The sequence below is a fragment of the Lepisma saccharinum genome, chromosome 29 (assembly GCF_977018435.1).
Source record: "Lepisma saccharinum chromosome 29, izLepSacc3.1, whole genome shotgun sequence".
Classification (NCBI taxonomy): Eukaryota; Metazoa; Arthropoda; class Insecta; order Zygentoma; family Lepismatidae; genus Lepisma; species Lepisma saccharinum.
The window spans coordinates 9,290,572-9,434,750 of NC_139257.1; the positions used below are offsets into that span (position 1 = coordinate 9,290,572).

The 144,179-nt window shown below is 37.4% G+C and overlaps 1 protein-coding gene across 1 annotated transcript; it reads left to right on the forward strand.

Moving 5' to 3' along the window:
* The first annotated feature begins 26,260 nt into the window (after positions 1 to 26,260).
* On the forward strand, positions 26,261 to 107,547 carry LOC145981339 (methyl farnesoate epoxidase-like). The gene is made up of 8 exons (XM_083114555.1): positions 26,261 to 26,368; positions 35,452 to 35,679; positions 60,082 to 60,500; positions 84,717 to 84,825; positions 87,369 to 87,549; positions 88,509 to 88,623; positions 98,032 to 98,173; positions 107,280 to 107,547. Exons 1-8 carry the CDS (start codon positions 26,287 to 26,289, stop codon positions 107,462 to 107,464), a joined length of 1,461 nt encoding a protein of 486 aa, XP_082970681.1. The 5' UTR covers positions 26,261 to 26,286; the 3' UTR covers positions 107,465 to 107,547.
* Positions 107,548 to 144,179: the final 36,632 nt, after the last annotated feature.

Sequence of the window (144,179 nt, forward strand, 5' to 3'; positions counted from 1 at the left end):
AGAATTACGTACTACCAACAGCATTAGAAAGAAAATTGAATGAGCGAACATCTGGAATGAAACAGATGGACAACTATTGTGTCTATTTCCAGCAACGTTCACATAGTTGTATATGTAGCAAGCGATTACATAACAAGGAAGAATACGTAAATTGGTTTTGTAAATAATTATATAATATGGTTTGATGCTTGTCTGTATTTGTGCAACTCTGGCTGAATTGCTTATATTTGTAGGAATACATTTGAATTAAATACCAACCAGGAATGCATTCCGACATTAACTTCTTAATAGTGATGGACTATTTCGAAAATTTGAAATCGTGATATATATATCGTCACAGATACGATATTTTTTCCGTATCGTCAAACGGCGATATATCGTCTCCACGATATATATCGCTAATATATAGTGACAATATATCTCCAAGGTGATATATATCACCAAACATCGTGACGATATATCGCCAACACGATATATATATATATATATATATATATAGTTGATATTGTCTGGACGACGTTTTTTCAATATCGCGATATATCGTCTTGACCATTTGGGGAGGGGCAAAACATTTTCTGTCCCTCCAAAATTCACGTAGAAGGACACATTTTATGTATATTTACATATACAGGATGTCAGAAAAGTCTTCCCCTGACTTCAAACTTTATTCATATTCACTATATGCAGGGGCGGGTCGTGACTTTTCAAAGATGCTTGCTACAGGTAGATGTTGTTTGTTGCATTTATAATTAACCCCCTACACACACACACACACACACACACACACACTTGCAACTGCTAGCGTACGCAGGGTTTCTTCCAGATGAGTCTAGATTGTAAAGGTCTGTATCACATAGCTGCTTGCTACGTACGGCCGGAAAAAAGTATAAAATATTTTGCAATCACCGATTTAAACCTTCATTTTAAAAGCTATTCAAAGACAAAAATGATGATCGGAGATCATTTTAAGGGGTGTTTGCACTTAATACTTTTTTTTCTTTCCGAATTCTTTGCTGCTTTCATCCGAAACTCAAAATTTGAAGATGGGTTGTAACCCAATCAATTTCCTCGTCTCAGCTTCGCGTACGCCACTACTTGGAACAACAGAGCACAACTGATCCTTTACAATGACTGCTCCATTTGCTACACGCATGGTCATGTACCGCGCGAAAACAAATCGTGTCTGATTCTGTAAATCTATCCGCAAACTTTATTTTTATACTGAGATGACAACAATTACAGTGCTGTGGATCTGTATAGCACGCTAGCAAACGGATTTCTCGAGCTGATTGGCTGAGACCCTACCACCCCCGTAGAACCGAGGGGGTATTCGGCGCGCCGCGAGGTGGCGAAAACGTGCTATGAAGCCAATAGCCCGGTATACGTTGTAGCTTCAGCGTGCGGAAAATACATAGTGCGCTGCAAAATTTTGAGCCTCCTAACGTGAGAAGTTTCATTGCACTTCAGTATTTTATTAAACTTCTTAAATCTATGAAATGTGCCCCTTTCTTTCTTTTCATTTTAGTAAATTGAGTAACGTGTTATAGCACGGTAGCACGTATTAAGCAGCCGCCACTGACTATATGTAAGGTAGAGATGTGAAAGTGGTGCCAAAATGTTGGAAAACTGACCAAGTTTTTTCTTGCAGGTTTCAGTAATGTGGCTGTAGTGTATCAGGGTCAGTGCTCAGGAAACGGGAAATTTTCACAAATCATGCAAAAGCGTGCACCAAACATTCACCTTTGGTTGTCTTTGGTATACTCTAGCACCACATGAGGGGGCTCTGAACCTCAGATACGCACAAAAGACTGTCTCACTGCTTCGACCCTTTCACCTGAGGTTAATGGTCAGCAACTTCTCGGTAAGGCAGCAACATATCCTGTGGTCTTGCACTTGTCATAACACAAAAAATGCTCTTGACATCGGTTGCCATCTTTCCATACGTTGTTTGAAAGTTCCACTGCACCAATGGCGGCGGCGATTGGGTTCCAAAACCGGGGGGAGAGGGCAAAGACAATATATTTTCCTTTGCAGATAAGTTTTAGCATAGTGCGGGGGCAAATGTGGCGAAAAGTGAGGGGCCAACTGCCCCCTCGATCCCCCCTAATCGCCGATACTGCGCACTGTTATTGGTGACCGGGTCTCGTGATACCAGAGGACACTGTGAGCTTTTTCCTGATTTGTGAACATTTCCGGTTTCCTTTCACTGACACTGCTACACTACAGCCACGTTACTGAAACTTGCAACCAAAAAAAAACTTGGTTTTTGGCACCACTTTCACATCTCTACCTTACACATAGTGCATATGAATTAACTAACTAACTCTCTAGCCTTCTTAAACCCGAAGGTTCATGGCTGCAGCAATACAGGCCTTCCATCTGTCCCTATCCTGAATAAGATCTATATAATCTTTTCCATCCCTACCGATTTCCCTTAGGTCCATCTCAACGTTGTCCCTCCATCTTCGTCTTGGCCTTCCTACAGGTCGCTTACCATTAGGTTTCCCAACAAGAATCCTGTGAACTCCTCTTTCCTCTCCCATTCGTGCCACATGGCCTGCCCACCTAAGTCTTCTTGATTTAATTATTCTAATAATATCTGGACATGAATACAAATTATGTAGTTCTAAATTATGTAACCTTCTCCACTCACCTGTCTCCTCATCCCTTTTAGGTCCAAAAATTTTCCTAAGGATCTTATTTTCAAATACTCTCAATTTATGTTCCTCTTTCAATGTAAGGGACCAAGTTTCACATCCATATAATACTACAGGCAAAATTACTCTTTTGTATATTTTGACTTTTAGTTTCTTAGATATTAAACAAGAAGACAAGAGTTTATGAAGAGAGAAGTAACATGCATTTCCTGAATTAAGTCTACTTTTTATTTCCTCTTTAATATAATTTTCATTTGTTAATTTTACTCCTAAGTATTTGAATTTGGAAACTGGTTCAAAGGAGTTGTTATCAATAATTAGATTTTGATTATTACCTAACACTTGGTTTCGGCCTGTAAGCATATATTTAGTTTTCTCTTTGTTAACTTTCAATCCTATCTCTTTAGCAGTTTTGAAAAATATTTTAGCATTATTCTTAATTGTATTTATACTATCCCCTAATAAGTCTACATCATCTGCATATGCTAACAACTGAGTTACACCATTTAAGTTTAGTCCTTCTTTAGTTTCTTTTACCTTCCTAACAGCATATTCTAAGGCAAAATTAAAGAGCAATGGAGATAATGCATCTCCTTGTTTTAAACCAACATGAATTGTAAATTTGTCAGACACATTAATACCCACACGAATTTTACTTTCTGTTTCACTGGTGCATATTTTTATCATACTAACAAGCTTCTTAGGTATTCCAAACCTTTACTAATATATTATATAATTTATATCTTTTGACCGAATCATATGCTTTTTTTAAATCAATGAATCCTTGATGGACATTTTGATTATATTCCCACTTTTTTTGTGATGTCTGATGTGAAACATTTGATCTGTAGTTGATCTGTTACGTTTAAATCCTCATTGATAATCACCTATAATTTCATTAGCATATGGGGTTAGTCTTGTTAAAAGAATGTTAGATAATATTTTATATGTTGTTGAGAGTATAGAAATTCCACGGTAATTATTGCAGTTCATTTTATCACCTTTTTTTAACACAGGAACAATTATGGAATACTTTCCACTGTTGAGGGATTTCTTCTTTATTCCATATTAAACAAATTAATTTATGAATTTGACATATTAACGAATTCCCACCATATTTAATTAACTCAGCTGGTATTAAATTAAGTGGATATGAATAAAGTTTGTAATCAGGGAAAGACTTTTCGGACACCCTGTATAAAGCATTGTTTATGCCGATCTTGTTCCTCAAATTTATCATTAGTTGGCTCCTCTGGTCTGAATGATATATTCCCCAACACCACAGCTTAAGCCTCGGCTGGATGTTTCTCTCAACAGCTGAAAACTGCTTCTCCTTCTATTGACAAAATCTCCTAACATATGCTTCCAATTTCGATGATACTCTGCAAGGCTTTTCTAGAAGGATACACGAAGTGATGTAATGATAAGAAAATCAATTTGGGATTCTAGTTTGGCGTACAAAAAATTGGAAATTCAGCATTAATTGGATCTGAAAGCAGCTTTAAATGGGGCGTTTGAAGAGTTTTAAACCATTTTAGCATTTAAGTTCAATATTGTGCATCTTAGTGTCGTGAATTTATATAGATAATTCCAAGCGTTTGCACAATATCTTCAACAGAAATTACATAATTTTATTTAAAAAAAGACAGGTATTTCGTTCCCACGCCTTCTGCAAGTTCGAGGATTTTCCGCTTATGGCGCTGCTGTCGTTTCTGGGCAAGCAACCCTCTGAATGTGTATGCTCCCATCTGCGGCACCGGTCATGTACCGCTCGGAGCGGAGGAGGGGGAGGGGGATGGTTTCACACCGCAATTTGTAAACTTATCTTGCTTTGACATCTGGTTTATGTTTTGTCCGCGCAAAGACCTTGGAAACTCAGGGAAGTGCATTCATTCCTTCAGTGGGTGGCTACTTTAAAAATACAAGACAGACAGTCTTGCAAGTCGAGGAAGTGAATCGCCATCACTTAGTTTACACAAATTACGTCGGTTCGTACAAGTCTGATCCGAAACAAGAAAGCCAGTTACTTCGTTGACTTACTCTGTGATGCTCTCCGATATTTTTTACATATCTAGGTTATATGCATCATAATGGGAATTGAAGAAAATGTAGGATGGAAGAGGGTGGTTCAGAGATTCCCATTTTCGCATTTTGACTTTTGTTTTTACCTAATACAATAATTATACTTATACTAAATCTTTTGCGCCGCGCTGAGACTCAAGAACTGACTTATTTTAATTTATTGAGGCTCAAATTAAATAATAAAATAAACATTTAAATTAACGTTCATCATCATCATATTATTATTATAAAACGTAAAGCTGAAAATTTAATAGGACGAGAATGCTCTGTGTGAGTTTGGTGTGGAGTAACAAAATTTTAATAAATTTATTTCCAAACCATGAATTTCATCTGAAATTAATGATCTCCCCGATCGCATAGTGGTAACGTTATCACCTTGTAATCAAGGGTTCCCAGGTTAGGGTCCCACTTTAAACTGTAGGTCCAATCCCAATTAGCCTATCTGTACATAACATAGGACTTAATACCAAAATTAATGTAAGATTATGTAAAAATTGACAATTTTGACTGACGTGTCGGCGTTAAATAAGCCTAAAAATTAAAAGACAAATTACACAAAAATAACAGAAAATTTACGAAGGGGAAAATTTATGTTACTGGTTGGAAGATGTAGAGGCTGGGGAAAATGAGACAGGAGTCACTTACCTGGAATCCCCTTTAATTTGAACAGTGACTTGACATTGGTAACATTAACTAAGGAAGCATTCATTCATTAACTGACATTCGAGCCTATAGGACTTATGAACTTGCGGTGCACCATAGTCAGAAATCTGGTGAAATCTTAATATTTAGTTACAAGTAGGATCCAAACCACTCCTTCGGGAGAGACGTGCCTTCACCGGCTATTGAACCCGGGACCCTCTGATTACAAGGTGTTACTTTTAAGCCACCTGGGAAGCCCTCCTTAGTAATGCATAATATTTGAATACAATTGAATTGTGTTCCTTTTCCAGCAGTTTAGCGAGTAAAATTTTAAAATTTCGCTTACACTTGAAACTAGGGCGACTTTTTTTTTTCGCCTCATTTGAGCTGGAATGATACCTGGGAGAGTCTAGAACTTGTAATACAGAAAACTAACTTTTATTTATAACTCTTTTATCTCTCTGTGTGTGTAAAACCATAGTATCTTTTTCACGATTAGGTCTTGTTCCATTTTCCCTTCTGCGTTCTTTGCTCTCTCTCCCTGGCTCTTCAGATACAGAGCTTCCTTCATTTCTTGCCCTTCTCTTTCTCTCTCTCCCTCCACTTGCTCGTTCTCTATTTCGCTTTCTACCTTTTGCTTCTGTTTCTCATTCTCTCTTTCTATAGTTTTTTCTGAATGCCTATCTTTTTGTTTCTCTTCCTTCCTTTATCTCTTTATCGTTCTGTGCTGTTTCTTTTCTTTGTTCCTTTTCTCACTCCATCGTGAGAAATGTTTATCTTCATTTCTCTCAATCCACCCCTCACTCTGTTATTATAGTCTGTTTTGGTTGGTTTTCCTCTTCCTTTTCCTCTCTTTCAGTCTGTGTTGCCTCTTTATTTCCACTGGAGGCACATGGCACAGTGGTTCGGATCCCACTTTGAGCTGTAGGTCCACTCCCGATTAGCCTTTCTGTGCATAAAGTGGACTTTAATCCACAAATCAATCAATCTTTATTTTCACTTTCAATCTCTATCCTTTGATTTTTAAGCATCACGCTCAAGCCTCCTTTAGCCTCCTCCGCCCCTTGGGGCGTCGTCCTTCAATGGTACCTGTTTATTTGAGAATGGGTGAACCCCAGAGCCGCTTTATGAAGAGAGAAGGCCGCAAAAATCTGACCTCACAAAACACGCCCAGGAACCTAATCTTAGTTTCCAGCAGGCCAGTGAGACGCCCAGCCGACTTTACAAAGGGAAAACTTCCCTGTTATTGTCCTTCAATACTTCTTCTTCTTCTTCTTTTTTTTTGGAAATCAACTTTAATCTCTATTTTTTCATTCCAAAAAGAATAGTTTCGGAGAATTAGAGATTATAAAAAGGAATTCACCTTGGCTTTTCTGTCACTTTTGAGCCGAGGACTATTTAGGGGAGGGAGATCCAGAGGGCATTGCCATACGCAGAGGGGGTGCTAAAGGAGCTACAGCCCCTCCCCGAAATTTTTAGAAAATAAAAAATTCAAATGAAGGTAGTAATAAAGTAGAAAAAACTCAAAATGACCCCCAATAACCATTTTTGTGTTTGAATTACTTTTAAAACGAAGGATTAAAATGGTAATTTGAGCTCATACCAAATGAAAATAAAACACCAACACTGAAATTGATTTACGGCAATGTATTCTATGATTCCACCAAATATTTAATCTGCCTCTGTTCAGTAAAGGTTAGAGTCATGACACGGAACCCGCATTCACATTCAATTGTAGATATTGGTACAATTTCAATTGAATTCACATAATCCTTGACCTTGAGTGAGGTGAAAATGTGTCTTGGCTGACATGATTCCATAAATAACACGTTCTTAATCGTCTAAATGCCATGTGTGTGTATTTAATAGGACCATATTCATATTCAATAAATATTCGATCCTTGATCTATTTGACATTCATTTCTCATTTCATTTTTTTGCGATATTAACTACACCTAAGCTAGATAAAGAATATGTGTTGTTATATCCCTGTTCTTACCTGTTCTTACACCGTCTTTTTGCCTATTCAAGTAATAATAATAATACATTATTAATTAATTTACATATTTAATTAATGTCATTAATCTAATGTGAATACTTTAATTTCATCATTTATATTATTATTATTTCTGAGACTTGGTTCGGACTCTCCCCCCCCCCCCCCGAAATATATTTCTTGATACGTGCCTGCTTTTGACTAATCTTGATTGATTGATTGATTTGTTGTTTGAAGTCCACTTTATGCACAGGAAGTCTAATCGGGACTGGACCTACAGTTGAAAGTAGGATACGAACCACTGTGCCATTTGCCTCCACCGGGTATCGAACAGACTAATATTGAGTAATAGAGATCCCGAGTTCGGTGGTTATGTACAGAATGGTATTTGAAAGGGAAGGGGAAGTCCTCCATCTGCTTGCTAATATTTGGTTATTGTGGGGAAACTATATATGTACAATTTATAATATATCGATGCTTCAATAGTAGTTGCCGGAAATTTTGCAAATACCTCACTCTTTACGTGCATCTATCCATTTTGGACACTTATCAATATCACCAACTATTAGAGCACAGCCAATTATGATTGTGAACTGATAGCAAAACGTTTGTTTGTTAAACTTGTTTTAAGACCAATTTATGCACAGAAAGGCAAATCGGGACTGGACGTATAGTTTAAAGTGGGATCCGAGCCACTCAGTGGGGTAGCGCAGATCTTTGCCCCCCCCCCCGCAAGTAAAATGTCGAGTGGCAAAAAAATTATGATGCCAGAGTGGGACGGAGGTACAATAGTTAGCTAGTTAGCTGCCCTCCCCCCTTCGTTGTACAAGAAATTAACTTTTCCCTCAAATATTATGCCTTCCCATTTTCTTGTTATCGACTTATATCACTGTAGTACCTTCTTGAAACTAAATCAGGATGGTCTGAATCTCTGAAAAATAACTGGAAGAAGAATCTGGAAATATTTTCTCTACTTCAACGCAGGGACACAGCCAGGAATCACTTTTGGAGGAGGGGGAAGCTTCCCGCTGCCATATATTTTGTTCCTGATGCTTTGTATTTTTGCTTGAAATATTTTTTTTAATGAAGTTAAATATATTACACAGATATTAAAAAATACTGTTTTGGTGGAATTGTAAAAAGATAGTAAACATTCCTCTTTTGGACTTTGAGGTGAATGTGCCTTCAGCCCCTAAGCCATCCCCTGGTTCCTCCAGGCCAAGATTCATTGTAAGAGTCGCTCATATTAGCCTTCTAATACTGAGTGAATATATACTCAAGCAACAAACTTATCCTTCAGTAAAGGGGGTTGAACCGGATATCTAGGTTGTTGGTAGTAACCTATCGCAAGGTAAATTTCAATCTGCTACGAAGAAATAACTGCGGACTCTAGTCTTGAGTGATAGATAATAAAGCTGCAAGGAACTCTATTCACTGAAAATTTGTCCCTCCATGAAATGCAGCTTGGAAGGACTGAATCCTCATCCCCAACAAAATAAAAAAAAAGGTTGCCACAGGTTAGTAGACCTCAACATCATTATTCATAATTTTAATGCTGCCATTCTTTTTTCGATAGACCAGTGATCATACTTTCTTAAATACTTTTTCATGAAACAAGAACCTTTTTATTAATAGACCATCAGTGCTCGAATTTTCCTTTTTTCTATCCCCAACGCGAACAAGGAAATTTGCAGCGAGGAATTTTCCCTTCGAACACTGCAGATCGTAACTCATTGGAAAATAAGAACTAGTTCGACAGAAATGTCCACAAAATGCCAAATTGTAAGAAAAATGAACTTACAAAATTACACAAAATAATGGTCACATTTAACTCATAACGTTGTATCCCCTGCGTGGCAGAGGATGGGATAATGGTCTTTACAGCAAAGGGATAATTTACTATGGGTCCCACCTTTAACTGAGGTTTTCGTCCCCTTTGAAGTAAAACGTAACAAGTGTAGACAATATGGAAAATTCATTTCAGCTCTTATTTCAATATGAAAAGAATTGGGACCCCCTTGAAAATATTAGGTGGGAAGTTACATTTTAAATATCACGTGTAAAACTAAAAAGTTACGAATTAACAATTTTGATGTTTATTGTAAAATAAGGATAGACTGGTTGAGCAACTGAATATTTCTACTGGATTCATAACTGTAGACAATTGACACGCTACACTACGTTTACGACAAACTGCGTAGATACAAAGGTATGAGATGAGGGATATTTTCCTATCGATGGACATCTGCGAGCAAGTAAGTTAATTCTGCATTTCGGAGGAGGGCCCATATGACAAGTTACTGGGGCCCCTCTGGCTGAGATAATACGTCACTGCTTGTTATCGCAGAAGTCGTATATGATGTTACTGGGAACCAGATTTCTGTTTCGTAAATAGATTTTTTATAAGCGACACTATATGTGGAATTTCTGCGATTATATAAAAACTTCAAGAGCTCTTTGTGGGGCTCCTACACCTTTCCCCTTGCGGGGGTGGCTGCTACGCCACTGGAGCCACTACGTCTCCACCGAGTATTGAATCCGGGGTCCCTTGATTACAAGGCGACGACGTCACCACTACGCCATCGGAGAGGCCCTGATAACACAAAGTGTGTAGCTTCTTGTACGAGAACAGTAACAACAGAATCCCGATTCCAAAGCTGAGAATTTACATTTTAGGTATTTTACTACATAATCTATGTTAGTTGGCCATTTTACTGTAACAAAATGAATGTACCGACGGAAACAAGAAGAAACATTGTATTTGTATTTGTATTTATTTACATTTTCCTTGTGCGAGCTGTACGCTGTACGCACTACATTAATTTTACATTACACACACTTTATCTTCCCTCAAAGTCATGTATTAATATTGTACCTTCTTTACGTTAGTATACAAATAACTCTTAGCAGTTGATCAGATACAAAAGAAAAAATTAAACATAATTAGTATCTTTTAACAATCGAAATATTGCACATGTAAATAAAGTTGTGTGTCCGGTTCATTCGGCCTCCTGTCTGGAGACTTACTTGAATTTGAATTTCTTTGTTGAATAATGTGAAAAACAAAACAGAACAAAACAAAACAAAACACGTATACATTGCACACTGCTAGATCCACAGTACACGTATTACACGCTCGGTTCACTTTGTGCGGTTTCTTCGTTCTTATCGCTGTCCGCTAACGCCTTTCCTCGTCGCTCCCTCACTTCCCACAAATATCTCCCCACTCGTTGCACTATCTCACTTATGATTCCTCTTCTGTCTTCTACCACTTCCATTATTTCCCTCTCTGTTACGTTCTCAACCCACTTGTCTCGTAGCAGCTTCACAGTGCATAGGCTGGTAATTTTAAAGGACGATGTGTAAGGTTTTTTTCAACTAAGGAAAGGAAAACAGTTATTCTTCAGGGGTTCGGCACATCTGTCAATGGTCAATGGCCAGTGGGAACGACCATTCATTCTCCCCCTCTCCCTGCCAGATCGTAAAAGCAGCGAGGTCGGGTTGCTGAAACTGGGTAACGATGGTAAGAATATGGGAGGTTTGTGACTGGGAAAAAGGAGAATTTCTTGAAAGCGACGTCAGCGCCTCCCTCGTGTTCCGTTGGTACTGTTGTTAGAACGGAACTAACGACACCCTCGAAATTTGGAATTCTTTCAACATCCAGCCGAGGCTTAACGGAACACTGCCCTTGCTCAACACGTGAGATTCAAGGTCACAGAATACTCCCTGAAGCAAGATGGGAGTGACTGACCAGACATATTGCGTAACTTGAACACGCACGGGATATTTCATTGTTCGAATTCTTACCTATAATGTACACGAACCCTTTAGGGAAGAAATCGAAAATAAATAAATAAATAACATTCATTATAATTGCAACTATATAATAACAAACCTGAACCAAAAGCATTCACACAAAAAACAAGCAGAAGTTGATTGGTAACTAAGTGGTGTAGTTCTTTTTTCTTCCTTTTACCTGTTTAATCTTTAAGTCGTGGTGGCATTCATAATTGCCAAAGGCTGTTCCATATTTTGGAAGCAGTTGGAAGTGATGTCACGTAACGTTTTTCTGTTGCATAATAAAACACGAATCTTTGCTTCCACAATAGCTCAGATCGGAACAGTCTCTTCAGGTGTGGAGTTCAGGTAAGTTGGGGGATATCTCAGCTAGTGGATTGTCAGCATTTGTTAATTGTGCTTCGGACGTTCCCCTTGTACAGTTTTTTAACCGTTTCCTCTTTCTGCCTGCAGTACTAACTCTTTATACTATAGATACTGGAGTTTGGACTTCCATTAAAAATTAACCAGTAAACCTACACAAAAACGAGTTACATCAAAATTTAGCTTATTCAATTATCCGTTAATTTATGCTAACCAAATTATTTTTAGAGTATGCATTCTATTTTTAATCGTTGTGAGAACAGAAAAGTGCCGGTTTTTTCGAGTTCTGCAAACGATCGTTCTCTGAAATTTTATAAATAAAAAACGGGTGATCATATCATGATGAAAGTTTAGTATGGTGCAGGCAGAAGGGTTTTTAACACAATTTTTAAGTTTCCTACTTTTAAAATGTAGCAAAACAATGTTCTTGTTAATTTTGTGAAACACGTTTTTCTTAGTATTGGGTAGTCCTACAAATACAATATTGATCTTGTTTTGAAGCTCTTTGTATCTGTTTTAAAAATCCGTTATCATTGTCTATTCACATTGAGAAACCGATTTTATACAGATTTTCATTCAACGGAGCAAAGATGCAGTTTCCACCGTTCAATGGACATCGCTGTGTGCGGTGTTGCCACGTATCACGTAGAAGACATACTCGAAAAAAATTGGATAGTATAGATTAACGCAGAACTGAATGAACTCGTTAATGTTTAATTGGACTTCAAACTCCAGTATCTATAATTTTTAATTCGACAGTAGGCCTACATTGAAGCCATCTTAGGATCATGGGATCACGACCACTGGAATATCGTTTTAAACAGTTTATTGTAGTAAGAACTGGGCAGTCACTTTGGTGTAAGGATGGAAGTGAAGCTCAAGTAATTTAGGCATCATTTGTCTAAACTGAATGGGAATATTAGTCAATTTCGAGTAAGATTTTTTACACCCTGTTCACTCAGGGAGAGTGATCCTTAGTCCACCCAGAGATAAGGCCTTCCTAGTCCACCAAGGAAGGGTCTTGTCAAAGAAATATATTAAATTTACTATCGACATTTCTAAATATTTGTATCTGAGGTTTCACTCACCAACCCTCTTTGATTACATAATTATAAATTATAATTCTTTATTTATTTTTGGCTAACACTGCGTATTTTTGCGATTTCTGGCGAAAGTTGCTGAGTTCCAAACTGTGGATATATATCCTTCACTTTCTCCGAAACACTATTGACTTATTGTGTGTTGTTGTTCATTCTGTTCATATAATATAACGACTTTGCTAGGTCCTTTAGATTTACATTGTCGCGAGGGTCATGGCTATTTTGATTGCAAACCTATGTTTTCGAGCGAAAGTATAAAGCTTCCAAATAACTGCAGTACAAAGTTCAGATATTAATTTAAATAAGGAAATCGGATATGGAACCTGTGCGTGTTGTAAGTTTTTATATAAAGAGTTTCGGTGTTGTTGCCTTAAGTGGCATTGAAGAAATAAATGATTGAGTGTTTGGATAGCATCTTCTCACTGACAGGAAATTGATGGCACAATCTTTAAACGAGCGAAATGTTAATTTACTAATACATGGCCGGTACGCATTCTTAATATAAAAACAACCACTGCCTGAGTATATATAATTATAAAGTTACATTCGTTGACATTTATTATACATATGTTCATTGAAAGTTACAAATTTTTAAAGTTGAGATTATTATACATTTCTTTCATTTAGCTTGTTTTACAAAAAATATATTTTCATTTATAAATTGCAGCCATAAGTTAATTACATTCAGGTTAGTTACTTCCTTACATTTGAGCGCTGATACGCGGAACACATAGAAATGCCCAAAGAACAATTACATAATATAATAACACTACAAATTTCTCAATGTCATATTTGTTACATAGCCTTAATATACGTAGTATTAATTGTAATTACACATGCACTGGAAGAAATGTTCAAATGATAATGTACTTGCTGTGATTGGAAGTAAACAATTAAAAAACTAATGACTTCCATTGGTTTGTCATAACAGTAAAAAAGTAAAAAAAAAGATAAAGTGCTCCCCTGTGCTTAGCACCACGCCATGAAGGCGTATAGGGGGTGTGGGGATAACGCCCCACACTTTCTTGATCCGGTCGTGAGTGGGGGTGATGTGATCAGCATCACGCCCCTGACCGCCTTTACCCCCCAGGGTTTCCCCCAGGTACCCATGTTATTCGACGCTGGGTGGGCGCCGGGGCCGCTTTCACCGTTAGAAAAGTTCCCGGATTTGAACCGGCCGGGGATCGAACCCGGGACATTGAGCATGGTAGTCAGACGCGTTACCGACTGAGCCACCGCGGCCAGTAAGGATGACTAAATTTAATTAGTAGCATATTGACGGATGATAGAATTTACATAAATGATAGGTTGTGTAAGTTATATAAATACATAATTCATGTTACGATGTTACACACAGAACTCCAAATGTTTCAAACCACTTATAACCAATCAAGTGGCACATTATCTTACCATTTGTTATCTTTGATCTTCCCAATTGATGTATTTTAGTGCATCATATGAAACAGAATCTGATGAAAGTACTATTTTATGAATTTCTGTGTGTATTGTGACACCCCAAAAGGTGCATCATTAGCAGTTTATGGACGTTAGTGTGTCATTGGAGTCAATTGACATGTGTATGAATGAAGGAACATTTGATTCGAAGTATACTGAGGCCGGGCTCTACGTAACTCTCTTCGAAGCAGTGTCGTCCCCATAACTTTTTTCTTGGCATGGGCTCAAGGGTGGATAAAATATCTTTAGGTGGGCTCTAGTTCGGTATCCATCACCAGGGCCGCTGTGAATTTTTCAAGGTGGATAGATGTTTCATGAAAGTTGCGCTGTACAGGAGCATTCATGTTCATGGCTTAAATTCATACTTATAATGCAATTATATTGATGGAATTTTTATTAGTGTTAAGAATTCGGCATAAAAAATAGATTCTCTTTGCTTTTACAAGACAAACGAAGCTTGGAAACGTAATAATTGAAAAATTAGTAAAAATCAACTGATAATTTTTTTAAAAAAAGATTTAATCTACCAAAACTCATTTAGACACAGTTACCAGAATACTAGAAATAATTCTGAAATAACTATTTTCAACAAAGTTATTCAATACATTTTTACTATTTTTAAAGATTTACAATTATCAAATGCCCACCCTAGATGAAAAATAGTAATAGGAAAACGCCCTCATATTTTTGAAATTTAGGGTACATTCGGAACAGTTCTTTAAAATCTCTATCCGTATTTGGTCTGTGTGGGAAACGTGAGGTAACAAAAGTTCAATAGCTGTCCACTTTATGCTCAGATATGGTAATCGAGACTGGACTAACCGTTAACCCATAAGGACGCGCGTATGGGTAAAAAATACCCAGTGGATTTTGTGGATTTTGAAATATATATTTTTGATCACTTCCGATTATTTTCTTAACCACGCTTCTCAGTATCTTTCCAGTGAACCCTTCGAGTGTCGGGACCATGAATCGGCTGTCAGTTAGTTTTTTAGTTTCTCTCGCAGGGCAGTAGAAACACTGCCTGGGAAAATTTCACTTAACGGTTGCTCGTATGATCAGTTTTGTATTTCAATTTTTTTCTCTCGTTTCTATGAATTGTGTGATTCAATGCAAATGTTCAAAATTACTAAAATTACATTAATCAATGAATGCTTTAAAACAATTAAAATTTGAACTTAAAAGTATTTTTTTCATTTTTGTATCATCTACCCAGCGAGCGTCCTTACGTTATGGCACAAAGCAATCTTTTTACCGTATTTTCTTTATCAACTTTATGTTTGCGTAATGAAATAAGAATGTTCAAACTTAATAAAATTAGGTTTATCATGGAATGTATAATTATTTACGTGCTTTAAAACAATTAAAGTTCGGAGTTTAGAAGCAATTTCCCTTCTGGGTATTTTTAAACCAGCGCCCGTCCTTACTTCTTAGCGGAGAGCGCGCGTCCTGCTCGGTTAAAAGTGAAGAATTAAAACCACTGCTGCATATTCCTCAGCCAGAATCAAACCCGGAAACCCTTGATTACAAGGCAATCGTAAGCCATTACGTTTTTTGAGGAAACCACAAGACTAAATGAAAATGCAAAATAAAAGTTTTGAGTTACCCAATTTTCATTTCTTTTTTAAAATTTTAAATAAATTGATTGATTGATTTGTTTAATTTAATTTTTTGTGCCACTCTTGCCTAAGACGAAGATGGGGATGAGTGATGATATGATGAAATTGATGATTGGACACTCACAAACATCCATGACCAGGCCGGGATTCGAATCCGGGACCCCTGGCGTCGTAGCCCGATGTTCTAACCACTCCGCCAAAGGGGCTGGCTCAAATTTTAAATAAAAGTGAATGAGTTGAACACAAAGAAAGAAACGATCATCATAATCGTAAACCTACTTCACGATTTATTCTGTTTTATTCAGTCCAGACATTGGCCTAGAATAAATGTCTGTAACACGCGAGTACTTGCCCCATTAAGAAAACCCAATTAAACATAATTTAACACATTCCATGTTATGACATGCAATTAACATTTACAATTGTTAATGATGCATGATTTACAGCTCTTTAACCTAGTATGTGTGAGTTTTTTCACTACCAGTTAGATAATACGTCAATTACATTTGGATCAAATCTACAAAAGCAGCATATGTGTCAGCTACTAGAAAATTACTTTTTGTTTTTATATAAAAGAGAAGACAAGTTTGAGCTGGGTTTACGATACATAATGTGCTCTATTGGCGTAGCCATGCTTAGGTGTCACATTAAATGAATGAAATGGAATTTGTACAGAAACAAATGTAGGAGATTTTTAAATAGATTCTGACGCACTGATTTGAAAAATGACATTAGCTTAGGTGATTGGTCCTTAATGTCATATAATACCAGGAAATGTGACTCTAAAATCTAGGGTTTTTAAGGTCCAAGAACCACAAGATTATAACGTTTTTTTTTTTTTGGTTCCGCAACAGGACCGGAATCTTTCTCTCTCACAATTTAAATTCGGTGCAAGTTGTGTATTGTTTCATTGCAATAGGGAACTTGTGTCGTATTTCAATACATCCGGAATAAAAGGTTCCTGGGTGTATTTACCATTACCGGTTGAATATCTCATCACCTCTAGGTAGGATTGTGAAAGGGAGACTGGCAGTCGGGAGATTGGCCAATGCCCTAAAGGGCTGTCGAGCAATGGGTTATATAATATTATTATTATTTTTTTGTAATCTATTGTCTGAAAATTCCTTCAGTTCATTATTTTTTAAAAAATATGTACTTGTTTGAAAGAAATAATTCCAATAAGCGGACGATCTCTAGTGAATGTGTCTTATTCTTCCTTGCTCACGAGTAACTTAAATTGGAGTTAAATACCTTTTGGATGAAACAGTTCCGAGAAATCGCCCGCGGTGAATTGGGAATGGCTTTCTCTTTCTTATAAAAAAATACTAATGACTGGTTGTCTGATAATTAATATGAACATAAATCATGCCAACTCCTCTTGGAGGCAATTCTCCTTTCTAAGGCAATTCAAATACTTGATTTTCAGCTGTCGCTGTGGAATTTAGGGAGAAAATGATAATGTGCATTAATTGCATCTAATCAGTACACAATTACAATATCTGTTCAGTTCGTCGATGAAGATACAAGAAAGTAAAATTTGTAGCGCAAAGTTATTTCCCCCCCCCCTAAATCGTCGCCAAGGGCGCACTCAAGGTAAAGGCTAATGGGGCTTCACACCAGTTCAAATCTATACCCGAGAGAAACAAAAAGCAGTAAAAAGAAAAGTGCTCCTCTGTGCTTTGAACCACGCCATGAAGGCGTATGGGGGGGGGGGGTGGAATTAGGGCCCCAGACTTTCTTCATTACGGCAGAAGGTGAGAGTGAAGTGATCAGCACCACACCCCTGGCCGCCTTTGCCCACCAGTTTCCTGCAGGTATCCACTTTATACGACGCTGGGTGGGAGCCGGAGCCGCTTGAATAGGTGGAAAAAATCCCGGTTCTCCCGCTGGGAACGAACCCGTATATCTCGCATGATAGTCAGAACGTATCGCATTCCCTGCACTTTTTGACTCTCTGTACTCCCGCGTGTAGTTGGTTACACGGTGCAACACCGACTCGTCTACTTCGTTGATTTGGTGTCTGCACCGTTTGCACTACGTTCTGGAGCGGTGTGGCGTATGATCACGTGGTGCGTGCTAACTAATCAAATGAACGTTTATAGGAGCATACAGGCATTTGTTGAATCTTGAACACCGCTATTCGTCTACTTGGTTGAATGCCATTTCCTTGCACCAACCTGACACCATGATACACCTGCACTACACCGAGTGTCAAAAAGTTCTGCGAACTAGACGGGGCTAGTAATGTATTAGCCTAAACTAATATTTTGCTCTGAATCTTAAATGTTCTACACTGCTATGCAAGAGCAATGTTTTACTAATTAACATATCATATTTACTCTAATCTCCCACACAGCACACAAATGTCCTAAAAATATCCACTGGATATCTTTTGGATATTTGGGTCGGACGTTCTGGATATCCAGGAATGTCCAATAGACATCCAATGGATATCTGCTGGATATCCATTTGTCCGCATACGTGATATCCAGAAATGGATATATTTTGGACAGTTTAGGATCACTTTTGGACATCAAGTGGGACGTAATGTTGACATTATGCTTTGATTTAGACTTTTTTTGTACGTACTTTGATTATTTTATGGACACGAAAAGTACAATTTTTGGACTAATTTTGGATCTGATCTGGATATTTGTTCGATATGAAAGGATGCATGCAACAGTCAACCACCAATGTTTGTTGTTAATTTTCTTGCTCTCCCTTAAAATAGGCGCTAGTCAAGTTGGATAGTTCAATGAACTGACCGATCTGTAACTACGCTCTGACAATGAGCAGGCTGGAAAGTTCATATGAACTAACCGAACTCTGAGTAAGTGTGTCAGTTTTTCTTCACCACACACAGCTCCTTATTATATAGTTATGAAACAGAAGGTTTGGTCATGGGAGATTCACTTTTATTCACTGCATTTGCCTACATATTCTTTTCATCCTTGTAGCTTAATGTTCACACATCTTTCGAAGGGTGTTAAAACCCAATTTTTCATTATATTTATAATCAAATATACCATTATTTGTGTTATGAAAACTTAAGTTCCTTTTATACATTTTGCGAGTGCCATCTAGCGACTGCAGGTAACAACATCATAATGTACCCACATTTCACTTCATAACACTGTATTTCGGTTTTATTTTATTTTGTCATTATTGTTTATGTCTAATGGGTATCTCTATTGTTATATTAAATGGGCGTATCTATTGTTATATTTTTTAAAAATGTACCCACCCACGCTAAGTACCACATAATTACTTCAAGTTTGCGTCCAGCTTGCCATATCAAGCTTGCTATCGTAAGCTTTCCGCAAGCTTTTGTGCTATCTGCTGTATATTACTTGGAGATTTGTGATGCTATAAGCGACCATTGGCCCGATTCTTGTTTGCAATGTATTGTAGCGTTTCTGATTCTAAGATTTTAAAAAGTTTCAATCGCTGATAGTAGCAAATAACAAGACGCTCACCAACAAGGAAAACAGTCACAAGCTTCTGATTCACTCAGGCCTCAGGCGTAAAATACACGAACTGAAAATGATGTGTATAGCTACTGTCTATTCTAAATATACGTATATAAGGAACGGGTTTTCCCGGTTGAGCTAAGTAGGATTTACTCGATTTTAGTCTCCATTGTATTGTAGCGTTTAGTAAGACTAAATCGAAATTTTCTAATCCTAAGAAGAAAAATATTAAATTACTAAATATAACAAGTAAATAAGTTCAGAAACGCTAATGCTTCAATGCAAATATTGTTCCAATTGCAAGATAAAGTATAAAAAAGTATACACTACGGGAATACCATGTCCATTTTCTAGGGGTGTGCGGGACAGAATTTTTTAAATATCGACATTCGAGACGGGAAAAATTCGCAATTTCCCGACAAAGTCTGGTAAAAAAGTAAAGTGCTCCCCTGTGCTTAGCACCACGCCATGAAGGTGTATAGGGGGTGTGAGGGTAACACAAAAACGAAACATTTACGATAAGTTCCAGCCATTTACAATGCAGAAAACGTCGAGAATTAACGACTTATAAAAATGACCATTCGGTATTTCCCGACTTTTCGGGATTCCGCACACACCTACGATTTTCTAATATTCGAAACATATCCTATTTATGTTCATTGTTGGATAACAACTTCTAGATCAGTTCTAGACATGTATTAGATATCCAGTTTTGGACAAGATGTGGATATGTATTGGATATCCAGAATTAGATGTGTTTTGGATATTCAGTTTTGGAAGAGATCTGGCGACGTATAGGATATTCGGAATCGGACAATGTTTCTTACAACCAGTTCTACACACGTTTAGACTGTGTATTAGATATCAAGCATTTGCCGAGTTTTAGATGTCCAGTTGTGGATATCCTATAGACGTTAAATGGATATCCAGAACTGTATATCCAGAAATGGGTTTCTAATAGATATCCATAATATCCATGGATCTGATCTGGACATTGTGTTTATCCAATGGATATCCCTGGGAGATTTGTGCTGTATGGGCTAGAAATGTACACTCCAATTTTCAAAATCTTGAAAACAAAAAACAAATTGCTGGCGAATGCCATGAGCACATTCTAGAAACAAAAACGTCGCCTTGTAATCAAGGGGTTCCGGGTTCGATATCCGGTGGAGGCACATGGCACAGAAGTTTGGATCACACTTTAAACTATAGGTCCAGTCCCAATTAGCCTAATTGTGCATGAAGTGACTTAAAACAACATCGAATTCTAAAACTCTAAAATAGCTAATTTTATACAACAATGAATTTATACGTATTATGTATTCATTTCATTATAGAGTTACACTTTTTAATCGATACCTTAATATTTGGGGATGATATCTGAATAAATGAAGTGTGCATTGGATTCGAGTAAATACGGTCTATCAATTCAGAGTCTGCGAGCGCTTGTTTATCCACTGCTGTTACATGGAAGTAAACATGAGGTTATCAAGGATTCGGTATCGGCCAATAATAGTGGTATGGATATCGGAAAGTATCGGTTGTAATTCATCTACCGATACCAGTCTATAACGGGGTCCCCAAAAATGTCGGGCGACACTTTCGCGGAGGTTAATTATCCTGGAAATTATGCAGATTTCAAACTTTCTTTTAACTTTGCACCACTTTTGTACGAAAATCTATTTTTTGCGATTACATAATATCTATTTTAATATTCTAATGCAATTCTTGAATATTATAAAGCAAATTTCTTCTCATAAATTGATGCATATAATTCTAGAAGAATATTTACACATCAATATTGATCAGTATTTTGAACAAATCTTATTTATTGCAATTTTCAAGAATCGGTATCGATGGGAATCGACAAGAATATTGATATCATTTCAAAGTGGCATCGGCTCATCTTCCTGTCTTTAATCGAAAATTTGCATAAATATTCTCTGTTTTTAAAGAATTGTATGTTTACTTTGAAGATGCAGTTTTGGTAACAGTTCGTTATATCGAAGACACATTAAAATCGAATATTTTGTGTTTCGCATGGTTTGTACTTACCAATTGTGTATTGTGGAACATAGTTCAAGGTGCCATTATGCTTTTTACACGAAAACAAACACAATTTTTCACATAGAGAGTATGTTATTCCTTTTTTCGCTTCCGTAACACACAATATGGCGGGCACAGGTTGACTACCTTTGTAGGTATGCAGTGTTTCCAACCTTCTTCACCGAAAATTACCTACTATCGTGTTCGTCACGTGTGCAAATTGTACATTATGCACGGGTAGCTGAAGGATAGCCCCACGAACCATTTCCGATAAGGTTAGGTTAGGTTTGGTTAGGTTAGGCAAGCATAGTTAAAAAGGGGGGATGGAAACACTGACAGGGAGTTACGTCATCAAACGTATGTAGCATCCGGTTCATGTAGCGAAAGCAATGGCACTTGTGTGTCGGTGAGATATTTCTCTTGAAAAATACATGATTTCCGGTCAAATAGATTCCACGATGAAAGAAAATGCCTCGACGAACGTTGGAAACCTTAGAGAAACTCATTTCCGTAAGTAGTTTCTTCTGTAAAAATGAAGAAATGTGTCTCCGATATACCGAACTGTTACCGTAGTTTTTAAACAGGTTTTAAAAGCACATACTTTCGGAAGACATAGAGTTCTCAGCTCATTTGAAATTTAAGGGAACGTAATAACTAACTAACTCTCTAGCCTTCTTAAACCCGAAGGTTCATTGCTGCAGCAACACAGGCCTTCCATCTGTCCTTGTCCTGAGAAAGATCTGTATACTCTTTTCCATTCCTACCAATTTCCATTAGGTCCATATGAACGTTATGCCTCCATCTTCGTCTTGAGCCTCCTACAGGTCTCCTACCATCAGGTTTCCAAACAAGAATCCTGTAAACTCTTCTTTCCTCTCCCATTCGTGCCACATGGGAGAGCTTTACCTTTTTCTACCTTTTACCAGTCGATAATTGCTATTGTAAAACACAAGCGAAGGACTCGTGTGTGCATTCAGATAATCTACTTCTTCATGGAAAGGCCGCACATTCCTAACATTCACAGTGACAAAAATGGTGGTATTCTTTTTTCAGATTTTCTCAAAAGAACGCGCGATGACGTAACGAATCCTAAGTCTGTATTTTTTATCTCTAAATATCTAAAATTATATGTAATATCCCCTTCTATTCATGTCCGTGAAACAAAAAGAAATTTCGATGTTCATAGCCTAGATTTTGCATTATATAATCATTTCTTTTGTGCACCGTGGGATTAGTATGATATACGTTACGTAATGCAAGTAAAAATTTCGCTGTTTGTAATAATTGGAAGTTAATAACATAGGAATTCATGACATTGCCCTCCGTTTTGAGGTCAAAACCACCTCATCTCTGCTCGTGGAAAGTCGGTGAAAGTCGGTGAACAAGAAAGCAGCAGACGGTGAACTTGTAATGGGCTGCGCATTTGTTCTGTGCGATGGTATTGAAGAAAAATTATCAAGTTTACAAAGATGTATTCTTGTATTTACAACCTTTATGCAAAACAGTTAGAAGCTCAGTTTATGGCTAATTATCATTAAATTAGCAATCTATCTCAAAAGTCATTCCTGCGAATACTTCGTTTTTTTAATTTTTCTTCCTTCCCACTATCTTTATCACTTTTTCTTTCTCGCATTTTTATTTCATTCAGTTTCTCTTTCTCTTCTGCGTGTCTCTCTCTCTCTCTCTCTCTCTCTCTCTCTCTCTCTGTGTGTGTGTCTTTCATAACTTTTTCCCACACCCCCTTAAACATTTCCTACATTCTGATGACACGTAAATATGACGTCACTCTATTTGTTCATGACAATCCTATATCCAAAGTAGAGAGAAATGACTTAGAAGTTCGTCTGGAAAATCATGAATAGGGTGTTTGGCGTCTTGGTTAAGTGATTAATGATTAAATGATTACAAATGTTGCATTTCAAGGCATAAAAAATAATTTCAGTATTGATTAATAATGTCATTACTTACTTTTTTGTTTTTTATATTTAAAGCAGAAGCGTAATTTTAACAATGTTGTTCTTAAATATTGTTTCATTAACGATTCTTTGCAATGACGTAATACTTTTAGCAATATCCTATATACAGTAAAACCTCGATAATCCGGAATAATGAGGGATAAATTGACCGGTCTAACGAAAGTCCGCATTAACAGAAATAACCTAAAAGAACAGTTGAAAGTGCGTTAAAACTCCGTTTATAGCAACAAAACACGTTTGTTACGGTGTATGTAAAGGGCATAGGCCTAAATACACTATACAGTACAGTAAAATGTAAAGCAGTACTGTACATACAATGCAGTACGTACATACGCGAAACAGAATTTCATCAGTGATTGACTGCCTTTTCTTTGGGAAGTTCGCCCATGGACGTTGGATGTACGTATTCGTAACCGTTACGGAACAATATGACGAATTCGATTATTGACTTCTAGCCACATTTAAAACGTTCATGTCCGGATTAAGCGAAGTCCCACTTATCGGCGCCCGGATTAACGAGGTTTTACTGTATATCATAGAATATACTACATAGATCAACTGCATAAATTGTCTAGTCAGTAGAGTGTCTCACTGCCACACGGGAGATCCAGGTTTGATTTCTGGGGTTGGTAGAATTTTTCCGGCCTTGTTCGCGCATAAATCGGCTCTGGGACTCGCCCAGCCTCAAATAAATGGTACTTGGGGGCAACCCGGGTGAAGTAAAGGCTATTGGAGCGTGGTGTTGATCACATGATTTCAAAAAGAGCCAAGATCCCCCTTTATACGACTGAAGGCGTGATGTCAAATGCACAGGAAACTTTACCTGTGTGTCTGTAGCTGTTTGAGTTCCTGAGATATTCACAAGTCACGTGACTTATATTGTTGATTCAAACGGACAAGTAGACGAAGAAACAGTTTTTGACTCATCACTCTATCTGCCATCTACGTTAGCTGATTTAACTGGAAATGTATCTACGTAAAGCGCTTTGTACACGATCAAATGAATCACGAACAAGTCTTTGAATTGAACGCTTAAAAGGAAATGACGTCAGAGGGAACCAGTGGCGCAACCACAGGGGGGAAGGGCAGAGGAGGCAAACATTAACAACCAACTGTACCTGCAGGGGCCAATTACCGCCCACAACTTCAAAATTTATGCAAATATAAATACTTTTCGTAAATTTGTTTTGCTCGTTTCGCTCGCAATGTAGCATTGTTCTCTGTAGTGCATTGTAAATTACCAGAAACAGAAATTAGACTTGTCTTTATTGATTTTCTTTTAAGTGTATGAACAATTGTTTTGAGGAAAGGAGCGTGCACATTGGAGGGACAATTTATGTAATTTTTGCTGTTGGTTTATTGTGAAATGGATGAATTGGTTGTTTAATGTATTTAAATAATATATATTGAATATAATATGTATTAAAGAAAAAAATTGAATACGTAAACAATTTAGTGTTCAAGTCTCTTCATGTTGCGTATGTGTTCAAACATATATCGTGCATGAAAGTTATACATGTTAATGTAAAAGATAATAATATTTGGAATGTATTTATCATGCATTTTCTGTCATTCAAAAATAGTTTGTGTGCTATTTTTCCATTTTCATGTGAGATTGAACGTGTTGAAAAAATATTTCAAATCGTTAGTTCCAACACAAATGCTTTAGCACAAACTTCTATCTCCTTTTGCATAATTTACAAGGGTAATAACGTCTCTGATACTACTACTGCTACTACTACTACTACTACTACTACTACTACTAATAATAATGATAATAATAATGTTGTCCCGGGTTCAAATCCTGGCTTGAGCATGGATGATTGTGAGTATTCATTCATCAATAGTATCATGTCATCACTCATCCCCATGTTCGCAAGTTAGCCAAAAGTGTCACAAAATCAATAACAATAACAATAATGTTATAATAATAACATTATTATTATTATTATTATTATTATTATTATTATTATTATTATTATTATTATTATTATTATTATTGGTACGTTTATCCTGACACTTGCCCTCCAGACAAAAATTCGTGGTTTCCCCTCTGGAGACAACGGCATTTTTCTCGTTGTATGCAAAGTTAGGTCCAAGAACTTCTATTTAGGAACGATTCTAAATAACGCCATCCAAACCTGACTGTCGACCAATCAGAAAACATGCTATTGAAATCCGCTATCGAAAGAAGCATGAGGCGAAGAATGTTATTTATTTCTATTCTGTGCTGAAGAGAAATCATCAAAGCAACGTGGGAAGTTTAAACATGTTTGTGACTTTCGAGAAAGAAAACGAGCAGCGGTGATAGATTCTGTATTTATATAATCTCAATTATTCCAAACAAGAATAATGAAAATTTCTACAGCAGTGAGTAATATGATAATAAAAATAATAATCGACAAGACGACAACCAACCTTAAAACATAATAGTTTGTACCGGGTTCAATACTCGGTGGAGGCATATAGTGGTTCGGATCCCACTTTAAACTGTAGGTCAAGTCCCGATTAGCCTTACTGTGCATAAAGTGGACTCAAAACACCAAATCAATCAATCAAAAAAATAATATTTTGTGTTGACATTAAATTGAAGCTTATATACAAACTTAAACACAATGAAAAACAGCTTTCTGTATATTCGTGGAAATGAGATTTTTATAAAATTATTTTGTTGTGTTCACATTCTTTTTGTGGTGTCTCAGATTACATTTAGACTATGAACATCGGGAAAATACATGAACATAAACTTCTTTGGAGTTTCTGATATGCTCTACTTCTCTATTTGAAAAGAAAATTATTATTTTTGTTACGACAAATCGCTAGTCTATTTATTTATTTCCATGCCGTACACATTGGTAAAATGTGAACTTGTTCAATTTTTCTTTGAACATGGACATTTGCAATTTTAGACCATTCAATATTTCCTGTTCAACGACTTTCAATTGTCGATTTTAAGCGTTCAATTCAAGGACTTGTTTGCGATTTATTTGATCGTGTACAAACTTGTTAAAGATAGCGAGAAATGTATAATGAAAATGATGTTTCTCTTTCAGGTCAGAATCAGGAAGCTTGGTAACCCATCATGTACGAGGTCCTTCTTCTGTTCTGTGCTTTTGTCCTCTGGGTAGTCTACTCGACTGTCCACCCGAAGGGATTCCCTCCAGGTAAGAGTCCCAATGCTATGCCTTGTTTTATAACTGAGAAACACTTGTGGAACGTTAATGCATGTGATTAGCAGGGCTGGGCTTAATAAGTACTAACAAGTGGCTTTATATGTACGTACAGTCACGGACACTTCTGGGTTGTAACGACCCTATTGAAGAAGCACTGAATCATGCCATCCATGTCTGACCACCAAGCGCCTTGTGACGAGACAACCCAACCAGCATTGCAATTCTGTGGCTTGTATACCAGTCACGGGTATACATCTCTGTAAATTGAAGTGTTACGCCAAAGAGAAATACGAGATGAAGATTGTCGATCTTAATGTCTCGTGTTCTCGACATGGAATAATACTCGGTCCACGTTACGTTCCATTATTTAATGTTGTTTGGGAACGAACCTGACGGACTGGATTTATATTTTCACTTCTTGCATTACAGTAAATTCCATATTTTACAATTATATTAATGTTTTGAACGAAAAAAATACCCAGAAAAACATCGAACACACGTGCACACCACTCTACTCACACACATGCACGTGAAAACAAACACACAAAGCTAAGTTTAAACTTCCAAGTGAATGTCCAAATAACAGTAAATGGAGAAGCACGATGTGCGAAACATGGGATTTTTCACATAAAGAATGCGTCTATTTTTGGCATACGTGGTTTCTATTAATAGGCAATGAAAGAGTTATGATATAAATTAAGATGAATTTTCGTTTTCAGGTGTTGAGGAAGGAAACAGGCTGACTGGTGTTATTGATAGAGTGTTGGTTAGCGTACACAGCTTTCATCAGTGAGGTCCAGGTTCGATCCCACCAAGACAATATTTTTTATTCTTTTCTATTAGCGAAGAAGTATGTAATATTGTTTTCTAGGAATTTTGACGAAAGGATAGTACTACTACATACTACTGTTCGTTTCAACGTATTATTTCAACAATCAAGACGCAAAATAAAGGGCATGCTCAAGAAAAATTATGTTCCTGTGATTATCAAGTGCATTACGTGGTTAACATCAAGTTTGGATTTGTCGGTTATCCAAATATTATTAATTTTGAAAATAGTCTTTCAGTTAGTGTAATGTGCCTGAAATTGAATGCCCTATTTTTAACCGTGAATGTCTTTTGTTTCTTCAATTAAAACTTTTAGTTTACAATTTAGTTCATCATACCAACCTGTGTCCTTCTCCATTGTTTATTTATAGTTAAAGCCTTAATAAAATTCCATTGGAGCATGGAAAAACCTTTCACTGTTCATAAGTCAGTCATTGTTCTCTGCAGTATTCAATGCAACATTCAGGCTCTCTGATCGTGCATCCTACGTTTCACATCAGGTATCCACATAATTTAACATATTTATAAGTTGTTTTAAGCGAAATTCTCCATTTTTATTCTTTCCATATATTATGTCAATATCACATTGCAAACAGTTATTAATGGTTTCAATGTCATTTGCTGGGAAGAAAAAGTTTCGTATTACTTTAGATTCGAACATGCAAACGCAAGTATCAAAGTATTGCTTTAGACAGCACTCATGATTTTCTAACGTGGAAAGGTAATCATTTTACGGGGAACGTGAAAGTTCGTGTGTGTTGACAGACTGTAGTTACTGCCATATTAGCACTGACAACTAGGAAGCATTCTCAATGATCACGTGACTGCGTGTTTTTCGCTAATAAATAACCGCGTTTTTTCAACACATACACAAATACATCGTCGCTTCGGAACAAATTTGATGTGTATCCTTTCGTCAAAATTCCTAGAAAACAATATTACATACTTCTTCACTAATAGAAAAGAATAAAAAATATTGTCTTGGTGCGGATCGAACCTAGACCTCACTGATGAAAGCTGTGTACGTTAACGAACACTCTATCAATAACACCAGTCAGCCTGTTTCCTTCCTCAACACCTGAAAACGAAAATTCATCTTAATTTATATCATAACTCTTTCATTGTCTATTAATAGAAACCACGTATGTCAAAAATAGGCTCATTCTTTCTGTGAAAAATCCCATGTTTCGCACATCGTGCTTCTCCATTTACTGTTATTTGGACATTCACTTGGAAGTTTAAACTTAGCTTTGTATGTTTGTTTTCACGTGCATGTGTGTGAGAAGAGTGGTGTGCACGTGTGTTCGATGTTTTTCTGGGTATTTTTTTCGTTCAAAACATTAATATAATTGTAAATTATGGAATTTACTGTAATGCAAGACGTGAAAATATAAACCCAGTCCGTCAGGTTCGTTCCCAAAAACAACATTAAATAATGGAACGTAACGTGGACCGAGTATTATTCCATGTCGAGAACACGAGACATTAAGATCGACAATCTTCATCTCGTATTTCTCTTTGGCGTAACACTTCAATTTACAGAGATGCATACCCGTGACTGGTATACAAGCCGCAGAATTGCAATGCTGGTTGGGTTGTCTCGTCACAAGGCGCTTGGTGGTCAGACATGGATGGCTTGCTTCAGTGCTTCTTCAATAGGGTCGTTACAACCCAGAAGTGTCCGTGACTGTACATAGGTGAAGATCAGAATTGCATGTGATAAAGAATCATTATGCTTTTTGTAGAGGTAACTTCAATACGATGATCTCGCAAAATATAATAAATTCAAAATTATACTACTATTTTTTTTTAAAAGTGTCTAATTTCTAATGTTACTTTTTTTTGTTTCCAATCTCATTTGTTCCCATTTTTCTTCAGTTATTACCTGTTCTTAGTAAAGCATGTCTTGAAGTAACATACTCTTGTTTTCAACTTACATTCCGCCTATTCATTATCAAATTATTACCAATAAACTTAGGGTGTCCGGTATTGTAAGACTTCCCCCTATAACTTTTCACATACGATCACTTCTGCATTGATGCCCGACTTGTCATAATCCTTTTCTTTATTGTTAAGTTTGTCGTCGACTATGGCGCTCCGGAAATTTCATTGCGTCTTGGGGAGAGGGTCAACCTGGATAGAGACCCCACTTCGCTCCGAACAGCAGAAGTTTAATAAGAAGACAAGAAATTATACGAGGGTTACAGCAAAAGTCATGGCAACCATTTTTCTCCCACAATAATGCGGGCCGGGGAAGAAATTTAAAAATATACAGTGGAGACCCCGTCACGTGCAATGTATTGTGACGCCAATAGATGGCAGTGGCTGCCAAGACATTAACTGAGGGAATTTGGAAGTCAGTGCGTGTGTAACAGTCGTGCAGGATGAATGTGACTCGGCGTGAACAGCGTTCTTATGTGAAAATAGCAGTTCTCTGTGGAAGGAATGCGAGAGAATGTCACACTGAGCTGCTCTACCATACCGAACTGCTGCGAGGTGGGTAGCAGCATTCGGTCGTGGAAGAGAAGCAACCGCCGACATGATCTGTTCAGGACGACCTGTGACTGCACGTATCTTGTCTTTTTCTCTATCCTGATACAGATCTCGATGTTGTTCCAAAATCATACATTAAACGTTAGCATATATCGTGAGCTTCCAATTGTATATTTTACAATTTCTTGCCTGACCCGCATTATCGTGGAAGAAAGTAATTGCCATGAGTTTTGCTGTAACACTCGTACTTGTGGTCAAGAATGTTTGCTATCACAATTACTGATTGGTTGATTTAGTTTATTTTACTTCACTTTTCTGCTCCTTTGGCTTTCGCCAAGATGAGGATGAATGGTGGAAAGATGAATGAGGGGACAATCGCAAACATATAGAGAGGACAAAGCGAGCCCCACATAAGATTATACTGTCTGTGAGTCCAGATGCTAGTCTGCGAAATGCAGCCCAGGGTACATTAATACAAGGTCTGCCCATAAAGAAACCGAACTGTCAAAAAAAGAACCAAACAAAATAACTGGCAACACTGCAAACTTCCCGTCAGTGCATGTTTCAACCTGTTACAGACAGTCGGTATCGAGTCAATCGTGCATCAGAAGCAGGCCGTGTGCAGGCGGCGTACAAAATACGCACACCAAGATGCAAAAAACGTTACAGCATCAAGTTTTGTTACCGAAACATTACAGATGATACGGGCAGTGTATGGTGATGCAGCATTATCAAGAACCCAGGTGCATGACTGGTACTATCGTTTCAAAGGTGGACGTGAAAGTGTCTAGGATGAACCAATGTCGAAATCGAAGACAAAGGTGCTGCTGATCGCATTTCTTTTATTCCCAAGGACTGATCCACCATGAATTTGTCCCTGAAAACAAAACAATCAATCAGTGGTATTACAAGGAAGTGCTTGGTCCACTCAGAAACAGGATGAAGCGGGTTAGGAAGGACCTCTGTGATTCGGGCCAATGGTTTCTGTTACACGATAATGCTCGGCCTCATACTGCATTGTCTGTACAACAATACCTTGCTAAGCATTCAGTGACAGTGATCAATCACCCTTCATATTCTCCGGACTTAGCGCCCACTGATTTTTTTCCTTTTTCCCGTGCTTAAGATGGCTATGAAAGGGCGAAGATTTGACGACGTCGCGGACATTAAATTCAATGTTACGGGTATTTTGCGAACAGTTACTGCCAATCACTGTTAACAGTGTTTCAAAGACATGTACAACGCTAGTCGAAGTGTATTGCCTCCTCTGGTGATTATTTTGAAGGTGATAAAGTCATTTGTTTTCTTTCCTAACAAAGAAATGTTCGGTTTTTTATGGGCGAACCTTGTAGATGAAGCAGTTCTAATTTTCTTGTTCAATGCAGCTTCAGCTTTTATCTTAACTGACCTTTCGGTATGGGTCTTTCATGAAATAAATGTTTATTTTCTAAATTAGTAATTTCCAATTTTACCTAAGTACGGGTCGAATAAATAAGGGTTTGGAAAAAACAGAAAGAAGTTCAAGGAAAAAAGGTAAAGCGCTCCCCTGTGCATAGCACCACGCCATGAAGGTGTATAGGGGTAACGCCCCACGCTTTCTTGATCCGATCGTGAGTGGGGGTGATGTGATCAGCATCACGCCCCTGACATCCTTTACCCTCCAGGGTTTGCCCCAGGTACCCATGTCATTCGACGCTGGGTGGGCGCCGGGGCCGCTTCCATCGTTAGAAAAGTTCCCGGATTTGAACCGGCCGGGGATCGAACCCGGGACCTTTAGCATGGTAGTCAGACGCGTTAGCGACTTATCCAAGTCAAGAATTTTAGATTTGTTATTTTGGTAGACACCCTGATTGGGTGTAGCATTTGCCTTTTGTTTACATCTACAACGAATGCCGAAACTACACGAGCATATTCGGAGGTGTCTGGAATGACAAAGAAAGTTCCCGATAAAGCTTAACGTTCACTGAGACGCGGAGAAACGCGGCAACAGAACGGAACAGACGCGTTTCCGGCGTCTCAGAGGACGTCAAGCTTCTTTAAGATAACCTGAAGACTTCTGGCACGGAAATTCCCGCTTCGTTTCCGCGCGTTTCCCTGTAGTGGGCGTTACACCATTTGATTTCAATAGAAGCAGACAACAGAAGTTATGTTGCCGCGTTTCTCTGCGTCTCAGTGGGCGATATGCTTCTGATAGGAAAATTCCACAAGCCCCTTCCACACGTCTTGAACAGTACACTGTCCTGGACGTTGAACAATTTATTTTCAAAAGAAGTAGATAAAAATAATCTCTTCAGGATAGAAAATTGTGCAGTCTTAATGATGAACTTCAATCATTTCTTATAGAACTTCGGCCAGCAATGTTTTGATGGATTGATTGAATTGGTGTTTTAAGTTCACGTTATGCACAGTAAGGCTAATTGGGACTGGTCCTACAGTTTAAAGTGGGATCCGAACCACTATGTGCCTCCAGCGGGTATCGAACCCTACCAGCAATGTTTGATTGATTGATTTAGTTTATTTTGCTTCGCTTTTGTGCCACTTTTGGCTAATCGCGAAGATGGCTATGAGTGATGAAATGATTAAATTGATGAACGGACAAAAAAGGGGGTCCCCCGAAGTAAGCCAGCCTTATCCCGCATACATTCAAGGGTATGCGCTTACGTCCTGGTGCCTTTAAATAAATTTCCAGGCCAGTCCAAGCACTTTATCGGCTTTTCGTTCATGAATCCCTTGACTTTCTTCGACGTGTTGCAGCTGGCCAGATCTTGCTGAAAAAATGCATCCTCAACATCCACTTCTTCTGCCAGTCTTTGAAGTGAAGTTCGGAATGAGCCGCGCTCCAGTATGGGAATGTATTTGTTACTACTATTCATCATTCCAGATATAGGTTTTAATGATTTTGGACCAAAGTATGAAAATCACCTCCAGACCACAATTTTCAAAGGATGCTTGACCGTTTGCACGATGTGCTTCGGTGACAATTTTTCGTGAGCACTCTTCCGAACATGGGTAACTGTCATGCCCTGCACCTCAAAATGACTTTCATCAGAGAACAGATCCTTCCGCCAATTCTCAGCACTCCACTCTTTGTATTCCTTGGCCCATTTCCGACGCTTCTTCTTCATATCTTCCGTAAGTAACTGTTTCTCTTGAGGCCTTCGAACTCTGCGACCACATTCCAGAATCCTTCTGCGTACAATGGAATCATGAATTTTGACCGCAGCCGCTTCCAAGACCTTATGTAGGTCAAAACCGTTCTTCTGGGGATTAACCTTAATGTTCCTTAGGAAAACTGTATCATCTTTTGGCGTGGTTTTCCTTTTCCGCCCGCAGCAACCCTTTCGTTGCGGTGAAATTGTTCCTGTCTGAATTTTTTGTTTCATTAAGTTGTTGACAACACCAACACTCACTTTGCACTCACTTGCTATTTTCCTTTGTGCCTTACTTGTGTGTTCACGGAGAGTTATTATCTTACTCCTTTTCCTTGGCGTTACATCCACATTGGATCACTCACGACACATAAAACAACACAGCACGCCCCCCTTGCAATGTCTAATGCCTAAAGAACGTAGCCAAGAACACAACATAGCAACAATCACTGAACAATTGGAAGGAGTCAACAATGTGTAGCAATGTGCGTGCTAACATAATGAGTTCGCTGAAGATATGGAAACAGTGTTGCAGTTATAAAATGATCAAAAGTACCTCTTGTTTATCTCACATTAATTTGCACAAGACTGTATCGCTGGGATTTATACTGATGGAACAAAGTGTTTCTCATTCTTATTCAATATTTTTGATTGCAAAGCAGGGGTATAGAGAACAGAGTTATTCAGGGTGTCTACCAGTCAAGAAAGCCATGAAAGTCAAGAAGAAGTAAAGAAATCAACAAGTAAGTCAAGAAGTCAATAAAAATCAGGAAATTATACTTGCAGTCAAGAGATTTTGCTATCACAATCACTGACTGGTTGATTTACGTAGTTTATTTTACTTCACATTTCTGCCCCTTTGGCTAATCGTGAAGATGAGGATGAATGGTGGTGAAGTAAGATGGATGAAGAAACAATCACATACACATAAGGATGACAACACAAGCCCCACATAAGATTATTCTGTCTGTGAATCCAGGTGCCAGAACCTCGCTAGTCTGCCAAATGCAGTCCAGGATACATTAATAGATAAAGCAAGTCTAATTCTTTTGTAAAATACAGCTTCAGTTTTAATCTTAACTGCCCATTTGGTAGGGGTTTTTCATTAAATATCATAGATATGTATTTTCTTATTTGCTAATTTCCTAAGTAGGGATCGAATCAATAAATGTTAACTAAAACAAAGAAAAAAGGTCAAGAAACATCCTGCTAAAAACAAGAATTTTAGATTTGATATTTTGGTAGATATCCTGTAATTAAACTAAAAATACCATTTCAAACTACGGTAATTGCTGAATATTTGTTAGGCAATATAAGTCATAGTGCAAATGTTGAGACTACTTTCACTACCATCAGCACAATGGAATCACGAGAGAATTTCTTTTTCATAAAGTCTGTAAAAAGTTTGGTGCTGGTCCTTATAATATCGAAGATTTACTGTCAAGTCTGTCATCGATATATTTTGACTAAACCTGCAATTTTGGGAAAATTTTCTCTTCTGAGAAGTACCAGTTAAAACATGTAGTAGAAGTGCATTGTTTCGTATATTACAATACATTTAAGAATTCGTTAAGAATTCATTTTTTTAAACTGAAAAAGTGTCGTTTTTAAATTACTTTTTAACGTGTTCTGTAGAAATATGTATTATTTATTGCGAATGTTTTGTGTCATACATTTTGACATAAAGTCCTACATTTTGGGACAACATGTTCTACATATCCCATATAGCGATCTGGTAACCCTATTCATGTTGATACTAACGACCTCCACTCCACTTGCATAGAAATGTTTTTATGGACAACGTTTATGGTGTGAAAAATATTTTGACCCGCTGTATGTTGGGAGTTGCTTTGGATTCTTACCTGTCGCTGGTGAGTGTCTTAATGCTTCAAGAGATGAGTCACAGCAAATATCGATTTCTGGTGCTTATTGACTTTTCCCAACTGCCGATTCAATTTGTCTTTACCTGCTTAAGTCCCGCTTTAGAGGAAAGCATTTCCTTTAACATTTTTGCTAGCATAAATGCTGTGTAAATGCTTCCAAAAATCTTGTACTTTACACGGAAGCATTTCATGTAAAATTTCGGCAAGCTTTTGCGATTACAATGTATAACATATACAGCATGAAAGGCACGTCGAGTTACACCATGTATGCTGAGTTCACGGTGTTTACAATTGAGACAACTAAAATATTCTTCCATACGTGCACAGTGAATGTTGTAAAGTATATATTTATGGAACGCCATTGATTTGTACCTAATACCTTTCAATAGAAAACGTTATTCCTCTCGGATGAATAGTTATCGGATTTTCAAAATGTGAAGTGATACGTTGTTTACATCTCACGCGGCCGCCATTACATATGCACTCGTGACGTAGAGCTCGCTTCTGATTGGTTATGCAATGAAAATACAGCCGATTATATACTTGAAAAAATGCCATAAGATTTTTCACTTTGCACGGTAGCACTTTCTTTGGTCATGGCGTAAATATTAAGAAAAATGCTAAGGAAAATGTTCTCGTCTAAAGCGGGACTTACATATTTTCATTTTTTAAAAAATCCACTATATGATGATATTTTGAGAAAGAAACTTATCCTTTCCAGGAAATGAAGCCCACACGATATCCCTGTGGTTCCAGGAGAGGGTGTGGGCTAAGGTGACCCTCAAGATGATGAAGGACTACGGACCGATAACAGGTCACGTGATGTTGGGGACGAAGATCGTCGTGGCGAGCGGCAAGGAAGCAGTGTGCCAAGTCCTCACTCACAAGCAGCTAGAATACAGACCGGTGGGTCCTATAGCGAAGGCCATGTACAAAAATCTTAAAGGAAGTGAGTATCGTAGTTAGAGTCGTATAATCTGTAATTAAGAATATCACAATGCAGTTACCCACTGTGCAAATTAAGCTTTTTGCTTAGGGTGGTGGGGGGGGGGCACTCGGTGGCGTAATTGTGATATCATTTCGGGAGATGGGTTTTTTTGGGTATGCAAATTTGTATGTGTTAACAGTCAGTAAACAAAACGATTGCCTTGCGGGACTAAGTACCTTAAAACATTGGTTTTAACCTAGGTCATTAAATCTAATGAGAACATTTACAAGTAATTTAGGAACAGTATATTTACATCCTAAGAAAACCAAAACCCATACACAAAAAAAGAGCTATCGAAGTAGTAACGGCTATACTGCACAATCGACGCTCGTAGTACTTAATTCGTGATTCGATTTGGCACTGTGCATTTTTCAATTAGAAGTTCCTGTTCTGTGAATTAATACAAACTATCTTACAATACTTACCATACGTGCTTTCCTTTATTGATATCCATGTTGTAAACACACAGAATTGCCAGGTCGAACTTTGGTTTTTAATGTGGATATGAATTCGAATTTCCTATCTTTATTTCGTGTTTTCATCCGTATTTATGATTTTCCTTTTATATTTTGATATTGAAGTTTCTATTTTATAATAGCTGTAAATTATTTTCTTTAATTTACTTGTAAATTGTTTTTGTAAAGTTTGTTTGGCAAATGTTTTTTGGTTATTTATTGCTCAAGGTTGTCCTAGCGTTGTGCGATAAGGCAGACCCTGACTTCACTTGTCTCCCATTTCGCACAACATGAGGACAACCTGCATTGTAACGATTCTCGAGGAATGCCTACGTTGTTAGGTTAGATCCGTTAGGTTTGTAAATGTACGTATTATTTATGCTAAGATAACTAAACCCAACAAGCCTAACATAACAATTTAGGCATTTAGCCTTTCATCTGCACGTAAATTTGGCTCATTATGTTTAATTTAAAATGGTGGTTTCTGAAACTTAATACTATGTTTCTTCCCACTTCCAATTGTTTCATACCCTTTCCAATGATGTATTACACATATTTCTATTAGGAAGAGTCGATTCGACATCTTTACCCTAGTGACGCCGAAAACTTGTTACGCTCCCGGTTTAAATTCGGTGAATATACTTATAAGTTATTCCATTCCGGTGAACACAAGACGTATCAGCCTACTATGAGGCCTCTCAAGACGTGGACATCACTTACGGGTATGCTCATGTAAAATATATTAAATCTCTCACAATTAAAATACCTTAAAACTTCAGTTGATCTTCATAACGCACACTTGAACTCGAAAATAAACTTCTTTTTAGAATTAAAACTGTATTAAGCTCAAAATTATTACACGAGTACACAAATTACATTCAGTTTTAAAAGACTCTTACTTCAGCCATCAGAATCCATAACATATATATCACATAGCAACCTACGTTCAATTATATCAAGGTTAGTCAATAACCAATGTACATACTACAAAACCGAGTAAAACAAATTACGACGTTATTGAATAACATTAAACACTGAAATTGATAAATTAAGTAGGTGCGTATCAAACTTGACCAAATTTATATTGCAAAGTTCGTACTTATTTCCCTACTACAAGGGCGCCCGCAGGAATTTTTCTCGGAGAAGGGGTGCAAAGTCACAAACTTTTATTATTATTATTACTATTATTATTATTATTATTAATATTGTTTTTACTTTTGTTGCTGTGATTATTATTATTATATTACTTCTACTACTACTACTTATGTTTTTTAAAATTACATACATTTGTAATTTCCATATTCTGTATATCTATATACAATTTGCATAACTATATACTTAATATTATTTCATGAAGGTTAAAAAGCTGTTCTTTATAGTTAGATAATCAGTGTAAAATAGACTGTAAGCTTAAATTTAACCCTACTTCAAATAATAATAATAATAATGATAATAATAATAATAATAGTTGCATGTAAGTCACAGAGAACAACATTTTTGTTACAAAATATCTCTACAATTTCACCATTGGAATTACATCAACTCTTTCTAGAAATCTCAGGGGGGGACTTGTCCCTGCGGGCGTCCATGCCCATCTAACCTACCTACACGTTTATTGTGAACATTTTAATACATAAAAAATACTAGAACTATGCCATGAAAACTTAAGTGGAAAACAGCCTGCTGTTGTCTCGACTCGGTGAGGTTGGTCTGTTGCAGAATGGTGCTTTTCTTTAATCCACAAGGCTGCATACTTTTCGGTAGGGAAATCTTTGATGATTGGACCTTTAATGGACAAGAATGATTTTTCAATTTCTTACATAGTTAAGAAATGGTATACTACTCCTTTATTTATGTTCTTTTGGATATTTGAACGGCCAATTTGTACTGATCCTTGAGTAATAACGTTGTATGATTCATAGTGTTTCATTTTCTTCTTCTGTATACACCAATGTCACAGTTTGCATATCGGACAATTATTAGGGGACAACAAACAAAAATGTACCGGACAATAATTATGGGAGAGAGGGAGTATCTACTCCATTTTGTTTTAGGGGAATTAAAACATCCCTGGCAGGGATACAATTAATTTGCCGGGGATAAATTACTTTTTGGTGGGAAAATTCCCCGCACCCCCGCCCCCCCAATTTGCAGACTGCAGATACCATGAGGAGGTGCCTTTAATACATCAGACCATTGGCAGATGAATAAGCCACCACCTTTTCTGAAAAGAAAAACGATTATCTTCCAGCCGCCCCCCGTGGCAGAGTGGTTAGCACATCGCGCTACGTCGCCAGGGGTCTCGGGTTCGCATCCTGCGCTTGGCATGGATGTTTGAGGACAGTGGCGTAGCAGTATATCGCGAGGCCCTGAGCGAGATTAGAATGCAAGGACCCTGTCCGACCTTGAAATTTGAAATCTTAATTTGATCTATAGAATTCTTTACAAAGTTTAACTACTTTTCCTAACAAATTGCCATATTTAAATAATAATAATCGTTTATTTTAAGTGTTGAGCACAGTATGAAACCTAATACAGCACTAAGTCAAATACAAAAGTACAAAGTTACACGAATAAAATACGTAAGCTGTAGAATAACATAACTTAACAAGTTAGCATATTTACACTTCAAGTTACAGTTTTCAACGAGATCTATTATATCTCTGATACTAATAATTGTTTATTGTTATCTAATATTGTGCAATTAACTGTGTATTGTTCTAATAATAATAATAATCATATTTATTGAAGTGATGATAACTATTAAACAACCACTATGTTATACAAAATTAAAAAATTGAATACATAATTATAAAATAAAACAGTGGATCCTACAATCTTATACATCAACATAAATTCAAATAGTAGATTTCAACAAGATCAGCTACTAAACCTCTTGCCTTGTTTAGGCATGTGAGAATTGAGATATACCTATGGGAATATCTGGGAATTTTATAAGCTATATTATTCAAAAAGTATTCACTGTCAACTTGAAAATTTAATATCTTCTCTACAAAATTTATCCTTTTCATTTTCCTTCTTTCTTCTAAGGAAAACATATTCAACTGTGATAACCATCCAGAGTAATGTTGGTCATAGTAATTTTTTTTAAACTTTGTGCATAATAACCTGATAAAAAGTTTTTGAACTGATTCAACTTTTTGAAGGTGACTGGTTGCAGTCAGAAACCATAATTCATTTTGCATATTCAAGAATAGAACCAACTATCGTTTTATACAGGAATATTAAGGTATCTTCCTTTTTAAAAACTTTCCATGAGAAAAATATATAACCAAGCATTCTCTTTGCTCTTTTGCAAATTTCTGAAATGTGCTCATCAAATATGAGAGAGGAGTCTATTAATATTCCTAAGTCTTTATGACTGTCGCACACTTGGATTTTATTTTCATAAATAAAATAGTTGGAGACTATATAATGAACTTTCTTAGTACATCTTAAAATTTACACTTTTTCAAGTTAATTTCAATTTCATTAATCTTGCACCAATATGTCATTCTATCGAGATCAGCCTGAAGTTGAGCGACATCATTATTTGTTAAAATACTCTTAAATTTTTTAATATCATCTGCATATAGTAAACATGTGCTAGATTTAAAACATAGTGTAACATCATTGATAAAAGCAGCGAACAGAATTGGGCCAAGTGGCGACCCTTGAGGTACTCCACAAAGAATTTCTTTTTTAGAAGAAGTTGTTTCACCAATCTTAACAGAGAAACTTCTATTTACTAAGAAGTTGGAAAACCATTTCAGAAATCGTGGTGATAATCCCATTTGGTCGAGTTTGTAAATTAATAGCTGATGGCTGACACTATCAAAGGCTTTAGCCAAGTCAATAAATAAAATATCGGTCTGGGATTGCTTCCTAATGTTAGATTTAAGAGAGTCTATTAAAACCAATAAATTTGTAATAGTAGACCTTTTTCTAAAAAAATCCATGCTGATTTCCATCAATATATTGTTTAAAAGAAAAAGACAAATAGTTAGCAATTATGTGTTCAAAAACCTTTGCCATGGAATTAAATATAGTGATTGGTCTATAATTATTAAGATCATTGGCTATTCCATCTTTGTTTTTAGTTACAGGTACAATAAACACATTTTTCCAGATATCCGGAAATATTCCAGAAGTAAGTGACATGTTGTAAATTTTAGTTAACAATAGTACAAAAACATCTTTGTTTGCTTTCAAAATAAAATTAGGTATGCCATCAGGACCTATTGAAGACCTGCCTTTTAGTTTGTTAATTGTATCACTTACATCCTTATGAATGAAGATTAATATTTTTAAAATTTACATGACTTCTTTTCGAGAAAGATTTGTGAAAAAGCTCACTAAAAGCATTAGCAATATCATATTCATTGAACAGTACATCATTATCATAAATAATTTCAGTGATAGTATTTTCTCTCTTCTTTCTATTAAAGTGAAACCAAAAAGCATTCTTGTCACCATTAACATTGTTTTCTAAGGAGGAGTAGTAATGCTCCTTTACATTAGAATATTCCTTTTTAACATCTTTCCTTAATTGGGAATAAGTACTGTAATATTCACACTTAATTGTAAGTTTAAATTTATCATGATACCTTCTCTTTTTATTGATCATTCTCTTTAGTTTCCTTGTCATCCAAGGCAGTTGATTGTTTGTTCTTTTAACTTTTGAAGGAATATTGTTTTTTAATATTGCATTCACATTTCTAGTCAGTTCCATAACAGATTGTTGTACATCATTAGATATTTCAACCATATATGGTAAGTGCTACAATTCATTATAAACATTCACATAATCATCTCTGGCGAAATTAAGACATCTATAAATATTATTTTCCCTTGTATCTATATTGTCTTTTTTAGACCTATTCAATTCAAAATAAAATGAAAACGGTGGATGAAACTTATCAATTTTAGATAAAGGATGTTCATTAAAACTAATGTTACAAGTGGAAATGTTAGTGAGTAGAAGATCTAAAACATTAAAAGGCAGTGAAGGGTCATACGATACATTGTGCTGAATTAGATTTGAAAGTGTTGCGACTTCAACAATTTTTTCAGCCTTTATTACTAGTAATAATAAATTACTGACGAAAATTATATTTCATAATATACCACAGAGAAATTTATACTTGGCAGATGTATATTCTTATAAAACATTAATGGAAATTTCTTTAACCAAAGTAGTAATAATAGTACGTTTTTAAATCTGTTCTTCAGGCACTAAGACATAACTGAACTATCCTTTAATATGCTAATAGTTTTTTTGTTTAAAAAATCAGAAATACAAACTAAGAAACTTTAAATATAACCTATATAATTTTCAATGACTTTTCTATTGTTTCCTCATTTCAAAATTTGTAGCATGTAAATATCACAAACCATGGCATAAGAAGAAAATATCGAAGGACACACATCAATTTTTTGCATAAATATTTCACATGGGAAATACCACAATTCTTTTTACTTTTTTCGGGCCCCCTTAGGCTCAGGGGCCCGACCGTCTGTATGTTACGCCTCTGATTTGAAGTATTCATTCAAATCATAACGTTAAACTATAATTTAAAGCCAGATAAAAACAGAATGTTTCAATTTTATTGCCCGTACTTCTATTTATTAAATTTTTCGTATTAACCCCATGGGAGGCAAGGCCCATTCATGCGCGAGGCCCCGGCCGGTCCCCAACTTCAACCACCCATTGCTACGCCTCTGTTTGTGAGTGTCCATTCATCAATATCATCAACAATCCTCAACTTCGCAAATTAGCCAAAAGTGGCACAAAAATCAAGGTAAAATAAAGCAAATCAAATGTAACATCTAAAAAAAAATGCTTGGCGAAATACACTAGGAATTCTTCCAAGACCGAGACGGTTTTGTAAAAATCGAGACGAGAACGAGACCGGGTACTTCGAGGATTGTCGAGATGAAACCGAGAACGAGACAGACCTTTGTAAAATCTAGACGAGACCTATACACAGCTTCCGAGATTCTCGTTTTGGTTCTAGACGTTGGCATGATATTGAAAGATTTACATAAACCAAATTTACTTAACAATTCGGCTTTTGCAGACATAAGGTAGGTGAGCCTAAGGTGACCATAGTTAAGCTTCTAGGGCAATTTACATATCTCCAATGAGCGATAAATTGATGAAATTTTAAGAAATAATTCTTATAACGATTTAACGACATGTACCATATAAATATTTTGTAAATGTGCTTATATCTTTTTTTTTTTAAAAAAAAGAATTACAAAACCGTTACTTCTGTTCCATGGTACCACTGCTTATAGTTTCGTAGAAATTGTGATTGCTTGTGCTCAAGAAAACATATATATTCATGTTTATTCATTTTTTATAATTTACTAGAGAAATTGTTAGTCTCAAACTTTTGATTGGTGATATGCATTATGTACAGTAACGACGGATAATTCTGTAGAGGAGTGGTTACTTATTGATCAACTCTCGTATGTTAAAAGATCTCCCCAAGCTTCCATCTCTTGGCATTTTGTATTTGAGTTGTCCTAACATGGGGGACCATTCCTGAAAAAAAAATCTTTAGTATTTAATTCCGGGTTGGAGCAAAATTTTAGCTAAATAAATAAACAAACACTTCTGCAAAAATATTTATCACTGAAGTATTTAACACAAAAGTTTGTGCAAATTTAACATTATTAGGTACTCTATAACACTAAGATGTATTTTAATGTGAAAAAGTGTATTTTCCAGAGGGCCACGTTAGGAACTCGACTCTGGACTACGTTTTTCAACAAAAATAGGTATCGTTCCTTTGACATAAAAAAAACATTTTTACAAGGCAACTAACACATTTCTCACTGCTCGATCCCTGACACAGTAATTTACATAAAATGGCTGCTGGCAATCCGAGATAGTTCGTATTCTGCATAGTACACAAGAGGGGGGAATGGTTACATTGATGCAGTGCCATTTGATAACTTTGTTAAATACTAATATGATTTTCGTGAAGTGGACCACCTTGGGAACTATGGCCACCTTTGGCTCACCTACCTTACCCAGTGCATGTGTACCTCATTATTTACAGATGTATACAGAGTGTCATTCTAATGGCGCCCACTCACCACAGAAACGTATAGGACACATCAAAACAAACAATTTTTCTCAGTAACATTTAATCGTTGGTGAGTAGTTTCGCCACTACAAACGTTCCAAAAGGTCCGTTTGCCGCCTCTATGTTGGCAACCCAACACAACATTTGACATCCGTGACGTAACTTCCTGCATTGAAACAGGGCACGGCAGTGTTGCAAAGAACACACACATTTTGTGAAAAATGACAAACTACGAATAATCACATTCTGTTATGAAACGAAGCGAGGAACGCGTCCAGTCAGGGACGTCGTTGTGGGGGGGGGGGGAGCTCGCAGGGGCACTGGCTCCGGCAAACGTCCACGTGGCCCCGGGAAACTGTTCTCTATTTGCTGAAAATTTTACTTTGATGACAAATATTGAAAAATAATTCTTCAGTAAATTTTGCATGCAGTTTGAAACACTTCTTCAATTTTCATTAGCACGAACCCAAGCAAGGCATGTCTTTCTTATTTCCCTGTTTCTTGCTTGTTGAACACAAACAGGTGTATTGGGAGGGGATGCAGTTAATGGTTTTGTGGTCCGCCCCTGTCAGGGAAGTCTGAGACCTATTGAAAATACACTTTTCCTCCCTTCTGCACACCAGATCCAGGATCCCCCCAAAACCCACACTTTCTCTTCATCTGGCCCTGGACTGGCTTCACGGGCGCCGAAAGGACGACACAAACAGGAAGATTTAGCTGCGGGTGGCTAGAAGTTTCTGTGTTTATTATTTTATGGTTCAGAAAAGATATCCCAATGCGTTTCAAATTCCAAGAACAGAATTCTATTGCGTGTCCCTTTTTCGGCGCGGGAATGAATGACATAGCGGTTCTTCTCACATGCACTCAACCCTCCTGCTAATGACCTGCCCTGCAAAGGAGGAAAAGGCCACTTTCTGAAAATTCGGAGAAACATCGAAGCGGTAGGTTCATCTGTTGATTTGGTGAACAATTGATATCTGTCAGATAGTTTGAAGTATGGGTTTGTGTTCTGATCGGTGGTTAACTTCTGTAAACGCGAGAAGATAGCATCACGAAGTGTTTGTGATCTCGTTTTCCTACATCGCGAGTGAAATGTTGAATGATAAGCTGCCAGATTGTCTTCCTCTGGAAACAATGAATCAGGATCGACTGATCGACCAAATATCCAACATATTGACGTTCTAAAAGAGTCTGACTACTACACAAGATCCTGGGTTCGACTTCCAGGATGGTTGATCTCATGTATAATGAAGAATAAACCACGTTTCAATTAAGGAAGAAAACTAGGTATGTAGCTAGACATACAAATATAATTAATCATACAGCGAATAATGGTTATATAATATAATCATGAGTTATGGAGAAGAAAATTACTTATCAAGCATTTTCTGTTTCTATTTGTTGTGCAGTGGTTAACAAGGTGCACTACGATACAAGGGGTCCTTCGAATCCCGGACTGGGCGTGTGTTCTTTACGATGGTGCTCTCATCAATTTCACATCACTCATCTTCAACTTCACGATTAGCCAAAAAGTGTCAAAAAACCGAAGTAAAATAAACCAAATCAATCATTTATATATTTCTATATTACGTCGCTTTTCTACCTCTTGGGTTAAATGCAACGATGACGATGAATGATGAGCCGAAGATATGGCGATGGGACAGACATGATACAACCATACTTGTCCAAGGTCCGAACCTTGGACCTCTGGTTTCGTAGCGTGTTACACTCAGTGGAATTCTTAGGAAGAAAAACTGTAAAAATAGAGTGAAAAGAAGCAAAATTGTACGATGCATAAAAAAAATGTTTAGTTCTTCCAAAATCTTCCAATTATCGAATTCGTGTTTTAAGTGCACTTTAAGCACAGTAAGGCTAATCGGGGATCCGAACCACTATGTGCCTTCACCGGGTATCGAACCCGGGACCCCTTGATTACAAGGCGGCGACGCTACCACTGCGTCATCGAGGAGCCCAGAAAAACTTACAATTAGTCAGTAAAATTAATATTGAGGGACAAGGCCTGCGAAGAGTTCTTTCATTCGGTTCCGCGTGGTCATCACATCGACTCCCATAGTATCGAGAGCAGAATTTGCTTCCATATCGCTTTCAAGTACTTCCCAAATTGTCCTCATGATGTTGGAACAGGACAGAAATTTTGGAACTAATACAAGCAGGCACATACACAGGGAAGGGGCTCAGGGGCTGCAGTCCATTCCCGAAATCCTACAAATAACGTATGTGCCAAAATATACAGTACTGAAATGAAAAGATGAACAAAAGTACATCTCAAAGCTGCTTATTATGAATTATACGTTACTGAGGATAACATTTGCGTGATTTTTTTTACAACGGTATTCATAATGTGCACCGCCTCGCTGTAGAGTGTTCATATCGTTCACGCAGATTCTCAAACATATCCTGAAACAAAGGTTCCTGCAGGCTCCTGCAAAAGGAGATGATTTGCTCACGTAATGAAGGCACAGTTTTTGGTGGATCTTCACAGTTGAACACACTCTCCTTTAACATTTCCCAGAAGTAGGCATCAGAATAACTGTGTTACTTGGTGCCGTCTTATTAAACTCCTCTCGGAATTGTTCTGCCATCTTTTTCAAACTCGGTCCACCTTCACGACCGCTTCCGTATGAGCGGAAATAATGCTCAACAATGAATACTTTTTCCTCCGTCGAGAGACCCATTTCCAACAACAACTGCACAACACAACTTCCTTTTCACTACTGCGAACACGTGAAGCTGGAGCTATGCCCCGTCGACAAACGCAACCACATGTTCGAGATGCACGAGTTTCAGTAGTGTATATTTTGGCGCAAATCGCATTTTGGCGATTTTAATTATGTGTAGTAGTAATTAAATTTACTTCATTAACAGGATTAAACATCTTGTATATGGTTAGTTGCAATATACCAAGAAATTCATCTTCAGCGCATTTACCCCTCCCCCCAACATTTTCGCCTCTAGATAGCGGCTGCCGATAATGGATAAGCCCATTCCGAAATCAAATTCTGGCTACCGGCCTGACCACCAGGGATCGAACCTTGAACCTTTCGATTGATTGATTAATTGAACTGGTGTTTTAAGTCCACTTTATGCACAGTAAGGCTAATCGGGACTGGACGTACAGTTTAAAGTGAGATCCGAACAACTATGTGCCTCCATCGGGAATCGAACCCGGGCAGGTTGTTGAACCTGCCAAACCAAAGACGAGAGCGTAATCATTTGAGCGTGTGGGAACTTTTTTTTATCCAGTGCCATCATATATTCAGTTTTCCACACACAAATAAGATTAATATTAAGAAATTAGACGTGTGCATAAAATTTCTTATCGTCATCATTTCCCAAGTGAACTATCAGATGCCACAGAAGACTCGGACCCGCCCTTGAACTAAGAGATACCGGATTCGATTCCGGTATGGACTGTATACATGAGATGCCTAGCTTGAACTCATTACGCACACATTTCATATTTGCACTGTTTGCAATACTTGTAAACCTGGTTCCAGCACTTTATATCTAAAACCACGAAAAAGGGTTTAACTACTTCTCAATTTTCTTCCAGCAAATTTACAAATCTAAAGACTAATAACATTGTTCTTGGTGTATAAGTCATTAAACTAATGAGTTCATTCTGCATTTAGTTTTCCGAATAATGGCTGTGTATTTCGCGAGAGTATATCCGTAGACTGTTTGGGGCTACAGAAGAAAATGATGTTCCTTTCCAATTTATTGATTGATTGAGTTGGTGTTTCAGGTCCACCTTATACACAGTAAGGCTAATCGGGACTGGTTCTACAGTGTAAAGTGGGATCCGAACCACTATGAGCATCCACCGGGTATCGAACCCGGAACCCCTTGATTACCAGGTAACGATGCTACCATGCGCCACCGAGGAGGTCCTTGCTCCTTTCCTTTCCAAGACTATATACAGGGTGACTGGTAATTAGATGTATTCCCTGAAGGGGGTTAAAGTAGAGACAATTTGCAATAAATTTGACCATATGATACTCCGTCCGAAAATTAGTAGTTTTCGAGATAATCGAATTTCTTTTGTTTCTTTAAAAAATGACAATTTTCCACATAAAAAGATGAATGGAGAATAAACTGCTCATGGTATGGAACTTATTTCAGCATTTTCTGATAGCTAACAAATAAAAGGTTCGTTGAAAAAAAGGTTTTTCCCAAATAACAATCACATGTAAGTACCGGGTGAGTCTAAACTTACAAGTGATGATAAAAACATGCACTCTTAGTTTACTTGGCAACGTATTAATAACAAAAATGGTATGACACAAAGCGTACAAATTACTGAAATTACTTCCTTGAGTCATCAGCTATCCAACAAGGTACAAATGTTGCTAACATTCACATTTGTGTACAAGAAATAATACTTCATTCATCTTCATGTGAATGGAATCAATGAACAAAACAATTAAAGAACATTACACGTCTTGCTCAAAGTGGGCACCTCCGTTACGAATGCAGACACGCAGGTTTTTTCGGATATTTGGTCTCTTAACTCGTGATCTGATGGTGTCCTTGATGTGTTGACCAGCTGTTAAGATCCTCTCCCTGAGCTCTTCTTACGAGTTTACCTGTGTCTTGTCATGTGGCTCCAAATGTAAAAGTCGCAAGGCTTCAAATCGATCGGGGATCGAGCTGGGCAGTAATCATGTTGATAAATCATGTCACGTCTTATAGCTAGAGGCATATCCTCCAACAACATTGCCATCCCGTTCCTCAAAATATGTTCATAAGTGATGCCATTTAAGATTTGGGGCAGGAAAAATGGCTCAATCAAATAATTGTTGATGACGTCCATCCGTACTTCTGCTTGGGCGTGAAACAGTGGCTGGATGAAAATTACCCAAAGAAATAGACTGGCCGAGGCGGCCCGATTCCATGGCCGGCTCGATCCCCCGATTTGAAGCCTTGCGACTTTTACATTTGGAGCCACATGACAAGACACAGGTAAACTCGCAAAAAAACTCAGGCAGAGGATCTTAACAGCTGGTCAACACATCAAGGACACAATCACATCATCAGTTAAGAGACCAAATATCCGAAAAAACCTGCGTGTCTGCATTCGCAACGGAGGTGCTCACTTTGAGCAAGACGTGTAATGTTCTTTAATTGTTTTGTTCATTGATTCCATTCACATGAAGATGAATGAAGTATTATTTCTTGTACACAAATGTGAATGTTAGCAACATTTGTACCTTGTTGGATAGCAGATGTCACAAGGAAGTAATTTCAGTAATTTGTACGCTTTGTGTCATACCATTTTTGTTATTAATACGTTGCCAAGTAAGCTAAGGGTGCATTTTTTTATCATCACTTGTAAGTTTAGACCCACCCGGTACTTACATGTGATTGTTATTTGGGAAAACCTTTTTTTCAACAAACCACTTATTTGTTAGCTATCAGAAAATGCTGAAATAAGTTCCATATCATGAGCAGTTTATTCTCCATTCATCTTTTTATGTGGAAAATTGTCATTTTTTAAAGAAACAAAAGAAATTCGATTATCTCGAAAACTACTAATTTTCGGACGGAGTATCATATGGTCAAATTTATTGCAAATTGTCTCTACTTTAACCCCTTTCAGGGAATACATCTAATTACCAGTCACCCTGTATATATATAATGTATGTATACAGTATAGGCCTATAAGGTGTATAAATAGTTTGTTAATTCATAAAAGTTTGATAGAAAATATCTTAAGTTTGGCCCCCCCCCCCCTCCAAACTGATCAACCTAGCTACGTCCCTGCGTCCAGTACAACAACGGGAAGTGATCCAACGATACAAAAGATGGTAGATAAACAACGTATTCAAAAGGATGTGCTAACATCATATTTTCTGAGCCATCATCATCAACAAATTTTATTAGACTTACAGCTTTCATCTGGCTGTTCACACCCAGCATACATATTTTGTACATAAAGATACATTTTTAACATATATTTTACACATAAAGATCATATACACTCTCAAATATCTTGCTTTTATGTAACAACATTCACTCCATTCTTATTACAAGAAAAAATACAATTTCATATCAGCTTGTCTCAAAAATTCAAGTATAATATAGACGTGTTAAAAACATTGGTTCTCCCGGAACTTCCGGTTTAAGTTAGTCCCTGTTGTTTGCAGTACAGTTCACAAGTATATGAAGTATGTGATACATGAGCACTTATTTTCATTCGTTGTGCGACGATAGCGCCACAAACTGACGATAGTCAAGAAAAGTATTTGTTGAAGTTTTACCATGAAGGAGTGAACTTGTTGAATCCTTTTGATGAGTGCAGATTATTAAAAAACAACGTTTCTTATTTAAAAATAACAAAAGTGCTGTGATACGCTTAAAGTGTTCAACGATAGTTCGACTTGCATTGTACATTTTCAAACCCGAGGGTAGATGGCAGCACTAATTATCGTCCAATTACGCGTCTATCTTTTCTACCACCTGACATAATCTCATCCCCTTGATCATACGGAAGTAGGATACAAACGAAATATAATAATTCGTTGTTCTGATAGCTTCACAATAAAATGGTGATTTAATTAAGACTAAACCACATACAGTAGAGCGTCGATTATCCGAACGTCGGTCAACCGAACGACCGCTTAACCGAACTGTGTACTCGCTCACTTTCAGATATCTGTAATGAAAAAAGTACGTGACTTAGCTGCTCGTAAGCGTGTAGGCTTGCTTAGACAGACCAAAATAAAGGATTTTTTTAAACGTTAATTTTGTGTACTGTGTGTATTGTTCATGCAAAATGCGTATGTAATATGTACATATTTTTGTTTAATAAACTGTACCACATACTATATATTCCTACTAAAGTTGCCTTTGTACGTTACTTTGTAATACATACTTAAAGAGATGCCTGTTTTTATGAATAAATTTACTGTACAGTACTTCTTTTTGGCAAATAAACATGTACAGTTCGATTATCCGAACAAACCAGTTTTCCGAACACCCATGTCCCCCAATTACTTCGGATAATCGACGCTCTACTGTACATAATTTTTTGTGACGAGAAGGTGTTCATAAATTTCATCAATTAATATTTAAAGGTAGAGTTATTTGTTCAGGTATATTCAGACATACAAGTTCTCATGTATTTATTCTCTCTATGTCCTTCGGAAACCTACAAAGTGATACTTGACTTCATAAATTTGTTCCTTATCGAACTGTGCAACCATATGCTGCACAGCTGGCACCTATTTTCCTTGTAAAAGAATCTCCACTTTGCCGTTTCATATTAACGTCCGTAGAACCGTCAACGTAACCGGATGTTCGAAGGGAACCAGATGAATGCGCATGCTCAGCAGTAGCCCCGCCTTTAACACCGTCTATATCCAATTCGAATATCTGGTGCGTACAACAATGAAGTCAAATTTATGGGAAGAGGTACATTCATTTTTTTTAAATGTTTTGTAAAAAGTCTTCCGCTCTGCGCTGTAATAAATAATGATGAGCACCACTCATACCATAGTCATAATTTGGAGATTTAAAATATGTATTTTAAATAAATGATTATATGTTCTCGCGTGACCGCTTCTAAGTCTATTTATTAAAACAGTCGCAATTGCATTTCTTAGCCTACATGTCAAATATTTGCAAATTCCGTTGCAAGGTTGACATCTACAGGTTAGTCTATCCACTTGTCATTCTGATACTGGTTTTTGTGACACACTAAACAGTTGAAGGGCTCGGTGCAAGAAGGAGCTAACCCTCAAAAAGTTGTTTTCGAGATATTAGCATTTGAAAGTTTGAAAAAATCCATAAATCTGAATTTTGTTTGTATTGTCGTATAGTTGATTTCAAAATCATGTCTGAAGTTTCCAGTTTACATGGACACATTCAAATGTGGTACAATTATTGCAAAGATGATTAAATTATTTTTTTTTCAGTTCATTGTTTCCCATTGTTGGTTAGATCCTTATTGCATCACAATCTTTGGTGTCAGTTCTGTGGAATAGCAACAAACAGGAATACATGACCATCATATTGTGAAAAAAAATATACATAAGAATGAAAAATCAAAGTTAAATTTGTAGGGAGAAAAAATGACATACTAGTTTAATTGACATGCAGTGTGAGCCAAAATATTCTCAGCACTGACACCAAATAGTGACATATGAATGCAGGTCGCACAAACTATTCTGAATTCAACTGATCCAGGCCCTCCTAATGTATCAGTCATCAAGCCCGTCCAGAATTTCTGCACTCTCCTCGGCAGCTACTTCCGTCGGAACAAGGCTGAGATAAAAATTATGGTATATTGGAGGGATCCATTCCAACAGGGACATTATGTCTGAATATTTCCGGACATCTATGGGAATCTGCACCTTGTACGTGCATGGCAAATCACTACCTCTAGCAGTGGACAGACTCTTTTCTTTAGGGTGCACCTAGCCTATACTGGCGTTTCTTTCTGGTATGAATAACTCTCATACAGAATATGGCGAGTAGCGGATTCCATCATGAACACCGCAGCCTCTTTAAACTTGAGGGGCTCCATACCATCTGTGGTGGTTTACTTGGTAATTGATGCCACAAGTGGTGTGAGATCCTTGAAGTCGGTTTGCTGCATGCGTGTTACATGAAATTTCTTCTTTCTGTTTGCACTGCTGATCACACCTGCCCATTCATCTGTTGTATATTGTATATTATAGGAAAATGTGAAGGACCTCCTGGAAGATTGTCCCTTTGTGTAGGAACGTTTCGTATTCTGAATTCTAATATTTTGCATGAGGTATGTATTCTATGTTGCATAATCAGCCAAGTCCTAGAATGTGTGAAAAATGAACTCTGCGTCCCCCTTAATTTTGTTCCAGCATTTCTTTGGACAAGTACATGGCTCGCTTATCTTCCTGGTTGGAACAACATCTTTTGTGTTCCCGGATGTGTACTGCTCCCCTTTATTTCTTCTTTTCTTACGTTTCACAATCTCCCAGTTATCTTGGTCGCATCGTCTCTTTCTGGCTGGAGGATGTTTCACAGGAGATCGCTCTGTCGTCCTTGTGATGTGAAGGTCATTCTGAAATGGATCAGAGTAACAAATTTATTTGAAAATGTAAACTAGCACGAAGCAATAACAGTCCAATCCACTCGACAAACAGAAATTAACGAAACACATCATTTTTGCAAATGACAAAACAATTCTGATTATTTATTTTTACATTATTTCTACAATGCCTTTCCTGTTGATTGACTGATTGATTTGTTGTTTTAAGTCTACTTTATGCATAGTAATTCTAATCGGGACTGGACTTACAGTTTAAAGTGGAATTCGAACCACTATGTGCCTCCACCGGAAATTGCACCCTGGACCCCTTGATTACAAGGCGACGACGCTACCACTGCGCCATCCGGGAGGCCACCTTTCCTATTCTATACGATTTATCGCAATGTCCTTGATGGTACGTTGTCAGACTTTGTCATTATTAGGGAACCATGTACGTGTGTCATGTCGATTTCTTCGTGATTAATCATTTCAGCAATATGGTGCTAACCTACATTCATTATGTTAGCAGCAGTTGTCATCAGAATAAGTTCATGATTTTACTGTACCAACTTGCAAGAGGCCTGACGAATGCATAGTGAGCTGATTTGCGCATTAACATGCACATCACGACGCACACTTACCAACCGTTTTCACCGTGCCCAAGTCTGAGACAATAATGTGTTGACCAACATTTTCAAAAAATACCAAAAATAAAAACTTATTTCTTACCTCCGAGTCGGTGCTTTCGCTGCTCGACACTCCACACACATAGTCTGGGTCATCAAAGCTGTTGCCACCCCACAGAGGGCCATTTTCCTCATTAGAATCACAAATATATGAGGAGGTGCTCTGCAGACCTTCCTCGTTATCCGACATTTTCCTGTGGCTTGACACCTTGTTGCACAGAACTTTCCGATCGTACGTTCCTTTCGAAGAAGGGTACCATGTGACTGCGCGCCAATGTGACACAGCACCAGCACCAGCACCACCTCTTGGTGAATGCAGCAGACGTTCATGCCGCACGTACACGTACGGTGTATCTCAATTTTTACAGAAGTGAGGGTTAGCTCCTTATTGCACCGAGCCCTTCAGTTGACAAAATAACAAATGAACAAACTCAAAATTCCAAAGATAGGTAACCTACAACTGTAATGGAACGCTCAAGGCATTACACGTGTGTGATGTTTGTGAAAACTGTATGATTCATTTGCAACTGTAAACATGACAGTATGTTCTTCATACAACCGATACGAGACCGTGACGAGAAACTGGAACGAGAACGAGTCGGGTGCTTAGAAGTAGAGACAAGACCGATAACATAATAGAGATTTTAATAATGAAGCTATATCGATAAATCGAATCTCCATCCATTTTTTAAAATATCCAAAACAACCGATAATATCAATATGCGTCAAACCGGTATTAAGATTTTGATATATTTGTGCATATTGTTTTTATCTTATTATCTTAACCCCCAAGGCCCTGTACCATACTGCTATCAAATAGCATACATGCCTAATACAGCAGTAACATATGATTAGAAAAAATACATACATTCAAAATTACTCATGAACACAAATACATTGAGTACTTGCTAAGAACATAACATACATTCGAGTAATAAAACCAGTTATATTATTCATATTCATTATTAACCATTCAAAGTTGTACATAAAAATGAGACAATAATTAAAGATTATAATGCAATAAAATATACTAACAAGAAAGACACAAGTTAAGTTGGTAAGATAGAACATATTCATTGACAATATAAATTCTTTGCCTTCCATCCAATAGTGGCAGTGTTGAAAGAAATTTATTTATTTATTTGATTGGATTATACTGCTGAAAAGCAGAATGCCTGCCTTATGCTGTAGTTTAATACAATAGAAAAATAACATATAATTTGAAATCACACAATGAAATTATTACATATATAGCAAAAACACAATTAACATTAAATTAATAAAGCCTATTCATTAATTAAATCTATTAAAAATTCATTACAACAGTTATATTAAGAATCAAGTTGTAAAATTCACATGTTACATTACATTACACTTTACTATTAAATAGTTCAAGTTACAAACATTATTCAGACTACCAGTGGCCTTAGAACTGTTATTCTCAAAGTTCGCGAGACAGTAGCCCCGTAAATTCTTTTTCAAAACGTTTATGCCCACGTAAATACGTTTCTAATGTTTTAAATTTTTCATATAAATTGATATGTGCCTTGAAATTAAATATTAATAAATAAAGTATGGTATAATCATGAAGAGTAATAATTAGAATATATTTATGCCTGTTGACAAATTTAAATATTTCTTAATGAAAATTACTGTTCAAACTAAAGAAACACATTTCAGAAAAACATCTCGTAACTCGATTTAGTTGAAACAAGGGTCCCGTATCGGTTTGGTGACCGCAGGTTTAGAAACACTGCTTTAGAGAACAATATTTGTTCGTTAAATTAAAAAGTAGGAATGAATTCTTTCATACAGCATACATGGCGCTTCGGTTGACTCATTTATTTAGTAACGTTAATTCTGCCCCTCGGGGCAAGATAATGGCAAACCACAAAGAAGGTACTTTTGAGAAAAAGGCGATTGAACATTTGGGAAATTCATGAATTCAAGACTATAATTGGTAAACGCTGTAAGTGCCAAAATAATTCAAACATCATTTTCCACGTTAAACTGTGCAATGTGCCATGCTTTATGATGTGGTAAACGTGAAAAGTGGCTGGTAGTCCTCTGTAGTTCAAAGGGCTTGTAAAGAGGTCACTAGTGTGAACGTTCTTACGGGCTGATGTGCGGAACGATGCGATTTCCCAACACTTTCGCTTTTGACACTTACAGCGTTTACCACTTTTAGTCCTCAATTTAACATATATCTTTTAAATGTATTGAAACTATGATTTAGATGTAAAATAGACCTTCAATGATCACACAACACATAATCTGTGTATTGCAGTTACAAAATATTTTCACAATATAATAATTTTGGAGACAAGTTGTGGAAAGAAATTGATCTGGCTTACCATTGCATAGCACCCAACTGTTGTCTGCCATCGTTTCTTGCAACTTTTAATATAATAATTATGCATGATCAGGTGAAATTCAGTACACACAAATTAATAATTTATGTTTTATTTCTAAAAATGCTTAATACAACACAAATGCTTTATCTTGCATTTTAAGGAATTAGGGTAAATAAGTCTCATACAGGCGTTACCGTTTTCTAGGTGATTTCCCTTCAAAAGTAAACGAGATCTGATGTAGAATTAACTTTATCATCCGAGGCCATGGGAGCAGTCTCTAATGGCACCACTGAAACATTTTTCAGAGAATTTAGGAGCAAGATAATAATATTCAACGCAAAACTTTTTTACCGGTGCAACATAATGGTACCCAACACAATGAAGGAAATCTAAAGAAACAAATACTTACGCTTTCATCGCTATCTGAGGAATTTCCACCTCCTCATGATTTTCATAATGAATCACTACTTCAAAATTACTTATATCTCCAATAAGTTCACTTTCCAATTGCTCCCATGGGCGTGTACGCTTCCTCAACATGGCGGCTATCTTGCCTTGAGGGTTACCATTGTATCGCAACGAATATGTGGTGATGGTATAATTTTGCTCACGCCAGAAAACATACATGGCAGTATCACATGTGAACTCTGACAATACAGGAGGGAAGATGCTCGTGAAATAACCGTAACTCAATTTCGGTCAAACTGTGGGCTACCATTATCTTGCACTGAGGGGCAGAATTTTTCTCGGTGTAGAGCGAATGTATCCCGGTGTCAGGCTAGTGCAAGGAAATGAAATGACGTTCAAGCAAGTAGACGAATAGCGATGTTCAAGTTCAGATTCAACAAATTCCTCTCTGCTACTTTAAAAGTGCATCTGATTAGTTGGCACGCCCACGTGATCTTACACTATAAATTACACCGCTCCAGAAGGTAGTGGTGCAAACGATGCAGGCACCAAATACACCACTTGACACACCAAATCAACGAAGTAGACGAGTTGTGTTGCACCGTGTAACCAACTAGACGCGCGAGTCGAAAAGTGCAGTGAAAAGTGAAAACCAGGGTTGTTAAAGGCCCAAGAACACATACATCCTAATGGGTCCTTTTCGGTTCCTCTGCAGGACCTTTTTCTCGCACAATTTAAATTCGGTCCAAGTTGTGTCTTGTTTCATTAAAAAAAGGTTCCTGGACCGTATTTAAATTCATCCTGAAAAAAAAAAAGATTCCTGGATAGAATTGAAAAACTTTATAGATAAAAAAGGTTCTTTACGCCCTAGAACCCATTCAAACTTGCTGATTTTCTCTTCCGGATGGGAATTGAATTTATTTACAATTCCTGGAAATTAACAACCCTGGGATTATTAAGGATCCAGAAATCCCTACATTCAAATGGATTTTCTTTTTTTATATAAATTGATCTGGTGAAAATGTTCCTGGACCGAATTGAAATACTTTGCAGATAAAAAGATTCATTACGGTCCAGAACCCATTTACGCTTGCTGAATTTCTCTCTTGGACCGGAATTGAATTTCTTTAAAATTGCTGGACCTTTAACAACACTGGTGCAAACACAATTTGTACACATTTAAATCAAATTCCTCCCTGAGTTACCCACTTCCTTCTTTCCACTTCTTATCATTATTGTTCTCATCGTTATGGTTCTCGACAGAAGGAAATGGTGCAAACTCCATGTGAAAGATACCAGTTGATTAACAGCCAAGGAAGCTAAAGGCTACTACGTTCGGATTTGTCCTTGAACTTGTAAAACTGCTGGCAAAGAAGTGAAAGTGGTTTTCTGACCGCAGGGAGTCTTCTGACCCACTTACGCCATGGAAAGACTCGCGCACCGTAATTTCACACAGGCAGCTTGCTCCTAGGCGTAAACGAGATAATGAAAAGGAAAGAATGAAAGCCACGTTGTAACATGAAATATATCATAATTATTAAAATGAGCATTATGTGTATTAAAATGCCGTATTTCTTGGTGGCTGAAAGTGTTAATTTCTTATTAACTTATAATTGGGCTATATAGTCAACATATCATGAATAAATATTTATGAATAGACTGTAAAAAAGTTGACTATTTTATTAAGTCCACCTTATGCACAGTAAGCCTAATTGGAACTGGACCTGCAGATTAAAGTGGGGTTCGAACCACTATGCGCCTTCAATGGGTATCGAACCCGGGATTCCTTGATTACAAGGCGACGACGCTACTACTGCTCCATAACCAGTGTAAAACTGTGTAAGACCACCAATTTTCATTGACATCTACGTAACTAGACGTGGCCTTATTTTAAATATTGATTGATTTGATTTATTTTAATTCGCATTTCTGCCTCTTTTGGCTAAACATAAAGATGAGGATGAGCTATGAAATTGACGAACGGACGCACAAAGAACATCCATCCCCACACCGAAATTCGATCCCGGGACCCTGGCGTCGTAGCGCATTGTGTTAACCAGTTCGGAACAGAGGTCGGCATGTCTGATGTATCAACTAGGCCTATATCAGTTTCATCTGCTTGAGAAGAATACCAACTGCACAAATCTTCAAGGGATATCCATTGGCTATCCACACTCTCCAGATCAGATCCACGGATATTATAGACATCCATTGGTTGATTGATTTGGCTAATTTTACTTCGCAATTCTGAAACTTTGGCTAATCGCGAAGATGAGGATGAGTGATAATACGATGAAATTAATGATGGAACACTCACTAATAACACCCATGCCATGGTCGGGATTCGAACTCTGCAATTGGACATCCATTTGATATACAGTTTGGAATATCAAATTTCGGATATCCATTGGACGTCGAATGCATATCACGAACCGGATGTTTGAAATTAAACCAATTCTAGATATCCAATAAGTTGCCCAAGCATGTATAGAACTGGCAATTAAAAACTCATGCAGTTCTGGATATCCAATATAGATATAGCTAGATCTTGTCCAAACTTGATATCCATAATTCAGTAGGCCTGTCTAGTTCGCTGCACTTTTCGATGCTCTCTGCACTGTCGCGTCTATTTCGTTACACGGTGCAACACCGAGTGTATTTGGTGTCTGTACCGTTGAAGTGGTGTAGTGTGCGTTACGTGATTATGTGCTAACTAATCAAATGAACCAGTGCCGCAACCACAGGGGGGAATTGCCCCCCCGCAACCTTCGACGGAAGTCAAATCTAGGGTGAGCAAACGTTGACGACCAAGGGCACTTGCAGGGGGCACAGAGTAGCAATTGCCAACTCGATTTCAAATTTTATGCAAATGAAATTACATTTCGTAAAATTTTCTTGATCGCTTCGCTCGCAATGCCTGCTTTTCTCAGTCTCGTCAAGTTCACAGCCGTAGCTAGGGGGCGGCGGGAGTCGGCCATGGGCGCCAAATGATCTAAATGAAAAAAGTTGTAAAAGAGAGAATGCCATGGCGCCCCGTGAAATTATCTGCACCCTATTAAATTAATATTGTTTTCAGTTGCAAAAATTGGATCTAAAAAATGTTCTTACTCGCTTTGCTCGCAATGTCACTGTCTTCTGTTATGTATTTAAATAATATGTGTTGTCTATATGTATTGAATAAACTTTGAATACGTACACAATTTAGTGTTAGCATGTTGTATATGTATTTTCTTATATTATGTCGCTCCATGTTGCATATGTCTAAAACATATCTTATACATGAAAGTTATACGTGTTATATGTACAAAAATAATTATCTTCGGAATTCATTTATCATTCATTTTCTGCCATTCAAAGATACAGTTTATGTGCTTGTTTTCCATTAATAGCTAATGTGAAATTGAACGTGAGTCAAAAATATTTCAAATCGTTTCTTCCAAACAAATGCCTTAGCATCAACTTCTACCTCCTCTTTTCGTATCACGTCTTTGATACTACTACCACTAGTAATAATAATAATAATAATAATAATAATAATAATAATAATAATAATGTCATTGTTATTGTTGTTGTTATTATTAGTATTATTATTGGTACGTTTATCCTGGTACTTGCCCCCCAGTCAAAAATTCGTGGTTGCGCCTCTGAAATGAACGTTTAAAGAAGCAGACAAGGCATTTGTTAAATCTTGTGAAGTTCAACACCGCTTTTCGTCTACTTGGTTCAACGCCACTTCCTTGCACCAGCCTGATACCAAGATACTCCTGCACTACACCTAGTGTCAAAAAGTGCAATTAACTAGACGGGGCTATTGAATTCTGGATTTCAAATCGATAACTAGATCTTCTCCTAAACTAGATATCCAAAACTTGTTCAATTCTGAATACCCAGTACATAGCTATATCTTGCCCAAAACTGAATATATAAAACCCATCCGGTTCTGAATGTCCAATACATATCTATACCGCGTTTGTTACAACCTGTCCCGGTTCCCGCGCTAGCGGATCGCTGGCTTTTCTCCGTGCTGGGGAAAGTCAAAGCCAGGCAGCCAATTAAAATACTCAACGTCGCAACAGCGTCTACGTAAGCGCCTCTCTTCTACCTTCCATTCGCTCCTCGCTGCCCAGCAGACGAATTTTTCCTCGTTTCTCATTGGCACCGAGACTGTCGAGCGATCGCTAGCGCGGGAAACGGGACAGGTTCTAACAAACGCGGTATAGATCTGGTCTTAAATGAATATCCAAAACTCATTGAATTCTGGATATCCAATAGATAACCAGATCTTGTCCAACAGTGGATATCTAAAACTCATCCATTCCCTCTTCCCAGGTGTCTTGTTCGCCAACGGTGACTGGTGGCAGAAACACCGAAGCACGACAGTCAGACAGATGAGGGACTTCGGCTTCGGGAAGAACAGCATGGAGACCACTCTGCTCCACGAGGCCTTATACTTCGTGGCCGACCTCAAGGAGAAGATGAAGAACTCCGGCGACCGGAAGGTGCGCGTGTACGAGGTCTACGAGCTCCCGATGATGAACTGCCTGTGGATCCTGATCATCGGCTATCGATTCAAGTACGACGACGAGGAGCTGAAGACGCTGTGGTCGCTGCTCAACAACGCCAGCAAGGCGGTCTTCAGGAGGGGTGGCGCGCTCTCGCTCTTCCCGTGGCTCAGGTACATCATGCCCGGGTACACCGGGTACAACGACATCATGAAGTTCGTGGAGTACTTCTACAGGTTCCTGGAGGTAAGACAAACAAAAAATCATCACTAGGCTAGGATTTCTAAGAGTTAAAAATCTCCAAAATGTGCAAAATATAAAATGCTGTTATGACTATTTTTTAAAAAAATATATGCCCTATAATTTGTAAAAAATGCCCTTACACCTGAACTGTTTCAGTGCATCAATATTTAACATATGCTGAGCATGGACGCTCGCAGGGGAACACTTGCCCCCCTCTGAGATTTCTGGATTCTGGAAGGAGTTAATGTAATAATTCGAATGGTGAAATTGTAGCGATATCTTATAACAAAAAAATATTGTTTTTTGTGACTTACAAACAGTGAGTTAAAGCCACTATTATTATTATTATTATTATTATTATTATTATTATTATTATTATTATTAGGGTTACATTTAAGCTTACAGTCTTTTTACACTGATTATCTAACTATAAGAAACAGCATTTTGTCCTACATGAATTAATGTTAAGTACACAGTTCTGCACATTGTATATAGATATAGGCTACAGAATATGGAAATTACAAACGTATGTAATTAAAGAAAAACCTAAGAAGAAGTAGTAGTAAGGCGCAAACTTTGGGGAGGCAAGGCACTTTCTGCCCCTCAAAATTCACACAGAGGGACAGATTATATATATATTTACACATATGAAATAGTGTTTAAGCCAACGTTGTCCCCCAAAAATTACCTTGCCCCTAAAATTTATCTAAAGTTGGCGCCTCTGAGTAGTAATAATAATAATAATAATAATAATAATAATAATAATAATAACAACAACAGCAAGAATAAAATTAATAATGATAGGAGATATTTTCACACACTATTTTTGGTTCACTTCATAAGCCCTGAGTTGCAATGTACAATGAATTCTTTCTTAAATTTTTTTTTTAAAAAAATGATTTCCTTTTGTCAGCCACCAAGAGAAAAGCTTCTTTCTTCTTCGGCTGACACAAAAGGAGCATATTGAAAGAAAACAATGTCATTCAGCTCAAGTTCTGTCGTATCGCAAGAAACGTTTTCTCCCAATAAAATTTTGATCATGGAGCACAATGAGTGATATCGTAATTTTCGTTGATACTTGTTGTCCCACATCACCACAAGGATCATGTAAGTTTTTCACAGTTTTATTAACAACTTCTATCTGGTCCACAAGATTGTATCTGATTGTTCCAAAGCAGCAATAGCAGCAGGAAAAAATCCAAAATGAAAATGACTGAAAGAGCGAAAATATGCTGAATATGACCGCAAATGTATCAAAATATGCTCTATAACGTAGAAAGGCCAAATATGCCTAAATGTGACCTTAAAAAGCACCTTAATTTAATTACTTTCTTCATAATATGAATTTATATATATTTACGGAATACATCACCCTTAAAAAAAATATACATATACGTGGGTTGGAAATTTAAGTGGGAATTATTAATTGAATAATACGAAAAAGATACCTCTGTGAAACTTCTACGGCCCTTCAATGTAGTCACCAGCATTGCGTACAACCGTTGCCAGCGATGTGGAAGGCGTAGTATTTCTGTAGCAGTGTCTGTTGTGATGATGGTTTGGTTGGAGCGGTCTATTGCTTGAAGACTCTCTGCACCAGTTTGGAAGCTTCGTCTTACGGACCAAATCAAAGCCACTGGGGCAAAATGATGTCCTGCAAAATGATGGGAGGATTCAGCAGAAAGTACACCTCTTCTTTCCCAACGTCGCAGGTTATGTTACAAAAATGAAAAGTAATACAGGGCCGGACTGGGACTGCCAAGAGTGCTGTGGCAAATTTCCTCAACAAGGCACCCAATTGTGAGCAGTTGGAGGAAAACGGGCGTCGAATGAGTATTTTGGAAAGGGCACTCAGAGGGCGTACCGATCAGGCCCTGGTCTATCCTTGGGCTACGGTATGCGTTAAGGTGAGGTTGGACAATTTCGCACCAGGCATGCATTTATTTAAATATCGTCGGAATGGACACTGCTACTAAAGAAAATCCACGCATAATTTGAGAGTATGAATTTCTCTCCATGTTGCAAGTGGAAGCGGTTTTTAAAGTTGATTATTAAGCTAGATACCATGTTTGAAAAATGTGATGAATACGTATTTACAGAATCCCATGTATTTCTTATGGAGAGACAACTTCAAATTCAAGTTACGGCTAAACAAATGGGAATTTCGACTATTTCTAGCGCAAATATCATCTTCAATGGATCCTCTATCCGATCATATAGTTTTTTCCACCATCGGAAGTTTGATATCTCCAAGAAAAGTAAAATAATTCTCCTATAAGCGTAATGCATTTCTTCTTGCCTCCTACAGCCATCCTGCCAGTGTTGCCAAACCTGATGTGCATAAAAGAGCTAAATTTCACCTTAAATTGAGCTAAGTTGACTTTCGAGGAACTAGATTTACGAAGGCTAGATAACGTGCCTCCCATGGTAATTTTAGTTGTCGAGGGTGGGGAGGGGGCGCTGCTATTACCGGTAACTTTAAAGTGATGACAGTCTATTCTTAGTTTTCACCTTCTAGATCTGAAGGCATCACCCATCTGAAAAATCGACCGATGGTTTTATGAATCGACAATAAGGGATTACCGGATAACAATATTGTCATCTTCACCTCAGTCAAGACGCTATATAAAGGTAGCTGGGGAGGTAAGAAGGGGGGGGGGGGTGAGACGACGCAGCCAATATAATAATATCACTTCACGTGCAAAATGTATACGCATGGTAAAAGTTGGTCTATGTCCGGGGCTAGTGATGCATAGTGGGGCAGGGGGCGGGTGCCACAGTTCACAGCCAAGCGAGTGCACAAAAGAACCAGATCTGGCCTCAAAAGAGGTAAGTTGGCGACAGTGCTTCCAGCTGCCTCAGATAGAAGGGCGTAGGGGAAATTGTCCCATCACAGTCGTCCACGAGAATCACAATAACGTTCACATTAGTGGGGTTCTGATTGCACAACTTTAGATTCCAACGATACTCTATTCCTCTTCGTCACTGCGCATGCGCCTAGTGTTGGAAGGAAGAGTCCATTTACTGGGAGGTAGCTTAGGTATCAAACTAACATGTGGTATATGTTAGAAGCACCGGTTCCGTTTCATGGCGTATATACAGCAGTGTTGCCACTATTAAATTTCCCGCCCTAGCAATCACTAAGTAGATGAGATTAATGTTAGGTCAAACTTCTCGCCTACACATCGTTGTGGTGGAGTCGCTTACGTTGAGAGGTAGGGAATGCCGCAGGAAAATACATCCTCCTTTTCACGGAACAACCCCCCTGCTCCTTCTGCCATGATAACAATACGACACTGCACCGTCACTCACGAATCAGATGAGGAGAGGTTTCTCACTGCATGAACGCGACCGACGAAGCCCCCTGACTCGCTCTCTTCCTCCTTTCGAGCTTCCCTCCCAGCGGTACAGCGTCGCTGCTCGCTCTGCAGTCCACGCGTTTATACGAGGGCACTGTTCTACAAATACGACCGATTGACCAGGCTTTTCTTTTAGGTCAACTTTATTTGCATCTACTGGGAATCGAACCCAGGACATCTATCTTTATTTGAAGCATCTGGCTTAAACGAATTATGCACATGGTGTGATAACAATGGCATAAACATTAACGTAGAAACACATCTGTAATTGTGTTCCATAGAAGAATATTACAAACTCCAGTTGTGTTAGACATTAATGGATCACGCATGAAACAAACTAGGACACATAAATTTCTTGGCATTATGTTGGATGATAAATTGAAATGGAAATCCCAAGTAGAACACATGGAAGAAAAGGCGCTTAAGGTGTTTAACATTATAAAATGTCTCACAGTCAAGAAAAAGTGGGGAGCAGATCCTAGACTACTCCACATTGTTCACAAGCAAATGCTAAACTCAAGATTAGAATATGTCTCTTTCTTGATTAACAATAATCTAAATTGGGCATTTGGGAAAATATCTTCAATACAATATCATAGTTTATGTAGAATCTTTGGTCTATGGAAAGGAACACCGAAACATGCTACGTTTGTTGAAGTAGAAGAACCACCATTTCATCTACGGGCACAATATCTTGCGAGAAAATTCTTAATGAAAAAGATGTCTTCCATATACAGTCCGATAATACCAAAATTTTCACTTTTACAAACGTTAATGCCATTAACGCGTATAGCTAAATATAAATTAAATCTTCCAATCTTATTCACAACGTACAAGTTGATTAAGGATTTTATGCCGAAAGTTATTAGATTTTCAACGTCTCCGTGCTTTACGACCGACTATTTTAAATTAGCAACAATACTTCCCGTTAACTTTCCTTCATATCCAGATAATGATACACGAACGTCAATGCCAAGTATGGGGAATAACATAGTCATGGAATATGTACACTCTGTAGTGCATGAATATATATATATATATATATATATATATATATAGACGCATCAAAGTCCGCAGCTGGTAACACTGGAGTTGCAATTTAATGCAATAATCTAATGGAATACAAAATCTACCCATTACCAGCAGAATTTTCAATATTCATGGCTCAAGCGTTTGCTATTCGTCAAGCAATTGTTGTATATACAGGAGAAAAACCTCAAGAGTGTAGTGATCGCCACTGACTCAGCGTCAGTCTTACATTCCCTGGGATCGATAACAGCTGATTACTATGTAGACTGGTACATTGTTAACATAAAAATTTTGTATCACAAACTAACAAACACAGGTTACAGTATTTCTTTTGTATGGACTCCTGGGCATACGTCTATAGAAGAAAACCACAGTACGCAGCTGAAGAATCAAGTCACCCATCGCTTCGGATTAAATTTTCTGCAAAAGCGCTAGAGTCACATGCTAAAACAGAACTGTTGAAAAGACTAATGGGATAAAATATTATTCAATTCAACCAATTATACCTAAAGAACCTTGGTATCAAGACATTAACCTTTCAAGAAATTCTTTAACAAGCCTTTTTGGATGTCGGCTAAATTACAGCCTAGCCCCTAAAGACCTGTACACTAAGAAGATTGTACACTTCGCAACATCTTATTTGACAGCCCCGAAAGAATTCTAAGTCCCGAAATCGTAAACTTAGCAACATTGCACTTCAGCTCCAGGTGAGAGTAGCCAACTTTGAGTAGGTCCTTCCACTAGACGAAAAACGCTGCGGTGATAGGTTTTCAATTTAACACTTTCCATGAACTTAGAAACTATAAACCGCTATTATAATACGCAATCAAACAGAAATAATAAATTGGAAAAAGAACCTTGAAGGATATTTACGATTCTGCTTGCTCAACTTGAAATTTGGGGGGTTTGAAATACTGATTAGAGTTTTTCTCCACCTGGAGGAAATTGCCATCAAGTTTGTGCAGAAAGAAGCAAATTTGTGAGGAGTTTATGCGACTTTTTATTTACAATACTTTGCATAATATTGAACAGTTCTCAAAAACATATATTTTACACGACTTGTCGAGAAAATGTGCTTGAAACACCAGGAAGGTGGGAGTCTTGATAAACGTCAACATGTTTTTAAGGGTATAACGTCATTAATTTAACGTAGAGCAGTTGGTTAGGCGCTGCTATCCTTACTTTTCATCAAGCGTGAAAGATCGCGGGTTCAAATCCCACCCTCTCCTCTTTCTCTTTTTTCTTTTCTTTGTTTGCTGAACAGATACCGTTGATATTAGAATATTTAAAAAATGAACCCGATGCACACTTGAAGGACGTCCCTTGTGCGTATATTTCCCCTTAGAAGTTGGACATTTCCAGGATTTAAAGTTAAAGCTTTTCTTTTTAGTTATTGTTCATATGTTGTGTTAACACACACATCATGAGTAATTCACAAATCACAGATATGTATTCAGGATGCAAAATGTAATGTTATTTAAGTTATGTATTGTTTGTTCTTCACTGACACCTAAAATATTGATTATTTGATTTCGATATACTAAAAAATATATACAGTTATGTTAAGTGGTGATGTAGTGCAGTACTGTAACGAAGGAGAGCGTTTAATGAGTTCAAATTGCTAAGATTGGTAATTTTATGTCCGTTCCTTTGTAATGACTGTTTTCAATCCCCTCACCACCATCTTACCATGCGTCTAAAACTAATAGTAAATCGCTAATTAACATAAATAAATTGTTATTGCGACGAAGGCCGATTCGATAAGAAACTACTAATAAGTATTTATGTCAAGAAGACCTACAACAACGGCTGGGGGTTCGTCGGGCTGATCACCCGTCACCCCAATACTGGTCTAAGATCTCCACGCGATAATAGGTGACGGAGGAACAGTGTGGGAGGGAGACCAGCAGTCGGTAGGTAAGCCAAGGCCCTTCAAGGGCTGTAGCGCTGTGGGTTATATTATATAGCGAGTGACAAACAAAAAATTCAAAACCTCATAATGATCGTTAATTCCTCACTGCTTTGTATCTAAAATGTTTGTCTTCTTTGAACAGAAAGTACGAGTAACAGATATAACAAACTTTCCGCACTAACTTTGCACTATTCGAAACCACCATTACAGACTTACCTCCATGTAACTTGATTCTGCACATTCCACGTAGCATGTGACTTCCTCCTATCATCGAAATATCTTTCTCTTACTATTTCCTTTCCTCTCGTGAAATACAGAGACCAATGTTAACTTCTTAGCACGGTGGATAAACTTTACACCCAACGATATACTTCTGAAAAAAAACCTACCTAGGTGGAGAATCGAACCTACGACCTCCCTCGTAAGAATCAAGCACGATACCTCTTCTCCAGGTAGCTCACGTTAAAATTTTATACCAGTTTGAAGAAACCAATTCACACAATGTCATATCTATAATTTCCTCATGGCAATTTTCATGAGGAAACGAATTCAGATAAAATCGAAAAACGCTGAAAGGGAAAAATGATGAACATGTCTATTGACGTTTTGTCATATTTTGTAAATTGTGTAAAAATTCCGTGTTTTGAACAAGCAATTGTTTAGTTACGAAGTATTTTATTGTTTGTTTAAAGTAGGAACAGGAGAGCGAAAAGGAGTCATTTGAACCAGACCCCGTTTGACAAGAAACTTCAGCTTTTTTCCAAAGACTCTATGAAAAGAGAGAGGAACGTATGAAATACAAAATATGTGTGAATTTAAAACAATGGAAACCTTGAAAGATAATACTAACAAACTTCAAACTATGAAAAACATATTTTCGTTGTGGAAAACTCCAAGTCATTTTCGAAATATGAACTTGATGTTTTTCTTTATTATGAAGTGGAGATATGGGACGATACGATCCCTCAGCAAGAAAATTTTAAGTAAGCTACCTCCAACTTTTTCAATGGTCATAATTACTAATTAGGGTCCGGAAGTTGATGAAAAGTTCTCCTCCGTAGTCGAGTGGGCCAGTCTCGCGCCTAGCGCGGAACAGGTAGGTCGTGCTGTACGAGCTCTGTGCTTTGAGGAAAAGTGAAAGTTCAGCGCGATATCGGTACGTACGTGTGGGAGAGGGTGTGCTGTTGAACTGTGCTAGTGAAGAATTGGACAAAAGTAAAGTATAGAATGGATCGCGAAAATACGATACAAATCAGTTTTGAAACGGGAACTTTGAAACCTAGTCCTTTGGAAGTACATGAATTTATTCATGATAAATTCAAACTGAGTGTGGATGAAATTGCAGCCATACAAATTCCCACGACGATTAAATGCGTATTTTTGAAATTAGTGCGTCCGGGAAAAATGAGAAAAATATTAGAAGAAAATACTGGTGAAGTGAATTTTTATTATAGTAGTGGAGCTGTGACACAAGTGAAACTGAGTGATGCGAATCGAATTTTGAAGCCGGTTCGAGTGTTCGAGTGAATATGGGACAATCGATGAATTGAAAGCAGAAACTTGGAGTGACAAATTTAGGTACAAAGTGTATAATGGGGTGCGTCAGGTTTTGATGGCAATTAAGAAGCCAATTCCCTCCTTTGTGAAAATAGGCCAATATACGGCACATGTAGTATATAATGGTCAAATCCCGACTTGTGAATGGTGTGGTAGTAGTGATCACATGCGGTTTAATTGTACCTTACGGAAACCAACAGTGTTCAAAGTCATGGGTCGTGCAGTTCGGTCCTATAGTGAAGCAATTGCACCGTCTACATCTACACACGAAGATATAAATGTGAGTCAAGAATCAGCACAACTGACTGTGATAGAAGGGCTTCAACAGGGAAAACATATACAGGAAGAGGAAAATATTCACAAGAATGATCAACAAACTTTGACCAAGGAAGGAACTGAAGAAAATATGCAAGATCAACCAAAAGAACCTGTGTTAAATGTTCAACTTACGCGACAAAGTGAAGAAATGTCCCTGGATACTATGGAGCAGATGAAGGGTGGACCACTAAGACGACAAGAAGACATAACTAAAGTGCAAGAGGAATCGAGTGATGAAGTGCTACAGAGCAACAAGGAGAGGAAGCAGAATCAGACCAAGCAAAAGGACTTCAGACAAGAAGCTGAACAGGAAAAAGATTCGGAAACGGATAGTGAAAGTGGAAGTGTCCAAAGTAGTACGGGTCGTTCGGTTTCCGGCTCACAAAAACGACCAAAGAGTATAAGGAAAGTGTCAGGCAGCAATCGGACGAAAAGACGATCATTGCGACATGTAAAAACAAATGTCCAAGACATGGTTATTGATCCGAGTCCGATAGGCCATGAAAGTTTGTGAATACTGGATACAGGTAATCACTTTAAGATTAGAAAATAGTATTATTTGGAATGAATATTTTTATATGGACTGTCAGAAAGTTAATGATATTGTATTGCGTGGTGGTAGATATTTATGGATTAAGCTATACAAAGGGAAGGGGTATTTCCTCCCCCCTACTAAAATAATATTGTTAGTGTGTTTGTTAATTTTTGGTGTATAACATTAGGGGCATATAAAAATAGTGTAAGAATTATTACTCTTAGATGGGGCAAAGGTGGAAGTATAAGTATTGGGAATACCCAATCCCAAAAATTTTGTTCATAGTATTTATGATGACGACCCTCCGTTTTGCTACAATAAATATAAACAAAATGAAATCACTTACAAAACAGGCGGCGTTAGAGGACTTTATTATACAAGCATCATTAGATATTGTATTTCTCCAAGAATGTGGACAAATGAATTTCAATTTTTCCCCAACGATAAGAGTTCATAATAATGCAAATTTCCAATCGACAGGAACAGCTTTGTTAACACGTAATACGGTTCCCTCACAAATGTGGTATGTCATCCTAATAATAGAATCATATCAGCAAAAGTTGCAAATGTATGGATATATAACATATATGCTCCATCCGGGTCACAGTGTAGAAAACAAAGGGATGAGTTTTTTGCGCAGGAAGTTGCTGTTGAAATGCAGGGTAGGAGAGAACACATAATATGTGGGGGAGATTTCAATTGTGTATTGTATCCGCAGGATCAAAGACCTGGATTTAACACGTCGAATTCATTGCAAAAATTAGTAACTGGCTTTAACTTCACAGATGTCTGGAGTGACAAATGTTTTGGGCAGAGGGGTTTCACGTATATACGTGACAATTGTGCATCCCGTTTGGATAGATTTTATGTCACACCCACATTACGTCAGAACGTAAAGTCCATCAGTATAACACCTACATGTTTTTCAGATCACAGTGCTGTCATTATGATGATAAATGTGGACATTCCAATAGTCCCGAGAGGGTACGGTTGTTGGAAATTAAATGCTTCAATTCTTAATGAGAAAAATTTCCAACAAGCATTTAATGACCAATGGTCGAGATGGATAACGCACCGTCTGAGGAGGATAGATATAATCCGCTGGTGGGAGGAGATTCTCAAACCGGGTATAAAAAGATTTTGTATCAGTTACTGTAAGGAACGGTCGAGAGAGTGGACAAATAAGTATAATTTTTACTACAGGGTATTGCGTGAACAAATTCAGCAAGCAACAGACGGGAAGAAAGTGCAAACTGAAGTCAAACGTATAAAAGCTGCATTGTTAAAAATGACTGCAGAAAGGCGTCAAGGGGTCAAAATTCGTAGTAGACTTCCTCATTTTGACAACGATGAGGTCGCCTCTATCAGCCATGTAATTCATGAAAGAAAAAATGTTAAAAGACAATGTATTAGTGAAATATTTGATAATGGGGGAAGAAAGATCAATTCAGCCCCTGAAATACGTAATTGCATTTATAATGATTTTGAGCAACAATATTCCCAACCAGCGTCACATAATGGAGCTTTAATGGATGAATTGGCATCCGAATCAGAGGTTTTTACAGATGAAGAAAGTGAAAACTTAAACAAAGAATATACAAGTGAGGAAGTGTTTCGAGCGGTTAAGGTAGGGCAATCATTTTCAGCTCCTGGTTGGGATGGGATACCCAATAAGTTTTATCAAACCTTTTGGAAATTGATGGGTCAAACAATAACGGATTGGATAAATGCATTGTTTAGCAAGTATCAAATGGGTAAATCTTCCAATACGGGTATTATAATTCTAATCCCAAAATGTCCAAAACCAAGCGAAGCTGGTCATTATAGACCCATCACCCTCCTTTGTACGGATTATAAAATATTGGCGCGATGTATGCTTGGCAGACTTATGCCTTATGTCGACAAATTAGTAGGAGAGGATCAATATGTTTTTGGTTTAAATAAGAAAATCACAAATGTTTTACAAACGATGCGTGAAATAATTACGTGTTATAGACTACAGAACAAAAACTCTGAAAATGCTATATTAGCATTAGACTTTGAACGTGCTTTCGACTCGATAAATCATGAATATCTATTTAACGTTTTGCAGGGTTACGGTATACGTGGACATTTTCTTTCAGTATTTAAAAGTCTTTATAGTCATGCAACAGCAAAAATTCAAATAAATGGTTTTCTGACAAAAGAACTCTATATTTATAAAGGTGTAAGGCAAGGAGATCCTTTGTCGATGTTAGCGTTTTGTATTGCACTGAGACCCATTCTGTCTGAAATAGGCCGAAAAGTTCAAGGAATTAACATACACTCTACTACCATTAAGGTGTTAGCGTATGCTGACGATGTTACTGTATTAATAAATGAACAGTCTGATATTGATGAAACATGTCAAGTATTACAGAAATATGGAAAAGGGTCGGGATTAAAAATAAACCAAGAAAAATCGTCAATTTTGAATTTAAATTTGGTTCATTCTCACTCGCAGCGAGGTAATTTTAAGGTTGTACAAATGATACGTATACTAGGTATAATATATACGCACTCTATCCAAAGTATGATCCAATTAAATTATGATAGAGTATTAACTGGGGTTAAAGCGATATTACAAACAAATAAATTTCGCAGCCTTAGTTTACAGTCAAGGGTGACCTTTGTACATGTCTATGCACTGTCAAAAATATGGTACATGGCAAAAATCCTCCCACTACGGAAGTTAGATGTAAATAAACTTAAGAGTGCAGTAAATTGGTTTATTTGGAATGGTCAGATATTGAGGGTGAAACATGTATTACTTTGTTTGCCTTTTGCCGAGGGAGGAATGAATCTTGTGAATATAGAACTCAAATGCCAGGCCTTACGTATTCAAGCTGACACGCAGACATTGATTCAGCATCCACTCAGCCTCACAAGTAAAGTTTTGAGAAGCGCTTTGGACTATATTTCACTAGAGGCTCCTATTGATATTACTAGACTGGTAGACACTTTATGGTATTTTAAGTCAACAATAGTGGATATTAGTTATGCCCTATTACAATCTCCGATATTAACAATACCAGTGACATCGGAAATATATCGCAGACTATGTAAATTAGAACAACCAACATGTAAAATTATTGAGCAAAATCCCAGAATGAAGTGGAGAGAAATATGGAATAATATTCAGGCTCACTATCTTACATCACGAATCCGATCAGCATGGTATATAATTGTCCACCAAAAATTAATCACTGGAGAGAGACTCTATGATCTTAAACTAATAAATACGCCAATGTGTGCTAAATGTAATGTATCTGATAGTTTAGTCCATAGACTGAGTGAATGCCAAATAATAGAAACATCATGGCTTTATATAAGGAAACTTGTGAGTACTATTTGTCGAACATCAGTGTATAACATCTCTGTAGATATTCTTTTATATCCAGCTTTTGAATATTACCCAAAAACAAAACGTAAAAGTGTACAATGGCTCCTAGGACACTATGCCTACTTCCTATCGACATATCGGCAACAAGATTTTAATATACAATTTGTAAATTACCTCCATCAAGAATACCACAGGATACCTGACTGTAAAAGAAATAGATTGTATGCTAATTTTCTTACTGTAATGTTTACTTGCCCAATGAGTTGAAATGTAAATTGCAAATGTAATGTAATAAATTGCAAAATGTAATAAATTAAAAAAAAAAAAAGTGGGTTAAGGCGTTCACTCGTCTTGACATCGCTCGCTGCGGGACGGCGTAGGTTCGAATCCGGCTCTGGTCGGAATTTATTCGGCCTACGTATAGGGCCGGTGGCAACCCACCATCGTGAGGAAATTGGGAAGCTCCGAGTGAGTGAGCGGTAACCCGATCGAGAAGACCTACATCGGCTGGGGGCTCGTCGGGCTGATCCCCCGACACTCCAATACTGGTCTAAGATCTCCACGCTACAACAGGTGACGGAGGAACAGTGGGGGAGGGAGACCAGCAGTCGGTAGGTAAGCCAAGGCCCTCCTCGGGCTGTAGAGCTATGGGTTATTATTAAGTTGATGAAAAATCAACTTTTTTTCTGACCCTTAAAAACAATGCTAAACCTGATATCATGTCCGTTTCCCTTCCGTTAGAGCCGGAAAACACTTTCTATTTTATATTTTTTTTTCATTTTTCGGTCTTTTTTGGCTTTTAGTTTATTGGTCAGTATTTTTAACAGTTTTTGTTGCATTTTTACTTATTTTTGAGGTTTATTTTTTTCCTCCTCTGTTGTTTCGTGCATTTTAAATGCATTTACTAGTAAAACTTACATATTTAGATTTCTTGACATTGTCCTTTTAGCAAATTCACCATGAATCGAAAATACGGTCAATGGAAAAATATAATATTATTGTTAACTGAAATGTTTGGCAATGGATTAAAATACATTGTGTGAAGATCTACTTAGGTTCTTTCTCTGCACACTATAAATAACCCACAGCGCTACAGCCCTTGAAGGGCCTTGGCTTACCTACCGACTGCTGGTCTCCCTCCCACACTGTTCCTCCGTCACCTGTTATCGCGTGGAGATCTTAGACCAGTATTGGGGTGACGGGTGATCAGCCCGACGAACCACCAGCCGTTGTTGTAGGTCTTCTTGACCGGGTTACGCTCACTCACTCGGAGCTTCCCAATTTCCTCACGATGTTTTCTGGACACTATTATCGCTTTAATATGTAGTTTTAAAGTAAAATTAGTCACAATATTAAATGCAATCACACTCTGGTATACGCGAAGCAGAACTGTATTTTCGGATGCTGGCCGACTACAGTATCACAGAAGGCCCACTCTGAAAGGAGATGAATTGGTTGATTTGGTGTTTTAAGTCAACTTTATGCATAGTAAGGCTAATCGGGACTGGACCTACAGTTTAAAGTGGGATCCGAACCGAGTGCATAAAATAACGTGAACCGTGTGGTGTAGGGGGATCGTTTGCTTATGGAATGGAAGGTCATGGGTTCAAACCTACTTCTTTGCAAAATCTTTTTCGGGAAGTAAACGGCTTTGGACGAGAAAGCTTATCTACGTTTCTTGGATATTTCCGTTGATATTTATGCGATTTATGTCCAGCATTTCCGGATGCAGAAAGTTGACATGTAAGTTCTTAATATGTGTTAACTTATAACAGCTGAATGAAAGGAAAAGTATTTCCTAAAATCCTGCCAATCACTGAAAGATTAAAAACATTAGTAGAAGCATTACTTGAGGCATGCACAGAGGCGACGATTATGGAGTGTGGAGGGGCAGATGACCCAGCACTATGCTAAACATTATCTACAAAGGGAAAGAAACTGTCCTTGCCCTCCCCCCTCCCTCCACCTTGCCCCATCAGTTTTGAAACCCAATCGTCGCCACTGAGCATGCATCGCATAAATATTTACAGTAATATCATATAATATTATATTACGTTATTAGAACACTTCGAACTCGGTAAATAAAAAGGAAAAAAATAATAAGGAAAGGGTGGGATTTGAACCTACGATGTTTCGATCTTGATGAAAACAGTAAAAAAAACGAAAGTGCTGTTATCTAACCAACTACTCCAGGAGATTGCTAACAGAAAGCTCAGTAAAACACGTTAATCTCAGTTGAAGCAATATTGTGCCGGAGTTTCGAACCATTTTCGCCAAGAACCAAGGAAAAGACACACTTTGCAGAATCGTTTGGTGTTGTGCAAGGTATCTTTACTAAACATTTCGCATAAAATAATCATAAATTTGCCTTCTTGCATTCAAATGAGACCGCAATTCTTTCCAGGTGGATGAGAACCTGGTCAGTGTTTCACAATGCACATACATTTTCCTATTTTCAAATTCAGAACGAAGAATCTTGAAATATTTTCAACATTCGTATTTCAACTTAACATTTTTTGTTTACTCATATATTTTATTACTGCTTTAGGGTATCTTTACTTTGTGGAATGTGAAAGAATGAAAAAAAAAAATCACGAGCGTTTTCATTCAGGAAGAAGAAATGTTGCAAAGTTGGCTACTCTTAGTTGGCTCTGAAGCGCTATGCTGCCAAATTTACGAATCCCGGACTTTGAAATTTTTCAGGGCGGTCAAATAAGATGTTGCGAAGTGTACAATCCGCAATCTGTCAGTGTGGTGCAACTGAAGGAACACCTGATCATATTATATTTGAATGTCGTCTTAATGTAACAAGGCGTGAGTATTTCTTAAGAGATTTAAAAGAAGCAGAGGAACCCCACTAAGAAAATAATATATGTACTTATCAACTATATTGTGAGATAAAATATTGTATTATAAAATTATGAAATGTAAAACAAATGTAACTGGTGCATAGCTGAAAATCTACAACCAAATATACATTTATATATAAAAGAATACCAAACCTTTACACTCAGGTTCATTACAGAGGCAAGGAAGATAGTTTTCCCAGGGTGGGAGGGAACATGTTTCACAAAATTTATGACAAAATAACTTTATTGGCCGATTAAAAAAATAAAATTGAAAATTAAGAACTCTATTTAAAACCTTTGTACCTGTACCGCACTTAAATTGCATCACGATCTGACGACAAGTTTTTCATTTATAGAATTTCAAATTTGCGCTCTTGTTTGGAAAAAAAAACAACAAAAAAAAAACAGGCAAAGCATAATAATAACCCATAGCGCGACAGCCCTTGAGAGCCTTGGCTTACCTACCGACTGCTGGTCTCCCTCCCACACTGTTCCTCCGTCACCTGTTATCGCGTGGAGATCTTAGACCAGTATTGGGGTGACGGGTGATCAGCCCGACGAACCACCAGCCGTTGTTGTAGGTCTTCTTGACCGGGTTACGCTCACTCACTCGGAGCTTCCCAATTTCCTCACGATGTTTTCTGGACACTATTATCGCTTTAATATGTAGTTTTAAAGTAAAATTAGTCACAATATTAAATGCAATCACACTCTGGTATACGCGAAGCAGAACTGTATTTTCGGATGCTGGCCGACTACAGTATCACAGAAGGCCCACTCTGAAAGGAGATGAATTGGTTGATTTGGTGTTTTAAGTCAACTTTATGCATAGTAAGGCTAATCGGGACTGGACCTACAGTTTAAAGTGGGATCCGAACCGAGTGCATAAAATAACGTGAACCGTGTGGTGTAGGGGGATCGTTTGCTTATGGAATGGAAGGTCATGGGTTCAAACCTACTTCTTTGCAAAATCTTTTTCGGGAAGTAAACGGCTTTGGACGAGAAAGCTTATCTACGTTTCTTGGATATTTCCGTTGATATTTATGCGATTTATGTCCAGCATTTCCGGATGCAGAAAGTTGACATGTAAGTTCTTAATATGTGTTAACTTATAACAGCTGAATGAAAGGAAAAGTATTTCCTAAAATCCTGCCAATCACTGAAAGATTAAAAACATTAGTAGAAGCATTACTTGAGGCATGCACAGAGGCGACGATTATGGAGTGTGGAGGGGCAGATGACCCAGCACTATGCTAAACATTATCTACAAAGGGAAAGAAACTGTCCTTGCCCTCCCCCCTCCCTCCACCTTGCCCCATCAGTTTTGAAACCCAATCGTCGCCACTGAGCATGCATCGCATAAATATTTACAGTAATATCATATAATATTATATTACGTTATTAGAACACTTCGAACTCGGTAAATAAAAAGGAAAAAAATAATAAGGAAAGGGTGGGATTTGAACCTACGATGTTTCGATCTTGATGAAAACAGTAAAAAAAACGAAAGTGCTGTTATCTAACCAACTACTCCAGGAGATTGCTAACAGAAAGCTCAGTAAAACACGTTAATCTCAGTTGAAGCAATATTGTGCCGGAGTTTCGAACCATTTTCGCCAAGAACCAAGGAAAAGACACACTTTGCAGAATCGTTTGGTGTTGTGCAAGGTATCTTTACTAAACATTTCGCATAAAATAATCATAAATTTGCCTTCTTGCATTCAAATGAGACCGCAATTCTTTCCAGGTGGATGAGAACCTGGTCAGTGTTTCACAATGCACATACATTTTCCTATTTTCAAATTCAGAACGAAGAATCTTGAAATATTTTCAACATTCGTATTTCAACTTAACATTTTTTGTTTACTCATATATTTTATTACTGCTTTAGGGTATCTTTACTTTGTGGAATGTGAAAGAATGAAAAAAAAAAATCACGAGCGTTTTCATTCAGGAAGAAGAAATGTTGCAAAGTTGGCTACTCTTAGTTGGCTCTGAAGCGCTATGCTGCCAAATTTACGAATCCCGGACTTTGAAATTTTTCAGGGCGGTCAAATAAGATGTTGCGAAGTGTACAATCCGCAATCTGTCAGTGTGGTGCAACTGAAGGAACACCTGATCATATTATATTTGAATGTCGTCTTAATGTAACAAGGCGTGAGTATTTCTTAAGAGATTTAAAAGAAGCAGAGGAACCCCACTAAGAAAATAATATATGTACTTATCAACTATATTGTGAGATAAAATATTGTATTATAAAATTATGAAATGTAAAACAAATGTAACTGGTGCATAGCTGAAAATCTACAACCAAATATACATTTATATATAAAAGAATACCAAACCTTTACACTCAGGTTCATTACAGAGGCAAGGAAGATAGTTTTCCCAGGGTGGGAGGGAACATGTTTCACAAAATTTATGACAAAATAACTTTATTGGCCGATTAAAAAAATAAAATTGAAAATTAAGAACTCTATTTAAAACCTTTGTACCTGTACCGCACTTAAATTGCATCACGATCTGACGACAAGTTTTTCATTTATAGAATTTCAAATTTGCGCTCTTGTTTGGAAAAAAAAACAACAAAAAAAAAACAGGCAAAGCATAATAATAACCCATAGCGCGACAGCCCTTGAGAGCCTTGGCTTACCTACCGACTGCTGGTCTCCCTCCCACACTGTTCCTCCGTCACCTGTTATCGCGTGGAGATCTTAGACCAGTATTGGGGTGACGGGTGATCAGCCCGACGAACCACCAGCCGTTGTTGTAGGTCTTCTTGACCGGGTTACGCTCACTCACTCGGAGCTTCCCAATTTCCTCACGATGTTTTCTGGACACTATTATCGCTTTAATATGTAGTTTTAAAGTAAAATTAGTCACAATATTAAATGCAATCACACTCTGGTATACGCGAAGCAGAACTGTATTTTCGGATGCTGGCCGACTACAGTATCACAGAAGGCCCACTCTGAAAGGAGATGAATTGGTTGATTTGGTGTTTTAAGTCAACTTTATGCATAGTAAGGCTAATCGGGACTGGACCTACAGTTTAAAGTGGGATCCGAACCGAGTGCATAAAATAACGTGAACCGTGTGGTGTAGGGGGATCGTTTGCTTATGGAATGGAAGGTCATGGGTTCAAACCTACTTCTTTGCAAAATCTTTTTCGGGAAGTAAACGGCTTTGGACGAGAAAGCTTATCTACGTTTCTTGGATATTTCCGTTGATATTTATGCGATTTATGTCCAGCATTTCCGGATGCAGAAAGTTGACATGTAAGTTCTTAATATGTGTTAACTTATAACAGCTGAATGAAAGGAAAAGTATTTCCTAAAATCCTGCCAATCACTGAAAGATTAAAAACATTAGTAGAAGCATTACTTGAGGCATGCACAGAGGCGACGATTATGGAGTGTGGAGGGGCAGATGACCCAGCACTATGCTAAACATTATCTACAAAGGGAAAGAAACTGTCCTTGCCCTCCCCCCTCCCTCCACCTTGCCCCATCAGTTTTGAAACCCAATCGTCGCCACTGAGCATGCATCGCATAAATATTTACAGTAATATCATATAATATTATATTACGTTATTAGAACACTTCGAACTCGGTAAATAAAAAGGAAAAAAATAATAAGGAAAGGGTGGGATTTGAACCTACGATGTTTCGATCTTGATGAAAACAGTAAAAAAAACGAAAGTGCTGTTATCTAACCAACTACTCCAGGAGATTGCTAACAGAAAGCTCAGTAAAACACGTTAATCTCAGTTGAAGCAATATTGTGCCGGAGTTTCGAACCATTTTCGCCAAGAACCAAGGAAAAGACACACTTTGCAGAATCGTTTGGTGTTGTGCAAGGTATCTTTACTAAACATTTCGCATAAAATAATCATAAATTTGCCTTCTTGCATTCAAATGAGACCGCAATTCTTTCCAGGTGGATGAGAACCTGGTCAGTGTTTCACAATGCACATACATTTTCCTATTTTCAAATTCAGAACGAAGAATCTTGAAATATTTTCAACATTCGTATTTCAACTTAACATTTTTTGTTTACTCATATATTTTATTACTGCTTTAGGGTATCTTTACTTTGTGGAATGTGAAAGAATGAAAAAAAAAAATCACGAGCGTTTTCATTCAGGAAGAAGAAATGTTGCAAAGTTGGCTACTCTTAGTTGGCTCTGAAGCGCTATGCTGCCAAATTTACGAATCCCGGACTTTGAAATTTTTCAGGGCGGTCAAATAAGATGTTGCGAAGTGTACAATCCGCAATCTGTCAGTGTGGTGCAACTGAAGGAACACCTGATCATATTATATTTGAATGTCGTCTTAATGTAACAAGGCGTGAGTATTTCTTAAGAGATTTAAAAGAAGCAGAGGAACCCCACTAAGAAAATAATATATGTACTTATCAACTATATTGTGAGATAAAATATTGTATTATAAAATTATGAAATGTAAAACAAATGTAACTGGTGCATAGCTGAAAATCTACAACCAAATATACATTTATATATAAAAGAATACCAAACCTTTACACTCAGGTTCATTACAGAGGCAAGGAAGATAGTTTTCCCAGGGTGGGAGGGAACATGTTTCACAAAATTTATGACAAAATAACTTTATTGGCCGATTAAAAAAATAAAATTGAAAATTAAGAACTCTATTTAAAACCTTTGTACCTGTACCGCACTTAAATTGCATCACGATCTGACGACAAGTTTTTCATTTATAGAATTTCAAATTTGCGCTCTTGTTTGGAAAAAAAAACAACAAAAAAAAAACAGGCAAAGCATAATAATAACCCATAGCGCGACAGCCCTTGAGAGCCTTGGCTTACCTACCGACTGCTGGTCTCCCTCCCACACTGTTCCTCCGTCACCTGTTATAGCGTGGAGATCTTAGACCAGTATTGGGGTGACGGGTGGTCAGCCCGTCGAACCCCCAGCCGATGTAGGTCTTCTCGATCGGGTTACCGCTCACTTATTCGGAGCTCCCCAATTTCCTCACGATGGTAGGAAGAATAAATTCCGACCAGAGCCGGATTCGAACCTACGCCGTCCCGCAGCGAACGACCTCAAGACGAGTGAACGCCTTAACCCGCTCGACTACGGAGGAGGACACAGGCAAAGCATACTCGGAAAAGAAATTAGTTACCATAGCTTAACGCACAATTGAATAAGCCAATTTTGATGTAACTTGTTTTATGTAGGTCTACTGGTTAATTTTTAATAGGAGTCCTAACTCGCATGGGCATAGCGAAGCTCGTGTGGGCCCCGGGGCAGACTACCTAAGTGGGGCCCCTCAGTTACTGACTGGTCTAAGAATGGGATGAAAATGTGTAATTTTAGCATATGGGGTGATAATTAAATATTATTCTCTTGATTATGGTTATTTGTTTGGGACAAATGCTAGAGACTAATAATGAGTACCGGTATATGAAGAATATAACTAAAATATAGATACTGTGAAATGCAATCTATTATTTACTCATTAGCAAATTAAGATTAATGATGAATTACAATTCTTGCATTACTAATTGATTATTACTTACAATGGTAGACTTGAATTATTTCTTTCTTGATTTTTGTCTGCAAGGCATTAATTACTTTGTATGATTCAACCTCCTGTGGTGGACTGCTACGACTCTAGTGGTCCCGGATTCTAATCCCGGAGAGGACATGGATTCTTTGTGGGTGTCCCTTCATCAATTTAATCATATCATTATTCATTCTTATCATCGCGATTAGCCAAAAGTTGAAGAAAATCAAAACTAAATAGCAGAAATCAAATCAAATCGAAGTTAGCTAAAATTGATTATCTTCGCTGTATCATTTTCAATTGAAAGAAAGCCAAAACACTAAGAATTTTATGACTTGTAGTACTGCGTGTTTACATAATTTTCAATTTAGAAATCGATCTCTCTGCATTTTCTAATGTATCAGAGACATTAAGGTACATGAAAAAGCTGTGCAGATATCAGTATAACTGGAAGTCAATGAATTATGTTGCATCGTAAGGTCACCAAGATTTTTTCACATGATTCATAACCTTTATCTTCTGTCTGGAAGAACTTTTTAAGATTGTGTATGTCTCTGAAAAAAATACGATATATCGTTTGCAAATGTTCTCGAGGAAAGATTCAGCTGCATTCCACAACTCGGTGTCTGTATAACTTGACAAAAAAGAAGGTTGTATCACTTCGTATGCATGTAAAAGTGCTTTCATGTCTTTAAAACGATTGTCCAGTTTGGGAGCAAATCGTGTATACAATCAGGTAAAATATTGATGCTTTGAGCCAGCTCTCTGGGTTGGTAAGTCTTTGGTCCTGACAGAATTCTTGAAAGTCCTTCTTTATCTTTTTGATTATTATGACAGAAAATTCACCACATAGCATATACAAGTAATTCAAATTGTCCCGAACTTCGGTCATTTCTAAAACAGAGTTTCCTAAGACTTAGAAGTGAAATGTATCTGCTCCAAAACTTTATATTAAACAGTCAATAATAAAATGAAACTGGCGAAAGATTCAATTTTTCCCTTTAGGCCAACAGTCTCATTTAGCTTTTTGTTGGTTAATGTTATTTAAGTCAAAGCTTTGAAAACATCACTAAGCCTCACTTCGAATTCATACATAGCTACGAATCTTCCTGCCCATTTTTTTTGAGAGTTGAGTTCGGCTTATTTGCCATCTATTTAACCATCTGCCATCACCGAAGACTGTTACCAAAATTTACACATTCTGAACTGTTTAAAAAAACATGGCTATTTCCCGGTTACCTTCTACAGCATCTTAAGAACCAAATGCAAATTATGACTAGCGTAATGTAAGTAATAAGCTTGAGGCAGGCACGTCTCTAGAAATATGTTTCGGGGGTGGGGTTCCGAACCAAGTGTCTCAGGAATAATAATAATAATAATGTTTAAATTAAAATAATTATATTAAATCAAATTAATACTAATTACAATACATATATTAATATTATATGATTATTACACGAATAGGTAAAGATACTATAAGAATAGAGATATAACAGCGCATATTCATTACGTAGCTTACCTGTAGTTAACATTGGAATAATTTACATAAAACAAGTGACCTGACAATGAAATTAATGTCAAATAGATGAATAATTGAATATTTATCGAATAACAAAAATTATGTTACTACATGTATTTGGAGAAAAGTAAATATCTGATTAATATTTTATGCATATTATATTGAGTAATAGTGTACATAAATCTTCTTTGTAATGCCATTCAAAGCCGTATGTTCCCAATATAATCCTTGCCTTTTAAAAAGTTCAGAGGAAATTAGTAACAATCGATAATGCAACAAATGCTAATATTTTATATTTTCATTATTTAATTTTAGTACTTGGTAAATACGTCCTTCGTGTCCTTCAAAGCCAGGGGGATCCCAACATAATCCTTGTCTTCCAATAAGTTCAGAGGAAATTATACAGCAAAGGCTAAACGAATATACTATTCATTATTTGATTTTATTACTTAATAAGTCTTTGGGGGGGGGGGGGGTCCGGACCCCCAAGTTGGATTCCTTTTTGTACACCATTATATATACACCATTCATTAAAGAGGCTCCATGTTTAGCCTTGACCACGTCATTTTGTGATATCCAGACATTTTTCAGTAATAGACTGAATGATTTGATTTTCAAGGCGAGATGCAATTCAGTCTTTTACTTCAGTAAATGCCTCACAGATCTTCCACTATCATTCAATTCAATTCAATATGCTGATCTACCACATAACACTATTAATGACATTGAGAAATCGAAAAACCTCACTTAACTGATCACCTTTGCTTACGTCTTGAGTTGTGCATATGATAATTGCAAAAAAGAGTGCATTCCGTCTTTCAGAAGTGATTTCATTTAGGACTTCTGCAGCCATGAAGGAAATTATTTAATTTTGATGTTTGAATCAGCAATGTGGTCACCTTTTCCCACGGAACGGAATAATACATATGGCTAACATTAAGGAAACATTAATTACTCTCTATAAGACTGTGGGAGAAAATTTGTTATCTTCTTCCATCCCACAATTGTTCATGTAAAAGCCAAATATTTGCATGATGTAATTTTCAATGGTTTTAACTCGTTCAGAAGGGATTAGCACAGCGCGCTACGACGCCAGGGATCCTGGGTTTGAATCCCGGTCCGGGCCTGGACATGCATGTTCTTCGTGAGTATCCCTACGTCAATTTCACCATCACTCATCCTCATCTTCGCGATTATCCAAAAGTGGCAGAAATGCGAAGTAAAATAAATCAAATCTATCACTCAATCGTTCTGAAAGATGTTTCTAATCTCGGAAATCATTAGTAAAGGCGCTTTGTGTTCCTGCTGATTAAATAATCAGCAAGATTTGCAGTAAACACTGTCGTACTTGTACGAGGAGTAGCAAAACCGACTTCTGTTTAATGTCAGACCAAAGTTTGTAATGAACGCTCTTCAGTTTTTTGTCTTGTCTTTTTTTTAAACCACTTTGATACACGCTTTTCATTATTGTAACATGATGACAGTACAGCAATGCCGGCATTTTGGGGCCCCTTTACTCCGGGGGACCCGGGGTACCGCCCCGGTTGACCCAGCATATTTGCGCCCCTGCTAACTCGAGTATAGATAATATTTAATCCGATAGTAGGCGGACAACAAAACCGTGTATCAACAATGCAAGAGATAACATAAAACAACTGATACTGAGCTGTAGGCATTTATCGAAAAACACAAGCAGATTGTTTGAAACAAAAGAAGAACTAACTAAATAACTAACTCTCTAGCCTTCTTAAACCCGAAGGTTCATGGCTGCAGCAACACAGGCCTTCCATCTGTCCCTATCTTGAGCAAGATCTATATACTCTTTTCCATCCCTACCGATTTCCTTCAGGTCTATCTCAACAAAAGAAGAAACAATTCTTAACAACAATGTTTGTGAAAGAAGGTATCTGTTGTATACAAAAACAGTGGTCTCACTTCAGTACCTAACATTCGGCGCTCAATATGACATGCGATAACATGGCACTGTAAGAGTTAGTGTTCATTTTTTAATATAGTTTTTGAAAAATGGGTGCCGAAGGACGTGCGGAAGAAAATGATGGGGTGAGTACCCCTTCGCACCCCCCCCTGGCGCCGCCCCTGCATGCGGAGACCCTGGTGGCGGGCTTTTTGTTCTTAGAGCCGAAATAACATTTGCATTGTCAGAGTTGAAACTACTGATTTTTTAAAATACAGGTAATCAAGCTCTACACATGGTTTTTGCTTTGTCCTTCCAGGGTGTGCTAAAGGCCCATCACCAGTCGTACATTCCAGGAATTAAGAGGGACTTCATCGACGCCTGCATCGAAGAGCACGAGTCTAACAATCTGGAAGGGGTAGTGACGGGTGAGTGTGTAACTGAGCAACAATAGGAGAATTAAACCTGTCGTTTACTTAAGGAAGTCACAATAATGGACAATTCCCACGTGTTACTAAGATATTCAAGATTATGCAAGTTTTGCGAAATGACGATTGGAATCTTCCGGTTGAAGGGTCCTTGGTGTAATGGTAATATCATGCGTTGATCAAGATCAAGACTTATCATGGTAGGTTATATTATTTCGAAGTTTCTACAACTTTGTTGCCCTGCCTTGTAGTTCGTGTTGTGGTCTTATCTCGATGTCTTGGTTGCAATTCTTATTTTTGTCTCGTATATTCCTTTTCGCACGTCTGCCGCGTTACTTGGGTGTAATCTTGAAACATTGTATAGTTATATTTCTATTGCCACGTATTGCCTTAGAACCAGGTATTAGAAGCAATAGTCCTAATTTAGTTTACTCTGAACATGACGAGTTTTATGTAGTGAACGTTTAATTAACAGTAATGAGAATTTTTTGATTCGGTACTTTCCAGACATAACACTGCTTGATTTTCCTTTTCATTATATTACATTATAAACTGGCATATTGAATTAGTTTCTAATTAAGTCTAGGCATGCGTCTTCTTGGATCTCGTTCGCGTATGCTCGTATTTATGGTCGGATTATGGTGGTGAGGTGGTTGTGCCATAATTTCAACTTTTCGCGTTGCAATAAATTCAAATAGCGTTCCTTCGTCTAATGCTTCTCTTATTTGAATGTTAAGTACTTATCGATCTGCCCCAGAGATTATTCTTAGTGCCTTGTTCTGGATACTTTGTATTGTAATTGTGAATTAGAGAACAGATCGCAACGTCTCAGTATGAAAAGGTAATCTAAGGGAAGAGAGACATCATGAACGGTCAGCAGGGTACCTGACTAGGCTCCACCTGCAATAGAGAGGACCAGTTTATGGTAATGGTTGCGGAGTATGGTCTAGGTAAATAGCAAGTCGCTGGGGACGAACGCCCACGATCGGTTTTAATCCTCGGGGAGACATTCCTGCCGTTCCCCTCATGTGAGCTGAAGCAAAGTGTGCTGTTTGATTCCTTTAAATCAATCTAACAGTGCCGAACCGTGCCGTACCAGCCGTTCGTAATGGGTATCCTCTTGGGCTCTGCCGACGTCCCCCCCCCCCCACCTTGGAAGGAAACCAATTCTAGGGGGTGCAAGGGAGGGCAAAGTTTGCAGTAAAGAAAATCAAGGCTAACAAAATTTAAGAGTAGCAGGACAATATGATACTCAAGATGTAATTAGTTTTCATGTATTTCTTGGATTTTCCATCCAGACTACCAAGAGCACTTGCAGAGGGGACACAGAGGGGCAATTGCTTTCTCTCGATTTCAAATTTTAGGCAAATAAAAATAACTTTCGTAAAATTTTCTTGCTCGTTTCGCTTTCGATGTACTTATTTCCTCTAATGCATTCTAAATTACTGGAGACAAGTAAGACCAAATATGTACTTCAGACTGTTGCTGCTAAACAGTTTTGTTTTAAATGTATGACCAATTGTTTTGAGGAAAAGAATCATATGAGAGACAATTTATATTTTTTTTCTGTTGATTTCTTATGAGGTGAATGAATTGATTATGTAATGTATTTAAATAATATAGGCAATATGTATGAAAGAAACATTGAATACGTGCACAATTTAGTGTTAACATGCAGCATATGTATTGTCTTATTTTACGTGCCGGCCGCAGAGGCGGAGAGGTTAGCATATCTCGCTACGACGCCAGGTGTCCCGGGTTCGATTCCCGGCATGGGCATGAATGTTTGTGAGTGTCCATTAATCAATTTATTCATATCATCACTCATCCCCATTTTCGCAAATTAGCCAAAAGTGGCACAAGAAGCGAAGTAAAATAGAGCAAATCAATCAATCTTATTTTATGTCCCTCCATGTTGCATATGCGTAAGACATATGTTCTACATGAACATTGCATGTCATATGTACAAGAAGAATTATATTCGTAATTTTTGTATTTCAAAAATTGAGTTTGTGAACTTGTTTTCCATTATTAGCTAATGTGAAACTGAACGTGTTGAAAAATACCAGGATAAAATGCCAATAATGAGATTATTATTATTATTGGCACGTTTATCCTCCAGGTACTTGCCCCCATAGACAAAGATTCGTGGTTGAGCCTCTGCTTTCACCGATACCGATGCTTGAAAATTGCAATAATAAAAAATTGTTCAAAATATTGATCAATATTGGTGTATAATATTCTCCACCAATTATGTGCATCAATTTACCAAGAAATTTGCTTTAGAATATTCAATAATTACGTCAGATAATTAAAATAGATGTTATGTAATCACAAAGTATAGCTTTTCGTGCAATACTGGTGCAAATTAAAAATAGAGTTTGAATTTTGCATAATTTCCAGGATAATTAGACTGCGAATGTTTCCCGCGGCATGACCCGGCGAAAGACGACATCAGTATCAGCTCTGCTCTTTTTTCCTCTTTAAAATATCATATCCACGGGATTTCTGTTACATTGAAACATTTTCTGCTTTCTTTTCAGTCGACAAAATCTTCGGAAACTGCATGGATTTCCTGATTGCTGGCGTGGACACCAACATATGTACCTTGTCCTTCACAACTCTCTACATGATGCTTAACCCGGAAGTGCAAACGAAGGTGCAGCAGGAAATAGACGATGTGATTGGAAAGGGAGTCCTGCCTCAGCTGGAAGACATGAAGAGGTAAGCACTTCTTGTGTCTTTATTGTGTCCTCCATGTTACAGACTCTGGAATTGCCGAAATCCCGCCATACTCTAGTGTAGCGCATTCTTCGACAGCTCGCGTCACGCTATTAAGCCCACAGTAGGTGCATGGCGTTCCTCGTCCCGACCGTCTCGTCGAGAAGAGGTTGTTCTCATTCGAATGCGTATTGGACCTATGGTGGATTTAATAGTGTGAAGCTTGTTCCACGTTACCTCATCCCACTCTTCCTACCAAGTGTTAAGAAAGCAACAACGCAACATGTCCTGCAGGTCGCTTGCTGACAGAAGGTGGACGAGAACGTCGCCATCTGCATGAGCAGACTTGGCGGCAGCATCGGCTGCTTCGTTTCCCTTGATGCTCACGTGACTTGAGACCAACAGAAGCAAACAGGATCACTGGCAGATAAGGACACGAACTGTCGGAGGATGTGCTAACCATGGTCCCTTGCTGCAAGGGCTGGACACTCAAATGTGCCGTGTTTGTAATGCCTTTTTAAGTATTCGGCATATTCTCGTTGAATATTGCTTTCCTCAGACAGACTTCTAATATTTACAGCTGTTTGTCATTCCTGTTGGGCGATGACAAGTGTTTTATCAAACTTTTTTAGCTTTTTCGGAAGAGCTGGTCTCTTCTACTGTCTGTAAGGAAGCTTTTCGTGTCTTCTGACATTTTAATGTGTTGTGTTTGTCTCGCACTGGTCCTTAGCCTTGCACTTTTAATTTTTTCCGAGGGGCTTTTTACAGCCCTTGCATTAACTTTTTCAAGTCAAATTTTTAGGTAAGGGGATATTTCCCAGCATACCTTGAAGGGTGCAAAATGACCTAAAGCGCAGACACACCCAACACTTTTAATTCAACCAATCAATCAACCGTTTTCTGATGATCATTTTACGTTGAAAATGAAATATTATTTTCAGTGCGTTTGTCTTTTCTTCCAGGTTGCCGTACACCATGGCCACAATTCTTGAAGTTCAACGCATGGGGAGTGTCATTGCGTTCCCATCTAGGATGGGGAGAGAAGACGTAGAGATAATGAACTACAAAATCCCAAAGGTAATCGAGAGCATGATAAATAGGTTTAAGAGGGGCAATTCCACTGTGACGGGTGTAACATTGTTACGTTACTTTACACAGTTGTAACCATTTGCTTTTACTGGCTGGAGCAGGGACTTCTCATACATATACTGAAGCCATCTCAGGATCATGGAATCACGAACACTGATGTTAACTGTTTATTGGAATAGGTTAATGCAGTCACTTTGGTTTGGTGAGAAGTAGGGAGTAAACCTCAAGTTTTACTACCAAGTTCAAAGGATAGTCTACTGAATGGTATATTAATGAATTTAGGAAAGCCTATCTTAAATCCTGTTCCACATAGGTACCGCCTTCCTATTACACACAGGAAGTGCAAAAACTCACTAACTCATACCAACGAAAATCTGAGGTTTTTATACTCTCCCCCCCTTTGATTTAATAATTTTCATGTAATAAAGTTCATATAATGGAGTTTTTCTATACATACGTTTATTAATCATTTTAAAAATTAAGTTATTATACATTTCTTTCTTCTATCTTGCTTCACATTCATTCATTCATTCATTCATACTTTATTGGTTTTCGCTGTTATACCAGCTCTACACGAAGTGTCCTAAAAATATGTCTTCTATGATACTGTTACATCAAATTACAAATTTTGAATATATATATATATATATATATATATATATATATATATATATATATATATATATATATATATATATATATATATATATATATATACACAGTTTTCATATAAATCATATCATTCAAAATCTAAAATTGATTATAAATACAAAGTACAATTGTTATATCTGGTGACTATATCAAGTTACACATTTTGAATATTCACAATTTTCATATTTCTATATTAATATCATGAAAAAATCTAAAAATGATAAATACAATTGTTACATCTGGTGACGATATTAAAGAGGCTAAAGAAGTTCGGAGAGGTATTCCTTTTTTATTAAATTCTTGAATATGATCTCCCTTTGAGTGGTATAAAGTGGACATTGTAATATAACATGATGAGCATCTTCCTGATCTAGATTGCACTTACACATAGGTGAATTAACAACATTAATTTTATAGAAATGGTTATTTAAACGTATGTGACCTGATATCAATCTTAGTATTAAAACTAGAAACTTTCTGGGTATATTAATTGTATAAAACCACGGAGTCGTATTGTTTAAATTTAGTACATTTTATATGAATGACCCATATATGTAAATTTTTGTTTGACCCATATCTCCCAATCTTGTTGAATTTTGTTTTTAACTCTTGGTAACATATCTGTATATGATAATAATATATTCATTCTGTGGTCCATTATTCTTGCTTCTTTAGCATTTTTATCTGCCACTCCATTATAATGGAGCCCTGAATGTGCTGGTATATATGCAAAATGAATTGTCCTTCCCTCTGTAGTTAACTTATATAACTTTTTATATGAAGATTGTGCACTGTATAAATACGTTTAGCATCTGTTGATATTAGTTAGTATCCTATTTCTCTGGAATATTATTAATGTACATCAATGCACGATATATTCCATATGCTTCTGCCGAGAAAATAGAACACTCTCCAGGTAGTCTAAACTTTTTAATATTTCCATTAGAAGAGTCAATAAAACACATCCTACTTCTTCTCTATTTTTTGATGCATCTGTGTATATGAATCTATAATTCTCCCAATTTCGTAAATGTCATTGAATATTTGCATAACTTGTTAATGAAACATTGCTTACTGGTATTTGATCATAAATTGGATGTTTGCTATGCGTTAGTATTGTTGAAAACAAATCTTGAAATTCTATTTTATGTACATTTTAGGAAAGGTGAATATTGTCCCTTTATTTTATTCTCTTGATATAAAATCCATTGGTCTTGCATAAGTTTATTTACTGGGGGTTCTTGTATTATTTCCCAGCACTTGAAACAAAACTTTATTTGTAATCCATTTGCATCTATACTTAAAAGTTTCTCTACGGTTTCTAAATAAACTCCTACATTGGAAGCTGAATATTCATGAGTCCCAATGATCTCCTCAATACTTTTCTTTTTAAACTATCTATCTTGCATAGAATTCTTTCTGTAGCATTGCCATATATGCTGCATCCATATTCTAACTTAGGCCTAAAAAGGTTTTGTAAAATAACAGCATTATTCTTGGGTGAGCACCCCAATTAGTATTTGCTAAAATTTTTAGCATGTTGAACATTTTTTCACCTTTAGCTTGTAAATACCTTATATGATCCATCCACGTCAATTTTCTATCAAAATTAATTTGTAAATATTTTATTTTATTTTGAAATGGAATATCAGAAGTTTGTGTCAACATATTTGGAAATTTATGTTCACTTTTGTTATTAAAACATACAGCTGCTGACTTGTTCTGTGATATGATTAAGTTCATTCCCTCCAGCCAACATTTTACATCATATAAATTATTTTCTATTTTCTGAATACCTTTATATGGATTACAAAATGATCCTAATATACACAAATCGTCTGCATACTGAATTATTTTTATTTTTATTTTACAATTATGAAATTGAAATATTCCTCTCATACATATATTAAATAATAATGGACTAAGTGGGCTTCCCTGAGGTAATCCTTGTGAAGTGGTACGGGGCCCACTAAGTGTATCCTGAAAGCAAAACAATGTCTTCCTATTTATCATCAAATTCCATATTATCTTCATAATTATTTTCGGAGTATTTGTCTGATTTAACATATCAATTAATATATGAGGATCAACGCTATCATATGCACCTTGTATATCTATAAAGTGAGCAAACGTATATTTTTTCTTATACATTGCATTTTGAACATGTAATGTTAATGTTACTAATGCATCAATACAACCCTTGTTTATCCTAAAACCAAACTGATTTGGATAAAAATATTGTTCTTTCTCAAAATACCAGTCTAATGTTTTTAGTAATAATCTGTCAAATATCTTTTCAATTGTAGGAGCCAACGTAATAGGTCGATATGATTCAGCTTCTTTTGGATCTTTATTTGGTTTAAGTATAGGTAGTATCACATGCGTTTTCCAGTTTTGTGGTACATTTCCACTTCTCAGAATATTATTATAAATATTTACAAGTACATTTAATGCATTATCCGATTGATGTCCTATCATTTCATATGTTATTCCATCGTATCCTGGGGCAGTTGATTTTATATTATTTAGGGTTTCTCTTAATTCTTGCAATGTTATTTTCGAATAAAATTCATCACTGGAGTTTATATTATTTATAATCTCGGGTTTTTTATTTCTTACATAACAAGGTGTAAACGTGCTTTCAAAATTTTCTTGCCAAATTGTTGTTATAGATGAAACTCTAGTTTTATGTCCTTTCCTAAGATAATTTATTTTTACCAAATTGTGTTTGTTTTAACAGATGGTGATAATGATTCACAGAATTCTTCCCATGCTTGCCTTTTTGCTTTATTAAATATACGTTTTGCTTTAGCTATTGCTTGTTTTAAATTTATCCAATTATTTGGCAAAGGTTGTTCAGCAAATATTTCAGACAATCTTATTCTTTCTTCTACTACATCCCAATGCATCTCTATAGTTACAACCCCATGCTTCATGATGAGCATTCATTTCACCTGTGATAATGACATTATCCTGGACATAATATAATAATTCATTAAAGTGTGTTACTTTAATATGTTGAGATTTATAACTCGATGGAATATAAATTGATACTATTGTACACTCTAATGTGTTCATCTTAATTTTCACTGCTATTAATTCTACATTAAATAATTTTATCAAACCTAATAATTCTGGTAATGTTACTATCTTAAATTTTATACTTTCATGTATATATAAACCTACACCTCTTGTGTCTTTAGTATGTAAGTTAGATATTAACTCATAATGAGATATTTGATAATATTGATGCTGCCTACCACGAAATTCGGACAAACTCAATATACCTGGATGATGCTCATCTATAATTTGTAATACTTCTAATCTTCTAGCTGTAAATGAATTTATATTCCATTGCACTATAAAATACATACCTATTTTTCCTCTTTACAAGTTTAGCTTTCTGATAATATTGCAATTATCTTTCCTATAATTTGTTGCATTGAAATTAAGATCTTCTGTTTCTTCCTGGAATCATTTGAATCACGAACTGGTTCAATCATGTCTGGTAAAAGGTCCAACAATGACTGGTATATTTCCTTTTGTCTACAAGAAACTGATTTACGATCTGAATATCTTCTGCAATTTATATTGTCCATATTTTGTTCTTGCTTACTATAAGGGGATTCTCTCAAATATACTGGATATTTGTATTTTATTTGTCCTTTTTCTGTGTCTGATGAGGATAAAGAATCTACATTTACATCCTTTTTGTTTTCCAGTGGGAGTTGTACAATACGTCTTGTGGCCGTCTTCATAATCTTCTTTGGAGGTGATGTAACAACTTTGTTGTATTGTACTCTCATTTTTTGACCATTATTCTCTTTCGATATTTTCTTTTGTTCCGCCATTTGAGTTACAGAACTCGCACAATAACTCTCTCTCCCCTCCTTGCAACGATCACTTGTTTGTGCATTCTTCTCATTCACATAACTCTTTTTGATGGGAGGGAATTCCAATCCGTTTCTTCGAACAGTTTCATTTTGAAATTGATCCCTAAATAATTTAATTTTTTGTTCACATGATATATTTCTTGAATTATTTCCCGTCACCATACCTTTTTCTTCAAAATATGAGATGCTTTTCTCGGCCATAATAATTTGAATTTGCTTTTCATCCTGATATTTTGATCACATTATGTTGCAAGCGTTATGATCTCCTTTGCAATTTATACATGTTTCACTCATTTCGCAGTTTCCTTCGTGATAATCTTGGCCACATTTGTAACACATTTTTTACCCTTGCACTGTTGACCTGTGTGGGAAAATCTGAAACATCTATTACATTGCAACACACGTGGCACTACCTCAACTATTTGTTTTCCAACTGCTATGTATTGTGGTAAAACTGTCCCCTTAAAAGTCACACATAAGACTTGAGTAGGTTCAAGCTTAAATGATCCAACATTCCGCCATATTTTCTTCTTCATTCTTTCCATCTTAGTCACTACCACTGGGCTTTCTATACTGCTTTCCAAATACTGCATTTCAAACTCTGTGGGTATTCCAAATACAAGGCCTTCCTTCTCCACTAAAGATTTAGGAATTCTGGCATTTACTCCTAACTTGTCTAATAACACTTCATTTTTAACAAAGTTATTAGCTTCTTGTGACGTGTTGAATAATGCTCGAACTCTATTTCGTCCACTTTGATCTACATACTTTACTTTCACATTATTATCCATCAACATATATCCAACTTTAACTGGATGCAAATTTCCTAACTGTTGGTTTCTACTTTCTATTATCACTAAATAGGGTTCGTTGGCACCTGTGTCATATTGGCATATTATGTCTTCATGATTGGAAGTGTGTTCCATCCCAGAACATTTGTTACCCATTTCAGTTTGTGTTTTATTGTTCTTTCTTTTATTCAGCCCATTTACTTTGTGTGAAGTGTCCATAACATCATTTCCATCGTTTTCTTCATGTTTTGAATCAGATGATATTATATCCATATTATCACTGGTTATAGTATTATTGCATATCGCACTATGTCCGTCCTCAACAATTCCCTTTTGATCCATTATGATAAATAAATGAGAACCAAAAGCATCATATTATCTATACAATCCAAAGAGATATTGAACGTTTGAAATTGTAATTGATTTGAAAATCTTGGGCTAAGGGCATTGACTTAAATAAAATACCGGGACATGGTTTCACGAAGGTTGAGAACCATTTCTCTAGTGTTTAGGTATTCGCTTTATGCAGGCTGAAAAGTCTAGCGTGTACAGTTTGAGGTCAGTGCATATTATATCTCAGTTTTCTCATGCACAACGTGCCTCTCCCGAGTTTCAATAACTGACACAAATTTTACAATGCGATTTAGATGTAAGAGTGTCTATTGTTACTTTTTTCGGGTGAATAATAAAATGATTAATGCAATTATATCGGCATCGTCATGCCAACTAAGCAAAGAAACAAGTGTTGCTCTCCACGTGTCACGTGCATCTTGTCTATTCGATGTGAAACTCTCGTGTCGCATGTCGCGTGTCGCGTGTCTCGTGTCGCGTGTCGCGTGTCGCTTGTCCCTTCGGTGTGAATTCTCCCTTAATAATTGTAAATTTTCAATGGCAACTTCTACCACTGCGTAGAGTTAGGCAACACACATAACACCTTGTAAGGAAGCGAGCATTTCAGTATCTAGGGTGTCACATTTTTATTGCAGGTGACATACATTGTTAATTTCTTTACATTGATTTGATATGCCAGCGTAGACTACTTAAAGGACGTGATATCGTAGATAGTTTATAAACAAAAAAACAAGACAGGTCCAAGATTAAATTATTGGGGAATATTTATCTAACTCGGTTGGAGTTTTAAGTACAATTTATGTAAAGTAAGCTAATCGAGACTGGACCTACAGTTTTAAGTGGGTTCCGAACCACTGCGTTCCTCCACCGGCTATCGAACCCAGGACCCCTTGGACAACGCTACCACTGCCCCATCGGGGAGGCCCGATATTTATCTAAGGTTACATCATAATCACAAGACAAGGTGCGAATTAGGCTTTCCCTGGGGGGGGGGGGGGGCACTGAGTCCCGTATTTTACGATTTCATTTCTGAGGTTGGTTCTTTGGATATACACATTTTTATACGTTACCGGTCTGGAAACTAAACTATTATCCTTAGAACAGTGGTCCTAACGAAGGGCGTATATTTAGGGGGTCAGGGGAGTCTAGACCAGTCCGAAAGACTAACCAAGTAAAAACGAAGTGAAAATATACTCGTTTAGCATTTGTTTTATAATCGAGTGATATTTATTTCCATCGAACTTATTTGAAGGCAGTAAATACATATATTTTTTAATTCCTTTATTTTACATTAATTTGATGTGTGTCTGATTAAACAAACCTTAAACGTAGTACTATGAGTCCTTCGTTGCATATTTTTTTTGGGGAGACTCTTGAGACAAAACTATTCTACGGGAATGGTAATAACATATTTAAGAGCGAGGGGCAAGGGTCCGGAAACCCCTCTCCTCCCAAAAGCTTACCAAGTACTATAATTAAATAATGAAAATATACTGGTTTAGTATTTGCTGAGTAACCGCGGGTTATTTATTTTCGCCGAATTTTGAATATTAATCCGAAACTTTAATTTTCGTTAACTGGATCTAGCATTCTTTTTTTATTATTTAAAAAATATTATTTTCTTATCTACTTGGCACTGATTTCCTTGTCAGGACGGTTGCTTTCATACAAAATTTTAGCGATCTTAACTACATCTATTCTGATAACATATTTTAACCTATTCATATAATAATAACAATACAATATTAATTTATATATTTTAATTAATATTATTTTAATTGAATATAATTAAGTGTAACAGTAATTGTAATTTAAACTTTTATATTATTATTATTATTATTATTTCTGAGACACTTGGCTCGAACCCTCCGAAATAAATTTGTACATACGTGCGTGGTCCTAACCTATGATAACTTTTATAGGAATAATTTTTAAAGTTCATTTCTTTTACACAAGTAGGCTGAAATTTCCAGCAATCACATCAACTGTTACTTCTTGTGTTCTTCCCATATAGAGACATTACTAGCCAAGGCTGCGCGCAGAATTTTATCTCAGGACGGGAGGGGGGAGGCAACGGTTCTTAAGTGAGGGAAACGTGGAGTGATGTTGTACCCAGTTAGGAGAATTCTCATAAAGCATCTCCAGCACGAGGATAATTTGCATAGGCACATAATCTCCTGTCGTTCACGCTAGAATTTCGCCATTCGAATTACATGGGGTCTTTCCGGATATCTTATGGAGGGTATGTGCCCCCTGGCTCCCCTCTGCGGACGCGCTATGTTGCTAGCTTAGTTCTCCTTTCTTTCTGAAATAATTTGTACACGTTTACATGCAATCAACTCTTGCTATGATCTGATATTTTATCATTTGGCGGTGGTGTTTTTTCCATAGTTATGAAATAGCATGCTATATTCTTTCAATTCTATTTTCTTTACGGGGGATAAAACCATCCCTGGCTGAGATAAGAAAAAATATTTACCGGGGATAATTTTTTTGTGCGGGAAAATCTCCGGCTTTCCTCATTTAATTCTCACACTGCACAAGACAGTGATTGTTCGCAAATCACACAGCTGCATATTGATTTAAACATGAAAGTTTACGCAAGAGAATGTCGTAGTTATTTTTATCAAAAACCTTTTAAGGATCAATATAAATTGCATGTGCAGGGTCCGGCAGGGAAATCTGACGTTTTCTGTTTTTATGTTAAGTCCACTTTATGCACAGATAGACTAATCGGGACTGGACCTACAGTTTAAAGTGAGATCCGAACCACTATGTATCTCCACCAGGTATCGAACACGGAACCCCTTGATTAGTAGGCGACGAAATTACCACAACGCCATCAGGGAGGCCCTGACGGTTTTTGAAATCTTAGTACGAGGTTGTAATTTGATATAAAACAATTTTTTTATATATACAGCAAATGAAGTGACATTTATGAATCATAAGGAACAAACTGGATAAAGAAATGCCTACGTTTTAAAAATGACGTCATGTAACTCTCGCAACATGTCACTGAAATTTCTCACAGCACGTTGGACCATATCGTGTGGAATTACCGCTATTTCTCTATGAATTGCGGCTTTGAGTTCTTCTGTAGTGCGTGATTTCTTCATGAAAAGTTTCGCTTTGAGGTAACCCCATAGAAAATAATCGCATGGCGATAGGTCCGGTGAACGAGGTGTCCATGGCATGTTGCCTCGTTGAGAGATGAGGTGCCCGGGGAACATTTGTCTGAGAACACCCATCAATGTGTATTCGATGTATGGGCAGTGGCTCCATCTTGTTGAAACCAAATTTGTGTGGGGTCAATTCGTCGTTTGCGAAGTTCTGGCAAGAGAAAGTATTGCGACATGGTAATGTAAGGTTCAGAATTTATGTATCCACAAGAATATTATGTTTCGAGTAGGAACTCTTCCGTGACTCCCAAAAATTGAGCTGCAACCTAAGCGCCCGTTGCGTTCCAACTACAGATTTACCATTTAATAAAAAAAAAAAAAATGTTCCATAACAAAAACACGATGTACAACATTCCACTGCTCCATGAAGACTGAAATGGCATCACGTGTCTAAACGCGTAACGGCAGTGTTGCCAAACTAAAACCGTCATATTTTAGTGGCGGGCCCTGTACTATCGATCTATTATAGAAAGCATTATATACGTCTAGCTGATCGAATATTAAGCTAACCTTTTTCTGTATCTATTCTAGAACACTGCCGTCTTCATCAACATGTACAGTGTTCATATGGAGGAGGCGTATTGGGGTGATCCAAAAGTCTTCAGACCGGAGAGATTTCTGAACGAGAAAGGAGAAGTCGTACAAGATGATCACCTGCTGAATTTTGGAATTGGTAAGCCGCATCTGCTGATTACACAAATTTTCTTTCACAGGTTGTTGGTATGAGAGGTTAGGTAAGCTGTGTCCTTATCTGGGTTAACCACTCCACCACCAAGGTCGGCTTGCGTATGAGGAAAATTTCGAGGTTTTACAAAAGTGGGTTTCAAGAAATTTGCACCAATTGTTATCAACACTAGGAACATTCGAACTAAAAACTGTGTTACAACAAACTCTCCGTCTCTCTTCGATCTCTCTCTCTATCTAAAATTGGGCCATCTCAAATGCTCTATTAATGAAGTTATATCTATATATTTAACTTAACTCTCTAGCCTTCATAAATCCGAAGGCTTATGGCTGCAGCAATACAAGCCTTCCATCTGTCGCTATCCTGAGCAAGATCTATATACTCTTTTCCATCCCTGCAGATTTGCTTTAGGTCCATCTCAACATTATCCCTCCATCTTCGTCTTTTCCTTCCTATAGGTCTCTTACCATCAGATTTCCTTACAAGAATCCTGTAAACTCTTCTTTCCTCTCCCATTCGTGCCACATGACCTTGATTAAATTATTCTAATAATGTCTGAACATGAATACAAATTATGAAGTTCTAAATTATGTAACCTTCTCCACTCACCTGTCTCCTCATCCCTTTTAGGTTCAAATATTTTCCTAAGGATTTTATTTTCAAAAACTCTCAATTTATGTTCCTCTTTCAATGTAAGTGACCAAGTTCACAACCATATAATGCTACAGGAAAAAATTACTGTTTTGTATATTTTAACTTTTAGTTTCTTAGATATTAAACGAGCTATATCAAGAATATAAAATTTCATTTAAGCTAATTACATCGAGTTCGGTGCCTGTGCTAATTTATTTCACACTTCATTATATTGAATGTCATTGGTTCATGTTCTCTCCCAAAAAGAGAGATTCTCGTAGTTCATACTTTATTCACGTGTGGGGATATTTTCTTTATTTTTTTTATTGTTGAACGATAAAGAATGTTAAGTGAGAACAAATCATTGAGTACAGGTCATAAATTGTTCATATTTTTTGTTAAACAGTGGTGTGTCAACGTAGAATCTGCTTTTATTTGGAAAAAGTTCATGTAATTCGAATGGTGGAATTGTAGCGATATTTTATTACAAACAATTTTGTTTTCTATGATTACAAGCTATCAGTTACAGCAATTACTGCCCAGAGAACGACGACACAAGACATTAGAATCATGTTGACTGACTTAATTAGGGGTATGCAGGATGGGAAAAAATTGGTCGGGATGGGATTGGGAAGGAAATATTAATAATTCTGACTGGGCTGAAATAATTCTCAATTTCCCAATCAGGTCGGAAAATTTTCGGGTCCGGAAATTTTCGAAATTTCCCTTGCGATTTAAATCTCGAATTGTACACACTATTTCCTCTTCAAGCGATTGTTTTTGAACTTTTCAAATAGAAACTGTTAATATCAAGAAACTTCAGACAATTACAGTGTAGATAATATTAAGAATTATCTTATTTTAAATAAGATCCTTTGGAATTTTTGGACTGTTCGGGATTTCAAAAAGTCGGGATGTGTCCCCAATAATTCACACCCCGTCATTTTCAATTATTGCTTTTTTCTATTATATTACTAGCCCGGGTATTTATTTATCCCAATCTTCTATTAGACAGGAAAATAATGAATTCTAACTACAGTGTATAATGTAACGAATTTCATTTACATGTATTTAAAAGTATAAGTACAATATACAAATTATAAATTAAAATCTTTTAGAAATTCACTATAATATTAATTGAATTCAAAACTTGATTGTAAACAACATGCTTAGTTTCATCTCCAGGAGCAAGAATAATAAATTGAACTTCATTGGGAGTGTCACTGTTCTTCTTAGCGACCCCGAAAGCTATGGATTCCACACTAATATCGGTCGTTTTCGATTATTTTTACATGTCACCTCTTCCCACCCCCACCCCTAGGGGTACCAGGGGTGTCTTACCCCCACAGTATTTCTATCGAGATTGCAAGTGATACGTGTGCCAAGTTTGGTTGAAATTGCTCCAGACGTTCGAGAGTTATGCCGGAAGAAACATACATACATATGTGAAATGCATCCATTTATAGATGATTTTTTTTTACAGTAGGGCTCCCTTCAGCATGTAGACACATGGATCAGAGGTACCATGAATGACAGTAGATTAAGTGATATCTCTTTGATATCTGTGCATTGTTAAAAAGTACAAAAGGACAAAGAAATGTCCATCAACAAAGTGATAGATGTTTATGGAAAGGAAGAGAGGCGAATCCAGTTTCTATCTAGATAGCACACTACAGTCTGAACTTGTATACAGCACCAAACTGTTATAAATTCAATTTGAACGTTATGATTTGTAAAATAATAATAATAACAATAGCATAGCAATAATAATGTAGTAATAACAACAAGACAACAACAATAGGGGAAGGGGTACAAATATGGAATACCAGTTTGTTGTTGACCATTCAACGACACATTTTTTAAAGAAATGTATGGGCGAAACTCCCCTTCTCTTCCTTAATTAGTTCTTTAATAGAATATAAGGTTTAGACTACTTAACATTACGTTAATGATTTCTAAATAACATTTTCCTAAAAGTTGATTTGATTGCTCCACAAAAAATACTAGCAACATTGTGCAGAAAATGAACATATAAACACAATTATAATGACAACATCAAATAAGTGAACACTGTAAAGTCACAAGTACGGGAAAATTCCTGAACTTCACATTTCTGTATCTCTATGATTATTAGGCTACTATTTACCTAGTTACAAAAATTGCAAACGTAAAGTCCATTATCATATCCTGCACTGAAAATAACCAGCAAAAACCCTCCAAAGGGAAATTCACATTCATCCAATACTGCCTTAGGAACAACAAATCCATTGTTTTTGCCTTAATAATTTTTTACATAAATGGGGTATAAATATGGAATACTACTATTCCATATTTCAACCACTGTTACCTTCGAATATCAAAAAGCCAAAAGTGTATTAAAACTCACCCCAACAATGCACGTAAATATACAAGAATAAAGCCTGATTGATATGCTACAAAACTGTATTCCATGTATTTTAATTCTGTATACTAATAAGGAGCACAAGGCAAATAAGTACAGTGGGATCCATGAGTATTACCGTGCAAATTGTCCATGACTATTTTAATTAGTTTTTCTCTTACATCCTGTGTGTTCTTAAGCGATGGATTCTTATGTACGCTGGTGCAGAAGTTGTCAACAGCTTGTTTTGAGTTTTCTTTTAATTCTGAAGCTCTTATTGAATCAAATAAAATGCACGAACATGGTGATGGACAATTTTCACGGTAGTACTCATGGATCCCACTGTACTTACCTCCAAACTTAATAATCCAAACAACAATAATCGCTCTAACGCGCACTGTTGAACCTGGAGCTGCGAACTAACAGCTTCCTGTGGTGGTGAGGGACACTGGCCAGCATTTCACCTGCAGCAATCACCAGGCGAGACATAATGGTATTCCATATTTGTGCCTCTTCCCTACAAGTTTCTATGACCGAAGTGAAAGATATGAAATCTTACTGTGCCCCCTCGAGAAAAAAAAATCCTGCGGGATCTTGGAGTAGGCATGCCCACAAAGCAAAAAGCTTAATTGGCACAGTGGGTAAGGGGCCTCCCCGATGGCGTAGTGGTAGAGTCTCCGCCTTGTGATCAAGGGGTCCCGGGCTCGATACCCGGTGGAGGTACCGAGTGGTCCGGATCCCACTTTAAACTGTAGGTCCAGTCCCAATTAGCCTTACTGTGCATAAAGTAGACTTAAAACACTAAATCGATCAATCAAGCACAGTGGGTAAGGGTGACATATTCTTAAGGCACCCAAATGTCAACATTTAGTTCACTCTGGAAGCTACATTGTTGTAGAAGACGAGGGAACTTTTGCCATCCGGGTCAATTCCCAGGATAATCCTTGTGCATTTCTATTTTTCTAATTTTAGTTCACCTTTTCAGGCAAATCGCAACACGAGGACGGATGATGGAGTTCCTTGTTTGTCCATCCCGAAACTCCTGTCCGGAACCTTCGATTGCGAGGTCGTGTGTCGATCACTAAACGCACGGAGGTGGCTAAGATGATTTATCTGCAGGGTTTTGTATTTTGATTGGTCGGTTGATTCATTTGATGTATGTAACTTCCCTTCTTATCCCACTTTTGGCTAATTTGCGAAGATGGGGATGAGTGATGAAATTGATGAATGGACACTCACAAACATCCATGTCCAGGCCAGGATTCGAACTCGGGATCCCTGGCGTCGTAGCGCGATGTGCCAACCACTCTGCCACGGGGGCCGACTCTTGTGATTTGAGATTGCGTATTCTGAGCACACTATACAGCTCAGCCCTTAACAGAATTCAAATTTTAATTTAAATTTTGTTTATTGAAGGGCGAGGTTTGGCCTGTGTTTATTCTCTCACCTAACCCCGTTTATACATTTACCCGGTGTACACAAACTAAATCATAAAGAAAGAGCAGAAATAAAAAAAATAAAAATAAATGTTTACAAAGAAAGGAACAAAACAAGATTTTGAAAAATCAAGAAGACACATAGAAAGACAGAAAAGACACATTTACGCACACCAGGCCCATACCCAGGGGAGGGGCTAGGAGAGTCATGGCCTCCCTCGAACTAGGGGAACTATGAAATATTTAAATATGAACTTATAAAAAGCTACGAAAATAACATCGACGAGTATTGAAATTTGTAAAATTTCAAGTTTGTTCTTGCATAAATGAATGTGTTTATAGTGTAGAGAGGCAGACTGTCCTCTGCAATATTTTGTAGTTTTTGTTCTACAACCATTGATGCAAGGCTTCCAGCAGTGGCGGCGATTCAGGGGCCATGACGGGGTAGTTACCCTCGTCACTTTTATTCGACTTTTGCCCCTGCACTATGCTAAGTCTTGTTTACTAAGAGAAAGTAAATTGTCCTTACCCCCTCACCCAGTTTTGGCACCCAATCCCCGCTACTGGCTACCAGACAGACGAAATTGTTTCTTTCTTTTGGTCAACTCACATTTAGAGTTCTTTGTTGCTAATACGTATAATTCAATCTATGAATATATTATTTTCTGATCATAGAATTAGGCTATCGTTACCATGGCTGTTCAAAAGAAAATACAGAACTATTTCAATACTTCTGAGAATTGAATGTAAGCAATAAGTACTAAGTTGTACCATGTGCCAGCTTCGTGGCTGATTGTTGAGATGAGGTTAGTTGAGCATATATATAGGGTAAGAGAGGAGGGGATAAAACACATTTTCGGATCTGGCACCTGCCTCAAAAAAAAATCCTTGGTACGGGCCTGACGCACATACATATTAAACATTTCTGAGCAGGAGATTCAGGCAAGGATATTGAGATTGATGTACATAATTATGCTAGTTTTGAGATAAGAGAGAACAATGCATAGGTAAATATTACAATATACGTAGTTGAAGATTTGTCAAGGATTGACGAGGTTCGTATGCAGTTTGTAATGGTTTATTTCCTTCTGTGGAAAATAAACAGCCTTGACTCGACATGTTACGTCTTTTCGTTGCTTCCCCAGGCAAATAGTTTGCATTACGCAACCAAAACTAACAGAATTGTTCGATCGAACTAAAAGACATAGAATACAAATACAAATCGTGTAATATTCTTTACTATGGATATTTGGGGAAAATTTAGTTCTTTTTCTCAATGATAGCCTACCCAGACGTTAGAATAATATAAAGGACTGTTTATTTTGTGGATTAAATATTGTAGAGATATGGAGACTATTAAACCGAGCGATCCCTCGCGCCTTGTAGCATGCTAGGCAGCGGTAACTCCGTGTTCCATCGTCGTAGTTCAGCAGTGTAATGTGTTGTAAAGTAATCGGACTAATTATCCATGTAGCGTCGATGAGTGTCAGAATCCAAAAGAGAGCGAGTTCCGGGTAGGAGCTTGCTTTTATCATTCTAGGCGTCGAAAGGTTGTTAAACCTTTCAAACGCGGTAGATCCTGTTTAGATCCACGCGTTTGCCTTTCCAGTTCCTTGTTTTACGGAAGTTACAAGTTAGCGCATTCTTGAGATCACTCGCTGGTCGGACAAGTTCAGGAAATAAACAAGTGTGAATATTAACATGACGAGGTTTTCTCGGTTTAATAGTCTCCATATCTCTACAATATATACAAAAAAATTACAAAAGGAATAACCCCACATAAAGAATGACAAGATCCAATTAATGAAATAATCTATCTGGAATATATGAAGAAGTGGTTCGTGTCAGTGGCTCGAAAACATGTTTCTTTAAATAATAACAATAATAATATCTTCCAGTAACTGAACGTTGAAGCCAAACGATTCAAAAAGAATTACGTGGACTGCCTATGCATGATCGGCCGCTAGCCACGAAGCTAGCCACAGCCACTCTATAACCTTCAAGGTCTCCCCTCTTGTACAAGAAACGTTAAAACGCCGATCCCCGCTATTCCGCCGGATCCTTTTCATAGGCCCTCCGAAGAATGACCGGTAAACTGGAAATTTCCACCCTTTATGACTTGGAAGGAGAAAAATTTGAAATTAACCGCCTTTCGCAACACTGCCTTCAGTCACGTAGGCCAAGTCTCTAGTACATTAATTTTAAAAATGCATAAAGAAATTAGTTACATTGGTGTTAAAAGACAAAATATTAAACATGCATAAAAACTAATAAAAAAGGAACATGTACTGATTCTATCTATACAAGTTTAAGCTGTATTGTGTAGTGCTTGGGAGCTTGAACAGAGATATTGATAATTTAACAGAAGATTCTTTAATTTGTTTGAACTGGGGAGGGAGGTTATGGAGAGGGGGAGTTCATTCCATGTTCTTGCCCCTGAAACTGTAAAAGCCGATATGAAAATTTCAGTGAATGTTTGAAGAGTTCAAGTTTTGCTGTTCCTCTTCTTTCGTAGCTGTGAATTTCCCTTCTGGCTTTTAGTTTCTGGAACAAGTTTTCGAGATTTCTTTTATGCAAAAGATTCTGTATTTAGTTTCACTTCTTAATAAGGACTTTAATCTCTGTGTTAGTTTTAACGTGTGAATTAACCAATTTTGAAATACGTTTTTCATTTTATCGCATGAGCTCATGGCATTTTTCTTTTCAGTAAGCATTTTGCCACGCGTTTTGCGACAGACTCGATTACTAATTGCGGTAACATACCTAGGTATAATTTCCAAACAAATAAATTGTTTCGAAATTACAGTAGGTGTACTCGAAACGAGTTAGCGAACATGGCAAGTTCTCATCTCTTTCTCTTTCATTTAATCATCTGTCGCACGTGACTCGTATTGATATTGTATGACACTCGAAACACGATAGATAGAACAGTGTGGAATTTCAGTCCACATTTATTGCAAATTCTTTCTCTCGGTCAGTTTGAAAATACTTTAATTCATCGAGCGTTTCTCAACCTATGGGGTGTGACCCACTGCTGGGTCTCGAGGGGCGTTTCGTGGGTCGCTAAGTCGGGCTCGAAAATATATTTTCTGTGCCTTAAAGATCTATTACATTTAAATTACTAATTTATATTGTATTAACAATTTGGATTCAACCCATGTTGTACGTAGTCTAGACTCTACATTGTTGCTATTCGCTCTCTACCATCGCACAATAGTTTGGTGAGTAAAAAAAAATGTTTTCGATTTCAGGATGTGTGTTTAGTTAGAAGTTACACTAGAGTAAATTACTCTTCTAAATTACATATTTACTTTTATAGAATGAAGTATGTGTAATTTAAGTAAGAGTAAAAAAGGGCTTCTTAAAGTACTCGATGTTGGCAAAACTTTGTTTGTAAACTGGGTGCACACCCCTTCAAGTAATTCTGCTGTCGCCCATGCTTATGGGTCGCATGAAGTGTAATATCCTTCAGTGTGGGTCCCGGACTGAAAAAGGTTGAGAACCACTGCTCTAAATACTTCTTTGAACATTATTATTATTATTATTATTATTATTATTTATCCCCCCTCCAAGTTGTTGCTTTAATGTTGTCTCTTATCAAGGAACGCTAGTGGCAATCCTGCCACGCATCCCTGTAAGTTACGTCAGAGCGATTGTTTGTTGCGTTCGGTTGCATACATACAGGTTAGATATTAAGCGCTTAGAGCTCAGAAACTAAGCGCTTTCGACGTTAAGTTTATTATGGAAACTTACTGTTTTAAAATTATATCTACCAGCTCCCAACTGTTGACGAGGTTGTTTTGGAACACCCTGTATATATTTAAGTAAAGTAAAGTGTTCCCCTGTGCTTAGCACCACGCCATGAAGGCGTATAGGGGATGTGGGGGTAACGCCCCACACTTTCTTGATCCAGTCGTGAGTGGGGTGATGTGATCAGCATCACGCCCTTGACCGCCTTTACCCCCCAGGGTTTCCCCCAGGTACCCATGTTATTCGACGCTGGGTGGGCGCCGGGGCCGCTTCCATCGTTAGAAAAGTAAGATATATTTATCTTATCTCTCTCTCTCTCTCTACACACACACAAATTACTACCTGAATTATTCTTTTAGAAAGATAAATATAATTTCTAATTATTATCCAAAGAGCAAACAGGTGAGTGGAGAAGGTAACATCATTTAGAAATGCATAATTTGTATTCATCTCCAGATATTTTTAGAATTATTAAATCAAGAAGATTTAGATGGGCATGCCTTTTTTGCACTATGGGAGAGGAAAGAAGAATTTACAAGATTCATCTTGGGAAATCTGATGGTAAGAGACCTGTAGGAAGGCCAAGACGAAGATGGAGGGATAACGTTGAGATGGACCTAAAGGAAATCGGTAAGGAAGGAAAAGATTGGATTGATTTTGCTCAGGATATGAACAGATGGAAGGTCTGTGTTGTTGTAGCCATGAATCTTCGGGTATAAGAAGGCTAGGGAGTTAGTTAGTTAGTAATTGTTATCCAAAAATGGGAGAAAAAAGAAATCTTCTTTTGCAATTCAATGTTTCCAAGTCATTGCTAATTCTTTTCAGCACATCTAAAATTTTCTCCGGCTTTGCTTTTATCGTGGGAAGAATTACAACCTTCATTCTTTTATTTCAGGTAAACGACGATGCCTCGGAGAATTGTTCGCCAAGAACGTCCTCTTCCTGTTCATCACAACCCTCCTGCAGAATTTCAGCTTCAAGATCCCCGCCGGCTGCACCCCTCCCTCCATCGAGGACATCGAAGACGGGATCGCCATCCACCCCGTTCCCTTCGACGCCTACCTGGAGGAGAGGTGCTGACACAAGTTCCTTCAAACATTAGGCTTTATGTTTTGTTATTGCTTTTAGGCTTAAGTAGCAAATAAAGTACCTTTTTATACTTACATATGTGCAGAGTGATTAATTGGCCGTCCTGCATACGCGACCCTTGTGTTTTTTCGTTGGACGTTAAAATCGTATAATGTTTTTCACGGTCAAGTCGTCCGTAGAGAGGCGCATAGCGAGCCGGGCAGTGAGAGCCTGTCTGCCGGCGTTTAGTCCCACAGCTGTACGCTGACCTTGGCACTGGACGCATCCTTCAGTATCCAGGTAGCTGGTGTTTAGTTTGCATGTGTTCGTAAAGTGTTAATGTGTTAAGAAGTGTTTTAGATTGTTTTGTTTTAGTTTACGTATTACTGGTGCTTTTCTGCATTCTAATAATGCCACATTGTACAATTTAAAACAACGAGTTTCTATGTACGACTCTTAGGTCATTACGAATTCTTGTAGGGAACTTAGAACTTAGAAGGCGTTTTGCAGCGGAATTTTCAGATGTTCCCGTTCCACATAGAAAGAGTATTCGAATACGTGTGAACATCTTTAGGGAAACAGGGTCTGTTCTTATAAGAAGCGAAGGATGAAACGTCATGTGCTTACTGAGGAGAAACTAGTTGACGTTGGAGCACGATTGGAACATACTCCTCACAAATCCCTCCGGCGCCTTTGCACAAGAAGCAGACATTTTCATGGCGTCTGCGTGGCGAACTACCAAGCTTTTAAACCTGAAACCATACAATAGAAGAATTGAAAGAAAACATCAGGAAAGAAATTGAAGCAATTTCGGAAGAGGAACTGATAGTAATTATTTCCTTCAGAAAATGCCGTAAATGTGTAGAAGCAGGAGGACAACATTTCCAACACCTTTTTAAACAAGGTACGTGCTCATTTTACTTGTAACTGTGAATGTAATTGTACGAGCTTATATCATTACACAGCTAGCGGTTCCAGTTACGAGGATGATGCCTCCAGTTTGCCGGAAGATGTGCTGTCACTGCTCGGCGCGCCAGTGGCCGCTCCACGGGCGACTTGACAGTGAAAAGCACTGTATGAGTTCGCTAATAGTACTTAATTCATGCTTCGAGTTGGCACTGTACACTTTAGACTTAGAAGTTCCTGTTCTGTGAAAAAAAAGTTTTTCATACATTACTTACCAGCCACTTTCCTGTATCGTCCATATTGCCAGGTTGAACTTTTGCTTCTTAGCGTGAATACATATGCAAGGTTAGGTTAGGTTAGGTTACACTACATTAATTTCTTGTTTGTGAATTTGGGAAGGGTTTCCTAAGAACACACAGTGGTATTCTGCACCTAAATTAAATTCATTACAAGGGCTCAGATTTTGATGACCTAAAATTATCTGAAAAATGATCTTATAGATGACCTAATAAATGTCATTACATTTTTGTATTTAGTTCAGCGTATGACAGTTAGTACGGCACAGTTCTTATTTCTGTAACTTAGAACTGAAATTACAAGGTGTATATGAATTGTAAGCATAAAAAATCTGTAAACATCTTAACTTATCCAAAATTATTGCGAGCGGCATGTTGTTTTGTTCCTACAATCACGTGGCGATAGAATTTTTGTTTTCATTGTTACACATCAAGGCGATAAATGTCAGTTTCTGGCTAAAAATGAGTGAGTGAAACGTAATGCAATTACATTATTTTTTCCTTGCAATTACGCAAAAAAATACCAGAAAAAGAAATAAAACGCGAAAAATAACAGAGAAAAGTGACTTTAAACTTGAAAGAATAAAATAATAATAGGATAGGCTTGTATATGAGGTCAGTTACCCTATAAATCAGACAAAGCATAACATGATCGAACAGATTGTCAGATGGTATTTATGTAACATATATTTGCTATGCCCAATAGATCAGACATGGCTCAGCAGTTATGATAAAACAACATTGGATGACTTTCACATAGGTCACATGATTTGATTTTTTTAAATTTGATTTAGTTTATTTTACTTCGCGTTTTGTGCCTCTTGGCTAATTTGCGTAGATGGGGATGAGTGATGAAATGATGAAATTGATGAATGGACATTCACAAACAACCAAGCCCGACCGGGATTCGAACCCGGGACCCTTGGCGTCGCAGCGCGATGTGCTAACCACTCGGCCACAGGGTCGGGCGTAGGTCACATGAAAGCAGTGTGATGTTCTGTGAATGCACCATCTCCATGTGACAACATTTGATGCACTAAATCATCAAATGCCTTAACATTTCACAATCAGTCAGTGGTCAGCATAAAAGTAAGCTGTAGCAATACACAGTAGCATATGCGATATACTAGGAGAGCAGTGTAACACTTGTATATGTTGGATTGAATCTATTAACATTAGCAATTCAGTCTTGTGTAGAAAAGAGATGAATGACCCATCTATTTCAGCTCAAATATACCACAAAAATATCTGTTCGAAAGACATTGCAGACAATATACAGGGTGATTGAAAATTCCTATTATACACTTCTAGAGGCGACTTAGTAGATCAAGTTTTGAGAAGTAACCCATGTCCGGAAACGTACCGTTTTGGTACTACACAGATGACAAGATCACATAATTTCACATCTCCCGCTTTACCTGCGTCACTACAAGAGCTGCTGGATGTGGCGACCCTGAAGTTCGTTGCAAACAGTGTACCTCCGAAGGATGTTTGCATACACACGCTCAAAAAAACCTGGTGTGTGCTGAATCGTGTCTGCTGCAGCCAGGACTCCTGCAACCAGGTCCTCTGACACTGCAGGAGTCTCATAAACAAGACTCTTCATGTGGCCCCATACGAAAAAGTCAAGAGGAGTTAGATCCGGCGATCGTGGTGGTCAAGGACTTGGTCCACCGCTACCTATCCACCTGTTCCCGTATGTTTGATGGAGATGTTGTCGGACGTCATGGGAAAAGTGTGCTGGTGCTCCATTATGTTGGAACCACATGTTCTGGCGAATGTGCAGCGGTACTTCTTGCAGGAAGGTCAAGTACCTCGGACCCGTTAGGTGGCCCGGAAGAAGGTAAGGCCCAATCAGACAACCATCGATGATACCAGCCCATACATTGATGCCAAACCATTGCTGAAATCCATGAGAATGTATGGCACGAGAATTTTCGTCATCCCAAATGTGGCTGTTCCGACTGTTGAAAACACCTTCCCTGGTGAAATGAGCTTCATCCGTATAAAGAACAAGCCGAGGAAACTCGGAAACTTCCACACAATGGTGTAGAAACCATGCACAGTAATTGACACGTGGTACAAAATCTGCCGGATCCATTGTGTGTACCCTTTGGGGGGTGGTACGGGGGAAGCTGCTGGTAAGGAAGAATACGCCAGACGCTGCTCTGAAACACATTCACGTGACGTGCAATGGTGCGAGTACTCGTCGACGGGTTCTCGTCTCCTCTTCAACGTCCAGAGTTCGGCATGTCCGTGGAGCACCACACGAACACCACCCTGTTAACTTTGAAGTTATCTGTTTCTCGCAGCCGTTGCTCTAACCGGGAAAAAATGGTATGTGATGGAGTGACACGAACAGAAAACGCTCTGCATACTGACATTGCGCAGCTCTACCATTACGTCCAGCTTCGCCGTAAATTAACAACATGTCGGCGTTCTCGGCAAAAGTCAATTCAACCATACTGTCCTGTCTTCCGCAACGACTGAATAGCAACTGACGTACACCGGATTGTGAACAGAGGACGTTGGAAGCAGAACACATGACATCAGGCGACTGAACGTCAACGTGGGTTGCCTACCGTGAAGCGGGAGATGTGAAATTATGTGATCTTGTCATCTGTGTAGTACCAAGACATGTTTCCGGACATGGGTTCCTTATCAAAACTTGATCTACTAAGTTCCTTCTACAACCCCTAGAAGTGTGTGGAATTCTGAATCACCCCGTATACATTTCATCTGATAAATTAGACCATACAGAATCACAATAATCAAATTGTGAAAAAACAAGTGTTTGACACCAAATAAAATAAAATATATAAGCTTCAAAAGAGTGCAATATCCAAAAGCTCTTCTACATACTGACATTATACACCTGCGCAGCCCCTCTGATTGGAGGGGGGGGGGGCATGAGCCTTGAGGAAAGTCAAGTCGGGAAAGAAAAGCCTCATTTTATCTCACTGTTTTAGTTTCATTACATACATACAAACACACACACTCACACACACACACACACACACATTATATATATTCTGAAGTAGTCAGTTAATATATATATATATATATATATATTAAAATGCAGCACCATAGATGCACCGTAACGAATAAATAAATTGTCTTTGAAATGTGCCGCGCTAATTTTCTTCCAAACAATTATGCTTATGCGTTTAAGACAATTTGTTTAGCAGCAAGAATCTGAAGTACTTTTCTCTCTGACACTGTACGTACAGTCACGGACACTTCTGGGTTGTAACGACCCTATAGAAGAACCACTGAAGCAAACCATCCATGTCTGACCACCAAGCGCCTTGTGACTAGACAACCCAACCAGCATTGAAATTCTGTGGCTTGTATACCAGTCACGGGTATACATCTCTGTAAATTGAGTAGTGATGCCAAAGAGAAATACGAGATGAAGTATAAAATCTCATTGGAAAAACTTTTCACTGTTCATAAGTCAGTCATTGTTCTCTGCAGTTTTCAATGCAACATTCAGGCTCTCTGATCGTGCATCGTACGTTTCACATCAGGTATCCACATAATTTAATATATTTATAAGTTGTATTAAGCGAAATTCTCCACTTTTATTCTTTCCATATATTTTATCAATATCACATTGCAAACCGTTATTAATGGTTTCAATGTCAATTGCTGGGGAAAACAAGTTTCATATTACTTTAGGTTCGAACATGCAAACGCAACTATCAAAGTATTGCTTTAACCAGCACTCATGATTTTGAAACGTGGAAAGGCAATTATTTTACGGGGAACGTGAAAGTTGGTGTGTGTTGACAGAATTTAGCTACTGCCATATTAACACTGACAACTAGGAAGCGTTCTCAATGATCACGTGGCTGAATGTTTTTCGCTTATAAATAACTGCATTTTTTCAACACATACACAAATACATCGTCGCTTCGGAACATCAAATATCCATCTTTGCTGCTTTCAAATTACCAACATACGAAGTGGCATGCAATTCAAAAGGTTTTGCAGAAAAACCTCAGTTTTATAAATAATGTTGGATGAAATTAGACAAAAAGAAAAAAAATGAAATTTCCTTACGCTGGGCTCGAACTCGGGTTGCCCGCATGCTAGTCCGACACGATAACCAAAACTCCAAACGAGACAACACGAAACTCCTTCGCAAGTAGTCGACTGAAACGAGTTAATTTTCAGATTTCTAACATGCCTAGGCAGATGTGTCTTGCATTTTCTGTACTTTTGTTATTTCAGTCGCTTTGGTCTCTCCCTAGGTTAATCACGGCAATAGTGAGGAATATTTTTTAGACAAAGATGATAAACAGACACACAGGAATAATCACCCTGGCAAAAAAGCCACAACTCGAGTCTGGAACCTTCGACGCGAGGTGTGTTTCTTGTTCTAACTATATCTGTGTGTTTTCGTTAGATTCATGGTATTTCGTGAGTTGATATGAATAAAGTAAATAAATAAGACAAATGGGTGGAAAAGACTGGAGAATCGTAGCTACGGAACCATTGAAAATATATCTATCGCCTAGATAGAGAATCTCTATATCCCCTTGTGATAGAGAACTAATTAGAAGAATGTAAATACAGATTAAACGAACAAATTTGATGTGTATCCTTTCGTCAAAATTCCTAGAAAACAATATTACATACTTCTTCACTTATGGAAATGAATAAAAAAAATTGTCCTTGGTGGGGATCGAACCTGGACATCACTGATGAAAGCTCTGTACGCTAACCAACACTCTATCAATAACACGATATCTTTTTCCAGTCAGTCTGTTTCCTTCCTCAACACCTGAAGACAAATGCATCTTAATTTCTATCATAATTATTTATTGCCTATTAATAGAAACCACGTATGTCATAAATAGACGCATTCTTTCTGTGAAAAATCCCATGTTTCGCACATCGTGCTTCTCCATTTACTGTTATTTGGACATTCACTTGGAAGTTAAAACTTAGCTTATAACGTAACGCGACGTCTACTTATTTAACGTGCCTGACGTCATTCTGATTCTACGTTACGAGGGTAAGGTCAAACCCACAAAAAAACAATTAAACAAATAAACAAAAGGCAATCATTAAGAACCTATTTACCTTTTGTCCCAGGGTAAGTGCCATCAGTTGGAGCCCAAGAGATTACATAGGGTAGAAAATCACACTACAGGGTTAGTTCTATATATATATACTGTAATTTCTATAAAAGAGCACATGCATAAACATTACATCATTGCCCCTTTCACTCATACTTTCACACTTGCATTCATTTCTCGGCAATCCAAAATACATGAGTAATTAATACAATAATAGTTCGGCGGCAGGTTTCAAGTTAGCTACATTAATTTAAACTGTTCTTAATTTGACATTTACTTTTGCATTTACGGAAAAACTGTTCCGGTAGGAGCTTAACCTGCACTGTAAAAACACTACTCCTTTTATGTTGTTGTTGTTGAATGAATGTTAATCTATATATTGTTAATTTTGAGGTTAACGAGGATCACTGATATATATAATTATATTGACAATTTATAGCGTCGTACAATCTGAATATTAAATACTTTGGATAATTGAATAAATGAAAGCTGTACGGTTTTACATGTTAAAAATATTGTTGATGCAATTTAACCACCGTAATAAGCAATGTCATTTCGAGATTTTTTTATGTAATTAAAGCGAATTCATTGGATGTCACGACGGGGCGAACGAAGCTTATCCATTTGCACGTTCCATTCACGGCTTACCTTTGTCGGCTCAGACTGAAGTCCTCGTGGTGGAGATGTGGAAGTTTGTAGGCGTGGTCAATAGATGGTTTCCTGGCGATAAGATAGGATCTCCGCATCTTCCTAGGTGGCAACTGGGTCGGACGCCCCCCAGCAGGGCCTTTCTCTGTCTCTACTCCATATTGATAGTACACAGACACGTGCGAAATAACACAACACGGAACGGTGCGACACACAAAGCGGATACTTTAAGCGGGTGGTTCGCGAGAGATTGACGATGATAACACGTCGAAGAAAAATCTGAGTAAAACTGTCTGATAGCGCGTCGAAGAAAACCCGAGTAAAACTGTCTGATAGCGCGTCGAAGAAAATCTGAATAATACTGTGTCTTCCGCTTCTCTGCTCGTCTATTTATTTGCTATTCAAAAGGTTCGTTACTGTACCCTCTCTGTCCAAGCGTTGCTAAATTGTCCTCAAGTCCTAGGCTCTTGTCCTGCTAACTTCGCCCGTATATTTGGAGTTCTTTGACCCTTTCAAAAAGCACCTCGAGGAGAGGTTAGCCTAAAACTGGGTCCATTGTAACCTGCACGTTCGTTCCGAAGACCGTGCCAGGAAGTCTGTAGCTATTGTTATCCAGTCTAGCTGTTTAACCTTTAATATCGGGCTTAATTTATCTCCTATCAAATTCTGCTTTGGGGATTTCGTCGATGATAATCTGCTGCTGGGCTGTCTTTAATTTCAGTTGAATCTGACCATTGGTAATAAAGTTGTATTTTTATATTTCTTTACCCGAGGCTCGGCCTCTTCTCTCGGGAAACAGGCTAGTCCTTCGCACTCTGCCGTCCAAGTCCCGGTGAACAGCCACAATCCAATGCATATTATTGCTTATTACGATGATTAATTGATTTACCTGATAATTAGCAAGATTTTATCGTTATAACATTCCCCTCTCCTTACACATGAATTTTTTCTGAGCTTAAGATTATATGCGAAGGGGAAATTCATCAAAACACAATTAATACTTAACGTTAAATCTTGCCTAATTATTACACACAGGCGCTCGAATAGGGACTCGAACCCTGGAATATATAGTCGTCTTTCTCTATAGACTAAATTGCAGTTTTTAATTAATTTTACATCATTACATTTAATATTAACCAAACATAAAATTGCAGGATTACTCAACATTCATTTGCAGTTCTTGACTCTGTAACATTGATTATTTAAACAAACACCTTGCTAACACTTATGAGATTTATACTATTATGTATGCATATACATATGTAAACTTACTACATTCCCACTCTAAGTTATGATGAAAATTCACTCTTTGAGATATAGTTCAGAATTATTGAGTTATTACATAAAATATTTCCTATCATCAATTCAAAAATTTTTAAATACATGTTTCTTTACTAAATAATACTATTCTGGGTAATAAGAATATGAATAATATGTTATTAATGTTGGCATTAACCTAACATGATATATGCTCAGATATTGATATGTATATAGATATATATATATATAAGTTCTCAGAATATTAATAATAATAATAATATCATAATTGTGTTAAATTATTTACACTAGTATGCGGAATAATTTACAAGTTTAAAGGCTCTTTCGATGTTCAGTGTTCTCCGCCGACACGAGCCGAGCTGTCGTCGGAGGGTGTTAGTTTTCCGCTCTTGCGCCGTGGCTGTTATCCCGACGAGTACCTGACTGGTAATCTGGCGCGTTGGGATTGAGTCCCCTACTCGTTGATGGTTGATGCCATTGTTCGTCAGTATCTTGCTTCTCATTGTTGTAGGCGGTTCTTACTAAATGAATAGCTTGTGTTCTGCCTTCTTCCATACGATTGTCTTCCTCCCCGCGTGAAAATCGTATGTCGCCACGCCCTCGGTAGCCTGCGTTCGTGTTCTGTCTGCCTCCACGGTAGTTTCCTCGATTCGAGCGTTTGGTATCCCTGTCTCGCTGTCTTGGAGGACTGTACTGCGCTTGTTCTTGTCGATTGAATTGTTGTCGCCGTCCATTGTATGTATTGCGTGTAGTCGCCATTTGCACTCGTGGAAAATTTTCTCCTCTCTTCCTATCAAAATTATTATTCCCTCTTCTGCTTGATTGATCTTCCCATCGATGTTTTTCGTTCTCCTTCAGCAAATCCATGTCTTCAAGGATAAGCGACATTCGGTCAAAATTTTCTAACACATCTCCTGTAAGCTGTCTCTGTACGTAGCTCGGGTACATAGCTCTGATGGCCGTGAGGATTTCTATCACTTCGGTTCCGGGCTTAAGCGAACGGAATTCATTCACCCTCTGCCAGAAAAACTGTTTGTAAGTGAGCTTTCCGTTGACATCGTACCGCTTGTTTCTTAACTGGGTAACCTTCCTCTCTACCAATGATCTGCACTGAAATTGTTCAATGAAAGCTTTTTCGAAGGAGCTAAAGGTCTTGAACGCTGGTACCTGGTGGTCTAACCAAATGCGTGCGGAACCGCGAAGAAGTTTCTGGATGAGCTTCAGGTAATCCTCTTCGTGAATCCCATATAAAATACAATCTCTTTTGAATTCTTGAAGAAACGTGGATGGCAAAGTTTCTGTCTTCTCTTGGTCGAAAATCATAAAGTTGTCCAGTGAAAACTTCGAGAAGATGGCACGCCTGCCTATTTCCGAAGTGGCTACACTGGTCTGTACCACGGAGTGGACTCGCGAGCAACTGCTATCCTGCTCCATGACGTCATCGCCTGTGGACTGACTCCCCGATCGAGACGGTTCTTGAACTGATGTCGCCAGGGGCGTTGATTCTCGCTGTTCTTCCTCGTTCCTCGTTCGTGGTGACGTAATAACGATTGAAGAAGTCTCTCTCTGCATCGTTTCTTTGATTCGTGTGACGTCTTGGCGTAAGTCTTGCGTCATGTTTTTTATCTTCCTCCATTGCTGTTCTTCTGAGGTCATCTTTGTTTCGATTTGTCCAAATCTTTCTTCCACCATTCTGGAATCCGCTGCAAGTCGACGATCAACCATTCGGAATTCCTCTTCCATTCTCTTTTCTACGTCATTCTTCTTTTCTTCTATCTTCTCTCCCAGGTGTGCCAGGTGTTCATGGATCTGCCTGACTTCAGTTTCCACTGTTTTTTCCAGGTTCTCAATGTCTTTCGAGTTATCACGATGTCTTTCAACACACTCTTCTTGGGCTTTTTCTATTTTCTCATCATTCTTTTTTAATGCTTGTAGAAACTGATCCATCATCTCTCGGTGTTGTTGTTCTTTCTCTCTTCTTCGCAATTCTTTTTGCTTTTCTTTCGCTTCTTCTTCCAATTTCCTCTTCCTTTCTTTCTCCTCTTTTCGACGTTCTTTCTCTTCTTCTTCCAATTTTCTCTTCCTTTCTTTCTCCTCTTTTCGACGTTCTTTCTCTTCTTCTTGTTGCTTCATCATCGTACTGAAGAGCGCCATTATCGCTTGAACATCCATGGTGCCTTGGGTTGGTAACACTGCCGTTGGCTGCTCACTTTCAGGGATAACGGTATTCTCGGGAGCACGGTTGCTTTCTCCTCCCTGGTCGCCTTCCAGTAACGTCACTTCCTCTCCTTCTTTTGGATTTTCCATTTCTTCAATCTTCTTCCTTTGTCGAGTTATTCTCTCCATCACCCTTCTCCTCGGTCGTTATTCTCTCTCTCTTCTTCCTTGGATTCGATGCGTTCTCGCAGCGAGATATAAATTTCTCTTTTCTTTTTCATAAATAGACCCTACGGGGTTTTGCGTCTCCCCCCTTACCATCCTCGATCGATGCTTTATCCTTATCGCCGCAAAAATCAAAATCTCTCGCTATGTAAATTACTTTAACCATTGTTACTTCACGCCCACTATATATATATTGCACAAACAATTAAATACTCAATTCACATGCTAACTATGCGTAAATACACTTAAATACTCTAAACTAGAAAATTACTGATTATAGCAACACAAAGAACTAAACGCTTCATACTCTAGGTGTCCTGCGTGGTATTTTTTTAACTGCAATAAGTGATTAATATTTGATTTTCTACCTCTATCAATCTCTTGGTTCCTGTCGAAGGCAGGTAGGCACATAGCTCTATAACTGAATAATTATGGCACAATAAACTCATTTTTTGCGACTATTAATAACTTCCTTCCAACTATCGACACTTATTTAAACTTCGGGCCTACTCGGGCCTAATTATCGCATATTCGGGCCTACTCGGACCTACACGTCGAATGTTCGGGATTACTCGTCGAACCTACATGTCGCATGTTCGGGATTACTCGTCGAATATACATGTCACTTGTTCGGAATTACTCGTCGAACCTACCTGTCGCATGTTCGGGCGCCATCTTTTATAACGTAACGCGACGTCTACTTATTTAACGTGCCTGACGTCATTCTGATTCTACGTTACGAGGGTAAGGTCAAACCCACAAAAAAAACAATTAAACAAATAAACAAAAGGCAATCATTAAGAACCTATTTACCTTTTGTCCCAGGGTAAGTGCCATCAGTTGGAGCCCAAGAGATTACATAGGGTAGAAAATCACACTACAGGGTTAGTTCTATATATATATACTGTAATTTCTATAAAAGAGCACATGCATAAACATTACATCATTGCCCCTTTCACTCATACTTTCACACTTGCATTCATTTCTCGGCAATCCAAAATACATGAGTAATTAATACAATAATAGTTCGGCGGCAGGTTTCAAGTTAGCTACATTAATTTAAACTGTTCTTAATTTGACATTTACTTTTGCATTTACGGAAAAACTGTTCCGGTAGGAGCTTAACCTGCACTGTAAAAACACTACTCCTTTTATGTTGTTGTTGTTGAATGAATGTTAATCTATATATTGTTAATTTTGAGGTTAACGAGGATCACTGATATATATAATTATATTGACAATTTATAGCGTCGTACAATCTGAATATTAAATACTTTGGATAATTGAATAAATGAAAGCTGTACGGTTTTACATGTTAAAAATATTGTTGATGCAATTTAACCACCGTAATAAGCAATGTCATTTCGAGATTTTTTTATGTAATTAAAGCGAATTCATTGGATGTCACGACGGGGCGAACGAAGCTTATCCATTTGCACGTTCCATTCACGGCTTACCTTTGTCGGCTCAGACTGAAGTCCTCGTGGTGGAGATGTGGAAGTTTGTAGGCGTGGTCAATAGATGGTTTCCTGGCGATAAGATAGGATCTCCGCATCTTCCTAGGTGGCAACTGGGTCGGACGCCCCCCAGCAGGGCCTTTCTCTGTCTCTACTCCATATTGATAGTACACAGACACGTGCGAAATAACACAACACGGAACGGTGCGACACACAAAGCGGATACTTTAAGCGGGTGGTTCGCGAGAGATTGACGATGATAACACGTCGAAGAAAAATCTGAGTAAAACTGTCTGATAGCGCGTCGAAGAAAACCCGAGTAAAACTGTCTGATAGCGCGTCGAAGAAAATCTGAATAATACTGTGTCTTCCGCTTCTCTGCTCGTCTATTTATTTGCTATTCAAAAGGTTCGTTACTGTACCCTCTCTGTCCAAGCGTTGCTAAATTGTCCTCAAGTCCTAGGCTCTTGTCCTGCTAACTTCGCCCGTATATTTGGAGTTCTTTGACCCTTTCAAAAAGCACCTCGAGGAGAGGTTAGCCTAAAACTGGGTCCATTGTAACCTGCACGTTCGTTCCGAAGACCGTGCCAGGAAGTCTGTAGCTATTGTTATCCAGTCTAGCTGTTTAACCTTTAATATCGGGCTTAATTTATCTCCTATCAAATTCTGCTTTGGGGATTTCGTCGATGATAATCTGCTGCTGGGCTGTCTTTAATTTCAGTTGAATCTGATCATTGGTAATAAAGTTGTATTTTTATATTTCTTTACCCGAGGCTCGGCCTCTTCTCTCGGGAAACAGGCTAGTCCTTCGCACTCTGCCGTCCAAGTCCCGGTGAACAGCCACAATCCAATGCATATTATTGCTTATTACGATGATTAATTGATTTACCTGATAATTAGCAAGATTTTATCGTTATAAGCTTTGTGTGTTTGTTTTCACGTGCATGTGTGTGAGAAGAGTGGTGTGCACGTGTGTTCGATATTTTTCTGGGTATTATTTTCGTTCAAAGCATAAATATAATTGTAAAATATGGAATTTACTGTAATGGAAGCAGTGAAAATATAAACCCAGTCCGTCAGGTTCGTTCCCAAACAACATTAAATAATGGAACGTAACGTGGACCGAGTATTATTCCATGTCGAGAACACGAGACATTACGATCGACAATCTTCATCTCGTATTTCTCTTTGGCATCACTACTCAATTTATAGAGATGTATACCCGTGACTGGTATACAAGCCACAGAATTTCAATGCTGGTTGGGTTGTCTAGTCACAAGGCGCTTGGTGGTCAGACATGGATGGCTTGTTTCAGTGCTTCTTCAATAGGGTCGTTACAACCCAGAAGTGTCCGTGACTGTACATACACGATACAATGTTTCCAGAAAAAAATATCATCGAATTCATTCAACATACAAAGCACGTTACAGTCGAACAAAACTGTGTGAAAAAATGTGCTGTAAAGGTGTAACCCCTATACGTAAACGTGATGAACCGAAACGCGGAATTTCCGTGCCAGAAGTCTGCAGGTTTTCTTAAAGGTTATTACCCACTGAGAGGCCGATCTGTTGCCGCATTTCTCTGGGTCGCAGTGGGTGTCAATCTTGAAGTGGCTCTGAGGTTCACACAGCCAGGGTAGGATTAAGGTGGGTGCTATTGATGCTGCAGCATTAGGCCCATTCCTGAAATAGGTCCAGATGAAAACAGACGAGAATTTTTCGAAAGCTGGACAGTTTTTTTTTCCTATATTAACCTGAAAATAAATCTTAGAATCAAATTTGGAGCCCCTTTTTCGGACGCCTAGACACAGCGTTACTTATTATACAGTTACTATTACTCTTTGCGCTGTGACGTAACTATAACGTCGTTGTGTTTATTGTTCACCGAAGATTTCAAGCATCAGGCCCAATTTCGTCTTAATTCGGTGCTGCACACAGCCTCAAATAATGGGTACCTGGAGGGAAACCTGGGTGGTAAAGGCGGCCGGAGCGTGATGATTATCACTTCACCCAAAAATAGAAGAAATCGAAGAATTTTTGGTGACCTACCCTATACCCCATGTATGCCTCATGTCATGGGAAAAAGTGCACGTGGAACTTCATTTAATATAAGTCCGTACGACTCCTAAAAGTAATTAAGAAAACATACTTTGTGAACCTCGTAATCATTATGGGGTCATATGGTAAAACTTGACTGAAAGAGAAGGAGGTAAATCCCGTAAATATCCGTCAAAATTACCCTACTTGATTTGAGAAATAATTGTCGTTTATCTTCAATACAACAGTCGCAGTGAGCGATTCTCTTTCCTAAGTTGTCGAAATAAACATTCGGTGATTACAAACACGTTTTTTCAAGTGTTACGTAATACCTGCATGCAAGTTTTGCGCATTAAAAATGTCTCGCATAAAGTGTACTTTGTCGAACAGAGGAATAGTTTTGTCCATACCTTCATAGTGGATAACTAAGCACGGGACTACAATAGATTCTTAAAGGTATTGTTAACTTTCCACTTTCGATTTATTCATCAAGTATTACTTCAAAAAATCGTTAACACAGAAGTTAGCAGAGTACTTCCAACTGACAAATATTTGACTAACCATGTTTATTAATTCACCGGCCTGCATGGCTTTGGATGTCCAGCAGATGACTGTTGTCTTTGAATTATTTTAGATGCTGATTCCAAAAATGAAATCCATTTATACCCATCACGTCTAGTGTTTCATAAAACAGCAATATACGTATTAACTGCCTTAATTTCACAATAAAATGTGTAGTTCCATCATTTCCCCAATAGATGACTCTGTTTAGATGGTAGCAAAATATTGGTTTTCTTTTCTACAATTTTGAACTGTAAATGCATAGAGAATAGTAACCATTTAATTCACTTTCTACCTTCACCAGACATATTGGAATGAAAATTGTATGGACTTTAATTATGTAAGATTTATTTTTGAAATCTCTCATGAAAATTTCCTTCGCAAAATGTCCAAAACTCAATGTTATAATATGGTTGGTACGTTGAACTTAGTGACGTGGGAGAAAATCCTGAAGTGATGGAAAGATATTGATGTCATTTCCGTGATCAGCATTCAAAATATTGTAAATAACAGAAATTTCCCTTCTATAAATTTCCTTTCTTGCTTTTAAAACATTAAAATACTGACCAAGGCAGAATTTATTGTATAAAAAATACCTGTTAGAGGGTGGAAACGTTACTTTTTGGTGTATATATTTCTTATACAATAAATTTTCCCTTCGTCAGTATTTTAATGTTTTATTAACATGGAAGCAAGGTTTAGCAGTGTTGCCATTTATTGCTTTCTGTAAGAGACATAATGAAATGGCGAATATGATAATTTTGATTCTGAAATTGTGAAAAATCCTAATGTCATGTGAAAAAATGGTTTTCATTTTCGTGATAAGCATTTCAAAATAATTTCAGAATCACTTACTGAGTTGTTAACATCCGATTTTACCGTGTGGTAATTTCTTTTGCACAACAACAGGAAACATTCCTGTTAATATTTTCCATTAAATTCCATTCTCATTTTGAGAATGTACAGGTATCGTTACCTTCTATATCGGACTCTTTAGTAAGGCTGAGGTAACACCTGGTCCGTTGCCAGCGATACAGGTCGGAATTTATCTGTTCTGTCCTCGAATAGATTGTGATGATGATAATGTTGCTGTCTTTTCTAGTCTGATCTGAATATTATCAGCTCATGTAATACCGCTTGATTTTGCTTGATCCTAGGAAAATACTAAATATCTCGTAAGCGATGAGAATTAGGTACTCCTGGGTAAAGACCCTGGATTGCCTTATATCTGATTCTGCTGATGATAATCAAAGGAAAGGTCCTGGTTGGGTTAGGTGAAGACCTCTCCCCCTTCCAGATTTCCGAAGTGATCCTCAGACAGCTAAGCCTACGTATCGAGGGTGAAGACCCTGTTGGGCAGAGAGCACACGGGGTGAAGACCCTATATGCAAGGATTATCTATTACAGGATGAGACACTGAGCATATTCTATATTGACTTGTGCGAACACTTTTCTAAGACCTTATAAACCACAGACTATTCATACCCAGTACAAGCAGAGCCATCTGGCGGGGGAAGACAACGTACTCGAACAGCGAGGAACAATCGATTAATACGCATATCGATGTTTGAGCTCGATACTTGGAAAGGAAATGGACTTTTTTCATTGGAATGTAATAAATTTAAAAAAGGAATAATTAAAATTGTGGAGTCTAGTCTTGGACTGTCCAAAGGAAATATCTAGAAAAATATTATAATTTCTTATACATTTACTAAACATATATTATAATGTTATGATTATGATTATGATGATGATTTATAATAGAATAAAACGAGAAGTTAACCGCACGTTTAGAAGTAAAAAAAGAGATTACTTGAAAAGCAAAATTAACGAAATTGAAACAAACAGCAAAGATAAAAATATCAGAGATTTATATAAAGGTGTAAATGAGTTTAGAAAGGGGTGGCAGCCTAAAGTAAACTTGATAAAAGATAAAGACGGTGATTTTCTAGCTGACCCAAGCGATATTCTAAATAGATGGAAGAACTACTTTAATGACCTTTTAAATGTCCATGTAGGAGATAAATCAGAAGTAAATGAAGTGCACACAGCAGAACCTTTAGTTCCAGAACATAACTTCACTGAAGTTAAAGATGCTATTAAAAGGCTAAAGGATAACAAAGCACATGGCATTGATTTAATACCAGCTGAGTTAATTAAATATGGTGGAAATTCATTAATATGTCACATTCATAAATAAATTTGTTTAATATGGAATAAAGAAGAAATCCCTCAACAGTGGAAAGAATCCATAATTGTTCCTGTGTTTAAAAAAGGTGATAAAATGAACTGCTATAAATATATAATATATAATTATCATTCTTCAATTTCTAGCAATCTTCTAAAATCCTCATTTTCTTTAAAATTTGCGGCTTTATTACATTAACAAAATATAATTTGTCTGCATTTCCAACAAAGTCCACAAAATGTCTGTTTGGAAAGAGGCCGTTGTATAGGAGCGTCCTGAATCTTAGAAAACGATAAAGTAACGTTCCTATAGGAGAGTCCTCGTTATACCTATGACAGGAAAGTGGTCTTTATAGAGAGGTACCTGTCAAACTCGTGTGACTTTAGGAACGGGCCCCTTGATAGATGAAGCGGGGAACAAAAGTCGTTGAGGATTGGTCCTCCCGTACGCCCAAATAAAGAGCGCCACGTGAAAGGAATAGTATTGCCAGAATCACAAGAAGCGTACAACGTTGTGATAAAAAAGGGGACTGAGTAATGGAATGTATAGTATCATTTGCAAATGAGGATTGAGAAATGGGTGTTTGGCTTTATGATGGAGGAATTATAGAGATATTGTAAGCTTTATTAGAAACTTCAAAAATAAAATTATTGATAAATAATATGTCGTGAAATACTACTGCCTTAGAATTCTATTACATTTAAAGCAATATTGTGTTGCCGCTCTTTGTATGCTGTAAACATTTGCGCTCAAAACGCATGTCCTCCTCCTTGGCCGTGCGGTCTAAGGCGCTGTGCTTTGGACTCAGACTGCGGGACGGCATGGGTTGGAGTGCAACTGGGTTCAGTCTGTGGGTTCTCGGCCTGTGTGTAGGACCGATGGCAACCCACCATCGTGAGAAAATAGGGGAGCTACGAGTGAGTAGCGTAACCCAATCATAAAAATCTCCTATAACGCCTGAGGGTTCGACGTACTGAACCCACGTCACCCCATTACCGGTTGGAGATCTTTACACCTTTAGGTAGGACTGTGGGAGGAAGACTGGCAGTAGTTCAAGGCCCTTACGGGCTGTAGAATCACGGGTTATTCTTTTATTGTGTATTAACAAATTTCACACACCTATACTCCAATGCAAGAACTTGTATGAAATATTTTTTTCATGTTATTTATTACTAGCAGCATATAATACGTATTATATACTTATGCACCACATTTCCACCTGCTCATGAAACTTTGGACTACTTTTTTCGTAAGAATTTCCAACTCATGGTCTTCATAGTTATAACCCTCTGCCCACAAATGTACTAAATGTGCTGGTAACATTGCAACGGATGTCATGCCTGGATTTGATGGGCTGTTATGCTCAGAGCCGCCAGGAGGAAACGAGAACGTTGGTCTCGAGGCAACGGTCACGGGGGAAAGAGCAGTGTAGCTCTGACTGTAAACGTGTATGGTAAGTGTGGCGATATGATGGGGAATTTACGTAGTGTGGTTCCTTTAAAATTCTATAGTTTATTTGTTCATTTCTTTACCCTATATTAGGTTTTTGTTATTCTAACTTCTAATTAAATTAATATTAGTTTGGGTATTGAGGAACCTATTCTTAGAATTCTCGGTCGTATGGCCGCATTCACTACTCACGTATTATCCCCCAATTATTAATCAATTAAATTGTAGGATATAAATTTAAGTTGCATATCATAGAGTTGTCTGATTATGGATATATAAAGAAAAGGAATATATTTTCTTTTTGATTGTTACCATTCTATAAAAGTACTTTTGCACTGTTACAATAAAAAGGAAAAGATCTAAGTTTCTGGTTTTGAATTCGTAACTAATTTCCTAGAATAATGGACTCTGATAACAGCTTGCTTTCACTGTCCCTCTGTATGGTAGATCCTGCTTTATGCAGTTGAGGTTGAGCGTGTCTTTTTTTACAGCTAAGTTGCATAGTATGTATACCATGTTCATCAAAATCCGATTCTCCGAGCAGGCTCCATAAGCCTCTCAGTATGAGAAGTTCAATTATACCGATAAGTCCAGATGTTCGTCTCATTACTCAGAAATGAAGCATTTCTGGCCCCATGTTTTCACTTCCAGAGGAATTTTGGTGAATGTTATCTCCAGGCCAAAGTAGGGCGCATATTACAACGTTTAGTTCACAATACCTATATGCATGGTGTGATATAAATTGTGTTTTTACTTCGTAAATAATGTGAATATTTCGCATTTGAGTCATTCCATGCCAAATTAACACAGATATTTGCAATTTTCAACTTGATCCATCTCCGATTTCCATGAAATTTGGGGAGTTAAAAACATGCATGGAACTTAGTTGCCGTGAAAATTTTGAGCCTCGTGCGTCTTGTAATTGTAAAATTATTGAAGGTCAAAGTTCGCATAAATTGCCCTTTCTGAGCTCGTTTAGCTATACTAAATGTGCTGTAACTCTGCTCCTATGTGAGCTAGGAAGCTGAAAATATAGTGTGCAGGGAATTGAACAAGCTTTCCAATGATATTTAATAAGTAAGGGGCGGATTTACATGCACTAAGAAAAGCCAAAATATGCACTTAAAATATGCACTAAAAATTATCAAAATAACCTACTTTAAGGTTCTGTACGAATTACATGCGAAGTAAATGTATCAGTAACTCACTGAACGCAATTATAGAAATCAAAGTGTGATCAATTTTGCTGTCGAGGGTTACCAAAATACTAATTTACAAATGTTTTAGTTTCATATAACAAAATGATTATGTTACACGCTTCCTTTGTCTGGAGGCTAGCTCTAAAAATTGCAATATTGCAATTATAATAATATACGTATCTTGTTGGAAACATTATGCTTTTTTCGTTGCATTAATCAATATCTTATCTTTTTACATTAGCATACACTAGAAGTTATTTATCGATGTTTTCAGGTAACAGACTATTTCGATTGTCAGAAAATAAGTCTTTGTATTTTGATAATGTTCTTTCCATTTCACAAGATGCCACTGGACAGTATTTGTTCGTTTCATTTGTTTGTTGATATCCTCATGTAAAATGGATTTTTCTCTATTGAGAATTTTCAAATATAAAAATAAATAATTTTCAGTTGTGGAATACTCAGGCAAACCCTGGACAGGTACCCCAACATCGAATTCACCCATCGTAGGAACTGCAAATCTGGGTTTCTGGGAGCTATTGCTGACTACTGCTCCAATTCAGCTTTCTCAACTTATCCTGGTACTATTTTCTTTTGAACAATATCGAAAAGAGATTGGATGGACAAAGGAAGAAGAAAATTTAATCTTTGTCATTTCAAAACTATCATTCAAATCTTACTATATTTTTAATACTTCATTTAAGATTCAGATTAACTGCATTTTGATTCAAATTAACAACACAATCATAAATTGCACATGGTATGTACAACTACAGACATACCATAATGGTCTGAATGGCCTAGTGAGGGGATTCAAGCTGCAAACACTCCAAATGTGAATCAATCACCTTAACCGTCAATTCAAAGGAAGCAATGCTGGATTGCTACATTTAACGTGCGGTTCTGGTGGCGATAAAATTCGCACGGAGATAAATATATTCTAGACATATTGATAGGCTTACCATACGTCCGGGATTAGCCCGGACAGTCCTGGTTTTTTAGTTTTGTCCGGGGTTATGTCCGGGATTGCAAAATGTCCGGGGCCTTGAGAATCTATATTCACGACCAGAATTTATGACCGGCAAGGATCGATCGATTATAAGGATTGATTACACCTTTTCTTCCTTCGAGTTCGAGATATCGACTTCCGAGCGGTTCCGTTTCTGTACTTCCGTGAGCGTTTTGGTGGTCTTGCAAGCGTGTGAAGTAACTCGTCTACACGCTTTTGATAATTATAACTATTTACAAGGGCTTTTGCATTTGGCAATGGGCAAAAGAAAGTGTGTATTTGATTTAACGTTAACCTGCAACAGGAATTCAAATTCTTAAAACTGTGTAACGACAGTGTGCAATGTACGCTCTGTAATGGAGTATTTTCTTTTGCACATAAAGGAAGAGGTGATATTGAAGACCACGTGAAAACAGTTAAACATAGGAGTGCTATTAATACTACTGCTTCATCAAACATAAGAGATTTTTTAAAAGCCAAAAATGGGAATAACAGTGATCTGGATTGTGCTGCTAAAGACGCCACATTTATTAAAACAAACAAGCCATTTCTGGAAGAAGTCATGTCGAGTGAAAAGTACAACTTAGTCAACTAACAGATAATGCTACCTAGAACAGAGAGGTTTCTAAACATCAGAAAATGTATTATTCAATTAAACATTTGAAAATTAATTGATTGATTTTAGAAAATAATGTTAATATTTTATATTGTACAATTTATAGTTTAATGTTACTATAAAATGTTAAAGCTTTTCAGTAATTTCAATTTTTTTGTAAAAAAACCTGAACTTCAGCAGTGACGAGTTGATCGCGAATATGTCCTGGGTTGGACCCAAACAAATATGGTCAGCCTACATATTGAACTCAGGCAGCAAACCGTCTGCTCTATGAATCTCTGGTTCGCACCTACCGTAGCATGGAAATATAAAAAACGTTATTTGTCGCTTGAGATTTAATGGAAAATAATACACAACGATATTCCGTCTTTGTCCACATAACAACAGGTTTAGACCAAAGAATAAGAAAAGCATAATTTTTTAAACATAAATTGTGCTCCAGGTTATATACGAGATATAATTGTGTCAATTTTCCTTATCATAACCAGAAACCGTGTTTGTTATACGCCAATAAAAATGGCATTTAATATATCAGTAAGTACACACAAATCCCGCGGACGATATCTCAGTTTCTATAGGACTGCCATCTTTTTCCTTACAATTACTTTAATAGTAAAACTTGCACTGCAAACTCACTACTCCTTTCGTGAAGAAAATCACCAAAAGATCATGTTTAATCCTCACCAGTATGATGTTTGAATATTTAGCTGCAATCTATAGACAGACACAATCGCAAAAAGTGATGGTATTTTAATTATGTATAATTTAAGAATAAAATATGCTCAAAGTGCATATCTTCATCATTCTTTAGTTTCTACTGTCTTCTTATTTTATATTGAAACAACAGAATGATTCTTCACTAGGTTATACAGCAACATTGTCCGCAAAAATTAACGTAAGTTTTACATGTTTAGAGAATACTTGACAATAAATAACTCTGCCGGCAGTGGTAAAGCCATCTTTACCTTGTATCCAACTGTTGGAGCAATATGCTGTTACTTCTCTCCAGGCCCGTACCCAGGATATTTTTGATGAAGGGGGGGGGGGAGGGCCAAGCCAAAAATCTTGGTTATATATATACATAGATAATATGTATGTATATAAATATGTGTCAATTATTAAATAATTAATTAATATCATTATTTATTTATTTATGTATATATTTATATTTATAAACATTTAAAAAAATAATTGCTACATTTATAAACTAGCAAATTAATTCCTTTAACGACTGGTTCAAAATGTCAAGAAATTATAAGATAGGTGAAATGTCTTTAATCGCTAAAGGTGAGATTTTATTTAATTATTGCTTTTATTAAAAATGATAAATAAATTTTCAAACTTTTATTGTGTTATGTTTTTATAATGGTGTAAATCTCTTAATGGTCTCTCGAAAGGTAACATTTCCTTATCAGAGTTGTAGTTAGAGATTTCGGCGCCCAGGAGGAGAATGATTTTCGCACACCCCTGCACCGAATTTGCACTTCCTAGATGTAGCTGGCATACTTAGACATTTTAGAAATGTTATGTACTTACTCTTTTTCGTTCAATCCGACGAAAAGAAAACTTAGCATTCAATAAATGTGGCTAATAAAAGGACATTCGCTTGTGCATCCCACACCATCTTCATTGAAGCAGTGTGTGTTATTGTTCAAATTCGATTGCAAATTAAAGAATAACTAGGTGGAGGGACAAAAAATGAGAAACTTTAAGAAGACATTCGTTTCCAATTAAATTAACATGTAAGTGCTATGTTTTATTCCCGACGAAAGGAGGTGAGAAATGGAGGAGAAATGACAGGTCGGTCTAATTTCTATGTTCCAGGGAGGGTGACAATGCCAACCAGCTTTTCAGCTACGGCTCCATTTCTTACTAGTCCAATTTGATATAATTTTAAAATCTTATCTATGACTGTAGAAGTACGTTTTTACCCCATGCTGTTAACAGCCCTAAAGAGAGAAAGAGAACAAGAGATGTATCCAACATTCACACACATGCTGACATAATTCTTTGTTATTATTTCTTTGTATGTGCTTATGATGTTATTCTTAGTAAAACATGTTTGAAGTCCAAACTAATTGCTTATCTTTGTTGTTATAACCCAAACTCTTACCCTCGGAAAATTTTGATGAGGGCAAAAATTTTAATAGAACAAGATCGTTGGTGGGAAGGTGGGAGATTCCCCTTCCGCCATGGTAATTCGTACCCTGAATGTGACAACAACGCAATGGAATGATCCTTATAATGAATAACATGTCTGAATTAGGGATGGCCAAACGGATCCGGATCCGGTTCCGGATCCAAAAGTTACGGATCTGGATCCGGATCCGAAAATTCCGGATCCGGATTCGGGTCTGAAAGTTTCGGATCTGGATCCGGATCCGAAAGTTCCGGATCTGGATCCGGATCTGGGTCCGAAAGATTCGGATCTGGATCCGGATCCGAAAATCCGGATCCTGATCCGAGAGTTTCGTATCTCAATCCCATTATAATATTACCACACCTTAAAAGGTATTATGATCTTCGATTACAAAGAAATTTTTCGTTAGTCCTACAAGAATTTTTTCAAGTGCTGTTCCTAAAATACTTTGCTACGCATCGGCTAACACACTCGTGCACGCATGTCAGAGGTGGGAGCATTTGTAAATGCCATTGAAACGAATATGTATTCATTCGAATGTATTGGAAATGAAAACACACATAAATGTGAGACATTCCATTCCAGGATGAAACCTTTAACACATTTAACAAGATAGAAATGTTATACAAAAATTATACAATTGTTCTACAGTAACAGTTCTACAAATTAAAATAAAACATTATAATATATGCAGTGTTAAATAATTACAAAGTGTAAGACTAACAAGGGAGGTTATCTAAGTATCCCCCTCCGATTTCCATGAAACTTGGCAGGTGTACAGTGGGCGCCAATGGAAGAAATACGTGTTTTTTTTTTGTTTCAGCTAAAAAAACAGTTTTAGAGGGGCAAAACCCCCTCAAATGTCAAGATGAGGACAAATTGAAGTGAGGATCTGACCCCTGTGTCCCCCTCCGATTTCCATGATACTTGGCAGCTGTGTGTATAAACGGACCCAAATGAAGAAATGCGTGTTTTTTTGTTTCAGCTAAAAAACGGTTTTAGGGGGCAACCTCCCCTCAAATGTCAAGATGAGGACAAATTGAAGTGGGGATCTGACCCCTGTGTTCCCCTCCGATTTCCATGAAACGTGGCAGGTGTATAGAGAGGCCCAAAGGAAGAAATACGTGTTTTTTGTGTTTCAGCTAAAAACTGTTTTAGGGGGCAAAACCCGCATCAAATGTCAAGATGAGAAAAAATTGACGTGGGGATTATCTGACCCCTGTGTCCCCCTCCGATTCCCATGAAATTTGACACGTGTATAAAGAGGCCCCATGGTCCCTGTTTCTTCCTATGCCATATTTACGTGGTTTCGGGGTCAGATCCCCACTTCAATTTCTCCTCATCTTGACATTTGAGGGGGGGCCTCTACACACCTGCCAAGTTTCATGGAAATCGGAGGGGGAGACTTAGACCTCCATTGTAAGTGTATTAATTAATTACAAATCGAGCACGCACACACATACACTATATATATGTGTGTATGTATGTATATTATATGTATATTAGCATGTAACAATATGTTATAAACACATTCTTACTTTCCAAAGAAGCGCATGTGGGATGGCAAAACGGATCCGGATCCGAAAGTACTGGATCCGGATCCGAAAATTCTGGATTCGGATCCGAAAGTTCTGGACCCGGATGCGAGAGTTCTGGATCCGGATCCGAAAGTACTTAGGATCCGGAACCAACCGGATCCGGATTTCTTATCCGGCAGGATCCGTATCTGGCCATGCCTAGTCTGAATGTGAATTAACTGCAAAAAGAGAGAATCTTCTCATCAAGACTACAGTTCGAAAAAAGTCAAAACAGGGAGTAAATATGGCGAACTCTCCCGACCAAATTGGAACATTTAGTAGCTTCGCATAAATGGTATAAAACTAAAATTACTAAATGTACCAGACTGCAGACTTCAGGAGTCTGCCTCTCTCCAGAGACAACCCATTCATTTATGCAAGAAGAAAATCTAAATTCTTTCAAAATATTGAAAATTATCCATTTTATTTTTGTAGGTTTGTATCAAAATATTTCATGGCTCGAGGGAAGGCCATGGTCACCTTAGCTCCCCCTGGGTACGGGCCTGCTTCTCTCCTTCGGCATTTATTGTCACTTCTGCAGCACGCACACACACACACACATTTACAGATTTATCAAGATGTCACATTAACAAACAATCCTCAAATAACGCGACACCAATTTTGTCTCTCGAATTTGGAAATGTGACTCATATCTCTGAAAGGCCGTTGGTTGATGAAAGGGTCGGTTTTCTCGATATTCGCAACCAGACCACCTGCAACATCATGAGTTTCGGAATGTCCTTGACACAACTAGTGCCCAAGACCAGACGGAGTAGGTTATACTGACACAAAGAATGGGGAAAATGAAGCAGACAAACTTTAAACGAAGAATTACATGAAAATTAGCCTACTCCTAATATATGCAAATTATATGCACATTAAGCTAAAATTTGCATTAGCGTCCCAAATATAAATTTATATGCACTATAAAACTTTACCAGAGTAATCCACGTCAAGTGAAATGGATAAATCCGTAGAGAGCACATGAATTTTCCTTAAGGAAAAAACGATGCAAATATGCAAAAATCCGCCCCCTTGTAATAAGCTTACCTTTGGATAAAAATAAAATATTTTCTCGTGACCTTGACCTTTGACCTTCAAAATACTCTAAAACGTATGGAAATATGAAACTGGGACTGCAATGGGATCAGAAGATACAAAATAATATGTATAGCTATGTGACTGATAAAGGCCTCATTACAATGTACAAGTACGGTCAAAAGTCCCTTAACACCACCTATAAAATGTAAAGGAGCTATGCTGGGTACATTTGGTCATGATATAAATATGTTAAGCCCAGGGGGAACCATAGTTGTGTGTTCCAGGCAGAGGTTCGCCATTGTGTTGCTCGCCATAATGAATTGAGCTAAAACATTTTCAATGGAAAGGGCCTGATTCAAAGTTGTTAGTAAACAAACATTACGAATATACTAAGTACTCAGTATGGCAGCCATTTGCAATGACTACAATAAAGCATGTATTCAGAGGCAAATGGTGGTTTGGGTTACTACCAGGCCAGATACTTCAAATACACACGAATCTTCATGGATAAGGTGCTTTCAAACTAAGTACCGCGTCTCAAAGAACAGAATAGCATGCAGTGGCGTAGCGTTATAGCACGCCCGTACGCCCGGCGTTTCCAGATTTAAAATTTCAAAAATGCTTAAATGCTGTGATTATAAAGTAAAACGTGACTAATTTCATATATGTTTGACCTTCATGGCATTATAATAGCTATTTTTCGCGATCCGCTTGCAACGCTCCACTCTCAACACTCGTTCTAGCATCTCTTTTCAATGCCTTTCCCGGCCGGACGCCGAGCAGGTTCGGCGTACAGGACTCTATATTCCTTGCTGCCTTTCTGGAGGGAAAGCTTCGATTTCTACAGCAAGCTCGTAACCGCCAGCGCCGGTTCTTCGCTCTTCGCGCTCATGCAACTCGTGCTATGTGATGCTACAATACGCAATATTGACTGACGTAACTTTACCAATCTCAAATATACTGCTTCTTAATGGCCACTGCATTGTATGATTTATCGCACGAACAGCGATTTACATTAGAAACTAGAAGATCGACACAGTTTTTGTCAAGTAAGTTGGTGAAGTCCTCGTGGTAGAAATTCAGCCTGTGGCTGCTCTACCACTTAACCCGCAAAACTATTAATTTTTTTATTGTATTTCTTTCGTTATTATCTAACTACTTAATATTGTGTCAATGGAGATGTTTAGCATTCATTTGAAAACTCTTAACATCGAATGGTCTCTGGACAAAATTATTCTATTATTCTTCTATTATATATTATTATATTACTATAACTTGGTGCATTTTCCTTACTCGGTATGAGTTTTTTCTTCAGATTTTCCCATAGAGATTTCAAATTGTGAATTTGATGGCTTCTTACTATGTGTAATCCTCTGTGTCACACAGGTGAATTCACTGTATAGCATTTTGGCTAGGTAGTTGTCCCTAGCATATGTTCAAAACAACGTTTCTTATAGATCGTAAATCTGTTTGGTAGCAATATCATGCCGATGGGAGATTTTTGTAAGGTAAACGCCATGTCAGAGACAGTCTGTGTATGCTCTTTCTTGATGGCAACGTTGAGAAATATCAATTCTCCAGTCTGTTCTGATAGTGACATTTGTATCATTCAAAGTGATACAAAACTACGTAGCAGTAGTGGTATTTGTGGTATTACTGGGACAACAAATGAAGAGCTCATATGATTAAACAGACCGATTTGGCTATACTTAAAACTATGTCAAGATGCCCATATGGGTCAATTGCCCCAAGTGTGCTATGCTGTCAAATCCCAAGAATCCTGAATTCTAGTGTACAAATGAAGAAGCCTCAACAGACCGATTTGGCTATACTTAAAACTATGTCAAGATGCCCATATGGGTCAATTGCCCCAAGTGTGCTATGCTGTCAAATCCCAAGAATCATGAATTCTAGTGTACAAATGAAGAATTACAGTGTACAAATGAAGAAGCCACAACAGACTGATTTGGCCATGTATGCAAAAGCTGAATCTGTCAGTCTGTTGTCTGTAAGCCTGCTAAAGATATAGTCTTCTTGATATTGTTATGGCTATACTTAAAACTAAGCCAAAAATGCTCATAAGAGCCACCCACACTCACCCACATCCACTCATGCACACACATATTTACATCCGGTCTACTTCCGGTCCACTTCCGGTCCACTTCCGGTTTACTTCCGGTTTACTTGACAGACACCTGTGTTTTTTTTAGGTTTATTAAGTATAGAGTTTTGATTTGGACCCCAAGAAATTTTATATAATAAACCAACAACAAAAATACGAAAGCCAAACATATTAACACACAGACACACACACACACACACACACACACACACACACACTAAGTATACAAAGCACACTGCTGAGCCCAACTGATATTTTTTATTAAGTATAGAGTTTTGATTTGAACCCCAAGAAATTTTATATAAATAAACAACAAAAATGTCAAACTTGAAATATTGCAATCAGTGTAATAAAAATATATCTAGTTCTAAATGGGCTAGGCACCGGCATAATTGTGATCCAGAAAAATGCAGAACACCCACAAAAATATGCCCAAAATGCCATAAAATATTAAGCAAAGCATATTACAATAGGCATAAGTGTACTTGTTTTGTACAGCCTTCTACTTCATCACAGCCATCTACATCTGGTCTAAAAAGGAAGCTTGAAACACCTGTTAATGCTAGAGCAGCAAAGCAGGCATGCTATGCACCCATCCATAGCAGTTTTGCTAGCCAACTAAGGGATTACAGTTTTGTATCAGAGCCAAGATGTGATATTAAGAATTTTTTGAACAGTATAAATTCTGATGTGCAGGCTATTCTAAATGCACAAAACGGCTCTTATAAGCTGTCCCTCAAATTGTTTACACAATATAAGAAATCAAATGGCACAAAATTTACACAGCCCCACATAACAGAAACTGTACCTGTATACTCAAATACAAATTTAGACAAAATAATAAGCAGTTTGTTAGATCAATTGAATATTAAACACTCTGAATTTGCTGCAAAAGAATCAGGATAGAGTTTATGTGGAACTCCACACAAGTTATATATTAATATTTCTGAATTCAGCCGATTACAAGGTTCTACATATCTGCCATTACCTGCCAATATTAAAAACAAAAAAGCCGTGGTTAACATAGAAAATAATGTTGAGAAATGTTTTTTGTGGTGTATTTTAGCTGCTTTGTTTCCAGTTTTAAGGCATCCTGAGAGAATAACTTATTATAAACAACATGAACACGAATTTGATGATGCTATGAAGGGCTTAGAATAACCAATGTCTGTTCAGAATATTGATAAATTTGAAAAAAAGGCCAGGGATATCAATGGCAAACAATTATCTATTAATGTTTTTATTTGTTCTACTGGTCGTGGCAATTGCTTGACAGAACCTCTCAGAATCAGTACACTTGAAGATGATTCTGCTGTCCCGATTGATCTGCTCCTAATTGAAGAGGATAGCACATGCCATTACACTCTGATACACAGTCTTGAAGCTTTAGTCAGAAAACAACTAGACAAATCTAAGACAATATTCAAGTTGTGTAGAAGATGTTTAACTGTATTTGATGGTAGAAAAATGGTGAATGGGGTTTGTGAAGAGAATGCAGAAATTGCTAAAAACAAGTTAATTGAACATTTAAAATACTGTGGCAATCATAAACCTGTTCATATGGTGATGCCTAATCCAAGTGAAAATGCCAAATTCAAAAAATTTGAAGCCTTGTTGGAACACCCAGCATATATAGTCTGTGATTTTGAATCAAACCTCAAACCCCTTGCATTCTGCAGTCCAGATCCTGATGAATCTTCAAGTACATCATACCAGCTACATGAACCTTCTAGTTTTTATTATGTGGTTGTACAGGATGGTGTTGTTAGTGAAGAATATTTATACATGGGACCAGATGCCATCAAAGAATTTGCACATAGAATAGAAAATGAGAGCCATGACATAGCATCTAATATCTTATTAAAATCAAAACCTATGATGCCTTTAACAGAAGATCAGATTGAAGATTTCAACAATGCAGAAAAATGCCCGGTATGTGATTCTGAATTTTCAGATACAAATATCAAGGTGCATCACCATTCTCATACAGATGGTAAATTCAAAATGGCCCTGTGTAATAGCTGTAATATTATGATCCAGAGACCAAAATTTGTCCCTATATTTTGCCATGGTGCCTCCAATTATGATTTTCATCATCTGATCAGGTACGAGGGGTTTGACAAGCAGAATTTAATTATTTTAGCAGAAAATGATGAGAAATATAGAGTTATTAGCAAGATAATTAAAGTTAATGGTGTTCCTATTCACTTAAGATTTCTTGATTCCTACAGAATTCTGTCCGCTAGCCTGGCTACACTGGCCAATCAATTATCTGATGACCAATTCAAAATCACATGTGCTTTGTTTCCAAATCAGGACCTGAAATTAATTAGGCGGAAGGGTGTATATCCATATGATTATGTTACAGATTTTTCTAAATTTGATGAGTGTGCTCTGCCACCACAACAAGAGTTCTACAGTAAACTCAGGGCATCCGGAATCACTGATGATGATTATCACCATGCCCAGTTGATGTGGACCAACTTAAAATGCCAGACATTTGGTGATTATCACAATTCATATTTGAAACTTGATGTGACTCTCTTATCCGATATACTTCAGGCATTTAGAAAATCATCGATGGAAAATTATAAACTGGATCCAATGTATTTCTACAGTGCTCCAGGCCTAGCATGGTCTGCAATGTTTTTGAATATTAAAATGCAATTGGATCTCATTCAGGATCAGGACATGTACCTGTTTATGGAACAATGTATAAGAGGAGGCATGGTACAATGTTCTCAAAGATATGCCAGAGCTAATAACAAATATATTCCCGATTATGATCCATCACAGCCATCAAACTATATACTTTATGTGGATGCCAACAGCTTGTATGGTTATGCTATGATGGATAAATTGCCATATGCAGAGCTTGAGTGGGTTGAAAATTTTAGTATTGGGGATCTTCAGGATTTTGATGACAGTAACTATGGCCTGTTCTTAGAGGTTGATCTGACAATTCCTGATGATTTACACAACAAATTTTCTGATCTGCCCCCAATTCCTGAGGTTGAGTGTTCACCTGGCTCTAAACAGAAGAAGCTAATGATGACTCTAGAGCCCAAACAGGGTTATGTCATATATTACAAAAACCTCCAGTTCCTGATGCATCATGGTGTTAAAGTAACCATAGTCTTAAGGTTCAGGCACTCAAGATGGTTGAAGCAATACATCGATACAAACATTGAGCTTCGAACACTTGCTGTAACCCAATTTGATAAAACCTTGTTCAAATTGATGGTCAATTCAGTGTATGGCAAAACCATAGAAAATGTCAGAAAACATACTGATGTTAAATTAGTTACTGACCCCAGCCAGAGCAAAAAATTGATAGCAAAGCCTAATTTCAACTACAGAAGAATTTATGACGACAATATGGCACTCTTCAACATGAAAAAACAAAGATTAAGTTTGATAAGCCTATTTATGTAGGGGCTGTGATATTAGAATTGGCCAAATTGCTAGAGCTCTATTATGATGTGCTGAAGCCTTTTTATGGTGATCGTGTAAAACTGATGTACATGGACACAGATAGCTTTATTCTTGATATTCAGACAGAAGATGTCTATCAAGATATATCACAGCCTGCATTGCTTAAATATTTTGATACTAGTGAACATACAAAGATTCAACCCCACAACAAAAAGGTGCCTGGCAAGTTAAAAGATGAGACACTTGGTGATGTTATTGTCGCATTTGCTGGGTTAAGGGCCAAGATGTACAGTTTTGAAACATGTAGTGGTGCTGTTGCCAGAAAGGCCAAGGGCATTGGTAGAGTAACTGTGGACAAAGAGCTCCAATTTAAAGATTATGAAGATTGTCTCAAATCACAGAGTTTAATGAGAACATCAGAATGCAGAATTCAGAGTGTGGATCACTTGTTGACTACAAATGTTGTAAGAAAAGTGGCTCTGGACCCACATGATGATAAGAGATGTATTTTGTCATGTGGCATACATACTCTACCATGGGGTCATTGTGACTTGAAAAGTGGTAATCAATGCCCAATTACAGAGCATGATTTGAAATCAATAAACATGCCGATGAACTTATTTGGGTCCAAAAAAACAGGCTATTATGGACCTGCCAACACCAGCACCCTCTTCTGATATACAATCTATGATATCTAAACTAAGTGGTTTGTTAATTATTCATCTGAACAGCATACTTACAGATGTTGATGATAAAACAGGTAAAACATTATACATATTTAACAATAATTTAAATCATTACCAGTTACCTGTAGGTGGTCAATTACAATTTATTACAACTCCCGAGGGCAATGTCAAGGTTTCAGTAGGCAAAAATATTTACAGGATTAACCACTCAAACATGGTTTCTGGCACTGTATATACTGTTTCTGTCGGTGATTGTTTATATATTGAGGTCCCAGGATACTATGACAAGCTTATACCTTTTTATATAGAATTAAGAATTAGATATTTTATAATAAATAACAACTAAAACAAAAAAATGCCTAATGATATATTTGGCCATACAAGGCATGAAGATCACAGTGATGAGATTCTGATGCTTGATGTCAGAGTCAAAAAATGAAGAAGTGATTAACAAGCTTTACAAACCACACTCAATGCCAGTCTTCAACTAGAAATTACAAATTTACAGTCACAATGCATGGACCCTCTTCTTAAAATTGATTCAGAACTCAAATTGCTGCTTCAAAAATATACTGACTTGGCTACATTGGATAATTTTCAAAGTTTAGAGGAAGCTGTAGCATCTCTTCAAGCAAAATTAAAGATTCAGGCTACCAACTCTGAGCAATTGAAACAACAATTAGAAGAACAGATTAATAATGTCCAGACACAGCTCCAAACAATTGTCAAAAGCATAAAGTCACAGAAGATTTTGATCTAGTAATTTCAACTCTAAAGGAACAGATTCAATCACTACAGATACCTAATCTGGACCCCTTGAACAATGCCATAGCCGAGGTTAAAGAAAAAATTGAGACACTTGAGAATTTTATGAACAACCTACCATCTTCTGATGCTCTGAGTGCTATCACTCGTAGTGTTGCCAACATCAAGCTGCAACTTGAAACATATGAAGATTTTGGAAAAATTCAGAGTACCATAACCCACCTTGAGGGTACCATAGCAGCAGTGCAAAGTGATCTGACAAATGTACAAGAAACTCTAGAATCTCGCCTGCCTGGTATTGTAGACACCCTTGTCAGTGTTCAGCAACAGATCACCAAACTTGAAAACCTCAACACTGAATCTGAGCTATCTCATTTTCATCACTTGATCGATGATATCCAAACAAAGCTTGAAATTTTACAACAATCCACACCTACCCAGGCAGACATAACCCTGCTCCAAGATGCTATGCGTAGTGTGGCTGATGCTTCTGAATTAAATGATGTGAAATTGGCACTTGAATCTTTGCAGAATACTGTAGCAAATCTGCCTACATCACAAGAACTTAAAAATATTAAAAGAGCAGTGAATCGCATATTGAAATCAGAAGATATCAAGAATATCCAGACAGAGATCAAACAACTTACTCAGACAGTGGCCACTCTACCAACCAATCAACATATTAATGAACTTTATGCTTTGTTTGAGGATATCAGAAGACAATTCCATGATCTTACTGCTCAAAATTCAAAATTGGCAGTTGTTGAAAATCTACAGCAAATTGTAGCCAACATCAAGCAACAGCTAGGGACTATGGAATCCAACCAAGCAAATGATGTGTCTGTTTTTGCCACCCAGCTTCAAGAAATTGTGCAACAATACAAAAAACTTGCTGTAGACATAAGAATTAAACCAGGGCACGATGAGATTGTTAGGACTATCAATGAGCACCTTGAATCTGTAACGAGTAGATTGCTTACAGCAGAAAAAGAAATAACTGGCCTAATCGAGAATCCTAAACATACAGTAATTCTTGAATTGTACAGTATCCCCAACAAAGAATATGATTCACCATTTACACCAGGTGGCAAAATATATATGCTGTCCCCTGCACAATTTTATTACCAGTTTTTTGTTGGGGGCACACTTAGACCAATCAAGATCAAATATTGGCTACAACACAGGCACACCTACCTTATCAATAACTAATGCTGACAACAAACCAAAGGTCACCAGTGTAGAGTTAGAGGATTTTACAGACCCCAATACATTAGAAACATCTTATGCTGAAGATGATGGTTTTTTGGAATTTAATATACAAATAGGAGATAAATTATATTTAGAAAATCCTGTAGTATCAGCTGCTGAACATCCTATAGTTGCAATATTCTTGTTTACATACTATGTCTAGACAAATTATTGTTGATGAATTACACAGACAAGCCAGACATAATTATAAGAGACTGCCAGTAGTCACAAAAAGGATAGATGATTTATGGCAGTGTGACTTGGTTGAGATGGCAAGTGGACAGCTGAAAAACTTAGACAAGGTCAACAAAGGATACAAGTATATACTTACTGTTATAGATACATTTTCAAAATTTGCCTGGGCTTTGCCGCTCAAATCTAAAACTGGAAAATGTGTTACAGAAGCCTTCAGGACAATTATTAATCAGAGTGGAAGATCATCGCGCTATCTACAAACAGATAATGGCAAAGAATTCTATAATTTGGTGTTCCAACAATTTATTAAAAGCCAGTCAATACAACATTACTCGAGTTACAGTGATCTCAAGGCCTCTATTGTAGAAAGATTCAACAGAACCCTAAAACATCATTTGTATAAACAATTTACCCTTCAAGGTAATTATAAATGGCTTACAATCCTACCAGAACTTCTAGATAGATATAACAACTCGGTCCACACCACAATCAACATGAGGCCCTCTGATGTAACTTCATCTGATGAGCAAAAATTGATCAGTACTGTTTATTATCCTAGATACCAGCCAACAACAAGAAAAGCCAAATACAAGGTAGGTGATCAAGTAAGAATCAGCAAATATAAGCACATATTCAAAGGAGGCTTTACCAGAAACTGGATCACTGAATTATTTACAGTGGTTCAAGTTAAACCTGGGACCCGTAACACATATATAATAAAAGACCATCGAGGAGAAATTCTCAAAGGCAGGTTCTATGAAGAAGAACTCAGCAAAACTAAACAGCCTGACACATATCTCAAAGAAAAATTCATCCGCAGAAAAGGCAACAAGATACTGGTCAAATGGCTAGGTCTCCAAGAACACAGCTGGATCGAGGCAGACAAAGTGATAGATACTATGAACACCTGGGATGTTATAAAGAGACTACCAGATCCTGAAAAGCAGATTAAGAGAAATGGCAAGCTGCTGCCTGATAATATTAGATTTCTTATTGTTGGGCCATCAGCTTGTGGTAAAACTACACTAATGATTGATAATTTTTTATTGGCCTCCAACTGGTTAGACTGGAAAAACAGGCACTTTTATGTTTTCTCTAAGAGCTTGGAACAATTAAAATATCAGCAGCTGATGAAGCTATATGATGGACTGGATATAGCCACTTTTGAATCAGATGTTAAGCCACTCCATGACTGTCTTGATAACTCTGTTGTTGTGTTTGATGACATTATACTGGATAATCAAAACAAGGTTAGAATTTTTTTACACAGGGCCGACACAAAAATATAGATTGCTTCTACCTGGCACAAACTTTTTCAAAAATACCAAAACAGCTGATCCGAGACAACAGCAATTTTATATGTGTGTTTCATCAAGATCATACCAACCTCAAACACATACATGATGAATATGTAGGTGGTGACTTGAGCTACAATGATTTTTCTAAGTTTTGCAGTAGGTGCTGGAACCAGGACAGCTATGGGTTTGTCACAATTGATATAACAAGGAAACCTAATAGTGGTAAATATAGAAATAAAATTAACAATTTTCTAGACATTGAAACATATATAAATAACCATGAAAAGGCCAATCATTGATGATCTTAAATTAAGAGATTATCTTGTAAAAAGATTTAGGGGATGGAAATCAGAGAACCGAGGAATCTATGAACAACACAAGCAAACAGAACAACCTATTATTGATGCTATTAGTGAATTAGGTAAAAATATCAAAACTGTTACAGAGCAAAATCAAAATTTGATCACAGAGCTTGTACCTGTAGCTGCTAGGAACATATTAGATTATCCAATCACCCCACTTTCTAGTATTCATACACCTAGTCCTGTTGGTCCTCGAAGAATTGAATCTAGTCAGGATCCTATTGAATTGGGTCTTCTTGCTCAAAAATATTTAAGCACACCTAAAGACAACAAAGATGAGGTTTTTGGTTTACATGCTGACACAGAGGTTGATGGTAGCATCATACATAGAATTGGCAATTTTAGAGTAACATTTATGGGAGATGATGTAATTGTGTATTGAGAATCTCATCTTGGAGAAAGAGGTGGTTTTGTTAAGTATCCTGGAACACCTGGATTGTGGGAACTGATGACTAGGAAGAGACCTGGCAACTATACAGATCAAGATTATGAGCATTACAAAGAAATATTAATAAAATCAGATGCTCTATACCAGAACAATGATCCCACACAAAAAAAGAGTCAAGTCTAGCAGTGGAGCAAAATACAACAACTTAATCAAGCCCATATGGTCACAGATCAAGACAGGTAGTGGATTCAAAACAATACAACACCCTGCCTAAAGAATTTGTGTGGGTTGATGATGTCAGGAAACTTGTAGATAGGTTGCTGGTGATAGCTGGGGAAGAAAATGCTGGTAACCACAA

Bases quoted from the DNA above. Each gene is read 5' to 3' on its own strand.
- LOC145981339 (XM_083114555.1), top strand. From the start codon at position 26,287: ATGTACGAGGTCCTTCTTCTGTTCTGTGCTTTTGTCCTCTGGGTAGTC. The intron at 26,369-35,451 runs GTAAGAGTCCCA...TATCCTTTCCAG, and splicing joins CCCGAAGGGATTCCCTCCAG to GAAATGAAGCCCACACGATA. The intron at 88,624-98,031 runs GTAATCGAGAGC...TATCTATTCTAG, and splicing joins TGAACTACAAAATCCCAAAG to AACACTGCCGTCTTCATCAA.